This window comes from Xyrauchen texanus, chromosome 31 (genome assembly GCF_025860055.1).
Source record: "Xyrauchen texanus isolate HMW12.3.18 chromosome 31, RBS_HiC_50CHRs, whole genome shotgun sequence".
NCBI lineage: Eukaryota > Metazoa > Chordata > Actinopteri > Cypriniformes > Catostomidae > Xyrauchen > Xyrauchen texanus.
This window is the reverse complement of record NC_068306.1, coordinates 35,253,972-35,371,975: the sequence shown is the minus strand read 5'-3', so window position 1 is coordinate 35,371,975 and position 118,004 is coordinate 35,253,972. Positions and strand designations below refer to the sequence as shown.

At 39.3% G+C, this 118,004-nt stretch overlaps 3 protein-coding genes and 8 non-coding genes across 11 annotated transcripts; 6 read left to right on the top strand and 5 right to left on the bottom strand.

The window, feature by feature from the left end:
- Positions 1 to 16,181: 16,181 nt before the first annotated feature.
- On the bottom strand, positions 16,182 to 35,282 carry LOC127625122 (T-complex protein 1 subunit zeta-like). Its single transcript, XM_052100207.1, has 14 exons — positions 35,092 to 35,282; positions 34,378 to 34,441; positions 24,790 to 24,924; positions 24,506 to 24,679; positions 23,005 to 23,108; positions 22,425 to 22,535; positions 22,159 to 22,318; positions 21,527 to 21,609; positions 20,185 to 20,281; positions 19,925 to 20,072; positions 19,588 to 19,721; positions 19,361 to 19,463; positions 17,250 to 17,322; positions 16,182 to 16,701 (listed from the first exon to the last, which is right to left on the bottom strand). The coding sequence occupies exons 1-14, from the start codon at positions 35,226 to 35,228 to the stop codon at positions 16,629 to 16,631; spliced, it is 1,596 nt and encodes a 531-aa protein (XP_051956167.1). The 5' UTR covers positions 35,229 to 35,282; the 3' UTR covers positions 16,182 to 16,628.
- LOC127625570 (small nucleolar RNA SNORA15) lies at positions 17,074 to 17,210 on the bottom strand. Its single transcript, XR_007968305.1, has one exon. It is a non-coding gene; the product is annotated as a small nucleolar RNA SNORA15 (small nucleolar RNA).
- On the bottom strand, positions 21,348 to 21,481 carry LOC127625571 (small nucleolar RNA SNORA15). The gene has a single exon (XR_007968306.1). It is a non-coding gene; the product is annotated as a small nucleolar RNA SNORA15 (small nucleolar RNA).
- LOC127625572 (small nucleolar RNA SNORA22) lies at positions 21,686 to 21,822 on the bottom strand. The gene has a single exon (XR_007968307.1). It is a non-coding gene; the product is annotated as a small nucleolar RNA SNORA22 (small nucleolar RNA).
- Positions 35,283 to 37,477: 2,195 nt separating the features above from the next.
- LOC127625445 (protein NipSnap homolog 2-like) lies at positions 37,478 to 68,300 on the bottom strand. The gene is made up of 10 exons (XM_052100743.1): positions 68,162 to 68,300; positions 66,751 to 66,884; positions 66,545 to 66,590; positions 65,354 to 65,448; positions 62,838 to 62,908; positions 59,155 to 59,295; positions 58,627 to 58,658; positions 58,015 to 58,109; positions 38,817 to 38,900; positions 37,478 to 38,739 (listed from the first exon to the last, which is right to left on the bottom strand). Exons 1-10 carry the CDS (start codon positions 68,296 to 68,298, stop codon positions 38,675 to 38,677), a joined length of 900 nt encoding a protein of 299 aa, XP_051956703.1. The 5' UTR covers positions 68,299 to 68,300; the 3' UTR covers positions 37,478 to 38,674.
- A 28,502-nt stretch (positions 68,301 to 96,802) lies between these two features.
- Positions 96,803 to 114,256, top strand: LOC127624773 (H/ACA ribonucleoprotein complex subunit DKC1-like). Its single transcript, XM_052099646.1, has 15 exons — positions 96,803 to 96,841; positions 97,785 to 97,846; positions 101,675 to 101,761; positions 102,101 to 102,192; positions 103,237 to 103,421; positions 103,534 to 103,598; positions 105,744 to 105,870; positions 106,261 to 106,391; positions 107,914 to 108,057; positions 108,838 to 108,958; positions 109,134 to 109,252; positions 112,266 to 112,369; positions 113,453 to 113,507; positions 113,598 to 113,774; positions 113,848 to 114,256. The coding sequence occupies exons 1-15, from the start codon at positions 96,826 to 96,828 to the stop codon at positions 113,914 to 113,916; spliced, it is 1,554 nt and encodes a 517-aa protein (XP_051955606.1). The 5' UTR covers positions 96,803 to 96,825; the 3' UTR covers positions 113,917 to 114,256.
- Positions 101,810 to 102,019, top strand: LOC127625573 (small nucleolar RNA SNORD17). The gene has a single exon (XR_007968308.1). It is a non-coding gene; the product is annotated as a small nucleolar RNA SNORD17 (small nucleolar RNA).
- On the top strand, positions 103,082 to 103,158 carry LOC127625577 (small nucleolar RNA SNORD83). Its single transcript, XR_007968312.1, has one exon. It is a non-coding gene; the product is annotated as a small nucleolar RNA SNORD83 (small nucleolar RNA).
- On the top strand, positions 106,110 to 106,186 carry LOC127625578 (small nucleolar RNA SNORD83). The gene has a single exon (XR_007968313.1). It is a non-coding gene; the product is annotated as a small nucleolar RNA SNORD83 (small nucleolar RNA).
- On the top strand, positions 106,426 to 106,558 carry LOC127625569 (small nucleolar RNA SNORA36 family). The gene has a single exon (XR_007968304.1). It is a non-coding gene; the product is annotated as a small nucleolar RNA SNORA36 family (small nucleolar RNA).
- Positions 108,995 to 109,070, top strand: LOC127625579 (small nucleolar RNA SNORD83). Its single transcript, XR_007968314.1, has one exon. It is a non-coding gene; the product is annotated as a small nucleolar RNA SNORD83 (small nucleolar RNA).
- Positions 114,257 to 118,004: the final 3,748 nt, after the last annotated feature.

The window sequence follows — 118,004 nt, the reverse complement described above, 5'->3', positions numbered from 1 at the left end:
TTTGTATGATGTCATCTTTTTTCTGAACAAAGTTCCCAAAGTCTACTAAGTCATTAAGAGGGAAACTCCTGCTCTCCCAACACAACATTAAAAATCAAACATTCGTTCATGTAGACAGAATACATATGGCCTACTTTTAAACACTGAGACACTGTATGGAGAGCCAGAAGCAGCCAGTTACTGCTTTGTCTCATTTCTACAACACTAAACATGTTGTCTTTTGGCTTTAAACTTTTAAAATGTGTCACAGGGGCATTTGAACATTGCATCACTTGAATAGTTTTAAATGCCTTCTTAAAATCATTTGAATGGCTTTAGAACCATCCAGTAAACAAATGCATACCCCATTCCAGTACACACATCAGTGCTATGAAACACTTCTCTCTCCTGTTTTGTCTCTTTAGTCCATTAAGCTCATGTGAAATTGCTCTTTTGAGTTCACTGCACCATCATGTGGTCAGAGTTCAAGCAAAACTATATTCTTTACTGCTTTGGCCCTATATATAAATATATAAATATATATATATATATATATATATATATATATGTTTTTGCAATTAATTGTTTCACAATGACAGAATGTTGGCACAGGTGGGCAACATAACTTTTATCTTGAGTTAACATTTAGGCAATATTTTGTGAAAAATATTTATAAACACAGGTGCTGAAACACATATGCTATATACAGATATACAGTTATGTGCAAATGGAAGTTAAATGAATGTGCAGAGATAGATAAGTGAATTAATATTTATATTGATTATATATAATGCTGGGGTGTTCTTCATGAAGTCCGCTATCATATCTCCCTCATCACGCAGATTCCTTTAACAGTTCCAGCTGGCAATCAAACACTGTCAGACAGCTCATTTGAATGTGAGACAAATAGTTAGCTGTGACCAAATAGATTAGCCAACCTCAGTGACAAAAAAACAAACAAACATGAAATGACACTACAAAAGAGGTAGCAAAGCGCAAGAAAATCAGCGAAACTTCAGAGAAAATGGCAAGTCCTCCAAATGTTTGTTTTTTTAAGAAAGAAATAGACAAACTTTGGCAGAGAGCACATCACCTTCTCATGAGTGCCTGTTGCACCAGCTGTGTGTAACAACTTAGACTAGTTATAACGTAAAGGCTATATTCAGATGTTAACATTTACAAGAGAAAATATTGTTTCAAAAAATACTGCTAGTGATTCTTCAGCATAAAACCCATCCAAACGATACACTTTCCTGTGTGCGCCGTTGGGAGTTACTGGCTTGCCAAGTGGGTAAAAACCGACTGCTGGGCTGCTAACTGCCCCTTCAGATCCTGGACTTTTCGGGTGCGTAGAGCTGATTTAGGCGGGAAATCTGCATTGTAGCTTGAAATGCCGCTCCAAATTGCCCTTCTTCGGTAAGGCCCCGCTTGCATTGCAAATAAGACAGATGTACTTCAAATTTGAATAAACAAAAAAAAAAATCCTCATCCCAGTCTGAATGAAAATTATATGTTTTCATTTTTTTGGCTTCTGCCATTGCGTTTTACTTTGCTGACGTCGTAGCTCTCGCACTGTAACAGCGAGTCCCTACTAATAACGTAACATGACTAGCTAAAACCATAGCAACAAACCATACCCAGCATGCACATACTCTGACATATATTTATATGAAATAGTATGAGTAGTATGTTAGTATGCGATATAGAATTTAGCTCCTGATTTCGTCGCTGTCATTTTTAATGGTTAATATTTTAAACATTTGAGGTCTGAGGCATGTGGGAACAGTGAAGAGAGAGAGGGTAAACTGGAGTAAACCAGAGTGCAGTTTACTCTCATGATCGACTGGGAAGTCTGCAATCAACTGGTCGTACTTGCTTTAAACCCTCCAAAAATTGGGTTCATTCACTTCCATTGTGCTGTCGATTGAGCTTAACTTGCTGAACCCGGAATATTCCTTTAAATAATGTTTTCTAAGCAATACAGTATACTTAATGCTAAATGACAAAAATGTGATACATTTTGCAATAAGACAATAATATTTTAAAGCTACTGTACTTGATGTGGAAAAGCCTTTAATTACAAGAAAGGAAAGATTTGGTTGATTTAGTCCATATTTTAAAGACAAGTAGTTTTAAGATGTATTTTACTGAAAGTAGAAATGTAGGATACTGATATAAATGTGGCATGTGTAGAAGACTGTAATGATTGATTGATTGAAACTTACAGCATGGAATACATTTTTGTTGTTCATGGTGTAACGGTTAGAGGTCTGCACGGGCCTTAAAATGGCCCGAGCGATACCGTCAGATTTTAGGTGTCTCAACAAGTTGACATGGAGTTTAAAATTGTCAAAGACATTCATCCAGCGTGTGTTTAAACAATGGAAAAACAGAAAAGATGCTGCTGAGTTGTCTTCAATGCAGCATCTCATGCAAATCATCCCACCGGCATTCTGTGAAGACTCGTCCTATTCTGCCCCTGATTGGGTAATACTGCTGCCATCGTTGGATTGATTGGTTTGTTTCAGGTTCACGGCCAATCAGAGTCAGAGGAGGGCGGGTCTCTTGGCAGAGAGTCAATTTGAAAGAATGGCGGAGGCTGCTCCAGATACCCTATTTGTTAAGAAATAATGTTAATAATGTTAATGAATCATGTTATGGTATGATTTGTTGGTAACACTTTACAATAAGGTTCATTTATTAAACATTAGTTAATGTATTAATAACTAACATGAACTAACAATGAGTAAGTAACAGGGGCGATTCTAGGGTCAGAGCTTTAGGGGTGCTGAGCACCCAATGAGCCCCACTGCCACCACCCACCCTCTTTTCACACAAAAACAAAAAATATGTCTATTAAAAAATAACTTTATCATTTTAACATTGGTTCAACTAACTCCAAAAATCCAGATTTTTTTCTTCTTTTTTTTTTTTTTGACCTTTTCAGAGCACCAGCTTAATTGTGAGAGTTCACACAGACAGCCCCCTGTAACAAACACAAAACCTTCTTCACTCAGCTGCTTTTCCTGACCGTTAACTCCATGTGCCTCCTTTTGTATCAACAGTCATCAGATTGGTTAGATTAGATTCAACTTTATTGTCATTGAACAAAGTAACAGGTACTTGGACAACAAAATGTAATTCATCTTCTGTAAATTATTTACAAAAAATTGTTCTTGAAAGGCTCTTTTTAGTGTGCCAAACTGAGTATGAGGGTATTGAGACAGCTTAAACTGTTTAGGACCAGTGTCCTTATCCCCTAAGTCTGAACAGCTCTCTTCTGTCTCTGCTGCTTTGGCTTGGTGGTCTCTATGTTGCACTCACTCTGTCTCTTCATTTCTTTCACTAGTCAATTCCCTCTCATCCCTTATGGACTCTCCCTGTTGTTTTCCTCCTCCTTTATTATTAAAAAATGTGGTGCAAAATAATGTTACAAAAAGTAAATGTAATATAGGCTACTTAATGCCAATAAGTTAGTATAGGAGTATGAGTAGTTACTGTTTTGCTTGCCACTATTCACTATATGTCAATTTATTGTTGTTGTTTCCTCACCTGGTTCTTCCTGCATGCTCTCCCTTTCCCTTTCTCCTTCTCCATCTCCCTCTCTTTCCCTTGGCACTGACAATCATACACAAATATATTGTAGGCAGGAGAGTTGAGGTCAGTTTGTCATGTCACAAAAATGTTATGGAGACCATTTACAGATTCTAAGGATATGATCAAAAGGCACACAGAGGCATGCCATTTTAAATGTCTTTATTATTATTATTGGGCTTAGAAACTTTTTTAAATCACAAATTCCTTTCACAAGAGAAGCTGTATTCTCCACTGTGGGTTTGAAATAAAAAAATAAAAAAAATAAAAGCAGGGGATTGCCTAGATAAGTAATTTGATACAACAACAGATAGCTGGTTTGCATTATCTGTTACTTTAGCTTAACACTTTTCAGAAGAACAAAAAAAAAAAAAAACAAGACAGAGGTCATTATGGACTGTCCCTAGTCTCTCACCTGAATCTGTCTTTTTTCTTTTAAAGAACTGTCGTATGTCCATTGCTCACTGGCAGGCCACACACACACACGCGCACACACACACACACACAGAGAGAGAGAGAGAGAGAGAGAGAGAGAGAGAGAGAGAGAGAGAGAGAGAGAGAGAGAGAGAGAGAGAGAGATGTGTAATGCTAGGAGTTTAGGAGTTAAGCCTGGTTCAGGTTAAATCCTCTGTGTGTGTGGAATGAATAAATACAGCAAAAGAAAAACATTCAACTTTCTTTTATTGTCTAGTTTGATAGTCAGCCACAACTGAAAAATTATAGATATAAATCTAGGAATGAATAACAATTCATTTAAAAAGCCACAGTGAGTGTTTTCACACATACTGGTGGTATACAGTGATATGTTTGTTTTCACTCTGGTCCAAACGCCACTTTGTTTCCATGACGACTGACCAGAAAAGACGCACGTGATGTCATGTTTACATGACTCCCGATTGTTAAAATGAGTATCAAATTAACGATAAACTTTACCAACAGAGACACACGTACGCACTACACAGGTACGCAGTTTATTTGTGGCGCTGCTGTTTTTGTTTCACGCTCTAGCAGTTAATAAACAGAACTGCATGCGTCTTGCGGAAGAACATTGTAACCGGCGCTACTTCTCTCCGTTTATGACTATGGACGAGTCACCCAGGTCCTGTGCTACTCCACAGCGGCGGCGACCCGCTGAACTAAAATAGTCCGAAAATAAACACTTATTATAGGTGTACCATGGTGATTCAGGATACTGACTCCAGTACTCTCCGATATGGTTTCGGAATCGGAACAACTCTAGGTAAAAGGAAAGAAGTGTGAGACACAGCTTTGGAGCAACTTAGTTAATTCACAACACTACATAACGGGTTCTCCCTCTGCGTGTGTTTCGCGCCGGATGACGGTCGTGCTGAGCGGTTCAGGTACAGAGGAGAAGTAGAAGAAGAGAAGAGGATGACACCATTTGCTTAGCGGGGGTGTTTTCATTTTCATCCTTAACACATACATTTTAAACCACAAACTACGGAGTATGTTTTGGACATTATTTAACCTTGTCAAAGACGAACAACATTTTTAGAATAACAACATTTCTTACTCCAAGTTTTAGGGGTGCTGAAAAAGGGGCTAGACTCGCCCTTGCTAAGTAATACATTTGTTACAGTATTTATTAATCTTTGTTAATGTTAGTTAATAGAAATAAAGCTGTTCATTGTTTGTTCATGTTAGTTCACAGTGCATTAACTAATATTAACAAGATTTTAATAAAGTATAATTAAATGTGGAAATTAACATGAACAAAGATGAACAATTGCTGTATAAGTGCAGTTCATTATTAGTTAATGTTAATTAATGTAGTTAACTAATGAACCTTATTGTAAAGTGTTACCGATTTGTTTATTACGGTTAAGGCGTACAGTCAGACACATAAGCATTATTTTAATAACATATAAGAGCGATATATTTAATGTAGCACACTTGAATGAATGAACAAGCGTGTGAATTGGTTGGGTTCTTTTATTCAGCCAGCGTCATTCGCAACAGCTCCGTACCACACAGTACAACATAACTCAATACTCATAGTCCCGTTCAAAACCTCGCGTGAACTAACTTTTCTTTTCCTCTTCTAGGTTTTTCTCCGGGGGTATTCCTCTGGCTTACCGCCACCCACTGGACACCCATCACATAGCTGTATACTACAAGTTGACATGCAGGTACTGAATAATTAAATAACCATTATTAATCAAATAACTGAAATGACAAAAAACTATTACATGGGGTGGTCTAGCTTTTAACTCACAATTATTTTATAACAATTATACTATTCTATCAATGTATATTCTAGATTTCCCCACATTCTCCCCTACAAAACAGAATGTAGTCCCGACATTCTCAGAATAAATTGCTGGTTATCTACCCGTAGATCATTTCTTTGGTAGGAGTCAGTGATACAACAGTTTTAGTACTGCGTGCTATACTGTCACCCGACACACAACATGTATCTCCTTTTCCATGCAGTGTGTTTGTAGCAAACATCATTGTGCACCATGATCTTCTACCACCATCGCTGTTTATCAACAGGAATCTGTACTTTCACTGAAGGAATCTAACCTTACACCATTGAAACAATTTACTTTATGTTTTCTTCTGGAATGTTATGGTAACTTTTTTCTCTTTAAAACAAAAATATGAACTCAATCTTATTCTGGTCTTATTTTAACTTCTTACCATTTTAACTAGAACTAATTACTGTGATTTAATTCAGCAGTTTACCCATCTTCGATACTAGGCTGGCCTAGAGTATGGTAAGTAAACATTTTCTTTTGTTTTCTGTTTCTCAAAGGATATACTCTTTTGCAGACAGGTGTTGAAGGAGGCTCCCCATCACTTTCTTCGGCATCACCAGTTTCTTTAGCCTCTTCTCTGTAGAATGACACATCATGTTCTCCCTGTCCTGCACCTTGTTCATGTTCCACCTCGGGTTCTGCATCGTTCAGCATCACCGTGTCTTCTGAATGAGGTTCTGGAGGTTTTGGCTGTAAACCATTTCTGGCGCTCCGACTCTCCTTGTCGACTGGCACTCCAACCAGGCATTTCCAATCATCCTCACCATCTGAACTGTCACAGAATGTTTGATTTTGCTGTGTCGATGTTTTTTCATTCTCGCCTCTTTTCTTGTTTTCTTTTTCAGGTCTTCCAGGTAAGTATTCTCTCTGTACAGGTAAGTAGTCACACGGTAACAGTAGGTTCCTGTGTAGTATTCTTGTTTTCCCTTTCCCATGTTCAGGTCGAACTTCATATACTGGACTGTCCTGGTACTTCCTCTTGGTGACGACATAAACTTGTTCTTCCCAAAATGATCGAAGCTTCCCAGGTCCACCTTTTTCCTTGAAGTTCCGAACAAGTACTCTGTTCCCAGGGATCAGTTCAGCTCCGTGTACTTTCTTATCATACAAAGCTTTACCTCTTTCCTTCTCTTTATGTGACACTCTTGAGGCTAACTTGTAAGCTTCTGTCATTCTCTTCCTCCAATCCTCAGCATAGTCATGGTAAGAGGAGCTTTGGTCCTTTGCTGGTACGCCGAACATGATATCAATGGGCAGTCTAGGAGTACGGCCGAACAGGAGATAATAGGGAGCAAACCCTGTCGCCTCACTTTTTGTACAGTTGTATGCATTCACAACTTTTGCAAGTGATGTCTTCCAGTCGGCTTTGGCGGTTTCCGGTAGGGTCCTCAGCATTGCTAGCAAAGTCCGATTAAACCGCTCAACTTGACCGTTCCCCTGCGGGTGATACGGTGTCGTGTGGGAGCCTTGCACACCACTGTACTCTTGCAGCTTTGAAAACAGTTTGTTATCAAACTCCCTGCCTTGGTCGTGATGCAGTTTTGTCGGGAACCCAAACTTCAAAACAAAGTCCCCGAACACCTTCTCAGCCGCTGTCTTGGCACTCTTGTTTCTGCATGCGTACGCCTGCGCGAGCGCGTAAAGTGGTCCATCACAACTAAAATGTATTCATAACCTCCCTTACACTTCTCTAGATGCAGAAAATCAATAGAGACCAGCTCAAATGGGTAAGTGGTGGTGATGTTTATCAGAGGAGCTCGGGTCAGTTTGTTTGGACGCTTGCTTCTCAAGCAACTACAAACACATGTGACATAGTGTTCCACTTCCTTTTGCATGTGGGGCCAATAAAATCGATCTCTGATTAAGTTCAGCACCCTTTCTGCTCCCAGGTGGCCCATGTCTTGATGCAACTCCTTATAAACGAGCTCATGGTATCTCCGAGGCAATACCAACTGATGACGAGTGGCTGTTTTCCGAAACAAGAGACCATGTTCATCCAGGTATAATTTTGCTCTTTCCCTCATCAGTCCCCGAACCTCTCTACCCTGACTTCTGTTCACAGGCCGCGGTTTCACTTTTAGGTATGTAACGGCTTCTCTGATATCAGGGTCTTCCTCTTGGTCTTTTCTCAGTACCTCCTTGGGGATCTCTGCAACTGCAGTGAACAGCTCCTCCTCCTGTTCTCCCGACAACGCAGTTTCAATTGTAAGTGGACACAACCACGGCCCTCTCTCCAGACTCTGTACTACCGCTGACTGAGATAAGCTGACCATGACTTCAGGGTGCACTTCTTCTGAACAGGTTTTCATGTACTGTTCCATATGCAGCGGCATACGCGACAAGCCATCCAGCGTCCCCATTTGACTTTCCTGGGCGGTATTTGATGATAAATCGAAAGTCAGCAAGTTCCGCTACCCACCTGTACGTTGTGGCATTTAACTTGGCGGTTGACATCACATATGTGAGAGGGTTATTGTCCGTGTACACAATGAATGATGGTGCATGATAGACATAGTCTCTGAACCGTTCACATATAGCCCACTTCATGGCCAAGAACTCCAACTTTCCTGAGTGAAGATGGTAGTTTTTCTCAGGAGGGGTTAGGGTTCTTGATCCATACGCTATTACCACTAACTTGCCTCTTTGTCTTTGATAAAGCACCGCACCAAGGCCTTCCTGTGAAGCGTCGCAATGGAGTACAAAAGGTTCATCCAGATCTGGATATCCCAGCACCGGTGGGTTAGATAAATAGTCAATTAACTCACAGAGGGCCTTTTGATGTTCATCTGTCCACGTGACTGGATGTGATGACGCTAAGCTGTCCTTGGCCATGTTTCCCTTTTCCTTTCCGCTTCATCTGTACTTTCCCTGTTGGTGTCTTTTTTTCAGCGAGCAGCAGATAAAGAGGTGCGGCCTTGCGGGAAAAGTTTCCAATGTATGACCGGTAGTAGGAGAGGAATCCTAGCAACTTTCTCACCTCACCAACTGTCTTAGGGGTCCTTTCTTTCAGTGCTTGGACAGGAGCAACGTCAGCCGGGTCCATCGTGTACCCATCTTTTGTCACCAGCCTCCCTAGGAATCGTACCTGATTTCGAACACTTCACATTTTCGAGGCGTTAGCTTGACACCATGGTTCTGATAACACTGCAGCACTTTTCTAAGGTCCTGAAGATGATCATCAAATGTTTTAGAATGAACTAAATTATCATCCAAATATGGTTGACATACCTCATCACGCAATTCTCTCAGGCACTCCTCCATGCTCCTTTGGAATTCAGCAGGTGCATTTGACAATCCGAAAGGGACCCTCACCCATTCATATAGTCCCCACGGTGTAATGAACGCAGTGAGAGGTCGGCTGGATTCCTCTACAAAACCCTGGTGATAGGCTTTGCCTTGATTCAAGGACTGAAAACCAGGTGTTGCCTGCCAAGCTGTCGAGCATGTCCTGTATGCGGGGAATAGGGTGTCTATCTGGAATGGATTTCTTGTTTAACTCCCTATAGTCACAGCAGAGGCGGAGAGTTCCATCTTTCTTACGCACACAGACTACTGGTGAAGAATATGGTGACTTAGATTTAGTAATCCACCCCTTATTTAACAGATCCTCCAGGTATTCTTTAACCTCTCTGCGAAGTGGCTTCGGGACGGACATGTATGTGTGCTTCACGAATGTGGTATCATGGAGGCGGATTTTTAGCTGGAGAGATGGAATACATCCTACCTCGCTGTCATCATAAGCAAAAGCACCACTCTCATCCCTTAAAAGCTGCTTCACTTTCTGCTGCTGTTCAGGTTTTAAGTGATCAACGCATACAGGAGGGTCCCATAGGTTATTTTTTTTAGCCGTTGGCGTTGTATTTGCGTTTTCTGTAGATTGGCTGACTTGTTCACCGTCTTTTTGGAACAGGCTTTGGCTGGTGTGTGCAACAGTCGCACATGCAACCTCTTTCTGAGCGGTCACCGGTCTCACTTCGGCGGGGTAGATGGCTTTTACTCGCTGGATATGGCCCAGAACTGCCCGTGGAGGCAGGTCGATGTCATGAGTAGTATCATTGATCACAGGGATACAGATACGTGAACATGTCCCTCTCTGGAGGCCGACGATGTTTTCCTCCACCCTCAATCCATCTGGCCACTTCGCACACTCATCCGGCACAAAAGAGCATCTTGATCAGATAGCAAAGGGCCCGTTTTAATGCAACATTTGACAGCTCTAGTCTGTTTGGCAGGAATCTTTGTTACTGACCGTCCTACTTTCGCTACTCCATCGCTGAACCTTTCGTCTTGGCTTCTCACTAAGTTCAGCAAAACCTCAGCTTTCTTGCAGTCACAGGACAGTGCAGTACTCATGGCTTTGGTCTTTACTTTGGTAGGTCGCTCGACACCACTGTTCAACAGGTACTCAATGACATTGTAACCAATGATGGGCTCCTCTGCCACTTCATCGTCACCACATACTAAAACCGGTACCTCCAGTTCCAAAGGTGTGGTTTTGTCTGTTCCCAGCTTGAATGTCACTTCGACCCAGCTTTCAAACGGGATCACTGTTTGATTCACTGCTCGACCGGTGAGGGTTCCAGGGCCTAGGATCTCTTCAAGGCCACGTAGTATTGTGTGTGGGAGATGTTCTTTTCTCCACTTTTCATTCATGAGACAGACTTGTGAGCCAGTATCCCATAGCGCTTTTGTTGCTACCCCATCGAAGAAACAGTTCACCATACATTTTTCTCCGATCAAATTCAATAACTGTGCATTACGTTTGGTGGACAGCTGATTAGCAGTTATGGATCTGATATGCTGCAGGGGCTCTCCTTTCGCTCGCTGCTTCCTGAGCTTCCAGCTGCTTAATGCTGTCACACAGGAGTTCACGTTGATGTTCTGGCCACAGTGATGATGTAGTGTGAGTTGTTACCACCATACTGCTAGCTGAGTGTCCTCTGTCTGTTCTTCCTGCAGGTGGTCCCCTGCACCCTCTGGAAAGATGTCCACTTTGCCCACATTTAAAGCAATGATCACACTGGTCACCTTTGCCATCATCTTGACATCCACGGCATCCTCGCTTCCTTTCTCTGGGCTGCGTGGAACGGTAAGTACTCATCGCTTTCTTCATTTCTCCGATCTCCTCTTTCAGCTGTTTAACGACCTCATAGAGCTCAGAGTCTTTCTTGTCCATGACTTGTGGAGTTTTCAAAGCTTTTAATTGTGTGCATGTGGACTGTTCTTTACCTCCAACAGCATAACCCATTCTCTCTTGACTTTGACGTAGTTCTACTGGAACCTCACTGACTTTAGTTTCTTTGATGTTGGCATTTTTCTTGAACTTTTGCTGTCGTTCGCACTCAAGACTTGCAGCTTCGTTCATAGCTGTGATGAGAACCTCATCTGTGATTTTAGGATCATCAAGGCAGGTTTTTAACTGATACTTAATGTGATCGTTTGATAACCCTGTTCCTAGTGCTGCGCAGGAATCTTCTCTGTATGAGATCAGGGCTGTACGATTCTTCTCCATCCGGTTCTCGAGCAGCAGCTAAAAGTCTTTCCTTCAGCTCAATGGCACGGAATAGGAAGTTTTGTGGTGACTCACGGCTCTCTTGAGTGATGTTTATCAGTCGATGATACAGGTCTGTTGAGCTTTCTTCCTTATAATGGCTTTTCAGAATTGTGCGCAGCTGGGAAAGGGTTAAATCTGTCTTGATCTCCAGCATATCACGCAGGCTCATACCGGGACTGACTGCTCTTATCAAAGCATCAATTATTTCAGACTCTCTGTGTCCCTTGTTCACTCCAGCATCAATTTGGTGCATCAAGTTGTTATATGACAGCTTATCTTTCTGACCACGTTCTCCAATTTGTCCATTAATCTTAAAATCACGCCGGATGGTGACTTCAGGAACTGCATGATGATGTTGGGGAAACACAGGGGACTTGACACATCAGGAACTTTCAAACTCAGGCGTTGAATTTCGTTTTTAGCACATTTGTTGACAACTCAAACTGATGCTGCAATTCTGTGTACTGTCTCTTTAAATGCGCTGAGCTCCGCCGAATTTCTGTCTGCGTCACCACCGCCATCTTGTACCGCAGCGGTCACAGATTTGCGTTATCCCGCTTGAAAACTCTAACAAATTGTTCACATGTTGACGGGCTACATCATCGTCTTCCGTCTCTATAACACTCCCTACTGCTTCACTTATTAATCTGATCAGCGAGTGCCGTTTGGCTTGTCCCTCCACTGATAGTTTTGCATACACACACACCTCGTGCAGCTGATCGAGCCGCAGCCGAGCAACGCCGCGCTCAGCTGATCTTGCAGTTGCTCAATGTCCATGCTCAGCGTTTTCGTAGACAACTCACTCAAAACGGCACCGCTGATCCCATCCTCGTCGCCAGTATTTTGTAGCACACTTGAATGAATGAACAAGCGTGTGAATTGGTTGGGTTCTTTTATTCAGCCAGCGTCATTCGCAACAGCTCCGTACCACACAGTACAACATAACTCAATACTCATAGTCCCGTTCAAAACCTCGCGTGAACTAACTTTTCTTTTCCTCTTCTAGGTTTTTCTCCGGGGTATTCCTCTGGCTTACCGCCACCCACTGGACACCCATCACATAGCTGTATACTACAAGTTGACATGCAGGTACTGAATAATTAAATAACCATTATTAATCAAATAACTGAAATGACAAAAAACTATTACATGGGGGTCTAGCTTTTAACTCACAATTATTTTATAACAATTATACTATTCTATCAATGTATATTCTAGATTTCCCCACATTCTCCCCTACAAAACAGAATGTAGTCCCGACATTCTCAGAATAAATTGCTGGTTATCTACCCGTAGATCATTTCTTTGGTAGGAGTCAGTGATACAACAGTTTTAGTACTCGTGCTATACTGTCACCCGACACACAACATGTATCTCCTTTTCCATGCAGTGTGTTTGTAGCAAACATCATTGTGCACCATGATCTTCTACCACCATCGCTGTTTATCAACAGGAATCTGTACTTTCACTGAAGGAATCTAACCTTACACCATTGAAACAATTTACTTTATGTTTTCTTCTGGAATGTTATGGTAACTTTTTTCTCTTTAAAACAAAAATATGAACTCAATCTTATTCTGGTCTTATTTTAACTTCTTACCATTTTAACTAGAACTAATTACTGTGATTTAATTCAGCAGTTTACCCATCTTCGATACTAGGCTGGCCTAGAGTATGGTAAGTAAACATTTTCTTTTGTTTTCTGTTTCTCAAAGGATATACTCTTTTGCAGACAGGTGTTGAAGGAGGCTCCCCATCACTTTCTTCGGCATCACCAGTTTCTTTAGCCTCTTCTCTGTAGAATGACACATCATGTTCTCCCTGTCCTGCACCTTGTTCATGTTCCACCTCGGGTTCTGCATCGTTCAGCATCACCGTGTCTTCTGAATGAGGTTCTGGAGGTTTTGGCTGTAAACCATTTCTGGCGCTCCGACTCTCCTTGTCGACTGGCACTCCAACCAGGCATTTCCAATCATCCTCACCATCTGAACCATCACCGCAGCCGGAGCAACGCCGCGCTCAGCTGATCTTGCAGTTGCTCAATGTCCATGCTCAGCGTTTTCGTAGACAACTCACTCAAAACGGCACCGCTGATCCCATCCTCGTCGCCAGTATTTTGTAGCACACTTGAATGAATGAACAAGCGTGTGAATTGGTTGGGTTCTTTTATTCAGCCAGCGTCATTCGCAACAGCTCCGTACCACACAGTACAACATAACTCAATACTCATAGTCCCGTTCAAAACCTCGCGTGAACTAACTTTTCTTTTCCTCTTCTAGGTTTTTCTCCGGGGTATTCCTCTGGCTTACCGCCACCCACTGGACACCCATCACATAGCTGTATACTACAAGTTGACATGCAGGTACTGAATAATTAAATAACCATTATTAATCAAATAACTGAAATGACAAAAACTATTACATGGGGGTCTAGCTTTTAACTCACAATTATTTTATAACAATTATACTATTCTATCAATGTATATTCTACATTTCCCCACATTAATTATAAAAAATATATTGCCTATGTGAAGCAAATAAACAACTTAACTAATTTAGATGATTGCATTCTTCAATAGGCTACTGTAGAATTAACAATAGACTATATAATATAGATTAACTTACCAATAATAATAAAAAAATTGTGTTTTACATGAATTTAGAAATGTTTGTAGATCGGTTATTTATTATGTGGTTTCACTGTTTGGATGGTGTTACTGTCTGCAAACAATGACAAATATTTTATCCAAAATCTGTGTTCACGCCACCTTATACAATTACTAAAGTTCAATAGCAATTTCTCATCCTACTCCTCTCTAGGTTACAGCAGCGGAGTTAACGCAGGTGTACCACACGGTTAAACACAACCTCAGCTATAACAGTGCTGACTGTGGACACAAGCTTAACCAAAAGATTCTGCATGACTCCAAAATCATAAAGAAAATGTCCATCGGGAGAACTAAGGCAGAAGCAATGGCCAAAGACTTCCTTGCTCCAAAGGCAGTGGCTGATGTTGTTGATGTCTTAACGTCAGGTAAACCACTCCCGTTCTCCATACAGACGGATGCATCAAATAAAGGGAAAAGGAAGATGTTTCCCCTTGCTGTACAGTATTTCAGGCCAGAAACTGGGATCTGCAACAAAATGCTTGATTTTGGAGAGAATGCAGATGAGTCAGCTGCTGGTATTATGGATTAGCATAGAACATTCCCTTGATAAATTTGGCTTATCGTTAGATCAAGTTACATATAGTGCAGACAATACTAATGTCAATTATGGAATCCACAACTCTTCACCAACCTAAAGAAAAAGCAAAAAGATCTGCGGCAAGGGAACTGCCATGCCCATATTGTGCACAACAACACAGTGAAGCATGCTCTCGATCACTGTAGATGTGGAAAATGTTGTGCTGAAGGTCTATGGCCACTTCTCCACATCTGCCAAACGAAGGGAATCACTGAAAGAGTTTTGCAAGTTCTGTTCTGTTCACACTGATTTCAATAGCAGATATCTTTTTATAATGCCCATGTATCAATCTTAATATTTTTATGAAAACATGTTTTAAGTTGCGATTTACCACCACTGGCACGTCATCGGACCTGTGGTCATTGTGGCTCCGAGGGGTGACGAATATGAATTTGATTTCATATTGTATTATTTTATATCACATTATATTATTTTTATATAATATCATTTTACACACAAACGTAAAATAAATAAAACTTAATTCGTATACAGTACTCACACTTTGATTGTTGTCCATCTTGTATTGCTAGAAACGCGATCCTTGGTCCTCCTCAGTGTATCCACAGATATTGATGGTAAAAACAGAAAAGTGGTCTCTATGACAAGTGGAGGGGTTGGAATAATAAAAGGGCTTGAAGAGGTGGAGCAAGTTTTTCTACATTTTAATAAAAGATTACGAATAGTAATACCCCGAATAGTTTTTAACGATGAATTATTCATAAGAAACCCACTAATATTTATGACCTTAAAGGGTTAGTTCCCCCAAAAATGAAAATCTTCTAATTTACTGCAATCCCAGATTAGTGTATGACTTTTCCTTGTTCAGCAGAACACAAAGATTTTTAGAATATTATTTCAGGTCTGTAGGTCCATACAATGCAAGTGAATGGTGACCAGAACACTGAAAAGTCATCCACAAGACTCAATATATTCTGAAGTGATATGATAGGTGTGGGTGAGAAACAGATCAATATGTAATTTTCTTTTTACTATAAATCTCCACTTTCACATTTTTTTTGTTTTTGGCAATTTGCATTCATCGTGCATATCACCAGGCGACTGGTGGGGGCTGATCAAATGTAAAAAAAAAAAAAAAAAGACTTTTTTTCACACCTACCATTAAATTATGTGATCTAATATTTTCTATACAATAAATGTCCCCATTACCAGTCAGTTATCACTGAAATAGGTGCCATGTAATAGTATTAGCATAATGCTAATTGGCATAAACAGCCCAATGCTGCAAAACACCTGGAGAAAAAAACTGCCACAGGTCAGATTCTTTATTTAGCCAATCAGAAGGCCCTAAAGCACTTCCTGCCTATCAATCATTCTGCACATTCACAGGGTTTAAATGGAAGAAATATGATGCTTATGTCTTGTGGCTATACTTCTGAAACAGTATTTTAACATTTACGTATTGACCCCATTCACTTCCACACTGGAACCCAGATTTATTTACCTTTTGCTGTATTTAAAAAAAAAAAAAAAGAAAAAGGAACGAGTCAAAATTATTCACAAGTGCTGTCGATTGGGTCTAACTTGTATCGAACCACAAATATTCCTTAAACCTCAAAACATTTGAACATCTTAATTTGTATTTTAACCTGCTCATAAGGCTTCATTGTGTTTTGTAAATTCTCTGATGATATCAATTCTTTGCAGTTCACAAAAAATTCACACAATTAACTGAACTGAAAATGTTTTAATGGGTACAAAGGAAATGCAATTCAGTGCTACTTTAACACAATCTCATAAATAAACCAATCGACTGGAGGGGAGTGACATTCCCTAGATCATAAAAATGGACATTATTAGATGGAAAAGTATAATGAGCAGACAGGTGATGACAACAGCATGGGCTCGTAGTCCGAGTCCTGGCGGGCAGGATGTCACTGATCGCAGAGATCCAAGCATCTGTTGATCGCTCTCAGCCCTCTTCATCCTGTTGGGTGTCATGATGCTGGACTACATTTACCCTTTGAGTGAAGACATGCCAGCCCTCATGATCTCATCAACCAGAAGAATGTTACTGGCAATGACAGTGCTGTACAGTAGGAAAAAGGAAAACAAAAAATATATATATAACTTGAGGTTGAACCCTGAGCCAATACTGAGTTTGTGTCAGGAATGGAATCCTTGGTGGATACTTAAATATAATGGGTTTTTCCTTCAACTAATTTGATCCAGCCCAAAGTTGATAAAAACATAAATACCAGCTCATATTACATCCGGTTAATTCATCACACTGGAAAAGTTTGGGTGCACTGCATTTAGAGATGCAGTATTGACAAGTGTGCTCTGGGTATATACTGGCAAATGTAAGTCGGTCATCTGTGTATCCCATGCATGCAGTGCACAGTATACATGACACAAGATGTTCAATAGAACATGTGGTGTTCTTGCATCTAAAGACTGAATGTACTCTCTCCTGCATATGTGATGAGACTTGAATATACTGAGTTTCATCACTATTCAGAAGCAGAGAGTGTGCTGATTTTGCATGGTGTCTGACTGCATTTACTATTGGCAGAGTAACACAGAATTCAGCCATGCTGTTCTTTCTTGGCAGCAACATTTGCTTGAGTATCTCACCTTGAGTGAAGGAGCTGCTTCTTCACACTGTAGTTATCCCACACACCGGCCTCACCTGCTACCATCGGTTCACCTGCAAAAAAAAATAAAAAAAACATTAAATCTCACAAATTTCAAATCGCACAAAAGCGAGAGTTGGGAAACTTTATTCACATCCAAATGTTTCACTGAATAAAAAAAATACAAATTTTATTTGCATGATCACTCAAAAATAGGGGTGGGAAATACAATAAATGCAAAAATGTCAAGCCCTCTGAACCTTCAGCAGCCTGCTAAAAATGAGAATTTCAGATTTTAACAGAACAGATTCTAGCAAATGGTGTTTACAGACTTTTTAATTAAGATATTTTATTAAATTCTTTTGATAAAACAACTAATACAATAAAACTTATCCAGTAATTATTCTTGGTTCATTTAAGTAAATTAGTCATTTATAAAAAGTACATAACTGGAGCTGATACAACGTTTAATTTTACACCAGGCTGGCTCCCCCTTTCATTCACGGCGCATACCCAAAAACGTCCTGTCACAAGTTGGGAAAAGTATGGGAATGCATACGTCACATGTTTGGCCAAGCTCTGCAGGCTTGCAAGTTGTAATGCCTAATTGTTAGTGTTTTTGAGGCAAGAATAAAAAATTATATTCTGCTATTTCTGCAACTTCTGTTCCAGCAGACCAGGCTTTTTCAAGAGAAGGGATAATCTACCTCTGGTCCCATCTTTCAACATGTTTACAAATCAAAAATGTAGTCTAAGTGTGTAGTAAATGGCTATTGTATGCTAGGTATGCCTTCTTTCCCACACATAATTTTTTACCTGCCAGTTCATCAAGTGGGCTAGTATTCAACAAAGTCCCAATTGCTAAATTGGTAAACTATTTTATTCTGTGAGTGGATGTCATGTTTTAGGACAATATTTAAGGTTTACATTTCTCGAGGGGCCTGGGTGGCGCAGCGAGTATTGATGCTGACAACCAACCATGGAGGTGCGAGTTCAAATCCAGGGTGTGCTGAGTGATTCCAGCCAGGTCTCCTAAGCAACCAAATTGGCCCGGTTGCTAGGGAGGGTAGAGTCACATGGGGTAACCTCATCGTGGTCACAATTAGTGGTTCTCGCTCTCAATGGGGTGTGTGGAAATTTGTGTGTGGATCACGGAGAGTAGCATGAGCCTCCACGTGCTGCGATTCTCTGTGGTGTCATGCACAATGAGCCACGTGATACAATGCGCAGACTGACTGTCTCAGAAGCAGAGGCAACTGAGACTTGTCATTCACCACCCGGATTGAGGAGAGTAACCGCACCACCACAAGGACCCAACCAAGTAGTGGGAATTGGGCGTTCCAAATTGGGAGAAAAGGGGATAAATGACAACAAAACAAAAAGGTTTACATTTCTCATAGGACTTTTTTTTTCTGTTAACCATTATTATCTAACTTTAACCAAACAGCTATATTATAAAGCATTTCACAAAATATGCTAAGCATTCAGCACTTCCCCCCGCTCCCTGCAAACTTTTACCTACACATTATTTTGAACTATGTGCCTACTGTTATATGCTGGGCATGTCTGTTTTGGTGGATTCTGTTTAGTACAGGCTAATAGTTCTGCTCTTACTGGTCCTGCACTGCCCATTACGGCAATTAATTTCAATAAATATGCCTATATTTGCAAACGTTGATTCAGGGAATGCATGTCATGTTTTACAGATAGCCTATTGTACCTTTACAATGATGATATTGCAAGGAAAGCACGCTGCAAATATATGCATTCTTTACACCAGCATTAAGCATAGGATTTGGCTGTTGGAATAATAGATCAAGTATTTCAAATGATTTGAATATACATAATGTTTTGACTGTTTTAAGATGGTTTCTTACATTTAAACTGGTCAAATGGTCAATACATTTTTTTTTTTACATTAGTGAAATTAGCCATTGACTGTTTACGGTGAACAAGCAACAGTGCATTAATATATAGAAGGTGTTGTCATAAGTGTGCATTTTACAACATTTAATAGTCAAAAAGCCAAAAAATATCAGCTATAATATCCAGCCTAACTAGGCAGGTGACCATTCACTGAGCTGTATGTATGTATGCAAGATGGGCACATGCCTGTGCTCAGGTCCACTCCCACCAGCTGTCCAGACTCTTTGTATTCACTCTGCAGCTTCACAAGTGTCTCTTGCATGTCATAGCCTGAATTCTGAGCCAGAACCTTTACAAAGAGAGAAACGGTGTAAAACCACCAATCTGGAATTCCACATCAGAAGCTTGAATTATATTACACAAGTAAAATATAATAAGATCTTGGAATTTAGATTCTTTGGTTTTGTCTGTACCTTCGGGATAATGAGGAGGGCGTCAGCAAATGCCTGTACACCCAGCTGGGATCGGCCCTTCACTTTGGGCTTGTGTTTGACCAGAGCATCAGCCACAGCCACCTCAAACGCACCTGCCCCGGGCACAACAGAACCTACAGAGAAGAGACAATCAAGCACCAGTATATATCGCCCCCTTGTGAACTGTAGCACTACCAACAGGAGTATTAAGGAGCGATCACACTAGACTTTGTGTTTACTTCCATACATTGCCAATTCTTCAATTATGGGCACATTTGACTACATGAGATCTTGTCCAAAATGTATATGTTGTTGGGTGAGACTTTTTTCCACCTACCATCTTCAATTGCGTTTTTGACCGCTCTGAGTCCGTCTCTCACCGCATCTTTGATCTGCATGAGGGTGTGTTTGTTGGGCCCTTTCACCAAAAGCGTCACTGAACGAGGGTTTCCACATTTCTCAATGAACGTGTACTTCTCCTCTCCCTAACACACACACACACACACACACACACACACACACGTAAATATGCAAACGCATCCTACGCAGACGCCACTGAATACATTTGAGTGTGGCAAGTCAAACCACATTGCTCACCAGTGTGTGCTCATACACAAGCCCAGCATATCCAAGACACTCAGGCGTGAGGTCATCCACAGAGTTCATGGCTACACCACCGCAGGCGAGAGTCAGTCTAATGTGAAGATTAAGTATTAAGAGTTCAGACAGATTTGAGAGGCTATTTTAATATATTAAAAAATATTTCAGTAAAAAAGGCACATTCTATAGTTAAATGTTTTTCCCAGAGATACATAAAGTTTTCTGCAATGAAATGCGCACTATGTGCGCTGAAATGTGCCACTTAATACTAATAGTTCACTCAAAAATTTAAATGATTTCATAATTTACTTACCCTTATGCCATCCTGGATGTGTATGACTTTTACTTCTGCAGAACACAAATCAAGTATTTTAGAAGAATATTTCATCTCTGCATGTCCATACAACGCAAGTGAATGGGTGCCAAACTTTTGACACTCCAAAAATCACTAAGGCAGCATAAAAGTAATCTATATGAATCCAGTGTTTAAATTTATACATTTAGAAGCTATGATAGCTGTACGTGAGAAACAGATCAATATTTTTTACTAACAATCTCCGCTTTCACATTCTTTTGTATTTTGGCGATTCGCATTCTTTGTGCATACAGTCACCTACTGAGCAAGGAGGAGAATTTATAGTTAAAAAAAAAAAAAAAAGAGAAAAAAAACTTAAAATATTTATCTTTTTCCTCGCTCACACCTATCATATCGCTTCAGAAGTTATTGATTGAACCTGGAGTTTTATGGATTACATTTATGCTTGATGCGATTTCTGGAGCTTCAATGTTCTGGCACCCATTCACTTGCATTGTATGAACCTACAGAGCTCAAAAAATATTCTAAAAATCTTAATTTGTGTTCTGCAGAAGAAAGTCATACACATCTGGGATGGCATGAGGGTGAGTAAATCATGAGAATTTTCATTTTTGGGTAAACTATCCCTTTCAGTCTGAAAGTAGTAAATTCGTGTTTTTTTTTTTTTTTCAGATTAGTTTCTTTAGTGTTTTCTGATCAGGGAGGAAGCTTTGAGTTTTGTATGTTAGTATGTAAGATACAGTATGTTTTCATATTACCAAAAAAACATTTAAAAACATAAAAATATTTTTATGTTCCTGATATGACCCCTTTAAGCAGCCACAGTAGCCTTTATTTTTTTTTTAAATGTGCCAACTCTCATTATAAGCAATGGGAATGGACTGATCCCATCATTAATTGAACAGAAAGGAGGTGCTGATCTTGCATGGTGTCTGACTGTATTTACTAGAAACAGAGTAACACAGAATTCAGCCATGCTAGTAAAGGAATGTTTTCATGTCTGATACTGATGATATCCCTCACCTCTCCATGTTCCTCCTCTTTGCTCGGCGCAGTGCCACAATGCCCTCTTTGGCCAGAGCATCCAGAGAGAATGGATCAATGCCCTGTCAAATATCAATCAATCAGATTAAATCAGTGCTGCAGCAGACAGATGGTGTAAGTTTAGGGTTCGAGCATAGAGAATGTGCTAGTCCGATGAATACATGTAGAAGGAAGAGAACTCTTCTAATGCAGAGGTAACAGACCACACATTACTATAGCACAGTTAAATAGGCCAAGGAGAGCTACACAAGCACCCATGGGTGTTCACTGTGCGTGTAGTGCAGTTTGACTATGATTTTCATTGGTTACTAACATTTTAAAAGCCAGCAAGAAAACCCATGAGTCAGAGCTATGGCACTGTGGGTAGTGCTCGTGGTATTTAAGATGTCCCATCCCCTCAATTTCAAGTCTCCCTTAACTGCCCTATAAAAATAAAGGCTAAAAATCCCAAATATAAAATTATAATAACATTTTAAAAAGCCTGTGATATAGATTCATGGTAATTCTGCTTGTCTTGGCAAACACTTTTAATAAATGAGATCTGGGCAAAACAAATTAGGCTCAATTCCATAGTAGAAAAAACAATAAAAAAAATACTAAATGTCCAGTACCTTCTGATTGATGACCACAAAGCTCTTCTTGTTATCTGCACACACTTTGTTCTTCAGCTCAATGATCTTCATCACCCGATCTTCAATGAACTTCCTCTCAGCCTTCACCAGCTTGTCTCTCTCATTTGCGCTCTTGTAGAAGAACCCAGAATTCACCTCTCTGTGAGAGCAGATATTTAGCATGATTACACATTTTTCTTCATTCATAGATGTTTTAAATATTCAGTAATAAGCTGCAAATCTAAAAGAATATCTTTAATGTGTACGTTTTCTCATATTCCAGGGAGACGTTGCAGGTGAGAATGAACGCATCCTCCACCCTCTTCTTCATGTCGGGATGTCTGGCACCATGATCCAACACCAGACCACTGATTAGTCTAAACATCAAACACAAACAAGGCTAGAACATCCATAGCTGTTATTAAAACACTTTCTTTCCTGCTTTTATTACTGGACTATCATATTATTTTGGCAGATTTTTTCATAGTTTATTTGTTGACTGGGATACGTCTTGGAAGCATGTGATAGTTCACCCAAAAGTGAAAATGGTAATGTACTCACATGCTTGTTCCTCCAACCCCCTAGGACTTTATTTCTTTTGATTTTAGGCAGAATATTAAGTGTCAGTCATTTTTCACTTTCATTGCATGGGAAAAAAAAAAAGACTCAATTAAATGACACTGGCTATCAGACACTAACTTTGAGCCAATCATCTCCTTGTGTGTTGTACAGAAGAAATAAAGTCATACAGGTTTGAAAAATCATGGCATTTTTTATTTTTGGGTTAACAAACCCTTTAGGAAAAGCATGGTGTACCCAAGAAAAAGGAAAGAGTAGAAGTCTTACTGTGTATCACTGTCAGTTTTGTGTTTCATCTCCATGATCTCCACCATGTACAGGTCGATGGGCTCGTTGGGTTTTCTGATGGTCAGTACTGCATCCACCACAGCCTGAAGAAAACAATCATAATGTGTCACACTTAAATCTGAACAGGCTTGGGATAGATGCCCAGTAAAATACAATTAATCATATTCTACACATATTTCAAAAAAAAAAAATCAGATATTGGTTACTTTAAAAACACTAGTTATTTTATTTAATTAAAATTCAGTAATAGGGTGTTTCTTCAAATTTGGGCCCTTTTAGCTCTTTGGACTTCAAAAAGTCTCATAAAAAAAAAATTCTCACTCTGTAATATTTCAAATTTGTCTACTAACAAAATACAACAGTGTACGTACATGCATCACAGGAGATTTTTGTCATGAAAATTCCCAGCACATCTCAAATTCTGTTTTGTGATTGAATTCTGTGCTGGAAAAGATGCTGATAGAAATGACCTTTTTAATATTTTTGTAATAAAATATAAATCATAGCTGATATTTTATTTGTCCTAAATGCACACAATTAAATAATATTTTCACACCTTGTGTAATTTGGCTTGAATTAAAATATTTTGTTTACAAGTGATATTCACCTTGATTTTTCTTTGTTTTCTTCAAACATCACTTATCTCAAGTATGCTCTTCAGTGACACTTTTGTGGACTCGAGTAACAAGTACACTAACTTTAGAAAAAATGTTGAGGGGAAAATTGTTTGGTGTGGTGGAAATGACGTAATTACAGATGCAATGTTCAAAAAACAAAAATGATAGAAATAATAGTCATATAATACTGAAATGGTTTACTGTTTCACTATTTGTTTAGATTATCAAAGTTTTCAACATGTAATAATTTGCGCTTTTATAATGGATTTTAAGAGTTATATATATGAATAATGAAAGTCTGGGTCAATGCTAAAACAATAAAATCTCTATACATAGACAGTTGTGCCAATAAGTACCAAAAATAAAGGATGAATGCATGATAAAAAGTTTCCAATGCAGCTTTGAGACATTCACACAGCAAAAAGAAAAAAATCTGTTCATATGAATAAATATCCACCTCTGGGACATTAAATTACCTGAAGTTGAAGATGCACATTGTATCGTTGAAACAATCTTAACTCTGACACAATTCCCTTAGATTAATGAATAGGTGAATTGATAAAAAAAAATGCTTTATATGAAATATTTACAGCGTAGCTTATATGATCGACAGCAGACACCTGTCATTTTTCTGTTCATGTGTGTTAATCTGTATTATCGTGTCATGTTTGTTTCTTTATCATATAAAAAAACAATACAATTCTTAATAAGAAACTTAGTAATACTGTGCCAACTATATAACAAAAAACAAAAGCATAACAATTTTTAACAGTTCAAAAGCAGCAGTGACTGGAGGAAATGGGTAAAAAACATTTTTAAGTGAGCCATAATTCTACTGAAAACGTAGTCACAGCATCTCTCACCTCTGTGAGTAAATCAGCCAATTCGGTGTGGACCTTGGTTCTAAGTGAGGTTCTGGCCACATTGATGAGAGTCTCTCGGTCCATCTGCTTAGTGACCTTTATCTCCTCCAGCACCTCAAGAGCCTTTTCCTTAGCAGCCTCGAAGCCGTCTGCGATTACTCTGGGGTGAAGACCCTTCAGAGGACAGACGAAGACTGGTTTACAAAGGAACATGACTACTGATACAAGAAGAGCACTAAGAAATGTTAAAATAAATGTGTAAAATATGCAAAGTGCTTGCAAACCTCAGAGACATAGAGGTCTGCCTGCTTGAGAAGCTCTCCGATGAGGAGCACATTTGATGTTGTGCCATCTCCTGTGATGTCATCCTGGGCTGTGGCCACCTTGGCGATCAAAGAAGCGGTGGGATGCTGGATTTGCTGAAACGGGTCAATAAAAATAAGAATGTTAACACTTTACAATAAGGTTCCATTTGTTAACTATATTAGTTACATTTATTCATTTGGCAGACACTTTTATCCAAAGCGACTTACAAAAAGAGGAAGAATACAAAATAAGCAATTCATTTAAGGAGACAGTAGTATGAAAAGTGCTGCATTACAAATTTTCAATTGTATCAGAAAAATACGATCCAAGATTAGAGTGCAACAAGATTAATATTAGTTTACATTAAAAATGAACAACACTTTTACAGCATTTATTTATCTTGGGTAATGTCACTCAACAGATACTAATACATTTTTAAAATCAAGTTGTTTGTTAACATTAGGTAATGCATTATGAACAAACAATGGTATATTTATTAACTAGTATTGCAATTAATAAGTGTAAAACATGTTATTCATTGTTTGTTCATGATGCCTAATGCATTAACTAATGTTAACGAATGGAACCTTATTGTAAAGCGTTACCAAAACAATTATTCATGAAGATTTAGAGAGCAGCTCAAATAATGAGCATTCTAATTGAATAAGCCCATAAAGACTTAAAACTAATAGATTCTAAATTGAGCTGTCCATTTAAACAGTTCATTTAGTGTGATTATGACCAAAAAAATAACATTAAATTAATCATGGCCCACTAACTGTAAGTGCGCAATTCAAGCTTGATGTTTTTAAGAAACTGTAGCAGTAGCACATGTACATATATGAGCACACCAATTGCAATTTAATGCATTGTTTTATTATTTATGAAATATTTAATTATGGTAGACATAACATTTCGATTTTTTTTTTTTAGATTATTCACTCATTAAAACAAAAAACTAAAATTGTATTTTAAATAGGGATGTCAATTTTCATACATTTTCATAATCAATCGTTGTGGAAATTAATGATTAATCATTAACGTTAATATTCAGTAATATGGAAAAGTATTTGCCCCCTTCCTGATTTCTTGTTTGTGCATATTTCATCCTAAATAAGGGTGCTTTCTCACTTGGTTCGATCGCTTGGAACCACACGCCTTCAGCCGCCTTCAAAGCCTTCTGCTACGCCATCCGGCGCGCATCACCTTATATCCTTTACTAAGCAATAACTTTTCAAGTGTTCGCCTGGACCTGAACCTGAGGCTTTGAAGGACCTGCGCAGCGCCACTGATGTAGCCCTGCGAGCCACAAAGGCCACCGCCCAATCCATCGGCCGGGCCATGGCTAATCTGACTGTCCTTGAGCGCCATCTGTGGCTGACGCTAACAGAAATGAAGGACGCGGATAAGGCGCCATTCCTCGACGCGCCTATCGCCCCAAGCGGCCTGTTCGGACCGGCGCTGAACGCTTCACTGAAGCCCAGAAGAATTCGCAGGCTATGCGTCACTTCCTGCCTAAGCGCTCCAGCTTGTCACAGAGCCGCCAGAGACCGCCTCAGCTGCAGCAGCGAGCCAGGGCGGCGCCTCCCGTCTCCCAGCCCAGACCTGAAACGGACGCTCGACGCTGCTCGCGTTCCACCAACCGAAAGCAGCCGCCTGAGCGACGGGGACCTCGGCCCAGGATCATGCTGAACCCGGAGCCTCGTAAGCCTTCCTAGCCATAGGAAGAAAGAGAGAGAGTGCGTGTCTCGCAAAAGCCGGACCACTCTCTCCAAAACGTGTAAAACATTACCCAGTCCCCTTACAAGCGGCTGGAAATGTCTGTACAGCAGTCAATGGGCCAGTCAAAGAACTCGCTCACCTGCAATCAAACGCCGTTTTAACGGCAACATGCAGAAATAACAAAAAGAGTCATTTTCTGCCTGTGTCACTAAGGGGTCACGTGTCCACACTAAAGTGCGCATTCCCACATATCAATACTGTCCAAACAGTGCCGAATACTTCCCCAGCTCAAGCTGGACACCCCATAAATGTAGATCGTGTGCCTATTGTCATGTATGCACCACTACACACAAGCACTGTTCCCACAGTTATAAACACTTCCCCAGTAAAAGCGGGAAATACTCTAAAGGTAACGCGCGTGCCTGCTGTCATGCATGCACCCCTACACACAAACACTGTATGCATGCCCAAAACCCCCTGCCGCGAGCGGGAGGCTTTATGAAAATGGCGCGTGTGCCTACTACGGTATATGCACCCCCACCCATAAGCGCTGCCCATACAGTTTCAAACAGTTCTCTGGCCCATGCCGCGAGCATTACAGATGCGGCGCGCGAGCCAAGAAACTCCACGCTAAGAACGGGAAGCTTTATGAAAGTGGCATAGTGGCATCACAATGTATGCACCCCCACCCGTAAACACTGTCTATACAGTTTCAAACATTTCTCCAGCTCATGCTGCGAGCATTACGGAGATAGCGTGCGTGCTTGTAATCTCACACGCACCCCTGCACTCGGCACTCAACAGAGCTGCTCAGCGCGCTCCCGCGCCTCTGAGAGCTGTAAGCTCAGTGTTAGCACAATGCAATTCGCCGGCAGGGTCCATACGTCACTGCGACACGCCCCCAGCCAGCATTCAGCCCATATCGGCCTCGGCATCAGCTGTACTCCAGCTAGAATTGTTGCACATGCATCCTCTCCAATGCTGGCTCAAGAGCCGTGTCCCCACTCACGCGTGGCGCTCGGGCCGCTTTTTAATCAGAGCGACTCACGGCTGTATAAAAGCCCTGACGCCCTGGAAGGCCGTCGACTGGTATCAAACCGGCATGAGTCTGGGCGTGAACACGCGGAGAAAAATGATCACGACAGATGCCTCCAAAATAGGATGGGGGGCCCTTTACGAGGGCAGGCCTGTCTCCGGTTTTTGGTCAAACCCGGAAAAGCGCCTACATATAAACTGTCTGGAAATGAAAGCGGTCGCCTTGGCTCTCAGAGCCCTGCTTCCGTACCTGAAAAACGAACACGTCCTGGTCCGAACGGACAACATGACGGTAGTGTCGTATATAAATCGCCAGGGTGGACTCAGGACGAGCTCCCTGCACTCTATGGCCAGGGAGCTCATCTTATGGTCACAGCACAACCTGCGCTCGCTGAGAGCAGCGCATGTGCCAGGCGTCCTGAACCAGGGAGCGGACATGCTGTCCAGAGACAAGGTTCTCCCAGGATAATGGTCTCTCCACCCCCTGACGGTCCAGTGGTTATGGCAAACCTTGGGCGAAGCAGAGGTTGACCTCTTCGCCTCCAGGGAAAATGCGCACTGCCCTCTTTTCTTCTCGCCCAAGTCTGGCCGAGCTGCCCCTTGTATGCTTTTCCCCCGATCGCGATGCTACCTCAGGTCATCAGTCGGATCAGAGAGGTGAAATGTGCAGTGCTCCTGGTAGCCCCACTCTGGAAGAACCAGACGTGGTTTCCAGAACTGATGCAGATGATGCAATCTGCCCCATGGCCGATTCCGTTGAGGCTGGACCTCCTCAGGCAGGCCAACGGGATGATTCTTCATCCCCGCCCCGATCTGTGGGCCCTTCATGCATGGCCCCTCAACGGGTTCCAGAGAACCTCCCCAGCGGAGTGTTGAGAACCATCACTGAGCGCGGCGCCCTCTACGAGCGCTTATATGCCCAAAAGTGGAAAGTGTTCAGTGACTGGTGTGATACCAAGAGCTTGAACCCCAAATCGTGCGAGATACCAAGTGTACTCGCCTTTTTGCAAGAGCTGCTGGAGGCGGGCCGCACACCCTCCACGCTCAAAGTCTATGTGGCTGCCATAGCGGCGTCACACAATCCTGATAAAGGACGCTCATTAGGGAAAAATGACCCAATCATTCGTTTCCTAAGAGGCGCTAGGAGGATGAACCCTCCTCGCCCCCCTCGGTACCGATCTGGGACCTGGCCACGGTCCTGGACGCACTCAAGAGTGCCCCGTTCTAACCTCTCTGAACCGTGCACCTTAAACAGCTCTCGCTCAAAACTGCGCTCTTGCTGGCACTCGCCTCAGTCAAGAGAGTGGGCGACCTGCACGCGCTGTCATCAAGCACTGCTTGCCTGGAATTTGGACCTAACGACTGCAGAGTTGTCCTTAGACCAAAGCACGGGTATATTCCTAAAGTGCTCTCCACACCCTTCAGAGTACAGGTGATATCTCTGGCAGCGCTATCGTCTTCAGCAGACAAAAGCGACGCTAATTTACTCTGCCCGGTCAGGGCGCTAAGAGTATATTTGGAACGTTCTGCCCTGTTCAGACAGACGGAACAATTATTCGTATGCTTTGGCGGCCGCACTAAAGGTCTCGCAGTTTCAAAGCAAAGAATATCGCGCTGGATAGTAGATGCTATAGCGCTGGCTTTGAAGCCAAGGGCCTTCAATGCCCCATAGGCGTCAGAGCTCACTCTACGAGGAGCATGGCCTCCTCGTGGGCATGGTCGAGTGGGATACCCATTGAGGATATTTGTGCGGCGGCAGGCTGGGCCTCGCCTTCGACATTTCAGGTTTTATAACCTACAGGTCCCCTCATTGAATTCCAACATTCTATCAGCCTGACTGTAGTATGGACTGGAGTACATATATGCTGAGCATTATCTCCTCCCTTATAAGGTCCGTCTCTGACTGACTTAGGGAGTTTATGCATATCAGTAAAAAGAAAAATCAGTACATAAGATATGTGCGTGTGTTTTTACAATGAGCGCCCCACCATGGGCCACCTTGGGGCAAAGGCGCTCTGTATTATCCCATTATATAGCTCGCCGTTGGCGGCTCGTTGAATAATCACTTTGCTTTAAGGCTCAGGCATCTGCCTCTGGCTTTATAGAGCTGAAGTCAGCACGCACGGCGTTTTGCATGGTGTTCCCATAGCGTAAGCTACTTACGCTAATAGGAGAGACCTCTCGAGAGGAACGACTCGGTTACTAACGTAACCTCGGTTCCCTGAGAGGAGGGAACGAGTATTGCGTAAGCTGCCGTGCTTGTGCTTGGACAGTCGCTTCAGTCGATTGAACCTAAAGAACTCTCATGACGGGCGCCTAATATATAGCCTTAGCCACGCCAATCTTGGCGGGCTCTGAGCGCGTGGTGTGAAGCGGCTCATTGGTCGCTGCGTTCAGAGTCGCCCGTCATTGGTTCGAGTAAGTTGCCGCAGCACAGCCAATGACCAAGCTGCCTCGCTCATTGCTGTCTGCTGTGCAGCTGCAATGCGTTTTACATAAAGACTTCAATATTTCTCGAGAAACGGAGTTTTCCCATAGCGTAAGCTACTTACGCAATACTCGTTCCCTCCTCTCAGGGAACCGAGGTTACGTTAGTAACCGAGTCGTTTTGCTGTGTTATTAACCTGTTGATAACTCAACCCTTTTTGGGCACAAACCATAAAAACGATATACCTAAACTTAAATGGTTGTATTTATTGGAGCCTTTGCAGTATGGATACAGTTGTAGTATATTTTGAAAGACACTTTGGGCTTTATTTCCAAAGTTTCAGAATTAATATGTGCTATCTCAAAAGACTTTGTAGACAGACTCATTTTGTTTACGAGACTCTAATACATAAGATCATATACAGTTTTACAACATGAATGCTGCTGTTGAAGAACGACGACGAAGGGTAATTCTTTCAGACGAGATCTCATGTAAACAATGGAGAATATCAATATTTCTCAGATTAATCACTTTTATGGACAAAAAGTGCTATTGGATGTTTTTCAATGAAATCTTGCCATGGACAATTGACCCAAGTGTGGCGTATGAACAAAGGTATGAAGTCCCGTTTTGATATTGCATATTTTAATTTGTACTCCTGGCACAAATAAACAAATGGCTGTTTCTGGAGCATTGCTATTGTGAAACAGAGATTGGATATCAATGTTGAACCCTTAGACCAGGGGTGACCTGCAGAGTTTAGATTCAACCCTAATCAAACACACCTGAACCAGCTTATCAAGGTCGTTAGGATTACTTGAAAATGACAGGCAGGTGTGTTGGAGCTAAACTCTGCAGGAAAGTAGCTCTCCAGGAGCAGGGTTGGTCACCCCTGCCTGAGACCTGTGAAAAGGTCATCATTTAACATTCATTGCATTTTTTAGACAGTAAATTACATATTAAACGCAAGTAGAGTGACGTCACCACCGCATGTGGGGAATTGCGTATCAACAGGTTAAAATATACATCTCTTTGGATTTACCACTAAAACATCCATTCACAGAACACTTGTTTTTGTCTCCCGCAGATGCATTGAATGTGCAATGATGTGATGTTAAGAGTTTGTCTGCCACAAGAAATGAGAAGTGGCCTGCTCTCTGAATGCAGAGTATTTGGACACAAGCTGGTAGGAGAAATGCATTATACAATAATAATTGCAATTGTGAGCCTGCATAGACTCAAATTAAACATCTTCACAAGCGGTTCACTTCATGATTTGTTACGCTTGCATTCATATTAGCAGCGAACCGTACTAGAGCTTGCATGAACCATACTCCAGACCACATTTGCAAGCGGACCTGGGTGCGGTTCACGGTGCGAACCCAATTTCAGAAAACAGCGTTCACATTATCCAAAGGAACCAAACTTTTACATCATTCAACCCCGGGTGTGCACCAAAAGTGCTAGTGTGAAAGCACTCCAAGATCTTCAAAAGAGAGACAACAAAACAAAGGCAACCTGAGTAAACACAAAATACAGTTTTTAAAATATATATATATATATGTATTGAAGCAAAAAAGTTATCCAACACATTTATTCACCAATGTGAAAAACAAAATGGCCCCTTAAACTTAATAGCTGGTTGTGCCAACTTTAGCAGCAACAACTGCAATCAAAAGCTTCTGATAACTGGAGATCAGTCGCTCAACACTGTGGTGGAACTTTGGCCCACTCTTCTTTGCAGAACTGCTTTAGTTCAGCCACATTGGAAGGTTTTTGAGCATGAACAGCCACAGCATCTCAATCGGGACTTTGACACTCCAAAACTTAAATTTTGCTTCTTTTGAGCCATTCAGGGTGGATTTACTCCTATGCTTTGGATCATTGTCTTGCTGCATAATCTAGTTGCCCTTGAGCTTCAACACACAGACTGATGTTCTCCTTTAGGATTTTCTGGTAGAGAACAGGATTAATGTGTTTCTCAGTTATTGCAAGTCGCCCTGGACCTGAAGCAACAAAGCATCCCCACACCACCACCATACTTGACCGTATGATATAATTTTTGTGGAATTCGGTGTTTGATTTATGCCAGAAGTAACGGGACCTGTCTTTCAAACAGCTCCACTTTCAACTCATCAGTCCACAGAATCTTGATCAGTTCCAAAGCTCAGTAGTCAGGGCACTAGGTCAGGGAGTTAGCCAATTCTAGGGCTGTCCCAATCGCAAACTCTTTACAGGGCACTGCAATGTTCTCTCCTTAAAACTACTAGAATGCACCATAAAATCCACTGCCGAATTGCAATACTCAAGAATGCAAGTACCGAGAATGCATTAAATTACCTGGATATGTTCTCGATCAGGCCGAATATCGAGGATGCATTGGATGGTGACTTGTGGGCAAGAACCCATTTGAAGTCCCAGAACTCATAGGTGCACTATGGTGGCAGATGAAGGATATTTAGCATTGTGTTTTCCCTCGAGAGTTTCCAGCTGTAAGATCATGAAGGTCTGTTGGCTCATAAGGTATGTGATGAAGCCAGAGGTTCTCACTGGCTACAAATTTGCTGAAATGGGCTATTGTGCAACAGGAAGATCGCACCACATCTCAAAACTAGCAAAAGTTGCATTCTACATCCTCCTGTCATTCTGAGTTAGCGTGCCAATTTAAACTACATGTTTTCATATGAACGACCAGTAAGTACATCTCATGAGTCTTAAGGACACATGTCACAGTTCCAGTTATTGGTTTATTTGGAGTGAATCAACTCAGTCAGCTATAACCTTATTCATAAGTCCTTTTGACTCAATAAAAGAGCTGGATCATAGAGTTGTTAATTTGGGAAAAGGACACATATGGTAGTGTATTTGTCGATTCACTAAAAAGAACCGGCTTTTGTTTGAGTATGTTTTTGAAAAGAGACATTTGTTTGGGAATCACACTACCGTGTGTTATTTCTCATGCTGTAGATTCAAAAGAACTGGCTCAAGAGAGTTTTTTTAATAAACAAACACAATCAGGTATTATGTCTCGCTCTGTAGATTCAAAAGAACCGGCTTATTAAGAGTAATTTGTTTTAGAATCCCACTGTCACGTCTCACGCTGTAGATTCAAAAGAACTGGCTATTATTACCTTATTACCTTAAGAATGCACTTTGAAGAACCCGTTAACAAAACCGAACAACATGCAATTCATATGGGTTCTGTATTATAATAACACAATCATTACCAGAGAATTTGTATGCATTGTTGTGAGTAATTAAAACTTACTCGCACATCCTCTGGAATCTTGCTTCTAAATTTACCACTTACTGAGACTATCAATGAGCAGCATGAAAACCAGCACAGAGCAGTTTTAAGTAACCATCTGCAGCCCTAATGACTGTAGGCCTACAGTGCCCCTTGGAGGACAAAACTGGAACCAGTTACATTATTTTACAAGCTAACAAACTGAACAGAAAGGAAAAAGCACACGCCAGAGTGGTGTTTGAAACTGCCAAATTCACTGACCAAAGAAATTAAAAATTCCCCACATTTGGCGCATGCTGTGTGTTCATTTCAGACCCTGTTTGGGTGTTTTACCGCAGTAAATATTGATACATGATTAACTGTATTAATTAATCGGCACATCGTGTGATTAAGTCGATTAAAAATGTTTATTGATTGAGAGCCCTTGTTCTATTGCAGACAACATTTTTATAACATTGATCTAAAAAACCACAAGAGCGACAAGCACCATTAAGTGTTTACAGGAAAAGTTCATCCAAAAATGAACTTATATTTTTTCGTTTTCTCACCAGTTCCACTTTTACACATTATTTTCTTACATATGTGAAACACAGATGTTTTGCAGAATGTACGAGCTGCTCATTTCCATACAGAAAACATAGACAATGATGTACACTGACAAAATGGACAATAAGCACCATAGAAGCAGTCCTTATGACTCTAAATTTTCCAAGTCTTCTTAAGTCATTCAACAGGTTAAGTGAGGAACTGTGTTTGGCAACAAGGCAAATCCTCACACAAAGCAAGTGTATGGCTTCAGAAGTCTTGGAATACTGTGCATTGATAGATAAATAAAAACACATTTATGTTGTTTTCGGACCTTTACAGTAAACATACACACTCCTTCGGTTTGAAAGCTTGGACATTCTGCAAAACATCTTTTGTGTTTTATGGATAAAAGGGTTGGAATGTTGTGAGAATTAGTGATGACGACATTTTACTTTTAGCTGAATTTGTTTATTTAATATTTAAATTAAAATATCTACAGTATATGGTACCAAACTAATTAATTGTGTGTTAAAAAGTACACAACTTGAACATATCCAAACTTCAGCAGGTTCACATGTGCACACCAAAAGGAAGCGAAGCTCATACCATCTCATGCAGCAGAACATTTCCATCTTTGGTGAGTTTGATGTCTCCTGCACCAGACACAAGCCTGTGGAAGGAACGAACATTGATCAAACCATCTCATCCATTAAATCCCAAACAAGTATGAGACAAAGCAATCTACGCAGACTCCGTTGTCTACGCAGCACTGGATCTTAAACATTGAAATGAAAACATTATATAATGAAGTTGATTTAGTAAAATGAGGTTACTGTAAACATACCAAAACTATTAATCCGATTAACACTAACAGGCAAAGAGAATTACATGTCGCACACCAAAAGTCAACACAAAGACATGACTAGTTAAAATGGGTGGGTCTCATTAGACACTTAAATGGGTGACTGCGACTGATATTAAAGGCAGCATTGCCATCACAGCATGTAAAAACGGGTATTCATGCTGTTCAAAGGGTATATTTATGAACGTGGATGTTTTATTAAGTTAATTGTCATGTTAGGCTAACAGCTACCTTACATGGCAAACATGTGTATATTAGTTTTAATACCTGTTAGAAACCTACACTGTTCTTATTAAAAACTGTTTTATTTAACCACTGCTAAACATTGTTTTATTACTTCGTGATAAGATGGAAATTGTGCGTAGACGCCGGAACACGTGTTTATTTAGGCTCTTAGCAGGTTAGCTTGAGCTGAATCACTGAGTCACACGTCTCCCGCCGCATCACGACAAACTCACATTTTCATGGTTCCTTTAGGTCCCAGGTTACTTTTGAGCACATCCTGAAGTCCACGGGCGGCACTGATGTTCACCGCCAAGGCCGCGTGAGCCCGGGCGACCTCTGCTTTCGGGTTGAGAGCTTTTACCGCGGACATTCTGCTAAAGTGAAGAGCAGGGATTCACGCGGATAACGGAAGAGAAACTCGCATACGCACCGCTTCCAGAAGCCTCTAGCATGCACTGTCTCAGCCTCGCCCCGAGCACGCTATGATTGGTCAAAAGACACATGACGTTTATAGATCTAGTCTATTGATTGGTTCGTTAGAGTGACTGTCTTTGGCCAGCCTCGCCTAGACATGAGTATGAAAAAATACAGTTCTTGAGTGCTTTTTTGTATATTTTGAATTACTTCCTTTTTAATAAAATGCTATTATTATTGCAATTATTATTAATATTATTATGATACTAATATATTATACTATACATGCATTATTTTGTATTAGCCATTTTTTTATTAAATCAGAATCAGCTTTAATGCCAAGTATGCTTACACATACAAGGAATTTGTCTTGGTGACAGGAGCTTTCAGTGTACAACAATACAAAAACAGCAGCAAGACATAGATAATATATATATATATATATATATATATATATATATATATATATATATATATATATATATATATATATATATATATATATATATATATTATATCGTACATACACACAGACACACACCTTCATACATACACACACACATACATAGTGCAAATCTAAAACAAATCTGTTATATAAAGTACAAAAATGTTATGTACAGTGCAAAAAGTTTTTTTTTCTCCCCCCTTTGTATGTAATGGCAGAAGAGGATATGTTAGATAATATAAATAGACTAAACTGTGTATTGCACATAATTATTGCTCAATGGGGCGGCTTTAACTGTTTATGAGCTGGATAGCCTGAGGGAAAAAACTGTTCCTGTGTCTGATGGTTCTGGTGTTCAGTGCTCTGTAGCACCGGCCAGAAGGCAACAGTTCAAAAAGGTAGTGGGCAGGGTGAGTGGGGTCCAGAGTGATTTTTACAGCCTTTTTCTTCACTCTGGAAGTGTAGAGTTCTTGTAGGGGGGCAGGGGGCAACCGATAATCCTCTCAGCAGACCGAACTGACCTTTGTAGTCTTCTGATGTCTGATTTCGTAGCTGCAAACCAGACAGTTATTGAAGTGCAGAGGACAGACTCAATGACTGCTGAGTAGAACTGTTTCAGCAGCACCTGTGGCAGGTTGAACTTCCTCTGCTGGGAAGGAAGTACAACCTCTGATGGGCATTTTTCACAATGTCAATGTGGGTGTCCCACTTCAGGTCCTGTGAGATGGTAGTGCCCAGGAACCTGAATGACTCCACTGCTGCCACAGTGCTGTTTAGAATGCTGAGGGAGGGTCAATGTAGGGGTGTTCCTCCTAAAGTCCACAATCATCTCCACCGTTTTGAGCGTTTTCAGCTCCAGGTTGTTATGATTGCATTATGATAAATGTTCAAGCAATAAAGGTTCAAGCAGTAATTAATTTAGTTTATATCGTCTTGGACACATATGGGGCATGGATGCAACATCATTCAAACATGATCATTTTATAGTCATTTAATTAATCCATGAGTGAAAGTGTCCAACAAAAGTGTGGTTACTGAAATAAGACAGTCATGTTAGGCTGGTCATGTAATTTTAACATGGCAGCCACATGAGGGCACCCTCTCCACATGCTTGTATAAGATTACTGATATGACTGGGGTCTTCGTTTCATGTGAGTGATCATATTTTTATACAAGTGTTTTAAAATTACAATTCATTCCTTTAGAATAATTTTTAATGAGGAAAAATAACTGAGTGAACCTTAAAATAATGTATTTAGTTTTATTATAATTGTTGTTATTCCATGCTTAGTAATGTACAAATAATGTCATAAATTGTGGTGCTTGCAACAGCATTGGGGCTGTACTTTTCTAAAAGACCTTACTGACTTGATGTATGATAAAATGAGTGAAAAGTCTCATCGACTTGCAGTGAAGGAGGGATTTGCTATATCTAGACATCACAATATCAAATAAACTATCGTAGGGACTTGGGCCAGTAAGCATTTACCTTGCAACCTCCCAGAAATCCTTAACAGCCGCATAGCAACATCCTGGCAACCACCCAAACTGCTTGAAATCCACTTAGTAAGAATATAGCAATGCTCTGAGAACATCTCAGAAAACCTTAGCAACCACATAGAAATGTTCTAGTTACTAAATCTGTGCTGCTACAATTTATTGTGGCTATTTGGCTATTATGATGAGAACTATAGCTGAACATGTATTTAAGCAAGTTTGCCAACATATTAAAAACAATCAGAAATAATATAAGATTTTGAGAATTCATCAACTTTATTTGAAAACAACTGCTCAAGCAATCACTCGTCCCTTAAATAACATAATCTACATGATGTAGGCATTAATTACTAATAGAAAAAAATATGTAAAGAAATATTGAGAGGCTTAAAAATCACTCTGACTTTTATTCTTTTCAGAAAAGTGGAAGATTTATTTACTCATTAAAATTATCTTCACAACTAAAAAATACACCCATGCTTGTCATTCAAATGAGAATGATAAAGCTAAGACCACAAATATATTTTATTCATAAAGAAGAGTGAAAATAAAGAAGCACTGAACCTGAAGTCTAAACCAAGGTCTTTGCATGGAACTGTTTTACAAATACATTAAAGTAGATGTGAGCAGAAATTTAATTTCACTATATACAACCATATTTGCAAAGTACTATGTATTAAATGGCATAAGAAACTTTGAAATTATTTATACAGTATATTGAGTATTGAAAGCTCACAGTATTGGTGAGTAGTTCGGCGACACGTGATTCAAAGCTTTTAGCCAAATAAAATGTTTCATTAATAGATGTTGATTGTTACTCAAGTTTAAAGCATCACCACATGCACACTCATTTATGAGGATGTTCATTGATATGAAAATTATTGTAAATCAATCAAGTTTTTTTTTTATTTGATAGCTTTCACAATGAAGAGGTTTAGATAGCAAAATTGAGAAATGTAACACTTTGAAAAGGCTTCAGGTTAAAGTGAAATTAGAAATATTTAAACTATTCTATTGTTGTGTCCTTCGACAAAGCTTGCCATGTTAGCATTGATTGGAAACCGCAGTGATTTGTTATGGCATAACTTTGCTGACATTGTATGGAAAATGGAAAACAACAATCTTCATGTACACAGGAAAAAATGACATGGGGTTTCTCTAACATTCTGGAACCAAACCATCATTATCTCTAATTTCTAGACCGTTTATCCACTGATTGATTGAATGTTTAAACCAAACATAATAAATACTCGCAGCAACAGGAAAAAACATGGAAATGGGTGTGAAAAAACATTGAAAATTTCAGACTGATCAGAATTCCATGGCAGTGCAAACTCTGATTCAAAGTTGATTGGATCATTGGATGGAGAAATAGTTGACCAAAAAAAGTGATGCAGATTTGTTTTTTGCTTTCTTTGTGTGAACTGCCAGTTTAAGAGATGTAGTTGGTTTCTGTCAGGTTACTTCAGAGGTGAGGTCTTCATTGGAATCATTATTCTCGACTCCATATGCTGAATCAGGGGAACTAAAAGCAAAACAAGATTTTCTTAGACTTCATACCCATAATAATTTACACTTCATATTTTAAAAACAAAAACTCACCTGTGTAATACACAGCCTCATCCCACCCTTCATGTTGCCATGCTGCGTTTCTGGTTTCCTCTCTAGACTGCAGGTCTTTGTATGCTGAGAGGAGGAAGTAGTCACACTTTTTAGAATCATTCTGTCACTATGACTCTGTTTACATCCATCTCAAGTAATCTGATCACAATTGGTCAGTCGAGACATACTGCCATTTACACCTGGTATTTGTAACTCCTCAGAGTTACAAATATCCTGCTTTTATCATCCGACCATGGCTGCATCTCTGTTCTAGTGCTTTTACATCTTAGTGCTGCCTTCGACACAACAGATCATGTCATTCTCTTGGATAGGCTTGAGGATTATGTAGGCATTAGCATGGTTATGTCCCATTTATCTGACTGCTACCACTTTGTTTGTGTAAACAAGAAAAGGTTATATCAAGCACGAGATAAGTGTGGAGTACCACAAGGCTCAGTATTAGGTCCTCTGCTTTTCCCTGTGTATGGGCTTCTCTTGGAAGACATTAGCCGGGTCTCCATGCAAAGGTTTCATATTTATTTAAGCATACTTAAAATAATTTGACTAAAGAAAATGCAAAGCATAGCACATTTGCATTCAATACATTATGTGCCTTATGATGGAGCAGCTGAATGAATGCGAGTTGTATTGGAGCAATTTCACATAATTTTATTAAATGCTGCCCGGAGACACCGCAGAATGTGTGTAATATCCCATATAATGAGGGCTGAAATGGCTTTCTTTTGGACTGTGTGGACCCACTTTAACGGCCAGCAGTGGGTTAAACACTTCCGAATATCATGGGCTAACCCACCTTTTATTCACAAATAGTCAAAACGTAATTATTTTGCAAATAAACTGTCTCTGTCACTTTAACGTGAAACTCTGAACTCTTTGCCCAACACATAAATGTTTGAGTGAATTTATAGGTTTTATGATAATTTTACATTTGCATAAAACTAGAAAACTCAGCAATTATCAAGAACCATGGAATTAGATGTGACTGTTATGTTGATAATTCATAGCTTCATATTTCCTTGAGACCTGGTGAAATTTCACAATTCTCCAAGCTAGCAGAGAGTATCACTATTATTAAAGACTGAATGGCTAGTTATTTCCTTCTACTAAATTCTGACAAAACAGAGGTATCTATTATTGGACCAAAAACCTCTAAACATATAATGGTAGACAAAAATGTTAAGGATTAGACTGAATTGAATCTCAATGGGTGTTCTGTGTACCCTCTTCTACAGATTAGATCCTGGGTGTTAAGTTTAATAGCAATCTGCACTTTGAAAATCACATTTCCAATGTTTGTAAAACAGCATTCTTCCACCTTTCTAATATTGCTAAACTACAAGGTCCATGTACCTTTGGATAATAATAGTTTTTTGTTTTTGTCGTCAGAACGGTATAACCAATAAACTGACAATTCACTTATCTAGATTGAAATGAGCAAAACTGAGAAAAAACTTTTTTTAAATGTTTTTCACTTCATATAAGAAATAATAGAAAAACATTAATTCCGCTTGATTTCAAATTTTTTCATTCAAGTGCTTAAAATAAGTGTACAATCTTGATTTGATTATTTGATTTGCACAAGTGGATGATGTGACGCCCATTTCTACTGATTGGTTAAACCTCACACACACTAGCAGATACACTGGAGTATTCCAGGATCCGTCAAACGTTATTTGGTTGAGGAGGATGGCAAATTTTTGAGGTAAGCAACGTTAACCAGCCCTCTACATTGTGAGTAAATCACTCGCATGCGAGTAAATTTCGCATTATGCAACCAAAAAATGTCTGTTATTAGCCACTGGCAACATTTCACTCACCAGTGATAGAGTTGTGTATTTTCAAAGCACCGAGTCCCTTTTACTAAATAAAAAGCAGTTGATTAAGAAGCTGGATTCAGCCTTGTCTTTCCCTGCATGATGTCTCATGGTCGCAGGAAAAAACACTGGTGTCTCATTCAGTTGAACTTCGAGCATCTCAGGGAACCGCACCGCGAACGTCATGTGAAGATGAACCGCTTCTCAAGCGCTCTGATGTGCACGCCGTCTACAGAGACTTGCGCCAAACTCCCGCAAAAATATAAACAAGGTATAAACGTATTCATTTTGTGAACGCAAAGTGCTCCAGTTTCACTTAACAGCCATGGAATGTCAAATATTCGTGGTCATTTTGGGTTTATTTATTCATGCAGTGTTAATAACAGGCAGTGAGACAGAGGACATCTCCTGCTTTATTTCTGTAGAGATGATAAAATGCAAGAAACAGAATATCAAAGTCTTCCTTCATGAGAAATAAGGGCTTGTGAGTTAATCAGAGAGCCTTAAAATAATGTGTGAAAGTGAAGAATTTAAGGCAGAAATATTTTACTATTGCATAATATAATTAATATATTACAATATAATGTAATATAATAGCTATACAGGTTGGCTGGGTTACAAAAGAAGAAAAAGAAAACAAAAAATGATGATTAACGTAAATTAAAGTTAGCATTACTAGGTTAATTGGCATAACGTTGCACTGCTTACGGCTTCACTAGCTAGCTCTTGTTAGAAGTCTGAGGTAACGTTAACAGATTAAAAGCTGAAACTGACATCACTAGTTTGTACCCTGCTTTTTAGAATGGTTAGAGCACAATGTTTTTAAAGCTACAGTAGGTAGTATTTATTCATTGAAAAAAAAATTCTATAAAATCATGGTGTCTAAGTTAAATGAGGCCCCGTGAGAAATTAGTTAGCACCACAGACTCAGTGAAAGGCAGGCCTTGGCTCTGTTTGTGAACAGCTGTCAATTAACCCTGGCAGGGGTGAAGAGCATCATGTATATGGGGAAGAATTGGGGCGCTGTTTCTCACAATTCAATTTATTTCAAAGTTGCGTACTGCAGCTATAAGAGCACAAAACTGTTTACAAGAGAACAACACTAGATTCTTAATTTTGCTCTCAAAGTGCACCAGATGGTCAATAATAGCCTAATAATAATAATTTTAAGTTTCGATAATGTCCTTTTCCCATTGTAAAGCGCATATCACGAGTTGAGGCGTCAAGCGACACTTTTGCTGAAAGCATCACGGAGGGGCGAATTTACGAGCCTGCCATGCAAAAAAGTGGGAGGTGTGCACAATAAACTTTGAAAACATTTATTTGGAAGAGAAAAAAAAAGGCAAATGCTTTAATTGCTGAAGTAAATAAACAACATGCCCCTTTCATTCAGGCGTTCGGTACATGTACCAGTTCATTCAGTTTGTTTATGAATGTGAAGGTTTCACGAATGCTGCTTCTCACTGTGCTGTAGCTGTAACCAATCAAAAGGCACCAGTCTTTTTCTGGTCTCAAAATGTATCAAGGTAAAAAAAACATAAAATTTTTTACATTCTGCCTCAGTTGAACCACGATTACCATTTGTAAGCACACTTAACCATTAATGTTGTTTCATAATGCGCAGCAGTCGGCAGTGACAAAACGATACAAATTTGTGTATTTGACTCCTATTCCGAACCACAATCGTTATCATGTTTTGTAGATGTAACAGAAACCTTGCTAGCTACCCAGCTAGCTGTGAGTGTGTATTTATCACTTTGTGGGGACCAAATATCCCCATAAGGATAGTAAAACCCAAAAGTTTTGACATTGTGGGGACAATTTGTCAGTCTCCATGAGGAAAACATCTTATTAATCATACTAAATTCTGTTTTTTGAAAATGTAAACATATAAAGTTTGTACAGTATAAAAACCATTATGTCTCTGGAAAGTCCTCATAAAACATGGAAACCCAACATGAGTGTGTGTGTGTGTGTAACGCATGTATGTTGATATTTGAGTGTGTGTGGCTGAAAGAGAGAAAGACAGAATAAATGACTGGATATTGTCATTTTGTTTCTGTTCTGTCATACTCTCATTTTTTGACAAGACAACGAACAGTCATGCCGATAAAGGAAAATTATAATAAATATTAATTTACTGGATCTTCAGACCTGTGGTTCCCAAACTAATTTAAACTAAGGCACACTTTTATGACACTCACATTGGCTCATCCAATCATAATAGGGATTAGTTTGTTTATAGAATACTTGAGAGGTAATACAATGCCAAATTTGTTTGAAGTAGTTATTTTGAGCAAGCATCATCTTAATTTGTTACTCAAAAAAAGCATTTTGCTGTCTCAAAATTATTAGCCTTAGTTGACTAATTTTGCACTATAACTATTGCCCCAATCTATACGATATCACTATAATTCCCCTAAGGGCCTTTGACCACAAGTGAGGGAGACTTTTACCCAAAGTATGGGGTAAAAGGCCGTTATTATTTCTTTTCACACATATTATGTTGCTTCATCAATATTCAATAAATTAAAAAAATTTTAATGTTTCTTTTACCTTGATACATTTTGAGACCAGAAAAAGACGGGTGCCTTTAGCCCCATTGTAACCTATTTTATTCAAGAGCCATTAATGAGTCAAACAGAGTCTATGTTTCTCAGTTACAGCTGTAATTTACCATTACATATCATAATATAAAACTTTAAAAAGTTATCTAATGCAAAATACTTCTTAATCATTAGTGTGTGATTATTTGATATCATTATTCTAATAGATATTATTAGAAAGTAGGAGAAGGCAGACGAAGGTTGAGGATCCAAATGCAGTTATCTTTATTTATTAAACAAACACAAAGGAACACCCACGATGGGGAAACAAACAGAAAACTAGAAAACACAGGAACTAGAAACACGGGAACACAGGCTTGGGAGGAACATCCAACCACATTCAAACAATCAAACAACGACTGACAGAGACTGAACAAACAGACAGGGTTTAAATACAAGAATCTGGGACAAAGGGGCCAATGAACAAACAGAACACAAACTAGATGACAAGGTGATTAACAGAAACCAAAGGCAAATTAACAAGGGCAGGTGAAAACAATGAACAGTGAACACGAGGGAAAACAAGACTGTGGAGCTACAAAAGGGACAAAAGTGAAAACTAAGGAGTACAAAAGTGACAAAAATGGTAAACAAAAGGGCAACAGAGGAACAAGACAGGGTATACATAACAGAGCCCCCCCTCAAAGGATCGGCTTCCAGACGATCCTAAAAAACAAAGACAAAAGACAAAAAACCCACAAAGAACAAAATGATGGCACCGGGGGCAGACAGGCAGACCAGGGGGGGGGCACAAGGGCAAGGAGGCAGTCCAAGGGGCACAGAGGGCAGGCAGGAAGTCCAAGGGGGCACAAAGGGCAGGCAGGAAGTCCAAGGGGGGGCCACGAGGGGAAATGAGACAGTCCACGGGGGCACAAAGGGAGATGAGACAGTCCATGGGGGCACAACGGGCAATTAGGCAGTCCACGGGGGAACAAAGGGACAGGTTTAGATGGCCCGGGGGCTGGCCATAAGGCAAGGATAGGTTCAGGAGGCCTGGGAGCTGGCCACAGGGCAGGGACAGGTTCAGGAGGTCTGGGAGCTGACCTCAGGGCAAGGACGGGCTCAGGTGGCCTGGGAGCTGGCCACAGGGCAAGGACGGGCTCAGGTGGCCTGGGAGCTGGCCACAGGGCAGGGACAGGTTCAGGAGGCCTGGGAGTTGACCACGGGATGTGGGTAGGCTTGGGGGACCAGGGTGGTGGCCGCAGGATAGGGACCGGCGGAGCCAAGGAGGACTTCGGAGGCGGAGCCGTAGAAGACTTGGGAGGCGGCGCCGAAGGAGGCGTAGGCAGGACCGTGGGGGCTTAGGAGGTGGAGCCGAGGGAGGCCCAGGAGGCGGATCCGTAGAAGACTTGGGAGGCGGCGCCGAAGGAGGCGTAGGCAGGACCGTGGGGGGCTTAAGAGGCGGAGCCGAGGGAGGCCCAGAAGGCGGATCCGAGGAAGGTGGCGCCGTAGGAGGCTCTACAGGCGGAGGCCCGGAAGGCTCAGGAGGTGGAGCCAATGGAGGTGGCGCCATGGGAGGCTCTAGAGGCGGAGGCCTGGAAGGCTCCGGAGGCGGAGCCGAAGGAGGCTCAGGAGACGGAACTGAGGAAGGCTCAGGAGGCGGAGCTGAGGGCGGTGGTGCCGTAGGAGGCTTTAGGGGCGAGGACCTGGAAGGTTCTGGAGTCTCTGGGGGCAGAGTCGTAGGAGGCTTGGGAGGCGGAGCTGTAGGAGGCAGAGCCGTAGGAGGCCCGGGAGGCGGAGCTGTAGGAGGCAGAGCCGTAGGAGGCCCGGGAGGCTCTGAGGGCGGAGCCATCGGAGTCTCGGGTGGCCCGAGAGGCGGAGCCGTAGGAGGCCCGGGAGGTGGAGCCGTAGGAGGCTCGAGGGGCGGAGCCCTGGGAGGCTCAAGAGGCTTGAGTGGCGGAGCCCTGGGAGGCTCGAGAGGCTTGAGAGGCGGAGCCCTGGAAGGCTCGAGAGGCTTGAGAGGCGGCGCCCTGGAAGGCCCGAGAGGCTTGAGAGGCGGAGCCCTGGAAGGCTCGAGAGGCCGAGCCCCGGCAGGCTCGAGAGACTTGAGAGGCGGAGCCCTAGAAGGCTCGAGAGGCTTGAGAGGTGGAGCTCTGGGAAGCTCAAGAGGCTTGAGAGGTGGAGCCCTGGAAGGCTTGAGAGACTTGAGAGGCGGAGCCCTAGGAGGCTCGAGAGGCTTGAGAGGTGGAGCTCTGGGAAGCTCAAGAGGCTTGAGAGGCGGAGCCCTGGAAGGCCCGAGAGGCTTGAGAGGCGGAGCCCTAGGAGGCTCGGGAGGAGGAGCTCCAGAAAGCCCGGGAGACTTGAGAGACGGAGCCCTGGAAGACTCGAGAGACTTAAGAGGCGGAGCCCTAGGAGGCTCGGGAGGAGGAGCCCTGGAAGGCTCGGAAGGCAGAGTACTAGGAAGCTCAAGAGGAGGAGCCCGGGGAAGCTCGGGAGGAGTTCTGGGAGGCTCGAGAGACTTGAGAGGCGGAGTCCTGGAAGACTCGGGTGGCGGAGCTCTGGGAAGCTCAAGAGGAGCCCTTGGAAGACTCGGTAGGCGGAGCTCTGGAAAGCTCAGAAGGCGGAGCTCTGGAAAGCTCAGGAGGCTCAGAAGGTGGAGCTCTGGAAAGCTCGGGAGGCGAGGCTCTGGGAAGCTCGAGAGGCTTGAGAGGCGGAGCCCTGGAAGACTCGGTAGGCGGAGCTCTGGAAAGCTCGGGAGGCTCGGAAGGTGGAGCTATGGAAAGCTCGGGAGGCGGAGCTCTGGAAAGCTCGGGAGGCTCGGAAGGTGGAGCTCTGGAAAGCTCGGAAGGCGGAGCTCTGGAAAGCTCAGGAAGCTCGGAAGGCAGAGCTCTGGAAAGCTCAGGAAGCTCGGAAGGCAGAGCTCAGGAAAGCTCGGAAGGAGGAGCCCTGGGAGGCTCGAGGGGTGCTGGCTCTTGGACGATCATGGCTACTGGTGCTGGCTCTTGGACGAGCACGGCTGCTGGCACTGGCTCTTGGACGGTCACGGCTGCTGGCACCGGCTCTTGGATGGTCGAGGCTACAGGTGCTGGCTCAGGGACGGTCGAGGCTACAGGCGCTGGCTCAGGGATGGTCGAGTCGACAGGCGCTGGCTCACTGACCTCTGAGGCGACAGGCACTGGCTCACTGACCTCTGAGGCGACAGGCACTGGCTGGGTGACCGTGGTATGCGCTGGCTTGGGCTCGCTGACCGTGGCTGACGAGGGCTCTGGCTCGCTGACCGTGGCTGACGAGGGCTCTGGCTCGCAGACCGGGGCAGGCGTGGGCTCAGGCTCGCAGACCGGGGCAGGCGTGGGCTCTGGCTCGCAGACCGGGGCAGGCGTGGACCGGAAAGCGGACGCCTGTCTTCTCCTCCTCCTTCGAGTGGACGAAGTTGGCCGTGCTGGCTCGTTGACAGCGACAGGCGTGGGGGTTTGCTCTCTGACCGGAGGGGCTGGCGTGACAGGAAGCGCTAGGGACGACTGGAGAGTCACCGCCATGGGTGGAGAGGTAGGGTCCTCCTCAACGATGCCCACGGTGAACAGTGAGCCGCAGACCAGCAACGTTGCTTCCAGGAAGTCGCGGAGAGTCCAGCCGCGCGTTGCCTGTGGCAACCGCTCCTTCAGTGAAGCGTTTAAATTGCCCCTGAAGAAGACCACCAAGGCTGAGTCCGGGAAGTCTGAGATCTTTGCCAGGTTCAGGAAGTCGCGGATGTGGTCTTCTATAGGGCGGTCTTCTTGCTTTAAGCAGAGCAGGTGGTAGTTAGCTCGCTGAACCGCTGGATCCATTGTTAGGTCAGTCATTCTGTAACGGTTGTGGAAGTAGAAGGCAGACGAAGGTTGAGGATCCAAATGCAGTTATCTTTATTTATTAAACAAACACAAAGGAACACCCACGATGGGGAAACAAACATAAAACTAGAAAACACAGGAACTAGAAACACGGGAACACAGACTTGGGAGGAACATCCAACCACATTCAAACAATCAAACAATCAAACAACGACTGACAGAGACTGAACAAACAGACAGGGTTTAAATACAAGAATCTGGGACAAAGGGGCCAATGAGCAAACAGAACACAAACTAGGTGACAAGGTGATTAACAGAAACCAAAGGCAAATTAACAAGGGCAGGTGAAAACAATGAACAGTGAACACGAGGGAAAACAAGACTGTGGAGCTACAAAAGGGACAAAAGTGAAAACTAAGGAGTACAAAAGTGACAAAAATGGTAAACAAAAGGGCAACACAGGAACAAGACAGGGAATACATAACAATAGGTCTGTTAAAGTTAATAGGCTACTGACTCCATGCAGTCAGAGTTTGACTGAGAAACAGACCTGTCATTGATTTTTATTTACTAAAGACATCCAGCCGAGGACAGTGATCTTTTTAATTTTTCTTGTAAATCTTGCTGTTTGATTAATATTAACGATATAGCAGAGAGCAGCAGATCTATTAGGAAGCATTTACACATTGCAGTCAGATTGGATATTTTGAGGTATAAGATTATTGTCCTGTGTGTTTACACTTATGTAATACAGTACATTAATGGCCGTGTTTACATTTATATCACTTTAATGTCAGATTTGGTGTCTTCAAGAAATGCATTTTGACCAAGAAAATCATTTAACTGTTCACGAGCACAGCTGCATTCACAAGCTGGCTACTCAAACTGCACGCGGGAACATAATTTAGTCAGTACTGCCTGTACTTTTTACATCAGTTGGAATTAAAATATTGAACTGAGCAGAGATTTCGCAGCACCCCAATCTGTGTGTTCCTGTAGGCTGTCTATTATCGCCATATAGTGTCATCTTCATGTTATGGTGATGGGGGATTTAAAGGTTTAAAAAAATATTGCAACATAAACTAACATTTTTCAAGATTATTTGTATTTTATTTTATTTATCAGAGCCATAAAAATGCTTTTTAGCTTAGTTTCAGTTTTTCCAATTATGCTATTTTCAGGTTGCGAAAATGTTTTTTTTTACATTAAGTTTTCTTCTTGGTTTTAGTTTAACCTTGCTAGCAACACAGTCAAAACATTTTTATTATACTGAAATATTTTCCAGGACAAATAATTATTTTTCAGGACATTCGGGTATTTTTCTAATTTTCCATGACTTCAAAACTGCATTGCAAAATTCCAGGCTTTCCAAGATCCGTGGGAACCTGAGTAGGCTATGTGTTGAACAGAACAGAATGAACCTTACATTGTTAATGGCTACAAATAGTTTGCATTAATTTTTTTAGGATACAACATCTAACCATGAACTGATTGAATAAAATGACACCCTTATCTATTATGCAGTTGCCTCTCTTTAATAGTGTTGGGAACTGAGAACCATACAGTGCTTCCGGAAGAGTCCGATTCCGAAAGAATGACTCATACGAGCTGATTTTTTTGAATCTAAAGCACGTCTAGTCCAGTATAGAACAGTATCTTATACTGATGTGCAAGTTATGAATGTCCAACTTGAAATTAAATTATTATGTCATGTGACTTTAGACCTGTGAAATTTTAATCAAGCATTGCATTTACTGACTGGTTGTTCATATGACAATATTTAATTAAATATACACAAGATTTGTAATACAAGGAATTTTATATAAAAATAGAAAAAAAAAAAGAATGAATTAAATATTCCTTCACATTTCTTGTTTGAGTAGATACAGTCCAGATAAAGCCTGTTTAGGATCAATTATTGGATTGAATATATGTTTCTAAAAAGTCTGCAAACACACCTTTTACAAGAATTGTATTACATTTATATCTGATGTTATATATGCTCCCTAGAAATCTTAAAGGATCTCGTCATTTGGCAACAGACTGCAGAGGAGAGTAAATTCAATAAGAATTGCATTTCTCCTTTTTTATTAATTCTTCCTCAAAAAACTACTGGAATCGTTACTGAAACCATTAAAGAACCAGAATCATTAAGAGGAATCAGAGCTGTTAAATCGTTAAATACCAAACCTTTCCATCATTACTCATTAACATCTGGGCTATACGATCTGCATTCAGACAAGATGTTACAGTTGAAGTCAGAAATTTACATACACTTAGGATTAAAGTCATTAAAACAAATTTTGTAACCACTCCATAGATTTAATATTAGCAAACTATAGTTTTTGCAAGAGTGTCACACTCTCCCGGGGGCGCGAGTAGGCTACGATGGAAGGGAAAAAAAACTGGGGAAAAAATCACTAAACTACTGTCATAAAAAGTTATAGTTTTGTATATACATAACTCCTGAATAAAAATTAAAATGTGTTTGGACTGATTTAAAAAAAAAAAGTTTTGAACAAATTTGATTGGTTTGTCGATAGTGAGCGCAAATGCAGGTGATAAGCGGTTTCATTAAGCGAGTCAATGAGTCGTTCATTCAAACGATTCGTTCAAACGGCCAATTCATCAAGAATGAGACAGGTGTTTGTGAATGGGTCATTGAATCTTTGACTCAAACGATTCGTTCACAACACTGAATCATTCAAAACACGATTGAGTATTGCTGTGAGATGCGCTATGGCTATGCTGTGATCTTTGTTTGGATTCATCGGATCTATTTTCGCTGCTAAAATAGACCAAAACAGTCATTATTTCGTCTAAAATGTAAGTGACATAATATTATTAACTTGTTTGTTGAACTGTCATATGAAATCAGTGTCACATTTTCAATCATGAGGTGATGGTAAATTAAGTGATGGTCAATTGTCAGCTCTCTTGGTCGTCAGGTCGTGTGATGTATGTTGCTGAACTGTATTCAAATGTTATAAATATAAAAACACCACATTTTGAAATTTAACTGTAGTATGTCAATTTAGTTTATTTGTGTGTGCTGCGCTCATAGACTTTAGAAAACGGCACTCATTTGTTTGATTTCAACCTGTCTTTGCACTCATATTTTGCTCCTTGTAGATAAAGTGCACGCCTTGACCTCTGGCATGGCCGCATCAGTCGAGGGAACTGCGACATGTTCCCCAGCCTTGCAGACTTTATCACTGATGCAGGCACGTCACACCATTTCTCCTCCCTATTTCAATCAGCGTCTGAGCACCTGTCAGCAATGAGAAAACAATTTGCGACGTACTTTAAAGAGGATTATCGCTCTTTTGCGTGGGTTCGAGATCCGTTTGTGTGCACAGCAAACGAGCTATCAATTGATATGCAGGAACAGCTTATTGAGCTGAAGAGTGACAGTAGACTGAAGGAACTCTTTAACGCCTTATACCCGCAAGGGGGCGTGGGCGGGCCGTGGGGGCGTGTTTATAATTTTATTACCTTTGTTTTATAACAAATATTCAATCAACTATCATAAACTATGCATCATTTGATAGCTAAAACACTCAAAAATCACGTTCTGAACGTGTTTTTGCAATCAATACACCAGAGAGGAAAGGGTTAAATTAAATGCTGACAGACCGACCCTGTAAATATGAACAAAATGAACGGCAATACTCATCTTTCATCTCCTATGGTTCAGATCAGTTCGGACGAATCCAAGAAACACCAGCATACATTTCAATGTAAGGGTCTACTCTTCAAAATGCATCCCACTTTTAATCCAAAACAACAAAAAAATAGGGAAAAAACGAAATATCCTCCTCAGTTTTCATGAGCGCTTCCAGTTAGAGTAATCCATCATGTTCACTTTCAATGAAATATCGATTCTAATTTGTATTCCAATGTTCAAAAACCATCTCTCCCCGTAGTTTGGACTGTTTCCGATAAAATGAGCCATTCCCTGTTTCTCTCCTTCAATCAGAGGCTCTGTAATGACAAAAATATGAAGGGAGCGCACCAACAGGCTGCGGGACCTGTCACTCTCGCACCTCGGTTTTTGATTGGATAAAAGCCACCCAATGTCTGGTCAGCAAAATTTTGATGGATGGGAGTATTAACCAACTAAAACACGATTGCAGTGATTGACAGTTTGCTTATTTTACCTCAGAAGATCTGTCTAATACATAGGTCTAATACAAGTGCGTCCACTCGTGTGCTCTTCGGCATTTTACGCACAGCACGCACAGTTTTTACCATTGTTTTGCTACACGGAGCTCGTTTCAACGCGCGGATTTATTCTAACATTATATCTAACAATCTACATCATGGATCGTCGACTGAAGAGGAGTTTTTGTGGTGTTGAGAGTGTTTTGGAGGAGTTAATGAGGAGTAGCGACGAAGAACAGCAGAAAGACGCAGAAACAGACATCTTAGACAGAGAGAGCACGGTGTCGAGTGTCGATTCGGCTGAAGAGGAGATGTTTCTCCATGGACTCGATCCCGTATTAGATCGGTAAGTTGAAACACATCGTCTTGAGTTTTTATGTTTATGAAGTATTGGCAGTTTTTCTGTTCATATCATGTTTTTGATTATAAAATGACTAGCAAAGACACGAGGCTACACGAGTAGCTAGGTGATAGCTGTATATTATACATAAAGACATAATATTTATATCACACACACACACATTATATTTATGATGCATATAATATAACAAAAATATCTTTATCTTTATCTTTCCTGTCTTTCAGTGGCTTTGGTTTCCAGTTGGTAACAAACCTTGTTAGTGACTGCCTTGGATCAACATAAATACTGTAAATACTGTAATTGCTTTTTTTTTCTTTAGTAATTGGATATTTATTATAATTATCAGTTTATTGTAATTTATTTGAGTAAAAAACACTGTTGCAATTACAAATGTTGTTTTCTTTTTATATAATTTATTAATTAGTTGTAAAACGATCACTTTTGAAATGCATACATGAAGTGAGTTTTTTTGTTTCACTGTTTTTGCTATCAGAATTGTTCAAAATAAAGAGTATTTTGTTAAAATGTTAAAATGTTGTGCTGAAATCATTTTTTCTTGTGTGGTTTGATGAGCAGAACAGTTCTGAATTGATATACATGTATGTAGTATGTAGTGTTTACTCCTTATGTCATTTGGTTACCAGATGTCCATTTGGAGTCTCCAACTGGCCTTTTGGAAAGGACGCCTAGACTTTCCCTGAATAAAAGCTTACAGAAACTACATTTTTGGGAGTATCATCTTCAAATTTGAATCAGAACATGGTCAGACATTCAGTTTTATCTTTATGGTGTTTTCAGGCCTTTAACATAAAAGTCTGATACATTTTTCCCTAAATGAAGTTCATTCATAGAAATCGTGAGTCACTTTCATGTAAATTTGACCTTGTTTTACTCTGTTCCTATGCTACTTTTGAATTAATATGACTCTTGGGTAACAAAGTTTCAAGTGTCTAGTTTAAAAAAATATCAGAGTTATGAATGTGGACCATATGGTTTAGGAGCTACAGACATTTGTATTTGGGTATGTCATTTTCAGAAAATTCTCAAAAATAGGGGTGCTGGTTAAGAGGTTAACTCCTGCCCTCTTTCGTCATTCTGGGCAGCATTGATGCAGGAATACCCTGAACTCTGTGACGTCGCCTTGAAGATTCTCCTTCCTTTCGCGTCGACATATTTGTGTGAGGCAGGATTCTCAAAAATGACTGCACTCAAAACGAAATACCGCAATCGTGCACAAATCGAGGATGATTTGAGGCTATGTATATCAAACATTGAGCCAAGAATTGAGGATCTTTGCAAGGCAAAGCAGGCTCAGGTCTCACATTAACATCACCTACCAGCAAGCTTCTGTAAAAAATGCAGATGATGCCTACTATTAGGCCTAGTAATAATAACAATAATAAAGCATAAATTAATATCAGAGGTCTGGTGCCAATTCCCAATTATAGCAATAGCCTAGTAATGATAATAGGCCTACTGATGATGATAATAATAATAATAATAATAATAATAACAACAATAAAGCATATAACCTCATATAATTATATAGCAATAGCCTAGTAATGATGATAGGCCTACTACTACTCATAATAATAATAATGCCTGCAAGCTCACATTAGAAGTCTGGTGCTACTGCCAATTATAATAATAATAATAATAATAATAACAACAATAAAGCGCGGGGCGGGGGGCACTGGGGCCCCAACTGCAATGAACCAGCTTTGGGGGGGCCCAGCTTGCAAAAGGTTGAGAACCCCTGTTTTAGGACATCTACTTTGTGCATGAAACAAATTATATTTCCAACAATTGTTTACAGACAGATTGTTTCACTTTTAATTGACTATATAACAATTCCAGTGGGTCAAAATGTACATACAAAGTTAACTGTGCCTTTAAGCAGCTTGGAAAATTCCAGAAAATTATGTCAAGCCTTTAGACAATTAGCTAATGCTAGGAGGTGTACTGAATATTAGGTGGAACTGTGGATGTATTTTAAGGCCTACCTTCAAACTCAGTGGCTCTTTGCTTGATATCATCTGAAAATCAAATAAATTAGCCAAGAACTCAGAAAAAATGTGTGGACCTCCACAAGTCTGGTTCATCATTGGGAGCAATTTCAAAATGCCTGAAGGTACCACATTCATCTGTACAAACAATAGTACGCAAGTATAAACACAATGGGACCACGCAGCCATCATACCGCTCAGGAAAGAGACACATTCGGTCTCCTAGTGATGAATGTAGTTTGGTGCGATAACTGCAAATCAATCCCAGAACAACAGCAAAGGACCTTGTGAAGATGCTGTAGGAAACAAGTAGACAAGTATCTATATCCACAGTAAAACGAGTCCTACATCGACATAACCCGAAAGGCTGCTCAGCAAGGAAGAAACCACTGCTTCAAAACCACCATAAAAAGCCAGAGTATAGTTTGCAAGTGCACATGGGGACAAAGAAATGTCCTCTGGTCTAATGAAACAAATATTTAACTGTTTGGTCATAATTACCATCGTTATGTTTGGAGGAAAAAGGGAGAGGCTTGCAAGCTGAAGAACACCATCCCAAACGTGAAGCATGGGGGTGGCAACATCATGTTGTGTGGGTGCTTTGCTGCAGGAAGGACTGGTGCACTTCACAAAATAGATGGCATCATGAGGAAGGAAAATTATGTGGATATATTGAAGAAACATCTCAAGACAGCCAGAATGTTAAAGCTCGGCAGAAAATGGGTCTTCCAAATTGACAATGACCCCAAGCATACCTCCAAAGTTGTGGCAAAATAGCTTAAGGGCAACAAAGTCAAGGTATTTGCATTGCCATCACAAAGTCCTGACTTCAATCCGATAGACAATTTGTGGGCAGAACTGAAAAACCGTGTGTGAGCAAGGAGGCCTACAAACCTGACTCAGTTACACCAGTTATGTCTGGTGAAATGGGACAAAATTCCAGCAACTTATTGTGAGAAGATTGTGGAAGGCTACCCAAAATGTTTTTACCAAAGTTAAACAATTTAAAGGCAATGCTACAAAATATTAACAAAGTGTATGTACACTTCTGACCCATTGGGAATGTGATGAAAGAAATAAAAGCTGAAATACATAATTCTCTCTACTATTATTCTGACATTTCACATTCTTAAAATAAAATATTGTTCCTAACTGACCTAAGACAGGGAATGTTTTCTACGATTAAATGTCAGGAATTGTGAAAAACTGAGTTTAAATGTATTTGGCTAAGGTGTATGTAAACTTCTGAATTCAACTGTACCTTTACTAAGCGTTCAACCATAATGCAGTAAAATATTATTAATGGAGAGTGAATTTGTTTAAAACTTTATGGTAATTAGGTAAAGTAATTGTTGTACATGATTAAAGCTTCTAGTCATAATGTTATTTTTTTTTTTTGTATTATTATTACCACATTATAATAGACGTCCTTATTGATATTAGGCCTATACTCCATGTGAGTGCCATGGATTTTGTGGCTTGATGTAGCCTACCAGAAACACGATTCTCCAAGATGAGGTTGGATTAACGGGAAACACATTTAATACATTTTTGGTGTATTACATTAACTTTTTTTATAATTTTATTTTTTAATAAAACAGATGATCAAGGGCCTGGGTAGCTCAGCGAGTATTGATGCTGACTACATCCTGGAGTCACGAGTTCGAATCCAGGGTGTGGTGATTGACTCCAGCCAGGTCTCCTAAGCAACCAAATTGGCCCAGTTGCTAGGGAGGGTAGAGTCACATGCTGTAACCTCCTCGTGGTCGCGTCCAGGGGTTCTCGCTCGTGGTAAGCTGTTTGTGAATCGCGGAAAGTAGCATGAGCCTCCACATGCTGTGAGTCTCTGCGGTGTCATGCACAGCGAGCCATGTGATAAGATGCTCGGATTGATAGTCACAAAAGCGGAAGTAACTGAGACTTGTCCTCTGCCACCCGGATTGAGGTGAGTAACCACACCACCGAGGACCTACTAAGTAGTGGGAATTGGGCATTCCAAATTGGGAGAAAAGGGGATAAAACATTTTTATAAAATAAGATGATCAATTACTCAGATGATCAATAAATTAATTACCGGTACACTAAGGAATCAAGCTTTGAGTGTGAAGGGGCCGTTTTAAAGGGCACCTATTATGGCATTTAAAATGTTCCTAATATTGTTTTGGGAGTCCCCAACAACAGTTTTACATGCATGCAATGAAAAAAACACTTTTTTTGTCTTATAATATGCATTTATGTTTACCCGATTTGCTCACCGACTCCCAAATGATTTGTTCAACGACTCACTTTTCCAAACCCCTCCTTTGCGTGACGCTAATCTGCGGTGATTGGTCAGATGACCCAGTCAGTTGTGATTGGTATACTCTGTGCAGAGATTGTCGGAAACGGAACGCCCATCACCACTTTGTAGTAAAAATATCAAAATCAGAGAAGGAATTTGAGTTGATTTATGTTAACACCCAATCAGTTATTGTTTGCGTTAGCCCAACGCATAAACATATTGGTAAAGCACTGCATTGCTACAAGTTATTGCTCTATTCTTTATGACAACTCCAATAACATCGACAAACATTTCACATATTTCAAAAAAATTTATATTGGAGACCTAGAAGCTGCGCTGAGCGTAACTTACACAACACACACAAATACTTAATAAGCATGCTAAAAAACACATAAAAGCAACAATTATTAATAATACTTACAGGTTGTGATTCGGAGGAGGAAGCTGATCCCAATAAACTTGGTACTGAACTTTCCTTCAGTATCAACCGGCTCGCGAATCCACACTTGAAAGCATTCATGTTCGTAAAGCAATCGTCATTAAAATGAGGCGAACACAGCACAAGGTTCGGGCTATACTTGTGTGGTATAGTTGTAAATATAAACTCTAGCCACTGATTCTTCACATGCTCGTCCCTGGGCAGTGAAAAAAAGGTCGCTTTTGATATGCACTTCAGAACACAGCGTCTTGTTGTCGATATGATGTTTTCAAGTTTTCCCTGGTGTCTGCGCGCGCAATGAGTGGGCGCGGACAATTTGATCATTTTTCGTCTTGACGTCACAACGAAAAGGAAAATGACTCGTTGGAAAAGCGATTCATTACATTGACTCAGAGTCGACTCCTACTTTTGAGAGACAATAACTTTTTTTACGGTGAACTTTCATATATAAAACTTTGCAGGATGTTTTTGTTCACTTAAACCTATGTTACACACTACATGAAAGGTCATTTTCAAAATTCCATAATAGGTGCCCTTTAAGGTTCAAATAGATGTAACAATTTATTTATTTTTTAATAAACCAAGCAAAATGCAACTCCATGGCAGCAAAAGTAAATCATGAACCGGGCGCGTTTGGTTGCATTTTATTTCATGAATTCAATGGAATTGAATTCAATGGAACTTTGCATGGCTCTTTGACCCAACAATGAACTTGCAATTGCTGAATAAAGACTGGAAAGCAAAAGGTGTAATTACGAATGTAAACAAAAAAAATCGAAAGATAAATAATAATAATAATACAATACACGAACTATGAGGGCTGAGCCCCTACCCTCTAAAAAATCCCATGGTCCTATTGTGCCCTTTATACTCCTCAAAACCATGACGATGTCCTGCGAGGATTATGCACATCCAATGAACAATGTTTCCCCTGCAATTATTGGGTTGATTTAAATATCATTAATAATAACAACAATAATGACTAGATACTCGTCTATTTAACAGTCTGTGCACAGCTTCCCAATTCATAATTTTCCTTTTAAAAATAAAAAAGCACCGCCACTGTGCAGTAACAAAAGCGAGTTGGTGAGGTCATTGGTTGTTGTATCTAAGTGTCCATTGCCAAGTGATGGGATTGCAATAAACATGCAGTTGTCAGAAGTTTTTCTAAGAAATATTAATTTTCTTCATTAAAATTATTAAAATCTATCTGCAAAAACCAGCAGCAAACTTGAACTTTGTGAACTCTTATTTTCTACAAACGGGGTTGAAGAACATATGATTGTGCGTGTTGGCCAATCAGTGCAAATTGGAGTGTCAGGCCTGTCCACATGTGCAAAACAAATATTCAAGTTATAAACATAGTTTTCTTGTTTTTGGCTATTTCCTTTTAAATTGAAAATCAAGCAGATGCAACATAAATTGTTGTGATGTAATAAAGAGAGATTATGGAAATGTGATAAATGAACGGTGTATTGGTTAAAAACGAGAAAACTAACAGGTTAGGTACACGGACCCACAATATACTGTATGCTCTTGTTTCTAATGCAGACAAGCTAATTCAAAAACGTCTCCTGTGATCACTTGTGATCACATTTTGTCAACAAAAGTGTTTCTGATTTCATGACTACTTCCAGAGTGTCACTCCATGGTGATAAACTAAAAAATGGATGGCAAAATATCAATATAACAGTTGCAATGGGATCCTATGCAAGTCATTTACAAAAAAGTTCACCCACCCCAGAGGTGATGCACCATGTACAGGTCTCCAATCTGAGAGAAGAATCCTCCAACAGCTTCCTGGTTCTGCTGGCGGAACTCAATGGCTCGAGCCCTATCAATGCAATGCGAAACTTCAGCATTCTGCAAATTCTGCATCTACTTTCTCCATCTTGTTTCTACATAATTCTCCATATAGGCCAATACTGACTGTGTGGAAGAGGCCTGTTTTATTGATACTCTGAATTCCTTCATGCTATATATATTTTTTCATTCAATCTAATCAAATTACCAACTGTAAACATTTGCAAGACGTATCCAATCAATGTTTAAAAAGAAACATGCAGATTCTTTGATATGTACATTGTTTGATGCAGCAGTGAAATTAAGCCAGGCATAAAAGACCAAATGCGATTGTATATTCATCGCCTTTATTGTCCCATATTTGGTTTATATATTTTAGAGCGTGAAATTCAAGGAATGTTACCATGCTTTCTCATAAATCAGCAACTAAAATCTGTAAGAGGCAATGAAAACATCACTTCATATGTGTAGCATAAAAATAGCCACCATATCAGTAGAGTACAGAACATTCAATTTGTATTTAATCTAAAAGAAAAAAGCTGTCTCACCAGTAATTTCCCCACTCGATCATGGTTCCAGGCTAAGGAGAGGAAAAATAGTTAAAATCAGTCAAATAAAATCCAATCTTTTCATCCATAAGGAAATAGCCCTGATTTGGGCCAATATAGCACTATATACACTCAGTAGAAATGTGTCAACTGGTAGATTTTTTTTTTTTGTACAGTTAATACCAATGGACTAATTGATCAATGGACTGCTTCATGTTATTTACACAAGAGGGTGACAAAGAAACATGGAGGATTGTGAAAATACAGAGCGGGATGTGTCCCAAACATGACGAAATGGGCAAGAGTAATTTTATCTTTTGGTTTTCAATCATCAAATTCCAAATAAAAAAATTAAAAGAGAAAAGAATCAAATGAGATGAAAATGTAGAGTGCTCAAAGCCTAGTGTGACCGCCCCATAAGTAAATGATGAGGGAATTATCATTTCTGGGTGAACCATTCCTATAACATGAAATAATATTACTAGTTTTTGTTCAAAACATTACTCATCAGCTTGAGTTGATACACACCCGGAGTTGATAGGACCTCAGCTCGTATATATTTGGCCCTTCTCTGGGCACCGGCTCGTTCCAGAAGCTGAACTCCAGCAGCAGTTGGTTTCGACGTGACAGCAACATCTTACCACGCTTTTCTCTATACTCCGAAAACTCCTGAACAGACACATCAGCAGCCATCAATGTCCATCATTTCCAGACACAAATCACAAGAGGCTGTAGTGTTTTCCAATAAAGTGTAACAGAATGCCATTCATTTTCTGCACAGAGAAATAGATTTTTAGTGATAATGTATAATGATTTCTAGACAGACCTACCAGGATTGCAAATTTTAAGACATTTCTTTAATCGACAATCATTAACGTTAATAAATACAATGTATTAATCGTTAACAATAACAATTAGGGCTGTCAATAGATACATTTTTGTAATAAAATGTATTACATGATATGCCAATGAATTAATCGAATTAATAGCATATATGAATATTTGTTGAAAAAGGCCCCTCAAAAAATGAAATTCAAAATAGATTGATTAGAAAATGTATAAATAATTATATAATATATACTATAAATGCAATAATTCGGATAATTAAAATACATTGCATTACTGTGACAGACAAGTACAGCATGATTAGGCAATACAGTATATTGTTTATTTCCATATCATTGAATAAAAGCCTATCCTTGGCCTACAGGCCAAAGCAATCCATTTTGAAATTGAGTTCATCTATCTGTCCAAGGTAGATTTATCATAAGGGCTTTTCTGAGGACGCATCAACGTACACATGCATCAGACGGATGCTAACGGTTTTAGTTGGGAGTTGCGTTTAAAGCAACAACGTGTCCTCATACTGTGCTGTATGGCAAACCAAGATTTTCAGAATATCGGCGATAGTTTTAATGCGTCTACATCTAAAATGCCGTATTTTATGGCTTTCTAAAGAACCCAAACGCCGTAAAATACATCGTTGTAATTCCAAACACATAAAAAATGCTGCAAAATTGTATAAACGCTGTATTGAACGGCGTTTAGTGTATGTGAAAAGCGCCGCTTTTTACGCTGCTTGGCTTGGCATATGATGCCGTAAAAAAAAACGCAGTTATTTTTTTGTACAAAAGCAGCGCTTTCTACAGTGTTTTCCATGTAGTTTTCCAAGACTTAGATGTAGATTTACATGTAGATTAATTGTTGGGGTAAAAAGCAGCAATTCATTACCAATCATTATAAATTTAGCTCACTATATATATATATATATATATATATATATATATATATATATATATATATATATATAGTAATAATACAAAATAATAAACAAATATGCATATATATCCTTTAAAATCACCAGCACACTTTTGCAGAAATAACCTGCACTTAGATTCTAAGTGTTTATCTTTTATATTTTTTTTGAGGTTACATTTTGAACTAAGAAAACTGTACAGAGGAAATTATAATAAGATGTACTATTCAAATAATGGGTTATCACATTGTTATTTTTACTTTATGAAACAGTTAAAAAAAACATTATTACATTGGCATATTACCAATGTGATAACTTATCACATATGAATGTTTAGTCATGCTTTTTAAAATTGAATACAGTTGAATGCCTATTGAAGCTGGTTTGCACCACAGTTGATAAAAAAAAAGTTTTTTGTAAGTCATAATATTGAGAAAGTATCTCATTATTATTAGTTTCTTAGTGTTTTGAGATACGGTACTACTACAGCATATTTTGCGGCATTAGGGTTGTTTAGAAGGCTGTAAAATATGGCATTTTATATGTAAGCGCGTTAAACTATCACGTAATTCTGATACTCTCGGTCTACTTTTAGTAAGTGTAGTATTGGACTTGCTCCGATGGAGGAATATTCCTTATTACAGTCCAGGGACATGAATCATTGCGTAATTTTTTTTTAAACGCGTTATTTTTTAAATATAATTAGTTGCACTGAATTATCACAGCCCTAATAACAATAATACACTTTAAGTGGTGACCTGCTTGAAACTCAAGATGCATATTTTTCTTCAATAAAAGCTTTAGTTATACAAAGTTTGATTTTTGTCTGACCAAACATTCTAATGCAAACTTAAAAAATGTCAACATTGCCTCTCAGAAAAATGACTTACTGTAAAACATAATGGGGCAGATTCACTAAACAGTTGCACCACTTTTGCGCATGGTATTTCAGCTCAAAACCCTATGTCTTATTCCATAACCACCCGCAATTTTAGTAGGCGAAATCAGCAGAGAAATTGCACTGTGTCTTGTGTATTTGAATGTGATTGTCATTCCTTTCTGTGCATACATGCCTCCTTTCTATGTAAATTCGGCTAATAGTAGATTGCGCTTCATTCACAAAAGTTGCCTGGTGCAATTTAGATTGCTCTTTTACCGGCAAATGAAAAAAATATCTGTAATTAATCACATAATCATCAAATTCTGGAGAAGAGCATTATAACCTGGCAGATATTCAGATGCATGGTGTCGTCAAGCGCACGTTCTGCATGTTTAAGAGATGATGCAGGTGTCTGGATTAAAGTGATGCTGTACAGTCCCAGCAGGGTGTCAAATGCGGAGGTCTCCTCCACTATACTGAGCTCAGAATCGGACTGCAAGATCATAATTGCACATGCAAATTGCGCTCAGCATGTTTCAAAAATTCACATTTTTGTTTATGAATTGGGTGCTAAGCCAGCGCAGAGAGCGCATGCAAAAAAAACTGCGCGATTAGTGGCCACAATTCCTTCTAAGTGAATCTGCCCCATTATGTTAAATGATTAGGATTTATGTAAATCATTAAATTATGGTAATATATGTCAAATATATAAGTACCTTCATGAAAACCCTCTCATCAAAAATATTTATAGACATCAAGTATTTTTCCAATCATTCTGCAAAGCCGCTGTGTGATTCCCTCCGCTCGTCCATCGTCATACATTCTCTTAGCGAGCAGTGAGGTAATAATATGTTGTGTGCTGTACCTGCCCTCGCTAACACCGTTGGATGCAGACATCTTTAGTGGTACACAAATTTCAAAACAGAATCACAGTAATGATAACGAACATTGTCTTCTTTATGTGAAATGGTTCCACATGGGTCCCCAATAAGACATTCAAGAATGCCTCGCAACAGCTAGGGTTGCAGTGAATTACAGAGTCCTTGCATTTGAAGTTGCGCTTATATGTATCTGTAGAATCCACAAGTGTGATTTCAACTTCATTTTAATGAAGCAAAAGTCCCGGTGAAGCACTACACTACCAATAATCCTGAAGACAGTTCCACCAATCAGAGAAGTCGCTGTTACCATGCAAAAGGAAAAAGTGGGCAGGCACCATTGTGCTCTAGAGTCCAACTCTCCTTAGCATTGTTTGCATGTCTGAGTGTCATAAAATGAACGCTAAACAATATTTTTCTCTTGTGATGGTATGATCAGGCCATGAAAGCCACTTCATTTTTGTCGCCTCCTCTGGCAGTAATAAAAAACCCTCACATCACAAAATTGTGAAACAGGTGTCCATGATTCCATGAGGCTTTTTTTTGTCAAAGATTATTAGGTGAAGGACATCCATCCAAACTGACCTTTAGTCCAAGCTTAAGTTTAATGTAGATCCTTGAGCTAATCCTAACCCTAAATCTAAGCCAATTATATAATGCAGCTAGTGCAGATTAACGCACTCACTCATGAACGCACCTTATTCTTCTTGAGTTTGTTCATGACATCAGTCAGGGCCGGGTATCCTCCTCGATATCTCCAAAGATGTACTGATGGACAGACACACAGAGATATAAAAACTAATCTTCATAATCAGAATACTCACACACACACACAAAAAAAAATCTATATGATTGGTCTTTTGTTAAGCTCCACCCTCTTTGTCTAAGTAAACAGAACTGCTCATAACGTCTCATAACACACTCATTTTGATGTGAACTCTTTATTTACTATCACCGGTACTAAGACCTGAATCAATATGTAAATTAATTAATGTTATGTTGCTAGCTTTAAATTACTTTGGAGCAAATGTAGGTGTCCTTGCTGATGTTTTCCATGTTTATTTGGGAATTTGTGCTGACACGGTTTTATCCATAACATGCTTTTCTCGAGATTATTTAAAGATAAAATAAAAAAACAATTAGCATAAAACTGCTCGAACACACAATACTCCAGTAGATTCTCATCGGAAAAGAAACTTTTCGGAAGCAACCATGTCATTTTGTGTCGCTTCAATGACACTCTCTTCTCAAATGTCAGCTTGCATGCGTTCTTGACTGGTCTTGATTTCCGAGTCTAAATTCCAAAGTTCTATCAGGTGAACTACTGCGCAAGCTAATCGCATTGGTGTGTAAATGTAGGTGAGTCCGTAATGCAATGGTAAAATGTAGTTTTTCAAATGATGCGTTACAGTAAAGGTGTTTTGATATCACTGCAGCATGCGAGTTATAGAGCGAAAACTCATATTCGGCCATTCTAGTAGTGATTTGTGAAAGTGAATAAAACGCACAGATGTTGTAGCGCCTCTAGTGTTAATTTCACCAGGAAACTGCAACGAAACTTAGAATTTGGCACAGTCAGTCAGTTTGTAAAAATGTAGTTATAGTAACATTCATTCTATGAGACATTCTATGAGAATTATCTGATCAGGTGCAGTGTATCAAATAACATGAATAAGTGGTGAGTAGGGTTGTTTCACGGTATACCGGTTTCACGGTATACCCTGGTATGAAAATGTATGGTTATCATACCATGTACATTTGCTTATCTTAAGTATTGTTTCTCAAATGGTGGGTCACACCCAAAAGTGGGTCGCAGTTCTATTTGGACTGTGTTGCGGACAGCAGGGAAAGAACAATGTCATGGTTCTCACATTAAAGATATTTCGGCATCCGTCCAAATGATAGTCTATTTAGGACTGCGGAGGAGAATTAATGATAATCTCGCAATCAGCTAAAGGCTTCTCATCTGCACTTTCACACGAGTGTAACGGAACCAGCTCGCGATCATGGTCTACTCTTCTTTATGGCACGTGCAATGACCAGACATGCGGAGCTCAGACCTCAAAACTGATGTGACCAATTTCAATTCTAGTGAGACTTCTCTAGTTTAAAGCATTACAGAGGAAATCAAGTCGAACCTCTCAAACAGTAGCAGTCCTGACATGCCAAAAAAGAACTGAGGAGGAAGAGCAACACTGTGTTATGTGCAAAAAAATACAATTATTACACATAATCACCTTTACAAAATTGTTTCACTATGTTACATGAGTAAAAGTAACTGTTATATTTTGACAAAATCTAATAGTTTCATATGAAATAATCTAAAGGTAGAATCTATTAGACCTCATTTTATATCAACAGTGGCAGTTTTAGTTAAAGTTTCAAGATGTGTTTCAGCTAGTACTTATTTTTTCATAAATACTATAATTTATTATTATTACTATTATTCAAGACTAGCTACACTGACCTAACCATGGTAATGAGGAGCCTTTCCTCCTGTGTAATATGTATGTATGTTCTGTTTGAATTGTGTTTGAAATTAGGAAACACATTGGGATAATAATGGGCTCATATAAGATAATATGCTCTTAAATTTTTAAAAGGGGGAGAGAAAACTTTCTATAGATTTAAATAAAGGTTACATTTTACTATGTCAGGTCGCCACTTGATGTCCAATGTAAAATCTGTCCTGAAGCAAAACCAGTTGAGAAGCACTGAGTTAAAGGTACAGACAGGAGCAGTCTATGTTAACTGTTAATAATCATAGGACATTACTTCAAAAGCTCACACAGCTGATGTTATTTTTCATTTAGTAGTTCATTTAACATGCTATGATAACATGTAAACTAACATGCTTTAGTTATATAACATGTTATAGTTACATGATATTTTTATCATGTTTATAATTCAGTTTATTATTATAATTCTGTTAGCTTTCTTATTCTATTTATTTTCAAAAGGGAGACTTTTTTACACATCCATGAAAGAAATGGTTTCAAGTTTCAATCATAATAAAGCGTTTGTTCAACCAAAAAAAAAAAAAAAAACCTTTCCGTTTTCACTCCTTTAAATGTCATTGTAACTGCTAATAATAATTGTGTAATACCGTATACTGTGATACCGTGAAACTGTGATATTTTCTGAGATGGTTATCATACAGTGAAAATCTCATACCATTGCAACCCTAGTGGTGAGTGTCGGGTCACTTCTCACCTGCCTGGTCCTGTTCTCCATACCATGTGTTCCAGGTGCCCACCAGCTCACAGGGGTAGTTGGAATCAGCATGTATGGATGGCAGAACATTCTCACTGTATGTGCAAACACAGATGTCTTTTTAAACCCAATTAACAACGATAATTATGAGCCTCAACAGCAGGGGGCAGTCAGCGCACCTCAATAAACCTCACAAGTAGCACAGCCACAGAATGAGATCCGCTCAAATAGGAGCATACACACAAAATGTACAAAAGTTTTTGTACTTCTTCAAGAATAAACTAAGTAACATTGATGAGTTTGCAGGTTAGAGTATGAAACTGGTGTAACTCCGCAAACTGAACAATTAGAAATGTATACATTTATTATGCAATTTCTCAGTATGTAGACTTGAATAGATTTCATTTATTCTATCAAACCACAAAAAGATACATTGTGTAGGCTACATGAAAGATATGCACAATATATCATCCAGTGATGGCTAGAGTAATCCTTTGATAATGATTTGCAGTTATAAAAAATGCAGATATCGTTCGACAATCATCTGAAAAATTGTCTGAATATCAAAGTATGAAAAAGGTATCGTTCCCAAGCCTAGTTACCACCGTGGTGTATATGGCACTGAAAACCAGTTAGACACTTGGAAAATGTCTGTCTGAAGTATGTTCATATACAACAATTAGCTAAAAATAGCGCAGACGGAATGCAAGAACACGTCCTATGAGAACGTCTTGTGAGAACAGAAACAGAATGAAACAGAACTCAATGCAAAATAGATTGCTGTCGACTGTAGATTATGTTCATTGATATGGGATTAAAACAAATGATACATTGACTTCTAAAGCCATTTTTTTGTATTGTCTAATCAATGCTGTACTCGTCTGCCACCACTATAATAAAATACATTTGAATCATTATATACAGTATATACTTATATTTATTTTAAATATTATGTATTATTCATATTGAAATATCTTCATTTGGAGGTCTTTCTCAGCAAATATTTGATATGTGATTAATTTGATTAATTAATCAGCAGGTCATGTAAATAATTCCATTTAAAATTGTAATTGATTGACAACCCTAATATTAAGTTATTCAATTAAACTCAGCCGTTCACATTCAAGGATGAATTTATAAACAATTAGTTTACAAATACATACGAAGCAATGCCATCCGATATGAACTTACCAGAGTTTGTTATAATCATCAAGGCACTCTGGCTTGACATTGTGAACTGTAAAAGAAAGGCAAGTTATGGGTCATTCAGATGGCAACAGACTGTGCTTCTACTGACCGTAATCTGAATTTTACGGAAACATTTTTTTTTTATTCGGCAATGTCATCTCTCTACATTTAAAAAAAATACAAATAGGAATGTGGGATTAAAAACATACACTGAATTTTGTAGAGGTTGTTGTCTTCTTTCTTAGCAAGCAGATGAGAGTGGGCGTCCTTTCTTGGATCCACTTTTCGTACAAAAAGAGACTTGATCCAGCCCTCTTCACCACTTTTGTTTGTAAATGCACTCCTAACAAAACAAAGAAAAATAAACGTCCATTAATTTAACACATCATAATTATTATTCCAGAGCATAATTACAAATATGAAAACAACACACCTTTCTATTTCAATCTAGCATGTCAGTTTAACTAGTTATGTGATACATACTATAACACTACTAGCTACTCTACAAGTCTTGTTTTGAATTATTATTATTTAATTTAAAAGTGTCAGGGGGTACAGAAATAAAAACTGTGGAAAAACTCGAAAAGTACAAAAAAGATAAAAGGTAAATTAAAAAAGTTCGCAATTTTTTTATATTTTTCAAATAAAAATATTTAAATACATATAAAATAAATAAATGTATATAAAATATATCTCTGAAGCTGTTGGCTGTAACATGAGTGTGCAGACAACAGTTAAAGGTACACTAAAAAATGTTTTACTCCTAAAGTAATTGATAGTAATTTTGAAACACCAAATACTACTCGCTTCATCTCCCTGGACACTTTCACTCATGGATTAAATGAATCATGGTTGACTGTGAATAGTGAATTTTTACAATGTGATCAGTAACTGAAACTATTTGCTTTAAAGGATTCAGCATCCACACCACTAGGTGTCAGTGTAAGTCCAAGACAACATACATAAAAGTTACTGAATGCACCTTTAACAGTCTCAAAAATAAAAAAAAAAATCTGTAGGATAAACTGAGTAGATTTATCCAAAGCACCACAAAAAGAACATAGAGAATCTTTATTAGGTAGCATCCTTTTTAGATATAGTTAAGAGAAAAAGAAAACAGCAACAAAATAATATTTATCTAAAAATCAGTTTTGATGGGCAGGCAAAATTATTTCTCGTATTGCAATATTGCATAATAATAAAAAAATAATTTTAGACATTCAATAATTATGGCACACTAATGCTTTCATGTTGACCTTGACCCCTCTATTCAATCCGATAGTGAGTGACCAATGCACGTCACTTTCAAACTGCTGTAACTTCCAGCGAAATATTGTTCCGTTAAAATTTACAGGTGCACCTATATGCTTCTATGCACTTTCCCTGAGAATACACAAAGAAATGCAATCAAGACCAACTCAATTTATTAAAAATTCAAAAAAAAAGTTGATTTATAATGCCAAAGGTGTATGTATGTGGCACGAATAACAAATCAAGAGCTGTATTTAGCCTGCTGGCTACAAGCAACGCGTTATTCACTGTCTGGTCGTGTAGGTAAACAAATGGGGCTCGCGCCCAGCAGTAGTTTTGTCAGTTTGTCCTGTCAAAATGTCATCTGACCTGACAGCGAATCGCAGGTGCTGGTTCGGCCGAAACTCTTTTCTGGCATGCTGTGTCAGGCCGCTGCCCAGTGTCTGAAGGACTCGCGTCGCCATGTTGTGAATGTTGAGCGAATGTTGTTCTGTGTCGACACACATGCGGTGCATTCTTCTCGTGCCGCTAGAGGGAGACCATTGACTGCATATCAGAAATAAAAATAGCTCCCAAATATTTTTTGTTGCTTTAAAACCTTGTACAAAGTGCCCATCAAAATTTTACTACAAATTGATACAGTATATGAGGCTCTATATTGAAAACTGAGGAGTGTATAGTTATTTTTGAAATCCATTTTTGAATTTTGAAAGCCATCATTTCAATGTTTTGAGCTTCTCCTTTACCCAGACTTTACAACTTAACTTTTTAATCTATAATAGGTTAATAATATGTTTTACCTTTAAATGCATGGGTATTTTGCCAAACATTATTTCATGCGCGGGTCCTTAGCAACCCGGCACGTATATGTACCACCAAACGACCAACAAAATGCCCAGCTTGTGTCAAATGTTCAAAACATTACATACACTAGTGGCCAAAAGTTTGGAATAATGTACAGATTTTGCTCTTATGGAAAGAAATTGTTACTTTTATTCACCAAAGTGGGATTCAACTGATCACAATGAACAGTCAGGACAATAATAACATAAAAACTTCTTAAACTACTTCAAAGATTTCTCATCAAAAATTCCTCCACATGCAGCAATGACAGCTTTGCAGATCTTTGGCATTCTAACTGTCAGTTTGTTCTGATTCTTAGGTGACATTTCACCCCACACCTCCTGTAGCACTTGACATAGATTTGACTGTCTTGTTGAGCACAGATCCATAACACTCTTTTCCAATGATCTGTTGTCCAATGTCTGTTTTTCTTTGCCCTCTCTAACATTTTCTTTTAGATTTTCTGTTTCAAAAGTGGCTTTTTCTTTGCAATTGTTCCCATAAGGCCTGCACCCCTGAGTCTTCTCTGTACTGTTGTACATGAAACTGGTGTTGAGCGGGTAGAATTCAATGAAGCTGTCAGCTGAGGACATGTGAGGCGTCTATTTCTCAACTCTGATGTACTTATCCTCTTGATTAGTTTTATATCTGGCCTTCCACATCTCTTTCTTTCCTTGTTAGAGTCAGTTTTTGCCATTTTTGACCTAATATTGACCTTAAGACATGCCAGTCTATTGCATACTGTGGCAACTCAAAAACAAACACAAAGACCAAATGATCAAAAATTACTTTATTCAAATAGTGATGGTGCTGTTTTTTTTCATCAGTACTGTCCTGAATATACATTGTGATCAGTTGAATGCCATTTTGGTGAAATAAAGTACCAATTTCCATCCGAAACAGCGATATCTGTACATTATTCCAAAATGAAACTAGCTAAGATTTATAAGCAATTTTTGCTGTTTATTTGTTTATTTATTTATTTTTTAGCTAAGGTAAAATGACTAGGACATATGATATCACTATTGCGCAATGAGCCAATAAGTTTTTAAAGTGGTGGTTCATTAAGATTAAATGTTTAAAGCTTTTGAAAAACTATTGCTTTAAAAAATCTTGATTATAAAATAATGTCTTGTTTACGGTGGCCGACAGAGCTCAACGTGCTGCAACCTAAAGAAGACGCAAGCAAATAGAAAAAAACGCATGCAAATAAAAAAACACCCGCAAATTAAGAAAACATCTTCATCATTAATATCTTTCCTTCATGTTCTTCTTCTCTATCTTTTTTATTTATTTTAGTTTTCAGCTCATTGTTCTTTTCTCATTTCTGATGATATTGAACATATTGTTAATACATTTTGTATATTGTATACAAGTTGTATGTCATAAAAAATTAATCTCTGGATGTTTTGCGGAAAAAAAAGTTAAAATAAATAAAATAAAATAAAGTTTTTTGAGCTGTAAGCAAAGAGTAGAAGAACTATAAAAAAGTATAATATTCCAATATAATATTATAATATTATTTCTATATACAATATATTACAATATTATTTTAATATTATAGTTTATTTATAAAAAAATAAAATAAAAAAAAAGCACGTCCCAGCGGGGTTCGTCACTTATTTGGTTCCCCCGGAAACATTTCCGTTGTGTTCTGTGTTACTTGCAGCGCGTTTCTGTATTTGGTTGTGTTGTGAGCTTTTGCAGCGCGTTTCTGTATTTTGTTGTGTTGTGAATATTTGGAGCACACGTGTGTTGTGAAACTGATTAAGATGTTTTCTTAATTTGCGGGTGTTTTTTTATTTGCATGCGTTTTTTTCTATTTGCATGCGTCTTCTTTAGGTTGCAGCACGTTGAGCTCTGTCGGCCACCGTACTAGTTTCTTATTCCAAGCATTTTGTCATGTGCCTGAGACACTTCACTGAATATTTACCTAGAATATAAATAAATAAAGTTTTTTGTTTGTTTGTGTTTTGGCATTAATGTAAACATTTATTTTCGGATCCTTGGCTGAGAAAGATATTATCATAATTTGTATTAATATTTTGATATGCATCATAGTCAGGTCGGGTTTTGTAAAGCTTAAATTCAACCCTATCACATGAAATATAGATATTAAATAAGTACTTAAAACATTTTTAATCCATAAATATATAAAGAATTTATTAATTCATGCATGCTTTATTTATTCATTTCATGCATGTATACTATTATATTGGATGAATCCTACTATGGCGAAGGCGAATTTAGTCCTATATATTTATTATGAAATACAAATATTGACTGAAAACTTCTATGAGCGAAAGTTTGATTTCTTAATATTAATTAGATTATGCGTACATTGCTTGGTAATCTCCCAACCCCCCCCCCGAGTTGATTTGAGTTGAAATAATTTTATTAGTTTGCTTGTAGAGTTCACACATTGATCAGAGAAGCAGGAACAATGGCTCGCAGAACCAGGATGAGCGGTCTGATACGTGGATATGCGGTTGTTACTGAGCAGTATCATACTGATAGATGGTGCCATTGACCAATCAGAATTGAGTATTCCATAAATAAAGTTTTCAAACTTATTTTTCAAGGTAAACTTATTTAAAAATAATATTTTCATGAATGTTTTGAATCACAAATATTATGTTTTCTCAAGTTAACTCCATTTGACCCAAACAAAATGTGCATAAAAATAAAATATCCATAAAAATGTCCAAATATGTTTCATAATGATTGTTTCGTGAAATTTCATAATGACTGTTTTTTTTAAACAGTTGTGGGGGTCTAAAGGCTCTGTTTTAAAAACAAAATGTATGTATAAATTTTACCAAAAATGGTAAAAATTCTCTCATTTACTCAACCTCATGTTGTTCCAAACCCATACTGTTATTTTCTTCTGTCAAACACAAAAGAAGACATTTCATACAATCTTAATGCTGATCTTCTGTAAAGCTGCTTTGAAACGATGTGTGTTGTGAAAGGCGCTATACAAATAAAATTGACTTGACTTGACTTCATGCAGCTTTCTTTCCATACGAAAGGTCATAGTGACCAAAACTCATGCACTATATTCCAAGTCTTCTAAGGTCATATGATTGCTTTGTGTGTTGAAAAGACCGAAATTTAAGTCGTTGTTCACTAAAAAACATTTTCTCATTTTCTATTCTGCATTTCAAACTGGCATTCTGTGTTTTGTTACGTGTTTGGTTTGTCATTTTGCAATATAATAGTTCAGTCATACAAATTAAGGAGGTCTTGTGCTATGGTCAATAACATTTAACATGGTTGCAAGAACTCAGATTAGTTTAATTAAAAATAGATACAATTTCAAATCACACCCATTTATCCACAAAAACGTGTATTATAGGCTGAGATATCCAAAGTTTAATCTTTTTATTGGTCCAAATGGGCAAGATCGAAACATTTTGGTCCCAGCAGACCTTCTTCAGTGTTAAAACATTTTAGTCTCAATTAGGGATGTCCCGATATCGATTCCAAAAAATAAATAAACAGGTATTGGATCGGCGAGTACAGGAAAGGATGTATCATATTCGTAGGCCTACACATTCTCAAAAAAATGGTCCGTTGTATACAAGCAGTATTTATATTTCAGCATTTATTTTTATATTAACCCTTGTGCACCCTTCATTACGGGTGCATTCTTGAGGCCTTTGGTGTCAAATTTGACCTCAAACAATAACCCTGTAATTTGGTGCCGTTATCGTGGAATTGTTTTAAACAAATGTAATAACACTAACTTCACTAATTTAAAAACTCTATAAAGTTGTGCAGCTTTTTGGGGGGTTATGGTATTTTTTTCTTTACCTTATTTACCTCTTAATTACTAAACTACACCATTAATTTACTTATAAAATAATAACATTTTATGTAACATTCACTTCAGTGAAGATCTACATTTCTCTACATAGTTTAATTCAGGGAGAAAATATGAAAAAGGTGTCATGCATTAGGGGCAAATTGCTTCCATCTGCTGGGAAAAAAATTTAAATGAACTTGAAATTATACAAATATAACCAGTAGATTGCTGCAGAGGTTCACTCATTTGCCTGGTTGTAGCACACAGATTTTATTTTTCATCTTATCACGAGTTCTGCATTTGGATATATATATATACACTCACCTGAAGGATTATTAGGAACACCTGTTCAATTTCTCATTAATGCAATTATCTAATCAACCAATCACATGGCAGTTGCTTCAATGCATTTAGGGGTGTGGTCCTGGTCACGACAATCTCCTGAACTCCAAACTGAATGTCAGCATGGGAAAGAAAGGTGATTTAAGCAATTTTGAGCGTGGCATGGTTGTTGGTGCCAGACGGGCCGGTCTGAGTATTTCACAATCTGCACAGTTACTGGGATTTTCACGCAAAACCATTTCTAGGGTTTACAAAGAATGGTGTGAAAAGGGAAAAACATCCAGTATGCGGCAGTCCTGTGGGCGAAAATGCCTTGTTGATGCTAGAGGTCAGAGGAGAATGGGCCGACTGATTCAAGCTGATAGAAGAGAAACTTTGCCTGAAATAACCACTCGTTACAACCGAGGTATGCAGCAAAGCATTTGTGAAGCCACAACACGCACAACCTTGTGGCGGATGGGCTATAACAGCAGAAGACCCCACCGGGTACCACTCATCTCCACTACAAATAGGAAAAAGAGGCTACAATTTGCAAGAGCGCACCAAAATTGGACAGTTGAAGACTGGAAAAATGTTGCCTGGTCTCATGAGTCTCGATTTCTGTTGAGACATTCAGATGGTAGAGTCAGAATTTGGCGTAAACAGAATGAGAACATGGATCCATCATGCCTTGTTACCACTGTGCAGGCTGGTGGTGGTGGTGTAATGGTGTGGGGGATGTTTTCTTGGCACACTTTAGGCCCCTTAGTGCCAATTGGGCATCGTTTAAATGCCACGGCCTACCTGAGCATTGTTTCTGACCATGTCCATCCCTTTATGGCCACCATGTACCCATCCTCTGATGGCTACTTCCAGCAGGATAATGCACCATGTCACAAAGCTCGAATCATTTCAAATTGGTTTCTTGAACATGACAATGAGTTCACTGTAATAAAATGGCCCCCACAGTCACCAGATCTCAACCCAATAGAGCATCTTTGGGATGTGGTGGAACGGGAGCTTCATGCCCTGGATGTGCATCCCACAAATCTCCATCAACTGCAAGATGCTATCCTATCAATATGGGCCAACATTTCTAAAGAATGCTTTCAGCACCTTGTTGAATCAATGCCACGTAGAATTAAGGCAGTTCTGAAGGCGAAAGGGGGTCAAACACAGTATTAGTATGGTGTTCCTAATAATCCTTTAGGTGAGTGTATATCTAGACATTATAAAAGCATTAAAATATCAAATTCACAGTTTAGCTTTTTTGGGGGGTTTGAGGTGTTTTAAAGTGATCGTTTTTGCAGTGATGCCACATTATGATTACAAACCATGGTGTTACAAAGAGAAGACAAACATTTTTGTCACCTATAATTTATTTCAAACATTCCAATTGAATAAATCAATAGAATAAATTGATATAAAAAAAATTATAAAACCAACAGCAATAAACAGAAATAAACAGGAATGAACAGTGATAACAAATATTGTGTATTTTCAGGTTATGTTGATATAGGACACGTTTTACTGTGGATATAGATACTTGTCTACCTGTTTCCTCCAGCATCTTCACAAGGTCCTTTGCTGTTGTTCTGGGATTGATTTGCAGTTTTTGCACCAAACTACGTCCATCTCAAGGAGAAAGAATGCGTCTCCTTCCTGAGCGGTATGGTGGCTGTGTGGTCCCATGGTGTTTATACTTGTGTACTATTGTTTGTACAGATGATCGTGGTACCTTCAGGAATTTGGCAATTGCTCCCAATGATGAATCAGACTTGTGGAGGTCCACAATTTTTTTCTGAGGTCTTTTCGTCAGATTTCTTTTGATTTTCCCATGATGTCAAGCAAAGAGGCACAGAGTTTGAAGTTAGGCCTTAAAATACATCCACAGGTACACCTCCAATTCAGTACACCTTATATCAGAAGCTAATAGGCTAATTGTCTAAATGCATGACATAATTTTTTGGAATTTTCCAAGCTGCTTAAAGGCACAGTTATCTTAGTATAAGTAAACCTCTGACCCACTGGAATTGTGATATAATCAATTAAAAGTGAAACAATCTGTCTGTAAACAACTGTTGGAAAAATTCCTTGTTTCAAGCCCAAAATTGTTTGTTATTATTATTGTCTTTGCTGATAAAAGCCATCTTCATCAGTTTAAATACTTTAGGAAAATGATACAGGACATCTGATTTGTTCTTATAATGATTCAGTAAACATTCTACTGAAGTCAGAAGATTTGACATGCAAGTTTTAATTAAGGAAAAGGTAATTAGGACATTATTCGTTATTATTATTAGACTGTTACTGTTGTCTTTTTGGATGAAAAGTAATTCTCGGCAGTTCACAAACTGAAGGAAAACTATAGATCTGCTTTGTTCTTATACTACTTAAATACTATAAAGTCTCTTGGCAGCTTTCAGTCATGAACATCTCAAAATGATTCAATGACTCACTCACTGCACATTAGACTTTAATTTGTTGCCACCTTGTGGCATATCCAGAAGTGGTCACTAAACTAGTCAATTATTGAATGTGGACATCTTAAATGAATGCAAGCCACACTAATATACCCTTTATTTTTGCAGTTAATTTGACACAATTTTGCAGATAATTTTCTGTACTTGAATCACTAAAATAGCTTATGTTGGTGCTTTTAGCTTTGGACCCTCATGAGTTTGCATCCCTGTGAGTTATAAACTTTAGACAATGATGACAGAAAAAAAAAAAATTCACATTGGGTTCATAGCGTGACGATTCGGCATTAACATCTCAGAATGTGAATACATTTTCAGTAATTCAACGATCAGAGTCAGCTTATTCCGCGGTTACAACATGTAGTATGCAGAAAACATTGAATATAGTCATAAAAATGGCGTTAGTAATAAACCACAGAATGTCATGGAATATGACATACTGTATTTGGACGAAAATTTATGTTTGAATGTACATTTAAAATTGTGATATGTCCTAGTGTGACACTAAAAAAGTATCTGATTTAATTGAATAAATAAATTATCTGCAAGTGATGCGCACTTCAAAATGAATGTTTAGAGCCGGCTGCTCATACATTGAAATCATCTCATCATGTGTACGTTTAGGTGTGTGAGATGACGGAGACAGAGAGCACACTGAAGTGCACAGCATATACAGACTATGTACTTATTTATTTAAATTACTGCTTTACGGGGATTAATAATCACACTATGCTATGGGGCATACTGCTTATCTGGAGGTGAGAAACTTATGTCAAAAACACACAGAAAGGCTAAATAAAAGCTTTATTTAAATGGACACATGCTTAAATATTACACTTGTTGGGCGCATAAAATGTCCAGGAAATGTCCTGGAAAATTGTGGCTTGAAAAGAGTGGGAACCCTGTAGCAGGTTTTCCAGGGGTATTTGTTAAATTGAATTTTGTATAGTTGTTATATATTAAAAAAAAAAAGAAAAAAAAAATTATTAAGGAAAGTACTGTTCACATGGGGGAGGGGTAATTTTTTTTCAGCTTCAATATGGAACTGAACAACATACAGGATGTCCTGTGTAATATAGTACAGTTCGCATTTTCAGCCATGCAGACTAGGGGATTTCTATGACATACCAGCAATGATGCATAAATCGTGTCAGTATTAGCAGCTATTCCTGCTCTCGCCAAATTATGGGGGCCATAGATTTGTTTGAGCACTAAGGCTAACTCATTTGAACACATTTTAATATTAACTAATTTGAGCTAATCTAGCTAATGTGATTTCTGTGTGGCTCTTATTACCTTCAAATTCTTAGGTCCTTGGATAATGAGAGCATCTTCACAGCTGAAAGGCATAAATTCCACTGAACTAATTAACGTTGTTTCTCTTTTCTCTTTTAAAGAGCAAATAATGCTTGTTCTTCCGTGGCCGTTGCGATGAAGCAGCTGTTTGCCTCAAGAGCAGAGTGCTGATATAAGACAAGTGTTATTTACTCATGCGACAGTAGGAGATGCTCCTGACTCAAGTGAGTCATGAGAGAGAACCCGAAGAGGACGTGCATCTAAACCATCTCTCACTTTAAACAAACAGCTGTCTGTATCACTTTATGTCAGGAAAATTCACTATTTCTTTTGTCTGTAATTATTTTTTTATTTTCTCAAATAAGATTCACTTTAAAGATGACAATATTATTCCAGTGAGGTGTAGTCATATACAGTAGTAACTACTTTCTAGACTTTCTGATATGGCTTTTGTGTCTGTTACTTTGGCCCAAGACTTGTGGTAGATTAGTGACATATTTCAAGATGCATTAGTCAATGAAATATCTGTTGTTTAGACTAGTCTATAAAATAGATGTTGTCTTTGTAATTAGGGCTAGGTCAAAATATGTTTTCCAAAGCATTGCAATGTTTCTTTGAAAGATCTTGATAATTATTCTTAAATCTAAAGATCGATCCATGCCTCAACCTTCTAAAATGAAAGTACATCACTCGCATATGTGACTAAAAATGTCTCTGATTAACCTCTGGTTGGAAAAAGTTCTGATTTCACTCGCCAGTGATTGAGTAGTACAGTGGTGTAAAACAGTTCAGCACCCAGATCTTTTCACTGCTTGTTAAAAGTAAAAGTTTAGTTTGACTCATTCCATGTAATGTGTGTTCAAAGACAAGATATTCAGAATCTATTTGTCATTGAAAAATGTCTCTTTTAATATCATTTCTGTTCTTTACAGTCAGTTATATATTTAATTCTAATCACACAGTGTGTTTTTTCCGCATTATTTTTATATAATTGATCACATTATATTAGCCTGTTAAATCGACAGCCCTAAAATTGTATTAATTCAAGACCCCAACCCTAAACCTTAATGTCCATGGAGTTAACATTTAATTTTAGAGCGAAAAAGCAACATTTGAATCACACTCACCATTGTTTATGTGAAGTGAATAAATCAGACACTTTTGTTATCAGCTTTCCTATATGTTATCTCTTAAGAAATTTCCGTATTTTTAGTGATTTCCATATGCAGGGCCAGATGGTCATGTAACACGCTACAGACTAGCATGGCTAGCTCAGAACAGTTATGGAATGGAATAACAGTTATTGTGGAATGCAAACATCTACACCAATGCTAAGGTGCCCTCTGCCAGCTGGGACAAGTTTATGAGCTGCGACAGGAGCTTAAGAACTTCTTCAACAACTTCCTGCTTTATGGAATTGCCTTTGTTGAAGGCGTCCCAGCAACCCTTGAGGCAACTGAAATAGCTAGCCAAATAGTGAGCCTCATCAGGTCAGAGCTGGTTTATTGATGCTTCTGCATTAATACAAAATATCCATTAAACCTCTTTTGATTGTTTCTTTAAAAAACTTTTATGGTCATTTTTGTAGAACAGACTTAGTACCCATTCACTTCTATTGTATTCAGCTGCTCCTTCATGATATTGTGCAACAATTCATATTTTCTTAAGTCTAATTTTTAGAAATGCGCTTAAATTTAAAACAAATAAAAAAAAACAGCAAATGATGACTAATGACCCAGTGATGGATATAATTAGTCAGACAGTGCCCTTTCTTTTCCTGTCTAGTTTTGTCTTAATGGAAGTATTCTTAACTTCTCTCCATCCACTGTGTTAACTCATTTAATTCCAAATATTCCTAGCTAAATGAGCACAAAGCACACAGAAGCTTTATTCCTAGTCAGATTTTGCTCAGTTGGTCATTACGACTGAAGAGAAAACTGCAAACATAAAGTAACGCAAAGGAATTAGTAAAAATAAAAATTGTGATTTTTTTTTTTACTCACCCTCATGCTGTTCCAAACCCAAATGCTATTATTCTTTCTGTTGAATATAAAAAGGAGATTATTTTTTAAAGAATTATTATGCAGCTATTTTCCATATAACAAAATAACATAGTGACCAGGGTCTGTCATAAAAAGTAACATAAAAGCTCCATAATATTGAACTTGACAGCCTGTTGTCACTGTATTGCAAGAGCCATGCAACAATTCTTCACAAATCTCTACTCTTGCATTCCACGGTGAAAAAAAATGTTTGGAATGACATAAGCGTGAGTAAATAATGATAGAATGTTCATTTTTGGGCAAACTATTCATTAAATAAAAAAATATATCAGTTACCTATTCAAAATGAGGCTTTGTTTTTTTCGACTGGTCACAAATGTGGAAAATTACATTATTTAAATTAGACAGCGTTATCCTCCAAAGGCGGGTTTTCAGCACCACTATGAAAAGGTCAAGTTCTTGGCAATGGAGGAGTCAGGAGACAACGAGAACAGTTCACAGGTCATTCTCTTTAATTTGTTGCTTAGCAACAATTAATGGACGACAACCGTCTACAATACAAATGCAGTTTACGCTGTGATGAAAGCACTTAGAGCAATAGGTACTCTCTCTCGTAGCTGTTGTGTTTTCCAGATGCTCTGGTGTGCCTTTTGAGGTCTCCGTCTGAGACCATTGAGACCAGCGTATCTGGGACCACAGAGGCCACTGATTCTGGGACCACCGAGACTGGGACTACCAGGACAACCTAAGCTGGGACCACCAGAGCAGGGAACGAAGGGGCCACTGTCACAGGGACCTCTGGAACCACCGGAGCAGGGAGTGAAGTGGTTTCCATCACAGGAACCTCGGGGAACATCAGAGAAGGGAAAGGAGGCGCCTCCATCGTAGGAGTCTGCGGGACTACTGGAGTAGGGAGTGGAGGGGCCTCCGACGTTGGGGTCTCCGGGATCATCAGAGCAGGGAGCAGAGGGGCCTCAGTCCTAGGAGTCTCCGGGACCACCGGAGCAGGCGGTGATTGTGGAGAGAAAAGGTATCTAGCCATCATGACAGGAGCAATACCTTTGTCCTCCTCCTAAAGCATGTCGCCTCCGGCAGGGGAGTTCTGGGCGCCACAGTGGAGGTACTGCTTACCCCACTGTGTAGGAGGAGAAGCAGAGCCTTATCATAGCATAATCGATATACTACACCAATTAGAGCTTACATCTACCTCCCAGCAAACAGGATTTCACTGGCTCGTTGAACCCAAAACAAAAAACAGACCTTGAAAACTATGTCTCCACAATCAAGCACATTGGACAAAGCGCAAAACAGCTCCGTATACTCCTCTATGGAGTGAGTTAGGATCTATGTGCAACTTTCATGGAAACTCAAGCAAAACACAAGAGACACAAGAAATCAAAGCAAGCCAAAGCAATTCAATGCAGTCCAATGTTACAGCCTACAAAATGAACACAAGGAAGAATCAGATTTCATTGTTTTCATTAATATGCACCCATATACAATGATACATAGCAGCCTAATAAAAGTATTATTTACCCAAATATATTTTTACTAAAACATGTTTGTGAATAAACTGCCCTCACTTATTTTTTTGGAACCCAGTTGAATATGAAATAATACTGAATTATTATTGTGGGACCCAGTCAAGTCAACCTGATCTCATGAGAACTTTTCACAAAAGTACAAGGTGGTGAATTCGTACAATACACTGACCAATGAAAGACACTTCACTCGTGTCCTTGTAGTTCCCGATGCCGTTTGTTCTCTGTTAATCAAGTCAAGTCAATTTTATTTGTATAGCGCCTTTCACAACACACATTGTTTCAAAGCAGCTTTACAGAAGATCAGGCATTAACAGACGATAAAACTGTAATGTCTATAATGTCGATGAATAATCATTGTGTAATTTAGATAAAATACAATTGTTAATAGTGTTTAAAAATAAGTAATTAAATAATTGTATTAATAATCCCAGTGAGCAAGCTGATAGCAACTGTGGCAAGGAACACAAAACTCCATAAGATGTTGATTAATGGAGAAAAATAACCTTGCGAGAAACCAGACTCACTGTGGGGGCCAGTTCCCCTCTGACTAACATCATGAATATGATGTAAATATTACTTATGTATAGTTCAAGTCATGGTTTAAAATTATTAAACTAAGTAATGTTAAGGGTCAGTGTTTAAACAGATTTTGTATGAACTGTAAGATTAATGACTAATGTCTTTGATGGATTAACTGCAGAAGTTCACATAGATGCAATTGTCCTTGTTAATTGGCTGATGAAGGCTTTTGTTGGCAACTGATAGTCTATATATTCCATTATAAGAGTGTAGTCCATCAATAGACCGAGGTGATGCAGGCAGAGATCAGGGATGTGAAACGCAGTTCAACCTGGCTGGTAATTTTGGTGAATTTCGGTGTGGTCCATCCTAAATCCACGGTTCAGACAATGGCATATGAAGTATCACATGTCTTAAGGTTGGAGTTGGCATCAGTTCATAATCTGATGTCCATCATAATAGACTGAAGTGATGTTTGGCTGGCACCGGCTGTATTAAGTCTACATCATTCAGCGACACGTAGCAGTGGAGTCCAACACGAAGCAGGAATGGTGCTGGATCCAGCCGGTTCTGGAGTCCCGAGGTTGAGACAGGGAAATAAATAAAATAATATAAGAATAGATGCCATTCAATTTATTGCAGAGTTATAAATCATGATCAGTGTTTCTTGTTTCTGGTTCTGGCAGACTAAACTAAACTAAAGCAGCCTAATTGTGGGTTTGAGGATAAATTAGGTTTATGTCTGGCTAAATAGATGAGTCTTTAGTCTAGACTTAAACTGAGGGAGTGTGTCTGCATCTCGAAAACACAATTAGGGAGACTATTCCATCGTTTAGGAGCCAAATATGAAAAGGATCTACCTCCTTTTGTGGATTTTGATATTCTAGGAATTATTAACGATCGGAATTTTGCGATCGTAATGAACGTGATGGAATATAGCTGTTAATCCAAATGTGTGTTTTCGTAACTTTATCCCAAACCCCATCCCATGGAGTGTAACACCTTACCCTACACTGTTATGGCACAAAACCATAAGAATACTCCGTGTTTACGTAAAATGATTTTAACACAATTCCACAGTCCAGATATCAATCTTCAAAGTGAAACAAAGGCTTTACTGCCATAATTGTACAGTATTAATCCTTTCATTGTGATCAAGTATGATAATGTCAGTTTATCTGTTTTAAAGTGACTGTTATCCTTCATCAGAGGTTGTAGGAAATCATCCTTCAGATGACAACATGCCTTTCCATTGTCATTTCCTCACCAATCCTTCCTGGATTTCGGCACCAGTGTACAGGGGTTAATGGAAAGGAGGAGGTGAAAATTGGCTTGACAATATACATTTTTTATATAAAACTGAAACAAAAAGACAAACACACAAAAGGTGTCGGACAGCTGTCCGTAAGTCAGTCTCTCTCTCTCTCTCTCTCTCTCTCTCTCTCTCTCTCTCTCTCTCTCTCTCTCTCTCTCTCTCTCTCGGAGACTTGATTAGCCTGATTAGGGGCCGGGTGTGCGCAATCAAGACCCGGCCCTGCCTTCCGCCCTGTCATCATGTCAGCACACACCTGCATCTTAGTAGTGTTGAAAAGAGTTGTTAAGGTTTACGACGAAAATATGGCAACACTCGTTGCTGCTGAGAAGTGCTTAAAATGACATCTTGGAGATCTTGGTTACTTCTGACGAGAGCTTCAACAAATAAAGGTAATCGCACATGCAATCTCTCTCAGTTTCTGAGCTTCTCTCTTTCGATTCGAAAACCAAATTCACACACCAACTCTCACACACGCAATTACGCACTAACTTACCGTAAAGCACACAAGCCTTGCTATCCTCCATTGCTAGTTCTTAAGTGACGTTTTTAAACTAGCAACGAAGGCTTGAGCTGTATCAGAGCAATACGGTGAATCTGTGACAGAAGAAAGTAGTTCCACTCACAACAGCATTATAGGGAGGAAAAACAGAAAATGTTTTGAGATAAAACATTGAACGATGTATTAAGGTGTGGTAACCAAGGTATAAGTGGAATTATTGAAAAAATAATGCACACCCGAGGTGTAACAGTCACTCTGCTGACCACTTGACCAACTTAGTCTCATGAGAATTAGTCACAACTTAATTTCTACAAAAACATACAACTTTTATATCAACCAATGACATACGCTTCACAAACACGCAGTCAGAACCCAAAGTGACGCTTTCTTCCATATTAACAGAGGCAGTTTAGAAGAGAGCCCAGCCTGCCGGGAGCGTTCCATTGATGGCAGCGGAGTAGACTGACTTGCCTTGAAAGGGATTTTGGTATTACACATCAGGGCTTTTAACATAAATATAATTCTTATGTTTACACTCTGGGTACACTGTCAGAAAAAAAAGGTACTGCAGATGTACATTTTTGTTCCCAGAGGAACCAAATAAATAATTGTGCCTATAAAAAGGCACACTTTAAGTGTAACAGAACCACAGACTCGAAGATAGTGTTGAACCCAGAGGTGTTTGAAGGGAAAAGGAGAGTTGGAGAAACTGAGTGCACACTGCAGTGCAATGGAGTGGAATTCAAGGGAGTTTGATGAAGGGGCGATGAAGTGAGGAGCTTGGACACACCTGAGTGTTGGAGAGGAGTACTTCGTAGAAAGTAGTTGGGATGAAGGAGCTCGGAATAGTGATCACAGGAACGTGATGCTGGAGCACTGGAGTTAGGAGCTTTGAACACGCCGGAGCGTTAGAGAGGAGAATCTCGTAGAACGTTGCTGGAACGAAGGAGCGAGGAGCGTTAGATGAAAGCCAGGAAACGTCTCGGAGAAGCAGGTAAGTGAGTCTATGTTCACGTGTGAGATCAGACAAAGAGTGAAAGGAGAGTGGAGCTTATATGTTGTGAGGCAGATTGATGTGGGATCAGGTTTCAGGTGCGGGTGATTAGTAGGCTACTCGAGGGAACGTGGAGTGAAAGTGCTGGGAGTGTCTGTTACATTAAGTCCTTAGGGTACAATTTTGTACCCAGATGAGGTTGAAAGGTACACTTTTTTGGTTTTCAGTGTTAAAGGTCCATATTTGTACCTTTGTTACAAAAAAGTCTATAGGCATATCTGGAATGTCATTAAGTATATTTTATTTATATACCCTTTACAAAAAAAAACAAAAAACATAATTAAACAAAGTACATAAATTGCCAACATTATGAATATAAAAATTACTAAAATAACAAATCTGTGCGTTTATATTGAAAATGTACACGAAATATGAATGTGGTTGTGGTATCTTTAAGAAAATGTCCCTGGCTCGCACCTGTCCGTTCAGTCAGAGTAGTTCCCTTTCGAGAGGTCTCTCCTATTAAGTAAGTAGCTTACGCTATGGGAAAACTCAGTTTCTCGAGAAATATTGAAGTCTTTATGTAAAACGCATTGCAGCGGCACAGCAGACAGCAATGAGCGAGGCAGCTCGGTCACTGGCTGTGCTGCGGCAACTTGCTCGAACCAATGACGGGGCGACTCTGAACGCGCGACCAATGAGCGCGCTTCGCGCCCGCGCGCTCAGAGCCCGCCAAGATGGCCGTGGCTAAGGCTATATATTAGGCGCCCCGTCATGAGAGTTCTTTAGATTTAATCTCCTTCAGCAAAGACCTTCTCTTCGCTGGATCCTCCGGATTATTGGAGTCTTTTCGCCCGCCGCCGACAAGCCTACAGCAGGACTGCTACGAGGACGCCGGTGCCTTCAGCCGCCTTCAAAGCCTTCTGCTACACCATCCGGTGCGCATCACCTTGATATCCTTTTACTAAAAGCTACTTTGCAAGTGTTTGCCTCTGCGACGCTTTTTGTCCTTTAGTGAAAGAGCAAATTCGAGGCGTTGTTTCAAATGCCTTCGACCTGCGCCTCGTGCAGAGGCCCTCTTCCTGACGGGGACCGTCACATTTTCTGCGCTCGCTGCCTGGGACCTGACCACGCAGAAGCTGCTCTCACTCGAGGCGGATGCGCTCTCTTTGCCGCCTTCGCCGCGAATGAGCCTGCTACCACCGTGCTGCCATCCCCTCTGTTCGAGCCGCGCAAGAAAAAGCACCGCTCACGGAGGCCGCCAGAGCACGCGGACTTCAGTGACGTCACGCCGGGCCAGTCCCCGCGTGCGTCACCACCACCCGAGGACTCCCTGCCGCCAGTTCAATTCACGCAGGCAGACCAGCACCCCTCCAGAGCGGTGGGTCTCGTCTCGTTCGGCGCGTCAGGGGACGACGGTGAAAAGGATGACAGCCTTTCCATTGACGCTGCATCCGACGACTGGCTGGGCTCGGCCTTCGACCCCGCGCCGTCGAGCCACAAAGGCCACCGCCCAATCCATTGGCCGGGCCATGGCTAACCTGACTGTCCTTGAGTGGCTGACGCTAACAGAAATGAAGGACGTGGATAAGGCGCCATTCCTCGACGCGCCTATCGCTCCAAGCGGCCTGTTCGGACCGGCGGAAAGAGAGTTCGCTGAACGCTTCACTGAAGCCCGGAAGAATTCGCAGGCTATGCGTCACTTCCTGCCCAAGCGCTCCAGCTCGTCACAGAGCCGCCAGAGACCACCTCAGCTGCAGCAGCGAGCCAGGGCGGCGCCTCCCGTCTCCCAGCCCAGACCTGAAACGGATGCTCGACGCCGCTCGCGTTCCGCTAACCGAAAGCAGCCGCCTGAGCGACGGGGACCTCGGCCCAAGATCGTGCTGAACCCGGAGCCTCATAAGTCTTCCTAGCCATAGGAAGAAAAAGAGAGAGTGCGTGTCTCGCAAAAGCCGGACCACTCTCTCCAAAACGTGTAAAACATTACCCAGTCCCCTTACAGGCAGCTGGAAATGTCTGTACAGCAGTCAATGGGCCAGTCACAGAACTCGCTCACCTGCAATCAAACGCCATTTTAACGGCAACACACAAAAATCACAAAAAGAGTCATTTTCTGCCTGTGTCACTAAGGGGTCACGTGTCCACACTAAAGTGCGCATTCCCACATATCAATACTGTCCAAACAGTGCCGAATACTTCCCCAGCTCAAGCTGGACGCCCCATAAATGTGGATCGTGTGCCTATTGTCATGTATGCACCACTACACACAAGCACTGTTCCCACAGTTATAAATACTTCCCCAGTAAAAGCGGGAAATACTATAAAGGTAGCGCGCGTGCCTGCTGTCATGCATGCACCCCTACACACAAATGCATGCCCAAAAACCCCCCGCCGCGAGGCTTTATGAAAATGGCGCGCGTGCCTACTACGGTATATGCACCCCCACCCAAAAGCGCTGCCCATACAGTTTCAAACAGTTCTCTGGCTCATGCAGCATCACAGATGCATCACAGATGCATCTGTGCATCACAGATGCGACGCACGAGCCAAGAAACTCCCCGCTAAGAACGGGAAGCTTTATGAAAGTGGCGCGCGTGCCTATTACAATGTATGCACCCCCACCCGTAAACACTGTCTATACAGTTTCAAACATTTCTCCAGCTCATGCTGCGAGCATTACAGAGATAGCGCGCGTGCCTGTAATCTCACACGCACCCCTGCACTCGACACTCAACAAAGCTGCTCAGCGCACTCCCGCACCTCTGAGAGCTGTAAGCTCAGTGTTAGCACAAGGCAATTCGCCGGCAGGGCCCATACGTCACTGCGACACGCCCCCAGCCAGCATTCAGCCCATATCTGTGCGAGCAAAAGCCTGGGAAAAAATCCCCGACATGCTGAAATGGGTTTTGAACATAACAAAACACGGTTACTCGCTTCAATTCACTCGCAGACCACCCCGCTTTTCAGCGGTGGTCGAGACGAAAGTTTCATATGTTCTACGCACCGAGGTGCTCAAACTGATAGAGAAGGGTACTATAGAAACTGTTCCTCCCTCCATGAGCGAGGCGGGTTTACTACTTTCTCGTCCTGAAAAAGGACGGTGGCCTCCGCCCCATCCTAGATCTCAGACATCTGAACAAAGCTTTAATGATTCGCTCGTTCAGAATGTTAATGACCAAACATATCCTCACGCAAGTTCGCCCCGGGGATTGGTTTCTATCAGTGGATTTGAAAGACGCTTACTTTCACATTCTGATAGCGCCTCATCACAGGCCATTTCTGAGATTCGCTTTCGAGGGACAGTCATACAGTACACAGTACTACCATTCGGCCTATCATTGGCCCCCCGTACATTCACGAAATGTATGGACGCAGCACTTTCCCCTGAGACAGCGGGAGTCGCGAATACTGAATTACCTCGACGATTGGCTAATCCTAGCACAATCAGAGAGTCAGTTAACGACGCACAGATCTTGGATTATCAGCCATCTAGAATGCCTGGGTCTGAGAATCAATTTTGCAAAGAGCATGCTATCCCCCAGCCAGAATATCTCTTTTCTGGGAATAGTGCTAGACTCAGTGCAGATGATGGCGCCTCTCATCAGAGTCGCCGCTATTCGTGCCTTGCAACATCATTCAGAGCTAGCGTAGTCAAACGATTTCAAAGGATGCTCGGTCTCATGGCCTCGGCATCAGCTGTACTCCAGCTAGGATTTTTGCACATGCGTCCTCTCCAACGTTGGCTCAAGAGCCGTGTCCCCACTCACGCGTGGCGCTCGGGCCACTTTTTAATCAGAGCGAATCACGGCTGTATAAAAGCCCTGACGCCCTGGAAGGCCGTCGACTGGTATCAAACCGGCGTGAGTCTGGGCGTGAGCACACGGAGAAAAATGATCACGACAGATGCCTCCAAAATAGGATGGGGGGCCCTTTACGAGGGCAGGCCTGTCTCCGGTTTTTGGTCAAACCCGGAAAAGCGCCTACATATAAACTGTCTGGAAATGAAAGCAGTCGCCTTGGCTCTCAGAGCCCTGCTTCCGTACCTGAAAAACAAACACGTCCTGGTCCAAACGGACAACATGACGGTAGTATCGTATATAAATCGCCAGGGTGGACTCAGGTCGAGCTCCCTGCACTCTATGGCCAGGGAGCTCATCTTATGGTCACAGCACAACCTGCGCTCGCTGAGAGCAGCGCATGTGCCAGGCGTCCTGAACCAGGGAGCGGACATGCTGTCCAGAGACAAAGTTCTCCCAGGAGAATGGTCTCTCCACCCCCTGACGGTTCAGTGGTTATGGCAAACCTTTGGCGAGGCAGAGATCGACCTCTTCGCCTCCAGGGAAAATGCGCACTGCCCTCTTTTGGTTATACATGTTTGAGAGTGTGTGTGAGTGAGTGAGTTTTTGAAATTCCCAAGTTCCCTGCTGGACAGAAAAGAATGCAATATTTCTGCATCGGATCGAACCAAAATCATAAGAACACTGTATGAAAGTATTGTTCTGTTTAAGATGCAAGTATTCTTAATAACGGTGCCAAAGTATTAAAGTTTTACACTAAATTTGGTATTTAAATCACATATTGGTAAACTAACATTAAAATATTTTTACAGGTATCCATCTAATCATTTCTGGTGATACAGTGATATGAGTTGTTCTTATGAAATAAGGGGAATATACACAGACCAAGCACCGTTTACAAGCAAAAACAGTCCAAAACAAAGATGTCCTTTCATTTTGATGTGAGAGGAGATGAGGATGCTGTGTTGGATGGCATGAGGGTGTGTAAACCATAAGAGAATTTGCATTTTTGGGTGAACTTTTCCTTTAATGTAGACATAGCCTTAGCATTAACTTATGCGTTACATTGGTACATTGAAACTGCATAAAATTACATAATTTGACAGGAAATTGCTTATTCTTTTTGTGTCTTAACTATTTGCAGCTTTATCAAGAAATTGGTTTCCTGTATAAATCTCAATAATGTGTGCCGCTGCTTTCAAGAAGGTTTTGGAAATATTGCATCTAGTGTGCTACGGCTTGATCAAGATAAATCTCCCTTAGCAAAGCTGCAAAGGAGACTAGAGAAGAATCTCTCACTGAAGATCATTTTGGTAATTGATTCTGATTGATTCCGGTAATTGGCTATTGACCTCAGTCTTTATCCTCTTAATCCTAGTCTTTCTTTTGATTAATTCATACATGTTTATATGTGTCTTATATTTTAGTTATTGATTTCAAAGCAGCTCTCCTGATGTTACCATCCTTGTTCAGGGAGAAACGTCTCGGTTACGTACGTAACCTCGGTTCCCTGAGACGAAGGGAACGAGACATTGCGTTACTAACGCATATGGGGAGTGCCTTCATACACGACCTATTTGAAACCTCTCTAAAATAACGGCAATATTCTAATATTGGCTATGGTGTTTGAGCCAGCCTGTTTTGGCGTGAAACTGACCGCTCGTTTCGGCGCGAACTGACCGCTATAAAACAGATGCACAGACACCATTTCCTCAGAATTTCTGACTGAGAACAAGGAGCGCATTGCTCGTGCCTCAAGAACTCTGAGTCTTGTGGTGTGGCTAGCGTTCGCAATGTCTCGTTCCCTTCGTCTCAGGGAACCGAGGTTACGTACGTAACCGAGACGTTCCCTTACGACTTCAGTCCACTTGACATTGCGTTACTAACGCATATGGGGAACAGAATCCCATCACGCCGCACTACACGACATAACTTCCTAGAGAGGAAACATGGTGGCGCAGTCTTATGGGGCTCACTGTGGCGTACATGTGTATGCCGCAGTGAGTGATCCTCATGATGGCCAGGAGGAGAGCACTCATAATGAATATATGAGCTATAGCCATATAGTATGAATTACTCCTTATGAACCCGGCCAGGAAGGGAGTTTATTTATAATGAAGTGCTTGTGATTTATGGCATTATAACAGCCTGAATGCAGGCGGTTGTGTAATGATGTGGAGCCCGTACTTAAAAGGGGGCATAAGTATATATATATATATATATATATATATGTATGTATATGGCCAATGAATAGCAAGGACTTGTGAAGGAAGAGATGTTACTTCTAGGTTGTAAAACCTTGCGAATGTGTTTTGCGAGGACCATCCTGCTGCAAAACATATGTCTTGTAAGGACACACCATTCACCCATGCCCATGAGGAGGCCATGCCTCTATTTGAGTGTGCTTAACACCAATTGGACAAGTCTGAACCTGCGATTCATAAGCCAGGGTAAGAAAGTCTTTGCTTGGAGAAGGACATCCCTTTTGCACATCCTCCATAGCATACAAAGATCTGATCAGACAGTCTGCACTGGCAAGTATGCTCAACGTATGTATGTAGCGCCCGCACAGGGCATAACAAATGCAATGATTTTTCCTCATCTGAATTAAATGGAGAAGGGGAGAAGGCCTGAAGATGAACCACCTGCGCTTTGAAGGGTGTGGTCAGGACCTTGGGTAAATAGCCTTTCCTGGGTTTGACAGTGGCTCTTAAAAGACCAGGCCAAACTCCAGACATGAATTGTCGACTGATAATGCATGTAGGTCAACGACCCATTTTTCTGAGTCCAGAGCCAGCAGTAGTGTGGTCTTAATAGAGAGCATACGCAAATCAACAGAGTCCAAGCATTTAGGACTAAAGTTAAATCCCAAGTCGGGACTGTAGCCTGCCGAGATGGGTTTAATCGTCTTGCTCCTTTAAGGAACTTTATGATTAAATCATACTTGCCTATAGAGTGCCGGTTTCATGTGCGTGATACGCAGATCTAGTTGCCACATACACTTTGAGCTTTGATGGGGTGAGTCCTGTGTGTAATCGCTCTTGAAGAAATATTACAATTTCATGTATGGGGCAGTTTACCGGGTCCTTGCTGTGTGAAAGACACCAATCAGTGAACACCTTCCATTTTAGTACATAGAGGCGTCTAGTGGACGGTGCTCTGGCTTGTAAAATGGTGTTTGTGACTGAACACGTCAGTTCTGGTGCATTTCGTATGCTCCATTCAGGAGCCACACATGCAGGTTCCACAGCTGGGGCTGGGGATGCCAAATTGTGTGCCTGAGAGAGGAGATCCCTCCTCAGTGGTATTTCCTATGGTGAGCTGTACAGCATCTCCATCATTTCCAGAAACCATGGCTGGTTGGCCATTTCGGTTGCAACTAATAGAACGTTTCCTTGTCCTCTCAGACTTTGCATATGGCAGAGTGGATCAGGTATACTGGAGGAAACGCATATTTGTTTTTCACCGGCCATTTGTGTGCCATTGCATCCCTTACCAGCGGGGCTTGGGACTTCGAAGAACAGAGGGGATAGTGGGCATTCTCCACTAAGGCAAATAGATTGATTTCTGCTTTGCTGAATATATCCCAAATCCTCAGTATAGTTTGAGGATGAAGTCTCCATTCGCCCGGTATCGCCCCTTAGCATAACAGTAGACGTGCACAGTAATTCAGGCAGCCTGGGACATATGTCACTCTCAGGGAGAGATGATGCTCGCTCCATAGGAGGGGGTGGCGTCATTCTCGACAGTGGCGGTGAATGAATTCCGCCTTGGCTGTTTGTATATACCACAACTGTCATGTTGACTGAGCAAACCAGGACATGACAGCTCACTATTTCAGACTGAAAGCCTTTAAGGCTAGAATTACAGCCAATAGCTCTAAGCGGTTGATGTGCCACGCCCTCCTCACACCTGTCCAGGTGCCAAAAGTTGGGTGTCCATTGCACACCGCCCCCCAACCTGTGTTGGAAGCATCCGTGGTCACCTCTTTTCGCCTGACAACTTGGGACTTCGCGTACCAGAGGGGACAGTGAGTATTCTCCACTGTGGCAAATAGACAGATTTCTGCTTTGCCAGATATTTCCCAAATCCTCAATACAGTTTGAGGGTGAAGTCTCCTGAATTCTGCCTTGGCGGTTTATATATGCCACAACTGTCATGTTGTCTGAGGTAACCAGGACATGACAGTTTGATATTTCTGACTGAAAGCCTTTAAGGCTAGGAATACAGCCGATGGCTTTAGGCACCGCGTGACACTTGCCCCAGCGCGACACCTCGCTGGTAAAATGCAAGAGGATCTGTCCATGGTGCTGAACAGAGGCTGGATATAGTGATGCACATGCGTCATCGGCGCTAAGCACGTCGCGCCACACGGCGCTTCAGCCAGCACTCAAGAGGTCTCATGTGTAAGAGAACTAATGGAATGACGGATGCCGCCGCCACAAATCCCAGTGCTTTCTGAAACAAGTTTCAGTGGAAATGTTCTCCCCAGTTTTAACTGAGATGGACACTGTAAAATGGCTGAAGCAGTAAAACTGTGCTGGCATAAAAAAACCTCTGATTGTGGCAGTAACAGCCAATTGTCGAGGTAGTTTAGGATGCATGCCGCTCAGTCTCAGAGGGGCGACAACCGCATCAATGCACTTTGTGAATGTGCGAGGAGCCAAAGACTGTCCGAAGGGCAGGACTATGAATTGATACGCTGTTCCCTCGAACGCGAATCTCAAAAACATCCTGTGATGTCGTACAATTTGAATATGATAGTACGCATCCTTCAGATCTATCAACGCAAACCAATCATGTGGGCGTACATGCGATAAGATCCTTTTCTGAATAATCATTTTGAATAGGCGCTTACAAATGCGCGATTAAAATGTCTCAGATGCAGGATTGGCCGAAGCCCCCCGTCTTTCTTTGGAACAAGAAAATAACGGCTGTAAAGCCATTTTGTGCTTGACAATTTGGCACAATCTCGATCGCATTTTTCATGATGAGAGGTGTATTTCGGCTCGTAACACTGGCGCGTCATCGGACGAAACCGTGGAAGACAGAACGCCGCTGAAACGGGGTGGCCAGTGTGCAAATAAGGATCGTATATCCTTGTTCGATCCTTTTTGCACCCATTCTGAATTACCTGTTAGGGATCGCCACGCATCCGCATAGTGGGACAGAGGGCAGTTTGGTTTGCTCACTGTATGATATGATGCGACGCTCACTCTAGGGAAGCGGTTGCGCATAATGTGTGTGCTTTGAAGAGGAAAAGGGGGCTCTTTATTGAGAATGTGTGAGCATCTCGTGCATTTGCAACGAATGCTGTCTCCATGAGAGCTGAATCTGCGTGGCATGGCCCAGACAGAAAACGCAGCTCTCATGCTTGTCTGACGGCGGGATGTGTCTCTCGCACAAGGAACACTTACGGAACAACATCTTGAAAAAGACGTGAACACATAAGTGGCTCTTCTAGATATATAAATATAAATATAGATTTATTTTTAAATAACTTATATAACTTACATTTATACACACAAGTACAATTTTGCTTTAAAAGGATACTCTACACCTGCCGACGCGCTGCGGAGAATCAGGATGCTGAGGTCCGTTCACCAGCGAAGCGTCAAGCGGCGAGGCGGAGTGATGTTCGCCGGAGCACTGCAGGGGAGCGGAGAGTCTTCTCGCTGCCGTGAAGATTCCGTCCACTGTCTATTGTGAATCGACGGCGAAGGTAGAGGGCTTCGAGACAAGAGGTAATCGCTGTCTTGAAGGAAGAAATTCTGAGGAAATGGTGTCTGTGCACCTGTTTTATAGCGGTCAGTTCGCGCTGAAACGAGCGGTCAGTTTCGCGCCAAAACAGGCTGGCTCAAACACCATAGCGAATATTAGAATATTGCCATTATTTTAGAGAGGTTTCAAATAGGTCATGTATGAAGGCACTCCCCATATGCGTTAGTAACGCAATGTCAAGTGGACTGAAGTCGTAAGGGAACTTGAACATTTCATCGTGCTTGGGGAGGTGCATATATGGACCTCTGTTTGTATATTAATTTTATGTATGTGATAATTAAAAAGTAAAAATTATTTAAAACTGCATTTTAGAGTTGTGCCACATTTATACAAAGGTGAATATTAATTACTATTCAAGCATATATATTGTGTCTGTCCATAATTTGTTGAGTAACCTTAAGATTTTTTTTTTTTAGAGAAATTCTTATGTGTGCTCTGTAATTTAGAATGAATCATTATTGCCATATCCAACTGTTCAGCTACCAGAGGTCACTGACTGGAAGTCTGTGTTTACAGGAAGACTCACTGCAGTGGTCAAAGCTGATGGGTTGGAGATTTGCAGGGCTAGCGGTGTGGCTGAAGGGGCTCTTGCTGCCTTTTGTTCTTACTTTGTCTTCAACTTGGCATATCCATCTCATTTAAAGAATACTCTATTTCTTCTGCGGTATGTTCTGAAACTTGCTTTGGATGGTGACAATTGGACTTCTCTCACAAGGTGTGGAGGCTGATTACCAGGCACTAGATACATATGTTGTTGATGACAAATTGTTTGTTAGCACTTGGTATTCCTGGTGAAGAAAAAAACTGCACTATACTGTAACCCTATAAAGGTACATTTATATGTATTAATGTAGCCTTTTTTTTTTGTCCCTAATTTGCCAATGTGCTCAAAGTCCTCATGGTGGCGTAGTGACTCCCCTCGATCCGGGTGGCGGAGGACGAATCTCAGTTGCCTCGAGTTGTGTGTCTGAGACAGTCTATCCGTGCATCTTATCATGTGGCTTGTTGAGCATGTTACTGCAGAGACATAGCGCATGTGGAGGCTTCACGCTATTCTCCACTGCATCCACACACAGCTTACTACGTGTCCCACCGAGAGCAAGAACCACATTATAGCGACCACAAGGAGGTTACACAATGTGACTACCCACCCTAGCAACTGGACCAATTGGTTGCTCAAGAAGCCTGACTGGAGTCACTCAACACACCCTGGATTCAAACTTGCGACTCCAGGTGTGGTAGTCAGTGTCTTTACTTGCTGAGCTACCCAGGCCCCAAATGTAGCCTTTTAATAAGCTATATGTATGTCAATATTAAACATTGTTTTTTATTGTCTGTATGTTTTTATTTGCTGTTAAATGTATGTTATAATACTTATTGATCCACACCTGCTGTTGAGAGATGTGCAAAGTTATGAACTTAATGTAGTTCTTTTTGTAAAAAGAGATTTATAAATAAAATTGAATATCTGTAAACCTGTGTCAATAAGGTACTTTTTTGCCATCTAAAGGATCAAAATGGCTCTGTCACTGGGGTGGTACCCTAAAGATACAAAGTTGTACCTTTTAATAAGTCCATTTTTGTACCTTCCACGTAGTGCACGATTGTACAAAATTGCCTCTTTAATGGTACAAAGTTATAAGGTACAAATTTGTTCCTCAATTAGAGGTACAAAAAAGATCCCCTTAAATGTACCACCCCAGTGACGGGCATTTGCACCCTAAAAGGTGCAGTTTTGTTCTTTTTTTTTCTGAGTGTACATTTTTTAATGTACTCATTTTTTTTAATTTGTTTGTAAAGCACTCTATCTTATATGAAAGATGCATATTGTTAAATTTATATTTATTATATAGTCTTAAAGCTCTGACAGAAAGATTTATTTCAATCTTACAGAACAAAAGTCAGTGTGATTATCTGGAACTAACAGCATCACTGGCTTCTGGACAATCACTATGGCTGTGTCTCCTTTGGAAGGCTGCATGCTTGAAGGCTTCAGGATACCAAGTGTTCTCCTTTAAACAAGCCTCGTTTAAACGAAACCCCCTTCATAGAACATACGGAATGTAACATGGTTGCTGTGACAGCACGCCACTCTTTAGCAAGTGCTTTGAGTGAGAATGGAACAGTCCCTTTAGAAGGGAATGTATGAGGTATATTTTAGGGGAGCTATAATGATTTAAAGAAAATAAAATATATTTTACAGGTGTAGTTTGTCTAATACTATATTTTCATTATGTATTAATATAATTATACATATTATAGGCCTATAGGCTACTCTGCACCCATCTACTGAGATACTTAAACATGGGAATTAACATTCCTTGCGTTTGAACATCATTGTAGGGACGCAGATGGTTTTTAGAAGTCTGGTTTTGACGCGTGCTTCTGCCTTGATCCACCGCTCTCTATTTTTAACTCTTCTGGATAGTCATTCAAACGTAAAATTTGATTATTTACTTTGGTCTTGGAGCAAATGGGTGAAAATAAGATTAGCTGTGAACTCCCATTCACCGCTGTCAAAGTTTAACCTGCAAACCAGTGAAGAGTCGGCTCTTGTAGGTGAACGTTGGGATTCGGCTCGCATATGAGAAGAAGAGCCAAATCTATTTATAAAAATGTATAAAAAAAAAAAAATAAGATAGGAATAATCCAAATAGTTAAATCAATAGAATTAACTAACAAAGTACGAACAAACGAAAAATAAATCAAATAATTTAGGCCTAAATGCTCAAGCGCACACATTCGTTCTGACTGTCTGCTTAGACTAAAAGAAACAAACCTGTTGTTCCTGTCAATCACACACGCAGTGTCAACCAATGAACCAAAGATTCATGAGGGAGGGCGGAGCCAATTTATTATGTTGTTCAGATTGTATTCATTTTGAATGGTTAGATTTATATGCACTTTTTTATATACAATAAAAGGTATACTTTAAATGCACATTTGTAATAGCATTCTTTTTAATAACAATCCAACGTATTTTTACACATTGTGGTTAAGGTAGAGTATGATTTAATTTAATAATTTAATTGTTTTTTAACACAATTATAGTTTATCGCAAACTGTTTGACTTTGAAAAATACAAAACATATATTTTTTAAAGAGCCGTTTGGGAGTCAAAAGAGCTAGCACTTTTTGGTGAGCTGAGCCGAAGGAGCCGGCTCACTGAAAAGAGCCGGAATGCCCATCACTACTGCAAACGTTAGTGTACGCGTTTCCAAAACCCGGAGTGTGAAAAAGGTGTATAGAGAATGTAAGGTAATGTTAACTATACTATCAATCGAAGTTTGTTATTTTATGTATGTATGTATTTATTTTTTATTCTATTGTTATTATTCATGTTATATTTCTTGTTTCTTCTGTTTGTTATTGGATTATCTGTGATATAACAATTGTCTGTTATTATTTTTTATTTTTTTGAATCTTCAAGAAACATTTTTTTTAAATAAATAAATAATAACAGACAATCGGGTCGGACCCGGTCGTTATATCACAAATAATCCAATAACAAACAGAAGAAACAATAAATATAACATGAATAATAACAATAGAATAAAATAAATAAATAAATACATAAAATAACAAACTTCGATTGATAGTATAGTTACATTCTCTATATATAGACCTTTTTCACAATATTTTATTGTTATTATTGTAGTTTTGACAGTACATTGACTTTGTTTGTTTGAAGCTTAATAAAATAAAAAATAAGAAAAAAAAAGGTCTATATATATACATCAGTGTCTATAGGCCTAACATTACAGTATCGCGATACTTCACGTGATGTTTGTTAATGCGCATTCGCACAAAGTCACACACGCTGCTTTTTGAAGATGGCGGACACAGAAAGTAGGAAAATTTTCATGCACTTTCGATGTCTTTTAATAATTATTGTAATGCCATTTATAAATCATGACTCTTATGTTTTGTATTTTAATTGTAAAATAATATGCATGTAAGTGCTACAGTTTATTAATCAAAGCTAAGATCTCAAATAATGCCTCACGTGTGCAGCATTCAATGGATGATACAAATACATGAAATTTATTTATACATTCTCGTAGTAATGCATATGACGAATAATTCATAATTAAGCATTTCACGTCACATGTAATCTGTAATGTATTAGCTATTGTAATGGGCATGACGTTGTTTTAATGTATGTTAAGCCTTAACCTAGAATATATAAAACTATTCAGACGTATTTTTGTGATGCAGTAAGTGGTCAAAATAGTATTTAGTGGCATTACACGTAAAGGTGGTTTATACTTCTGATAATCTTAAACCACCTTGATGCAGTCTTCACGTTACATTGCGCTATTTTAGTAAATGTGCCAACGAGATGTGCAGAAATCTGATATGTAGGGGCAATTGTTTAAATCCAAGATTTAGGTTGTATTAAAGTTTTTGAAAAGGTATATATTTTAGTTTTCAACCCATCCACGTGCTGACTGCACGAGCCACGTTGTTGTGCCTCAGCAAGTACAACGCGCGCTAATCGTAAAGTAATGGTCAACGTGGAAATAACATTGAAGTCATAATGAAAAATTCACTAATAGATTTTAGTAAATGTACATATTCAAAACTTGGTAATCTAAACATTTAATTGATTAGAATTTATTTGAGCGCATTCGCTATAAAATAAAAATGTATTCAGTATTTATGAACAACTGGAAAAGTGGGAATGCATTGGTCAACACTGGAAAGAACCAGACCAGACAGTCATGATTAGGATGTTGTTTGCAATATTGTAAATTCATACAGAAAATCTGTAACCTAATTATTTCTGCAGTTGCCTCTGCCAAGAAAGAAAAGAAAAAGAAGACAAAGAAAATTACAGATGAAGAAGTTGGGGTAATAGCTTGTTTATGTTTTGTTTTTAAGGTTTGCAAATGCTGGTTATTGTCGTGTTCTTTTTTGAGGAGACGAAGTCAAGTTTTCAAAGTAAATATTGTATTTATTAACAAGAAAGAATAAGTACAAAAATCATTCAGCCAACTGGGGATCTAGTCTGCTTCACCCATAAGCTCCGCTCAAAAAGATCCCGTTTCTCCTGTGTTCCCTTCTTTTCTACATTTCTGACCCAGGGTGTGTTCCTTTGTTCTCAGGTTTTTACTCTTTTGATTGGCTTATTTTTGCCACCGGGGCATCTCCAATATTCTAAGAGATAAGTTCCACTCATTCCGTTGGTTTGTTTTTGCAGCAGTGGGATTACTGGTTTTGCCTCCCATTGGTTCATTCTTATCAGTTTTTTGCCTAAAGAATTTACAATGTAGGTACTGTTTCAAGGTTCCCCTGCCTAAAGAATTTACAATGTATAAACTGTCTCTAGGTTCCCCTCATCTCCTGTGTCAGAAATGCAGCTGCAGTTTCCTTTAAGCATTTTTGGTTTTACATATATTTTCTAGATAGTTACACACATCATTCATCATTTGTTAACAGACATACTTTGTTTAAGATTAGTCACACACATATTTACTGATTAAGATTGCAACAGACAACATTATGTATCCTGGAACTGTACCCCTTTATAGAAGCGCATTCATGCAAGGGGTGGTGTTACAGTTATCTCATGATTCGGTTTGATGTAGGAGTCAACAATTTGATATAGCCTAGCAACACTTAAAGGGGACCTATTATGCAAAATTCACTTATACATGGTGTTTGTACATAAATGTGAGTCACATCCACCCTACAATGTTAAAAGTCCACACACTCCTCTGTCTTATATTTCTATTAATCAAAAACGGTGTGTCAGAATGAATGGTTTTTGTTTCTGATCTAAAGTGGTGTCATGTTAGAGCAGGCCTCACCCATGACTGGTGACGGACTCCACCCTATTATCATAGTTCCTCCCCTGAGTGATTTACACAGCTCTCTGCATCAGCTTCGTAAGCGTCATAAGTGTTCTGTTGCTGGCTGTAAAAGTTAACATAAGAGTCTTCATGTACTCCCGGCATCAGAGCCACTGAAGACGCAGTGGACAAGTTTTGTTTTTGAAGGAAATGTGCCCCAAAACATACAAATTTTTTTGTATGTTTGTGCAAATCATTTTACACTGCTTTGTGAATGAGTGTCAATTTAAAGCAGGATTTTCTAAAAAAAAAAAAAAAAGATTCTCAAGCATGGATCAGTACCAACTGTTTGTGTTCCAGCTTTATATTTGGTCTAGTCTCTGACCAGAGCTATGTCGTTATTTAAATTTTTTTAACCCAAAAACACTTACTGTCAGTTACCATTGTCTCTGATTGTATTCATGGAGACCAGATATACACATATATTAGGGCTGTCAATCGTTTACAATTTTTAATCTGATTAATTACATGGTGTCCCGATTAATTAATCGCAGATACAAATATTTGCTAAGAAAGCCCTCATATAACAATAATTCAATATATAATGATGAAATAATTAGCGCCGCTGCATTCATCAGTAGTTTTGGAGGAGGACTCGTGTGGAATGTTTTCAAATTTATAAATGTCAGGAATTGTGAAAAACTGAGTTTAAATATATTTGGATAAGGTGAATGTAAACTTCTGACTTGGACTGTATTTATAAAGTGAAAGTGCATATATTATATAATTCATTTGTCGTTATCACATTTAGCTTTAAAAAAAAAAATTAAGAATAAGAAATTTTATCAATGAATATTGTCAATATTTCACACGATTCTTTTCTTTACTGCATCTGTGCTACATGCGATTTAGAATTAATGTGATTTTTATTTTTTACCTTTTGATCAACAATTGACTGTAAAGAACAGAAAGGATGTTTAATAAGACATTATTCAATGAAAGTGAAGTGTGTGGATCTCGTGTATGTTGGACACGAATTGCATGTAAAAAAATAAAACATTTGGTGTAATTTCTGCGCTACTAGTGGCACCAAATGGAATTACAGAAAGTAGTTTTCAAACAATCTTTGGCAACAACACCCCTCGGACTCATCACACCCTTTCGCACTCTCTGATTCCCTAACAAACAAATAGGTAATACTGTTTTTAATAAATAAAAGGTGTTAAACGTTTAACGTCATATTAAACAATACTACTATAACATCTACACACTGGACAGAAAGCATTGCAGAGGAATTGGCTCGACCGATAACACCGCTGGATTGAATGGCAGTAGGTGTGCAGGGAATCCAGCGCGAGAGGTATAGTGTTCTTAGTGACTAGTATGCGCAATGATACATATTCCGAGTATTTCACTAATTTATCTGAAGCTCGACAGTAATGAATTTGAGTGTAGCTTGCATGTCGAGAAGCAACTCGCTCAAAGTCCTCCACCTTGTAAATGTTCACTCTGGTTTTCCTCCATTCTCTGTCTCTTTGTCTTTTAGTAAGTCTTTGAATTTTGGTGAATCTTAAGTTTAGTTTCTTCTGTAACACGTCTGCCATGTTCGTTCACATTCTCCTTGTTGATTCATTTATTACATGTAGCCACGCCCCAAACTCATGCTATAGGTTTAGAAAGAACTGGATGGGTGGAGCTGTGAGGGCTGCTCAAAATATAAACATTGTTTTGATTGTGCCTCAGAGGCTCTGTTTTTAAACTTTTGGGGGAGGTAAACTTGTGAATGGCCTATTTCTAGTTGTCAATAAACTGGGTTATTAAAATGTATTTTGACACAGTTTCACTTCACCTTTAATATCAATCACTTTCCATGTATTTCAGTACTAACGCCTGTTTTACATCGCACACCGAAGCAGCGTGTGAGCCGAACCAATGCAGTGCATCACCACAATTTCCCAGCAAACAAAGTGTGAATTTACACCTGCAAAGCGTTTCTGCTGCAGAAACTACTGCGCTCTATACACAAAATATAAGTTATCGTTTTTATCAGGAGTGAGCTATTGATAAGTGTTACTAGCTTGATCATCATAATCTTATTTACATGATGCTAGTGCTATCTAATGCAGTCTTATAGAGTAATTTGGTGACGGCCAACACAATAAGCTCTATGAAATATATTACATTATTTTAATATATATATATATATATAAAAATAATTTAATATTGTTTGTGTTTCCAATGAGCTATAATTAAAATAAAAACACACCAAACTAAAAATATATGCTTATTCTGTGCAATATCTACTTTTTCGTATCAACTCCTCTTTATGATGTCCATCAACAGTGCAGAGTCACTTTAATTCAGCATGTGCGGCTCTGCAAAATTAGACTCCACACCGAAACTCACACGCTGCTTCTGCCACGCTTTGACGCACTGCTGCTGCTTCTGAGGTAAATACACTCATTTATTAACGTGGATGCCGAAATAAATACACACTGCTTCTGTCCTGGTTCAGTGTGTGGTATAAAACGGAATGTTGCATTTCTAAAACCTAATTCAAGTAATTTAAGAACTCCAAGGAACATGTGTGTTCATTTAAATCATGTAGAAAAATAACCACAGATTTTGATTTGTGACAGGTCATTGCATTTATGATCACATGGACAGAAAGCAGTGTTGTTTATTTACAAACATCAACTTTTGCCTCTACAATGTCTGTCATTTATTTAAGTTTTGGGAAAACTATTTTGAAATCCAGTGTACTGTACCATCCCTCATCCATGCTATTCAGACAAATACTTTTGTCACGCAAATTACTCTTAAATCAGATGTTGATCATTTTCAGAAATTGGGTTTGGTAATAAAATTTTTTACTTTGTTACATCAGGAAATTCAAGAAAGTGGTGACTTCCTCATCAAACCTGAATCTAAGGTTGCAAGCTTGGACACATCTCAATGGCCATTGCTGCTGAAGGTAGGCTTCTATTGCTCCCCCACAAATCCTTCACATGTGACCCAGCGTGTGGTATGATGAACGTGTTTATCCATTCGCTGAATGCCGCTGCTTCTGTCTCTTTGCGGCTCTGCGGTCCGTTTTGGGCTGTAGGGTTACAGTTGCCTGGCTCTGCTCAACTGGGCCAATGTTCTATTGGGTCAGCTGCTGGGGAGTCAGATGTGCTGGTGCGAGGGTTCAGAGCAGCCCTAACAAAGATGAATTGACACTTCTGATCACACATGCACACTTCTGTTCCATCATGTGTTCACCTTTGCTTTTGTCTACTTATTGATCTATCAACCAAATTATTATTTACAGAACTTTGATAAGCTGAACATCAGGACGGGTCATTACACTCCTCTGCCACATGGGTCGAATCCACTCAAGAGGAACATACATGATTATGTCAGGCAAGTTTTATAAGAGTAATTTTGACTATTTAAATGTCTACATGAAATCAAAATTGACTCTTTTTGCACATTTCTAGTCATTTTGTGAACAATTTGACAGTGTGCTCTATTCCAAAGAAAATAAATGTTTGTAGTCTTTCATCAAAATGTATTATATATTATTTACATTTATGCATTTGGCAGACGCTTTTATCCAAAGTGACTTACAGTGCACTTATTAGAGGGACAATCCCCCTGGAGCAACCTGGAGTTAAGTGCCTTGCTCAAGGACACAATGGTGGTGGCTGTGGGGATCGAACCAGCAAACTTCTGATTACCAGTTATGTGCTTTAGCCCACTACGCCACCAATATATGTTGCATTAAGTCCATATGTACATTGATGCCAATGATGCTAATGCCACGTGTACACTGACACAGCATTTTTGTCTGTGAAAATTGAGCTATTTGAAAACGCTGTCTTTGCGTTTTAGTGTGGACTGCATAAACAGATATATCTGAAAATTAACGCATTTGTTGTCATGTGATTCATTCAACCAAAACAATCAAGATGTCGGCCTGTGTTACAGAGTGCTGTTGTGCCTGATATTCACTTTGATATCGTTGTTAAAGGTGAATGTTTTACAAAGTAACATTATTTTACATTCCTTCAATGGGGAAGTTTACTCTGAATTGGTGTCCTGCAACGGAACACAAGAACAATTGCATTTGACAGTACATGCAGCAGTGATTTTTCACATAAGGGGATGAGGAACTTTTGGAAAATGCTTGAAAGTTGCAGTGTGGACAGAGCGTTTAGAAAATGAAAACTACGTTTTCAAATGTATCTGGATTAATGTAGTCATAGTCCAAGATAAAACGGTTACACTGTTTTCTGTTGACTATTTAGAAGCCACATGATGTGATCTAGATTGCATTAGCACTCTGTGCAAAGATGACCCAGTATCTATCACCCGAGACTGATGGTTTCCACGAAAATAATGGGAGACATGTTGCACAAGTGTTTTTCTCTCAAAAGCATGGTTTTCTTGAATTCATCTGTCCAGGGCTGGTTTCATTAATCTGGATAAACCTGCTAACCCATCCTCCCATGAAGTTGTGGCTTGGATCAAGAGAATCCTTCGCGTTGAGAAAACGGGCCACAGTGGCACTCTCGACCCCAAAGTGACGGGCTGCCTGATTGTGTGTGTAGAGAGAGCCACGCGATTGGTCAAATCTCAGCAGAGTGCAGGTAGGTCAGCCGTAGCATGTCCAGAGACTTCTGCCAAGCATTTGACATGAAGCCTGACTTCTACAGAAAAATTAGTAGCCTCTCCTTACTACTCTTGTGCCATGTATTTCAGGCAAAGAGTATGTGGGAATAGTACGGCTACACAATGCTCTAGAGAACGAACATCAGCTAGCAAGGGTAAGTGGGAATGCGACATGCTGCTTTAAGCAACTGTGTTATAGTGGGGATGGGTGGTATAACCGAATATTCAGTGCTGTATATGTGACTTATCCAATCATAACTGGAGTCAGAACTGTTTTGAGTCGTTAGTTATTAAACTCGTAAATGTAAACTCATTTAATGTAAAGCAACGTTTTTGTACTGATGCCAGACTTGGTTTGCTTCCAAGTTCCTAAAAAAAATCAGGCTTAAAACCAAAAATGGGGATTACTATATTATTGGCACTTTTCCACTGCACTCGACTCGCTTTACTTTTCTGAGCTTGCTTTTCCACTGCTGTTTAGTTCCGCCTCAACGTGGGTGGGATTATAGGCTGGTTGTCGTTGTTGCGCCACCTCTACTGCCGTGACATCATCTTAAACGCGACACAAAACAATAACACAACCTCTATTTGTTAGCTACTAGCTCATTCTGCTGCATAAAGCAGCTGTTGCATGGTGATTTTACACAAGTGTAACTGTTAAATGGGCCTGGTTGTTTTAGAAGCTTGCTTTCCAGTAGCTGGTCAACTAAATAAAGTGACGCTGGTAGTGACTTCTCTCTTACCAATCAGTGATCTGCAGGGTTTTGACATCACATTTAGTATCGGCTCACTTGGAACCTGGACCAAGGTGGTACAAAAAAAAGTACCAGGTACTATCCACAGTGGAAGACCCCCCAAAAGCAAGCAGAGTCGAGTTGTCCCGTGCAGTGGAAAAGCCCCATACCTGTTTTTGCCTGAGAACCCATGTTTCACATTGAATCCAGTCCCAACACTGTACCAAAATAATTTAATGTGCACCAGAAGTACACCAATTTCCTTGAGATTAAGTACTGAAATGTTTTATAAATATGCCCAACAATATACTATTAAACTATTAAATGTTTTATGTCATGATTTTTGTTTTCTTCTTAAAGCTGACTTATTATGGATGAGATGATGTGGTCATCTTAGTATTCAGTTCGGTATACATTGAGTTTCACGATTCAATATAATCTTGATTTGAAATAACACTTAAATGATAAAGTATGACATTTTTTTTTTAAATGTTTGAGAAAACCATACTTTATAATTTCTCGTCAAAATAAAGTTCTTTAATACACAATATAAATGCTCAGTTTAAAAAGAGTTTCTCATTCGCTATAAAAAAAGATCACAAACAAATAAGCCTTCAAAAATAGTGGGGTACATTTAAGCCGAGCATGTGCAGAACAAGCAATAGAAGTATTATTTTTACATTCTATCACTTAATATTGTTTAATTAATTGTACATAATGATTTGAGCAGTCACTGTTTGAAATAATGTGTACAATTTACAAGTATTTACATTATAATTACTGTATGAAACTACTTAAATTCTTGACACTTTACATTAAGTATTTTGATTAAAAACCGTGGAGAGTCTCGTGGAGGAGTGCTGCATTCATCACAATACACAATCTCACGGGCAGACACACGCATGTGAGCATTTGAAAGCAGCTGGCTTTAATCAAACAGTGCATGGGAAGTGAATTTAGTCATTTGGTAATGATCATTTTAAATTTTTTTGTGAAATTAGTGTCTGTCATTGACATTATGTCCTGTGGGTACCTGAGCAGTTTGAGACCACGCTACATAAAGTTCAAAAACCCTTTTTGTGCTGACTAAACTTGGCATGTCTCTGCCATTGTTAACCAGTGTGCATGCATATTTTACTTACCCCACTAAAATGGCTTGTAGGCCTTAAGATCATACTTCCCACCCCTATTTCATAGTATAGAATAACTTTGACATCGTTTCAAGCTGTTAAATATTTTAGCTTTCAAGTGTGTTGAATTGTGAAGGTCCACTGCTGTGTATGAAACAATGAACTTGTTTATCCATTCTCTGAGTGTCTCCAGGCCTCCTCTATCTCACTGGTGTTCGGACTCACTTAGGGCCCGAGTGCCGGTACTGCTGGTCTTCTGCTCTCTGCTGAAGTGTTCTACTGCAGCGGTTGGTCTTAGAGACCCTGCAGGTTATGGAGAGGCCTGGTTTCACCAAAGAAGACCAAACATGACTGAACGTATTCCTGTGGACCTTGTGACCACAGATGGCATTTTGAGAGTAGTAGTTTTATCAGTGTTTTCTGCTTTCCTCCACAGGGTCTGGAGTGTTTAACAGGAGCTTTGTTCCAAAGACCTCCACTCATCGCCGCTGTGAAGCGACAACTGCGAGTGCGGACCATCTACGAGAGCAAACTGATCGAATATGACTCTGAGAGAAGATTAGGTAGAACCTCAAGGCTTTATTATTGGTTTAAATACCACATGAAATTGAACCCATCTACTTTTTTTATCGGTGCATGTTACCCAAAAAGGAAAAAAAAAATTTTTGTCTTGACCATTTGTCTTGTCGACTAATGTTACCTAGGCCATTATTGACAAGTTATTGGTTAGTCATAGTCGTTATAGCTCTTTAGGCGTTGTTGGTTTTAAATATGGTTTCATGCTGACTTGGATCATTCTGAAGCCACATGATGTGATATAGATTGCATTAGCACTCTGTGCAAAGATGACCCAGTATCTATCACCCGACACTGATGGCTTCAGTGCATTATAGGTTATTTTGTTTCTGAAAATGAAGAACTTAAGTAATTGTGCATTCTCGACTCATGTGCAGGTATATTCTGGGTGAACTGTGAAGCGGGCACATACATCAGAACTCTGTGTGTTCATCTGGGGCTGCTGCTGGGAGTCGGTGGTCAGATGCAAGAGCTGCGACGTGTCCGCTCAGGTGTTCTGGGTGAAAAGGTATGTTCAAATCCTGCCCAGCCATTGTTTGAACACCCAAAGTGTTGAGTTCAGTTCTGGGCTTTCCTCCTGGTTCTGGTAATGTATCTTTGGGACAGAAAATGGCTGAAAGTGAATAACTGAAGTGGTTATGGTTTGACCTCTTCATCAAAATTCAGCTTACATTAACTCTTAATTAACTCCATGGCCTAGCATTTGGTGCACACGCTCTGACACATTGAGCTGTGGTACGTGTGTTGGTGAGAAGATTGAGTCAGTCTCATTTAGCCTTGTGTTAATATTTCTTCAACTTTTACACTTTAAACGTCTCGTTTAAAAAATGTTTTATTTATCTATATGCATCACAGTCTCCTTTTTTTTTTCTCAAAGTCGTGTAAATTCCCAGCATAGTGTTATTTCCAGCACATCTCAGATTCTGTATTCTGATAAATTGAATTGTGTGCTATGTTTTTGTAATAAAATGGCAGACTCCATTGTCTTGCTAAGGTTAATTTCATAGCTGACATTTTATGCATCCTAATTGCACACTATTAAACTTTTACACGTTTTGCGTAATTTGGCAAATTTGCAGCTTAATTGATAATAATACCCAGTACAATTCTGCTCAAGCGATATTTTTTATTTTTTTTTCTCCAAACATCACTTGTCTAATTTCTCATCTCGAGCATGCTTTTTACTGAAACTTTTATTACTTCGGTTAATAAGCACAATAACTTCAGAAAAAACTATATTAGGAGCAAAATAGTTTGGTCGTAATTTTTGAAACATTGAAATATTGAAATGGTTTATTTCACTTTTAGATTATCATAGTTTTAAATGTAATTTGTATTTTTACTATGAATATTTTTAGATTAGTATCTTAAGACTTGGTAGTTCTAGGTAAAGGATAAAACGGTAAAATCTAGATATTTAAGTTATTTTAAAAGTACCAAAATTAGGCTAATTGATGGCCTTGTAAAAGTTTCCAGTTCAGTTTTTGAGACCTTCATAGTAGAAATGGAAAAAATTGTAATCTGCACTGCAAAACATTATTTAAGATTTTTCATGGTTTTCCAATAAAAATGTCTAAATGTCCTTAAACCAAGATGAATTTACTTGAAGCTAAACTGCGTAAGTTATAAAGATTTCTTTTCAGAGATTATATATCATGAATTTTGCATATACGTGTTTGAAACAAGAAAAAACTGTTTGCCAATGAGGTAAGAAAAAAAATGGTTACATCGATCTTGAATTAATCATATTTTTCTTACCCCATTGGCAAACTTTTTCTAAGAATGTATAAGCTTAATTCAAGATATAATCTCTGAAAATAATTGAAGTAAATTGCTGGTTTAAGGACGTTTAGATATTTTTATTGGAAAACAAACCTTTGCTGTGTGTTTAAATACAAATCAACCTCTGGGAAATGTTGAAGAAACACCCATATGAATACCTTAATGTCCATAAGTAAATTGCATACTGTTGAGTAATTGTCAAATTTCCAAAAATGTGTTCTCATACAGTGGTTTGTCATTTGGCAAAGGATAACATGGTGACCATGCATGATGTGTTGGACGCCCAATGGCAGTTTGACCACAACAAAGACGAGACGTATCTGAGGAGAGTGATCTTCCCTCTGGAGAAACTGCTCATATCACACAAGAGGATCGTCATGAAAGACAGTGCTGTATGAACATTTGGTTACTAAATTGTGGAGTGTCCTAAATTAATATATTATATTGACTTGATGAGCATGTTGTTATTACACAAACTGGGATTCATTTTTGTTTTATTTGTTTATTTTTTTTATCCCTAACGTGAGACCAAAATTTGTCTAATTCCTCCCTTTTTAGACACATCCTCAAAACACAGCACAAAGCTATGGTTTGTTCTGACTTTTCTAACCAATCGGAAACATTTCTGAATGTAATTCTACATTTCGAGCTGTTAAACTCTGCACAGTTCTTCAGCCATCTTCTGGACTTTTTTGAAAAGCTGATTGTCTTTAGTGGACTATAATAATAAAATTCATACACTTGCAGAGACCAAGACAGACAGATTTGTCAGTTAAATAACCACCTAGCAGCCACCTCGCAAGGCCTACCTTCAAACTTGAAAAGTTCAGACTTTTTCAAATTTTCAGCCTAGGCTTTGTCCAGGTTTACCTGTTGAGATTTGATCTGATCTGCTGTTGCAGACTGTTATCCCTTTTTAACCTGCAGTGGCTGCAATCTGTCTGCTAAATTAATTCACTGATCTCAGGACAGTGGCACGATAGACGCCTGAGCTCTTTTGACCAATCATTTTCAAGTAGCTTAAAGAATAGTTCATTTCAAACTTCAAATCGCTTTTCAAACTGCTAAAATCCTCATTTTTTATTTTTGCTTTCAAGCTAAACGTTTACATTATGAACTTTGTCTTGATGAACTTGATTATAAAAAAACAACAACTTGGATGTTCATTGCAGGTGAACGCTATATGTTACGGTGCGAAGATCATGTTGCCAGGCGTCCTGCGATATGAAGATGGTATTGAGATGAATCAAGACATTGTCGTCATAACTACCAAAGGAGAGGCTATTTGCACAGGTATATGTAGAATTACCCCCCACTCACCCATTCAAAGCCACATGATGTGAACTAGATTGCAATAGCACTACAGCAAAGATGACCAGTTATCTATCACCCTTGACTGATGTCTTTCCAAATCACTGACTTCAAGAATATCCATTTGCAAATTCTGAATGTTTTATTTGTTCATCAGCGGTCGCTCTAATGACCACAGCTGTCATATCCACATGTGATCACGGGGTTGTCGCCAAAATCAAGAGGGTCATTATGGAGCGTGATACATATCCGCGCAAATGGGGCCTTGGACCAAAGGTTAGAATAATTTAAAGAAATGTCAATTATTAGTAAACAATTATACTACATATAAATGCTAATCATACTGTTATTCTACATATATATGTTTTGCACACACTTATACCTATATATATATATATATACTATGCAGTGTTTTCCACAGGATTTTGTGAGACTATGGGGGGTGGACCTCAGACCCTCTAGGGGTGTCCGGTGCCATGCTCCCCCGTAAGAAAATGTTGTACATTTAAAAGTTAAATACTTCCATCTGGTGCACTTTGAAAGCAAAATTAAGAGTCTAGTGGTGTTCTCTTGTAAACAATTTTGTGCTCTTAAAGCTGCTGTAGGCAACATGGAAATAAAAATTATTGTGAGAAACAAATATTAACAAAATAAATGTTTCACACATACACCAACAACTGCTGCCCCTTTCTCTGCTGTCAAACACACCTGCTGTCCCCCCCCCCAGGGGAGGCTTTCTCCCCTGCTACCCCTCTCCCTAGGGGAACTACCTTCCATGAGGCAGTCTCTCCTGTTATCTGGAGTCTGTTATGCTACAAATAAACAAGCAAAGTTAAATTTCACCAGTTTACTTTCTTTGCTTACTAGCCAGCTACCTTCCCCAGCATTAGCTGCCTCTTCCTGATCTGGGGTTTGACATCTCTTAAAATATTTTTTATGCTCCGTCTGACAAGCAGGGTACAAACTAGATGTCAGTTTCAGCTTTTTATCTTTTAACGTTACCTCAGACTGCAGACGATAGCTAGCTAGTGAAGCCATAACCAGTGTAACATGCCAATTAACCTAGTAATGCTAACTTTAATTTATGTTAAACATCATGATTGTAACTTCGGCAGAAATATTATCTGTTTGCTCTTGTACACTGATGATAAATTGTGAGTGGAGTAGTGTATAAATGTAGTGGATACATTTAATGTTAGTTAACGTTGCTTACCTCAAAGATTTGTCGTCATCCTCAACCAAATAAAGTTAGGTGGATTCAGGAATACTCCAGTGTATATATTTGCGAGTGTGTGTGTGTGTGTGTGTGTGAGAGCATGTGAGTGTACAGCAGCTGGTGAGGAGCTGATTGAACTGACTGGCTCATAACCTTTTATTATGCAAAAAATATTTTAGATGAGAAGTTTAAAAATGTTTACGGTTCATTGACACTGGCGGGGCAAATTAGACTGTGTCGGGCCACCGTAGTCTAGTCAATGAATGGGAAACACTGCTATGCTCACTAGGGATGCACCGAAATTTCGGCCGCCGAAAATTTTCGGCCAAAAATGGCACTTTCAGCACTTTCGGTTTTCGGCCGAAAGAGAAAAAAAAATGCCGAAAATATATACCTCCTCGCCCCGCCCCTCAGTGCTCAGATTTCAATCTGGATCGATCTAGCCCTTATCACAGCACTACCAAACAAAGGCCGATCATGTCAGCGGTGTGGAAATTCTTCAAAGTTTCTGATAAGGACATCAAATTTGCGATCTGCAGTGTTTATTCAGCAGAACTTTCAAGATATATATATATATACAGAGTACAGCAAGAGATTCTACAGGAAAATGTCACAACTAGCGCAGCTACAACACAACTTGAGACGTATAGCTGAACTACGCCAGAAGCGACAATCCCCTTGACTACGGTCGCATAAACAAAGACGGCTTTCCTTTGCTTGCGCGGATTGCGCACAGGTATTTATCTGCCCAAGCACCAGCACAGAGAGTGAGAGACTGTTCAGTGCAGCATCTCATGTTCTTGAGGAGCTTTCTGACAGGAGAGACTGTCAGAACGTTTAGCAACTTTTGTTCTTGAAGAGAAACCTGTCACTTGTACTTAAATAGAAAGCGGGCCAATATGATGTGAATAGCAATTACATTACACTTGTTCTTCACTTGAGGATACATCTGTCGTTTACAGTTGAGGTTGGATTTAGTTCAATTACTGCTGTTTTGCACAATCATTTTCACTTAAAGTGTACATACGTTTACATAAACAGAATAGAGCACTGATCTATATATATATATATATATATATATATATAATAATTATATATTATAGTTATATATAGATCAGTGGAATAGATGCCTCTGCCATTCTGTGTTCTGCCTGTTGTTTTAATTAAAATTACTGTTGCATATTTAAACTTTTGAAAGATGTCAGCTAAGTTCATTACTTGACTGTTGTTGTGCATATAATAGTTTTCTAAAACTTTACATTATTTGGATAATTGTTAATAAAATCTGTAAAATTTGATTTTTACAGAACTGAAAGAAGAATAATATTTAATATAGTTTTAATATATTTTTTGTCCAATTTTGTTGTGCTACTTTCAATAAAAGTGTGATTTATTTTATTGGTTTGTAGTTTTTCAATTCAGATTAATTAAATTCATGAAATTAATGAAAAAGTATAAAATTAATACAATTATACACAACATTTTTTTTTTTTTTAAATAGGTAAAAATTTCGGTTTCGGTTTTCGGCCAAGTGCATCCTGGATTTTTGGTTTCGGCCCAGAATTTTCATTTCGGTGCATCCCTAATGCTCACAGTTATACCACACACACACATACATGTGTATATATATATATATATATATATATCCAAGACTGCGATATGGCCCCACATCAGCACTGCTGTGATTTGGCAGCGGCCAAGTGCCATAGGTAATCACAGCAGTGCTAATTTAGGGCCATATAGCACGATTGTGAGAGTGATATTGCTTATCTCCAACAGTTTAACGAACAAGTAAAAAAAATTTAAATTAGGAAAAACTGAGTACAGTCATAAAAACACATTTGTGCATTGAACGACTTTATTATGTGGCGGATCAGAATTTACCGTTGCTGGTTCAAACCAAATGATTCGTCCAAGCCTCTAATAGGATTTCAAAAATGTCACTTCAGAAATAAAACTAATTGAACATAAACTGTGCAGTGCTCTGTAATAAGGAAGCTAGTTTTCTGTACATAGCTGTTTTGTCTGTTTCCATGTCTTTACTAAAACATTTATGTACCAACTCTGTTTCAGGCAAGCCAGAAGAAAACGATGATTCAAAAAGGACTTCTAGACAAACATGGCAAACCAAATGGCAGCACCCCTGCAGACTGGAAAGACGGTTATGTGGACTACAGGTACACTTAAGATGTTTGATCTGATCTGCTGTTGCAGACTGTTATCCCTTTTTAACCTGCAGTGGCTCTAGAGGGAGTCTGTCTGCTAAATTAACTCCATGATCTCAGGACAGTGCTGTCTGCAGCGGGCCTGACAGACTCCAGAGCTCTTTGGACAAATATTCAAGTAGATTCAAGGAATAGTAAAAAAAAATTATCATAATTTACTGCCCTCAAAATATATTTTCTTCTTTGGAACACAAAAGGAGAAATTTAGTGGAATGTCCAGGCTGTTCTTTTACATTTAATTAGCGTAAATGGGGATTGGGGCTGTGAAGCTCAAAAAGGTAACATGAAAGTAGTCCATACCTCATGCTAAATATTCCAAATCTTCTGATGCCATACGACAGCTTTGTTTATTTGTTATAAACTTTCCCTCCGCTGTTGTTCTTAAATCTCATGCAAGTATTTTCAAGTATGCCAGGTTTTTCAATGCCGAAGACCATCAACTAATGTCACAGTTTTGAATATGCATGTGCTCTGAGAGTTAAAGGCTTAGGGCAAGTTTATTGGCAAAAAAAGACTTTTTGATTTCAGTGTGCTACTTGCACAAAGTTGTCATACGACTTCGGAGGACTTCGGATGACTTTGATTACAGTGCACAATTCGCATGGACTAGATTTAAATGGTGCTTTTTTCCCGAATTGAGATTGACCGCTGTGGTCACTATTATTTGTTGTGTGGCATTTGTAACATGAGGGTGAGTGAATGCCCATATCTGTTTTATTTTGTGTCTTGTTACATGTTTTGATTAATTTTAAGTGTTTTAAGTACCAATTTACACTTCATTAAATGGTAATAATGTCATACAATTTGATTGTAATGTAATCTATGTAATTTCATCAAATAACTGATCTCATAACATGCATTTAAAAATGTTTTAATTTAATTACAAGTACTTGATTTTAGTAATCTGATTACATAATTAAATGTAGTCCATTACTGCCCAACTCTGGCTTCTTGATGATGATTTTATAGCTCACTGATGGCAGAATTTAGGAATCCGTGAAGTCTTATTGAAAGGTGATGGTTATTATTTTCTAGCACTCCCAAGACAAAGAAGGTGGAGAGTGGTGATGATGGTCCAACAGGAACAAAGGTTAAAAAAAAATATCTATAATTCATTTAAATTATTTTTATACTTTTTGGTATTTGTTTTGCATTAACAAGATTCCTTAATGTTTTTCAGCGGAAGCGAGATGACAGTGGAAGTGACAATGACACTGCTGCCGCCACTCAGGACACTTCAAAGACAGAAGAAATCAAGGAGAAGAAGAAAAAGAAGAAAGAAAAGAAACTAAAGCTGCAGACTGAAGAGGGAGCCGTTGAAGCTCCTGAAGAGGCACCTGCAGAGGGTGACACTGAGGTGACCGAGTTTTAAAGCACATTTGCTGTTTTAGGCTGTTTAGATGAAATTCTAACGTATTTTTTACTCCCAGGTTACAGAGAGTACAAAGAAGAAAAAAAAGAAGAAAAAAGTGAAAGATGCAGAGAATGGATCAGAGTGAACATGGAGACTCCTGTAATATTAGACTGATAAAGACCTTCAAGGTTTTGGAGGAAGATCACACGGACCCTTTGGTCAAGTGGAAACTCAGTCCTCTAAACTTGCCCACCAGTGAGTCATGTCTGTTCTGGCGTGATTGGTCAACAGCGGATTGGTCAAGATCCATGGCAGTTTGTTTGCTTCTGAATGGTTGACTTTTTGTTTACTTGTCCTTGTAGAACCCATGTTGCCTGGGTATATTCATGTATTTTAAGTGGAGAGATTTTTTTATTGTTGTAAATACAGAGAATGAAACAGTTATCCTTAACCAATCAAAAGAAACATGAATATTTGCTTACAAAGATTGTCCATTTGTTTCCTTTAATGCACATGATTGCCAATATGCTTTTGTTATTGTTGTGCCACTATTAGTCCTGTTGCAGTAACAGAATCTGCTCGTTGAGGTTATTTTAAGTAACTGTGATCTTTGTGCTCTTTCTATTACCATTGTGTAATGCAGTTTTAATATTTTGGCTGTAAGGATCTGTTTCTGCACACCATTTGGGATTGGATGCCTGAAGACTGATATTAATTGCCGGTGTAAACGTGGCAAATTCATGCCATGCTCAATGCATAAAGTCATCACTCTTTATGAAACAGTTAAATCCTGTTTTAGAAATACAGAAGAATAGCACAAAATCCTGGATTCTTGGGAAGCATGAATAAAAGAGGTTAATAAAACCCCATTTAACAATTTTACAAATTGTTAACACCTAATTCAAAACTTTTGACATTGAATTCTAACCAAGCATATCAGTTTCGATTTAAACAATCTTTACGTGTCTTCTCTCTCTCAAGCACTACGTGATCCCTTCTGAGATTTTTAAATGACCAGATATTTTATTGCATTTAATTCTGTACACCTGATACACTTATAAATACACACACATATATATATATATGGTTAATATTCATAGTTGCATGTTTTTGAAGGCTGTCCAGGGGAGACTGGGGGGGTGAGTTGTAACATAGTTTGTCACAAGAACAGTATCTCTGTAAATAGAAGGACAAACTTCCCTTTATGCCGATGACGTAGTGTTATATATCTCAGATCCAGAAACTTGTCTTCCACACGTTTTAAGTATTCTAGGACAATTTGGTAGTGTCTCAGGTTATAAATTAAACTTGCATAAGAGTGAGTTTTTTCCAATTAACACAGCCGCAAGAGCTCTTTTAGTATCAGCTCTTCCATTTAAATCAGCCTCAGATCATTTTCGTTATCTGGGAGTTACAGTAACACGGAAATATGTAGATCTCTTCAAACATAACTTTATTCCAATCTTGGAGAGAGCAAAAGAGGATCTTGCTAGGTGGAAAACTCTCCCACTCTCACTTGTAGGTAGAATTAATGCCATAAAAATGAATATTTTACCTAAATTTCTATTTCAAAATATTCCGGTATTTATACTAAAAGCATTCTTTAAGTCATTAGATCGAGTGATTTCAGATTTTATTTGGGACGGAGGCCCAGTAAGAATCCAGAAGTTATCCCTTCAGCAACCCAAAAGATTAGGTGGATTCGCACTTCCTTATTTCTTATTTTATTACTGGGCAGCAAACATTCATAGCGTTTTATATTGGAGTCAGTCACATTATGGTCTTTGTCATTGGGTTCCGGCATGGGTTGAAATAGAATGTGACTCTTGTAGCCGAGTCTCTTTACATGCTTTGTTATGTTCTTCTGTTCCTATCAAATTTTCTCACTATTCTTCAAACCCTTTAGTTTTGCACAGCCTAAAAATTTGGCAACAATTTAGAAAACACTTTGGCTTTCAGAAAATGTCGGGTCTGTCTCCCATATATAAAAATCCTTCTTTTTTATCTTCCACTTCAGATGGAGCCTTCGCATTATGGTTTAAAAGGGGCATTGTAGATATTAATGACCTCTTCCACGATAATACTTTTGTAACTTTTTCATATTTATCAGACAAATTTAATCTCCCGAAAACTCACTTCTTTAGATATCTTCAGACTCGTGAATTCATAAGAAATAGATTTTCTCACTTTCCTCATGCACCTCTGAAACAAGAAATTGATCAAGTTTTAGAAATAAAAGTCTCTAAAGGTGCTGTCTCCAATATTTACAAAACAATCTTTTCATTTACTGCACTCTCAGATTTTTCAGCCATGTCTAAAATTAAACAGAATTGGGAGTCAGATCTTAATCATATTTTTACTGATGAGGAATGGTCAAAGGCCCTTTGTCGTGTACACACCACCTCTATTTGCGCTCGCCACTCACTAATACAGTTTAAACTGTTACACAGAATATACTGGACAAAAGCTAAACTGTTTAAAATAAACCCGGATTTCGATCCAACGTGTGACCGATGTCGACAAGCCCCGGCTACTCTTTATCATACTTTTTGGCTTTGCCCAGCGTTGACCTCTTTCTGGACATCAATCTTCAAGTCAATTTCTGACGTTTTTATTTTAGATGTTGAACCGTGCCCTTTAGTGGCACTATTTGGTCTTAATCCCGCAAAGGTGTCCTTATCATCTTTACAGTCAAACGCTTTAGCTTTTTGCTTAATAATTGCCAAAAGGCTTATACTGATGAACTGGAAAAATCCATTTCCACCCAGCTACTCCCACTGGATGCACGACCTGTTGCAGTGTATTCAAATAGAAAAAATTAGATTTACAATGATTGGTAGAACAGAACAATTTCACATGATTTGGCAACCTTTTCTTTTGTACTTTAAAAAATATTAACTTTCCTAGAAATAACCCTTTGCGTAACCACTCCTCTGTTTTTGACCCTTGCTGATCTTGTCCTCTCTCTTGTCCCTGTTTGATTAAGAATCCGAGTGCATAAAAAAAAAGGGAAACAATTGTATTTGGTTTTTTTTTTTTTTCTTAGTAATATCTACAGTTTTTGCTGTATTTTATATATTTTGCTACCACACTGTACATGCATAATACATTAATATTATTCTTACTTGTATTGTTTTGTAACATACTAGCATGTTTGGAAGCAACCATTTATAACCTCTTTGTTTCTTTTGTTTTTTGTTGTTGAATCAGAGAGTAAGATATCTGCTTATTTTTATCTGTATTTCTTGGTCTATATGTCGAAACAAACACTGTATTGTCTGTCTTTTATTTTTTCTCTGATTGGAGGAAAAATCAATAAAAAAGAGTTAAACTAAACAGAAGGACAAACTGCACTCATGCTTGTTTTCTCTAGTGGTTATTGGTCAACATATAGTTAATAACTATTCTTAAACTTGAAGTTTTTACAATTCTGTCCTCCAAACTAAAATGTCAAAGTAACTTAACACTTCAATATCACTTTGGTAATTAAAATCTTAACTTAAAAAACCTAATGACTGGGCGAGTAGTGTTTACTGCCCAGAACATTCTTAATTTCTACAAACATCTTTGTGTATAGAGTATAATGCAGTCAGATCTTTGTTAAAATACTTTTATTATTATTATTATTACATTATATTTGATCATTTAATTTGTAAACTGGCTTTAGTATTTGTAAACCAACTTACAATGTGAAAATGTAATATTCACTTGTTTCATGGGTGGATAGAAATAATGGTCATTCAAAGTTTAAAGGAATATTCAGGGTTCAATTCAAGTTAAGAGCAATCAATTATTATTTTTGATTGCCTCAAATTATTTTGATCACTTTTTTTTTAATAAAAGCAAAAATCATTGGCATTTACAATGGAAGTAAATTGGGCCAGTCCATTAAGAATAAAAATACTATTTAAAAAGTATAGCCAGAAAAAAGCTGATGATAATCACTTTGTCATCTTATATTGTCTGTGTGTGTGTGTGTTTGTTCTACATTGTGTGTGTTGTCTTTATGTATCCTCTATATGTTGTGGGTGTTAATATCTGTGTGTGTGTGTTTTCTACATTGTGGGTGTTGTCTTTGTGTATCCTCTATATATTGTGGGTGTGTTTTCTACATTGTGGGTGTTGTTGTCTGTGTGTGTGTTCTATATTATGGGTGTTGTTGTCTGTGTGTGTGTTCTATATTGTGGGTGTTGTTGTCTGTGTGTGTGTTCTATATTGTGGGTGTTGTTGTCT

What these genes read in the sequence shown, in the direction of transcription:
- LOC127624773 (XM_052099646.1), top strand. An exon ending in CAGGTGTTCTGGGTGAAAAG is followed by an intron (nt 106,392 to 107,913) that starts GTATGTTCAAAT and finishes CATTTGGCAAAG; the next exon opens with GATAACATGGTGACCATGCA. An exon ending in TCGTCATGAAAGACAGTGCT is followed by an intron (nt 108,058 to 108,837) that starts GTATGAACATTT and finishes TGTTCATTGCAG; the next exon opens with GTGAACGCTATATGTTACGG.
- LOC127625122 (XM_052100207.1), bottom strand. Translation starts at nt 35,228, where the DNA reads ATGTCCGCGGTAAAAGCTCTCAACCCGAAAGCAGAGGTCGCCCGGGCT. An exon ending in CAGACCTCTATGTCTCTGAG is followed by an intron (nt 24,680 to 24,789) that starts GTTTGCAAGCAC and finishes TGTCCTCTGAAG; the next exon opens with GGTCTTCACCCCAGAGTAAT. An exon ending in TGGCTGATTTACTCACAGAG is followed by an intron (nt 23,109 to 24,505) that starts GTGAGAGATGCT and finishes TGTTTTCTTCAG; the next exon opens with GCTGTGGTGGATGCAGTACT.
- LOC127625445 (XM_052100743.1), bottom strand. Translation starts at nt 68,298, where the DNA reads ATGTGTGTCGACACAGAACAACATTCGCTCAACATTCACAACATGGCG. An exon ending in TGAGGTCCTATCAACTCCGG is followed by an intron (nt 58,659 to 59,154) that starts GTGTGTATCAAC and finishes TCCTCTCCTTAG; the next exon opens with CCTGGAACCATGATCGAGTG. An exon ending in TGAGGCTGTGTATTACACAG is followed by an intron (nt 38,740 to 38,816) that starts GTGAGTTTTTGT and finishes TTTTGCTTTTAG; the next exon opens with TTCCCCTGATTCAGCATATG.